This window comes from Arachis stenosperma, chromosome 7 (assembly GCF_014773155.1).
Source record: "Arachis stenosperma cultivar V10309 chromosome 7, arast.V10309.gnm1.PFL2, whole genome shotgun sequence".
Classification (NCBI taxonomy): domain Eukaryota; kingdom Viridiplantae; phylum Streptophyta; class Magnoliopsida; order Fabales; family Fabaceae; genus Arachis; species Arachis stenosperma.
The window spans coordinates 83467599-83611777 of record NC_080383.1 but is presented as its reverse complement, the minus strand read 5'-3'; the positions used below and the strand labels follow the sequence as shown (position 1 = coordinate 83611777).

Below are 144179 nucleotides of genomic sequence, written 5' to 3'. Positions count from 1 at the left end.
ACTTAGGCTAGAGGCCCTAAGATAGGCATTGAATTGTTGATGTTGTTGAATGATTGAGATATATGATGTGGTCATATATGTGATGATGATTATTGATGCCTTGGTGGTATGATGTATGAGAAATATGCACGTTGTGATATATGCTTGATGATTGGTTATGGTTGAATTGTGGGTTGAACCATATTGATGGTGAGTATGATGTTGATTGTGTACAATAATGATTTATTGGAATTGGTGTTGTTGAGAATTGGCATGAGGGATAGTATATGATATGTCAATGTGTTTGAGTTTGAGCCACTTGGGTGAAGTGGGGTAAAATGATGAGATAGTGATTTTGGTAATTTGTGGTAATGTGTCAATGTGTGAGTTGAGGAGGCTTGATGTTGAATTTGATATATTTTGATTGATTTCAAAGAAAAGGGATGAACTTGGCATGTTTTGATGGGTTTTGAAAAGAGTTGGAAATGGCTTGTTTTGAAAATGGCACTTTGTGGTTTTGTATGAAAATATGGTTTTTGGGCACACTTTGGCGGGACATAACTTGGACTACGGATCTCCGTTTTGTACCAAATCTGTTTAGAAATGAAATTGGATCCGGGATGTCCATGCCGTTCGAAGAACGGGTGAAAAACGATTTAAAATGAGGAAGTTATGTCCGTTGAAAGATTGGGGTTTAAATTTGTGAATTCTGCAGCTTTTAACTTAGAAAATTTTTAGCAGAATGACCCCTTGCGCGTGGGCGCACTTGGCGGGTACGCGCCGATCTTCCAGAAAATGCCATCCACGCGTGCGCGTGGTGTGCGCGGGCGCGCCGATGGTGCTGCACCCAATAGCCAGCCATTTTCCAGAGAGTTATGCCAGAATTGTGCCAGTGTTGTGCCTGGGGCACGAGAACACCCGCGCGTATGCATGGTTGACGCGTGCGCGTCGATGAGTTTTTGAGGCCATCCACGCGTGCGCGTGGAGTGCGCGTACGCATGGCCCTGTTTTCATCCCAAAGTTGATTTTTGAGTTTTAAAAGCCAAATCTCATACTTCTAAGCCTCCGATCTCACCATTTATGTCTTAAATCATTATGACATGCCTAGCTATTAAAAAGGGGCTAGTGAATGAGGTAACTTGCGAGTGAAGCAAGGGAAAAATAAATGATCAATAAGGATCAAAGATGATTATGTGAGATGCGGATGATGGTGGTGGAAGTGCTTGTTGTGCCATGGGCCGAAAGGCTATAATTGTTAATGAAACGGCTGGTTATGGATTTAACCGTGAGCCGGATGGCTGGTTATGGATTTAGCCGTGAGCCGGAAAGGCTGTGTATGATATGAATATTGGCTGGTTCTGGACTGAACCATGAGCCGGATGGCTGATATGGATGTTGATCCATGAATGAGAATTCATGCATGTTTATGCTGAATTATTGATAATTGAGATTTGCACTTCCACTATCAGAGACACGAGATCCCTGGGAGGAAGCAGTGGCTAGCCACCACGTGCTCCAGGTGGAGACTCGAGACTCTGTTGACCCTATGTCGTAAGTGTGGCCGGGCACTGTGAAAGACCAGGATGAGCTCGCCCCCGAAATATTCACCAGTGAGGGTGATGGATATAGATCATGTTTATGATCAAGTTTATAACGAGTATAACTCGAGTTGGGGATGCGCGACAGAGGGACAGTCCAATGGTTAGCGACCAGGACTTGTCGGGTTGGCTCTATAACCGACAAGATGATATCATCAGCCACTAGGGACAGGCATTCATCATATGCATACTATGTGAATTGTTTGAGATTGCCTATTTGACTGCATATTACTTGCTAATTGTCTAAATGTCTTAACTGCTCCTATTTGTATATTCTTTGTTTGATATAACTGTGTTTGCTACATTATACTCCTGCTGGTGGTTGGGAGGTGAGAAGGAATTGGAAAGGGAAGTATTAGTTAGACTGAAGAATCTTTAGTCAGATGCCCTATATGGTTTAGCTTGTTTATAAGCTTTGAAATTATCTGGAGGAAGTTCTATGATTGCCTTTGGCTTTCCTCTATTATTATGTATTATATATGTGGAAGCTGTTACCATGCTGGGGACCTCTGGTTCTCACCCATGCGGATTTTGTGGTTTTCAGATGCAGGACGTGAGGTTTCCCGCTGAGGCATGCTGGAGACTTCTAGATTTGCGAAGATCCTTTGTTATCGGGGCTATGTTTCGGTTTATATGTTTTGCTTAGATACTTTTATCTCCATTAAATAATACGAACTGTGATGACTCTTCTTATGGGAGATTTTGGAGAATAGGTCTTATGTATTTGTGTCCCTTTGGGTTTCCTTTGGGGTTTTCCTTATTTTATCATATGTATATAATGCTATGCTCGGACCGGTTATCTTCGCAGCCGGATCTTGAGTCTTGATATTCCTGTTTTTTGACACTCCTTAGTATATATATAATCTCGCGTTGGTTTATCCTTATTCGTTACGTTAACAATCGGAGTGTTTCGCTTTTGAGTTGCGATTTTTCTTGTTTACCCCTTTTTCTACAAAGGCTCCTAGTTATAATCAATCATTCATACTACTATACGTACTAAATTTTTATTTTAGAGGTCGTAATACCTTGCCATCTCTGAATTATGACTTAAGCATAAGACTCTGTATGGTAGGGTGTTACACATGGATGGTCCTCTAGCGTTGCTTCTTGTGTAGGCCTGGACACGAATGTGACGGAGAGTCAAATGTCGATTTAAAATTTCTCAATATAGAAAATAAGCATTTCGTTATGAGTATAGTCCAAACCAATACTTTACCCTCAATCAAAAATTAAAATATAGGACTGTCACAATCTAAAATAAATATAAATTGGGAGTTTTAAATTTCGGGTCGTCTTCCCTCGGACCATGCAAATTGATGCGCACACTCTTGGTTGTGAAATGCGGGGGTTTTTAATCATGGGACGGAAAATTTAAAAGAACTAAAGAATAAATGAACTAGCAAGAGATCAAAAGAAAATTAATGCAATTTAGAAGAAAGCAAGATCAAAACTAGTGAAAATACAATAATTGTATAAAGAGCCTTGACTTGGAAATGAGAATTAAGGAATCCTATCATTGTCATAACCACAACTATGGCAATTATGATGAGTTAATCTCACTTCGTCAACTTCTAACATCGAGGAGTAAGTCAAACAAGCATAATTGACCTTAATCCACAAGTCTTAGCTAACTTACTATTAACTTAGTAAAAAGCTAGCGTTAGTGAAAACAAGAGTCAACTAACAACCCAAGAATTACCACTAAATATCGGACACTATGACTCTAGTATCCTAGGAACTCATTTTCCAAGCCAAGGTTTAAAAATCTAATCAAAATTCTCAAGTGGCATTTTCACAAACACTTGGTGGGCAAAATAACAAACATGACAAATAGCAAAAGATAATGAAAACTATAACCAACTATGCACAATATCAATAATAGAAACTCAATCGAGCATATATAAATCATAAAAAATCGAATTCATAAACAAAAGGTTCAAGAAATCAAAATTGCATATATTAACAAAGTAACTTTAACTATGAGAAAAATGTAGCAAGAATAGCGTAATTAAATAGAAAATTGAAAAGTACTTACAATGAGACAAGCAAAATCCAAGATCAAAACTGAAATTGTAAAGTTCTACTATGAAACCTAAATAAACCCTAAGAGAGAATCGGAAGAAAACTACTCTATACTACTTCTACTCCTAATTATGTTGTAATTTATCTAAAAATGGTGCCTAAAGTGTTCCCCTTTGATATTGAATGATGTCCCCTTCATATACACTCTAAATCAGCTTCAGCACTTTTAAAATTGGGCCAATAAGCCCCCAAAATCGCGAGTCACGTGCTCAATTAATGAAGTCACGCGCCCAAACTTGTGCGTACACACAGGGTTGTGTGCGTACACACACTTGCTGATTTCCATCTTGTGCGTACGCACACTTGAGTATATGCTTCTCTTTTATTTTCTTCATGTGTTCTTCCTTTTTGCATGCTTCCTTTCGCTTCTACTAAACCATTCTTTCCTAATTGACCTAAAATCACTTAACAAAACCTATCACAGCATCGAATGGAATAAAAATGGAATTAAATTGATCAATATAAGTACAAAAATGCATGTTTTCACATTTAGGTGAAATTGAGAGAGGAAACACAAAAGCAATATACATTAGTGAATAAGCGTGAGTTTATGTGGTGAAATCTGCTTAATTCAAGCCAAAATTTACCGTCAAATATGGATTCATCAGAATGCCGACAATAGGGCCTCTGCTGATGGATACCAGCTTTCCACTCGCTCGCACGTAATATTTAACTAAGTTGTCGATTTTGTTATTTTTGCTTTATTAATTACTTTCTAATATGAACATAATATGGCAGGTGAAATGATTATCAACCCGCCACTGAGCACTATAAAAATTGGATAACCTCTGACATTAGGAGAAGGTTGGATAATCTTCCTATAGATGGGGTACGTGTTTTGTTGCTAAGACCTTCTGTTATATTGAATTAAATTGATGACCGGTGCACTTATACCTTTGAGGTTTGATATGTTTTTTCAGTTTTTGTGGGATGCATTGAAGAACTGAAGATTGATGGTTTAGAAGTTATAGTAAACTCTCGTTGTAAGTATAGTTACTAAACCAAGCAATCAACCTTTCTTACAAACGTTTTGGTTGTCACAAGTAACAAACCCCTAAATAAATTGATAACCGAAGTATTTAAACCTCGGGTCGTCTTCTCAAGGAATCGCAGGGAGGTATGTTCTTATTATTGGTTATGGGTTTTGTAAATTGGGGTTTTGAAAGTGAGGAACAAGTAAATTAAATGACAAATAAAATAAATAATTAACTATAAAATAAACTCTTGGCAAGATATGAAAATTCGGAAGTCCTATCCTAGTTACTCCTATGAGAATGGAAGTTAATCCCACTTAGTTAACCTTTGCGTAAGCAAGAAAAAGTCAAGTGAACCAATTGGTTAGATTTCCCAAGTCCTAGCCAACTCCTAAGGAAAGACTAGAGTTAGTGGAATTCCAGTTAATTAGCCGACATAACAATCAATCATGAATAGTTAATAACTCAAGAGCTTCCAGTTAATCAATTAAAGCCAATAATATAAAAAGCTAAATAAGAACCATAAATATCTAGAATACCTCAAATAACATTCATTCAAAGCAGTCAAATCTAACATGAAAAATATTCATAAGCCAATTGGGCAACATAAATCAAACATAAATAAAAGCATTAAAGTATCTCAAAGTAGAAGAGAGGTCAAAATAAAGGAATATTGAACCTGATATGAAGATGAGATAAATCCTAATTTCTAAAAATCCTAATCCTAAATCCTAAGAGAGAGGAGAGAACCTCTCTCTCTAAAAACTACATCTAAAACCTAAAATTGTGAGTTATGAAAAGTATAATTATGAATGGATGCATTCCCCCACTTTATAGCCTCTAATCTGTGTTCTCTGGGCAAAAAACTGGGTTAGAAATAGCCTAGAAATCGCTGATTGTGAAATCTGGTCCGTACAGGTCGCGGCAGAGTGACGAGGAAGCGTCATCCACGCGTTTGCGTGGAATGAGATTCGCAGATGCGACGCATCCGTGTGGAGCGCGCGTTCGCATCACTTATCTGTACGGCAACTATGGCAAATTATATATCAAATCGAAGCCCCAGATGTTAGCTTTCCAACGCAAGTAAAACCGCATCATTTGGACCTCTATAGCTCAAGTTATGATCGTTTTAGTGCGAGAGGGTCAGGTTGACAGCTTTTCAGTTCCTTCCACTTTTGCATGCTTCATTTCCATCCTCTAAGCCATTCCTGCCCTGTAATTCCTGAAATCACTTAACACACATATCAAGGCATCTAATGGTAATAAGAGAGGATTAAATAAAAGAAAATAAAAGCCAAAGAAGCATGTTTTCAATCATAGCACAAATCGGGAAGGAGAATGTAAAACCATGCAAATCATATGAATAAGTGGGTAAAGAGTTAATAAAAACCACTCTATTGAGCACAAGATAAACCATAAAATAGTGGTTATCATGCATACAGTCCCAATCGGGTTGCACCTCATGTTATTCAATTTGACATTAACAACGGTGCAAATCTTTGCAGTGCAACTGTACTTTTAATATGTTTTGAGGCTTTGGAGTGGCATCCGACTGATAGGATTAGAAGACAGTTTGGCTTTCATCAAGACCCCATAGTCGAAGCTATGAAACTTAGAGTGTCCCATAACATAGTGCCGACAAGTCCAAAGAATAAGAACTGGGGCGTAGAACACGCAGTATGGATCTCACAATGGTTAAATAATTCTCTGTGTGTCTTGACAAGTTAACATGTTGACAACTTTCAGTGATCCCCTGCAGCTCTCCGAGCTTGCTGAGCAAGAGAAAGAATGTCAACAAGAGCAACCACATCAGCAAGAACAACCACCTCAACAACAAGGACCACCTTGGCTAGAACAACCATTGGGTTCACAGTCGTATGGATACGCATCATATCCATACCTACCATATCAATAGCCATATCATACCCACCAGAATATCCACACCTACAGTACTTACAGGAATATCCACAACCTTCCACCTAACCTTCATACAGCCACCATACTCACAACTATATCCACATTATCCACCCCCACCATACACACAGGAATATACACAACCTTTCACCTACCCTTTTCTACAGCCATATGGTCAGCCATCTACCATGTGTGAGGCATACAGACCGACACAGGCACAGCAATATAGACACATTATTGATTGGGTCCAGGGTCCCGAGTCATCTTAGTGGGTTAATGATTTATACTCTATCCAGGACCCTCTATAGGTGCCAGTGGCTGACGTTGCTCCCGGACGATTGTCTTTGGATGCGAGGCATCCACCGCGAGCCTATTATGAGCATTCTAGGGGAAAAACTTCTATTGATTCAGTTAGGAGTGTCCACAAAGGGATTGGATGTCGCCAAAGTCTGACACAAATTTCTATGCCTGAGGGTGATGAGGAGGAGAATGAGGATGCAGTTGATGAGACTCTTGGAGGTGAGGATGTGGTTGATGAGATTCTTGCAGATGAGGATGAGGTTGATCAACCTGGTACAGGTGATGATGTTGGTGATAAGTTTGGTTTAGGTAATTTAATTGTTATTGTTAACTAGAATTGTATTTATCATTGATCTATATTGGTATTTGTGTTGGTGTGTATTGATTATGACTATATTTGTGTTATCCTACAGATGTCCAAGGTAAAGGTTACAACTTTAGGGTTGATCCGGCCCGTAAGAGTTGATCTAAATGGAGCCCGTCATTGATCAAGAAGAGGGTCAAAAAAATGCTCTAAGATGGCCGAAACTGTGAAGAAAAGTATATTTAAATGAGTTAGTCCAGTTGTTTATGGTTTAGGGTCAGGGAATGTAATTTTATGTTATTGTTTTAATTTTCTACCCATTGTGTTGTTTTATTTAATTCTCTAATCAAATTAAAATTGAAAATTAACTTAAACAAAGTAACCATCACATGACTCAATACAAATATAAGGCTAGATAAAGTACTGGATACACCTCAAATGACAAACTACAATTGAACATAATACTATACAAAATGGCAGAAATGACTAAGATCACAAACGACAACTGAATATCATACTAAATAAAATATTGGAAACAACTACGGTTACAGACTACGAATTTGGAGCCGATCCACTAGCACTGGCATCACCACGGTGCGGACATCTGCTTTGGCTATGACCCTCACCGCTACAAAGCCTACAACGCCTAGGACCACGTAGATCACGAATATCCATCTCATTCAAGAAACGAGTTTTCTTCGGACGACCTTTGGCCACTCGTTTGAGGTGGGGATTGGGTACTAGTCTTGGTCCTTGATGCAAGGGCCATGTTGTTAGGTTTCCTAGTGGCCTGAATCGGGTTTTGTATACCTTTTGGATCTCTCCCATCGTGTAAACCTCGTGCACATACTATTTCCAATCCAGGCACTGGTTTGCACAACAGCCAAATACATGGCAACACAAAATTCAATCTATCTAAAACTCACCACAATCACAATGCTGAGTTTATTGCAAACTCCAAATTACTAGGCATCTCGCGCACTTCAGAGACCTCGTTCTGCCTATCAAATAAGTTAACTTGGATGTTCCCCGCTGAGCACTGATTTGACAATTTTTTGAGTTGCATATTCAGAGAATAGTTGTCCTGCACTTATACGAGCCTCAGCCTCAGCTCTTTTCCTTGTGAACAACGTATTTAGCTTGTAAAACGTTGCCTTAACAAGGTCTGTGACCGGAAGATTGCGTGCCCCTTTCAATACTCCATTAAAGCACTCCACTAGGTTAGTTGTTATATTGCCCCAACGATATCCACCATCATATATCAAGTGATGACAAGTCATCTTAGACTAGTTTCACAAGCCTTTTTCTTTGCTTTTATTAGGTTTATTACACTTTCTTGCACAATAAGTAAGTGATTGGAGTTGTATTTTATGTTTATCTTGACTCAATCAAACATTGTTAATTTTATGCAAAATCATGAGCTTTATGCACAATTTAGTTGACTAGTATAAACCTTATTATTTTGGTGAGACTTTGATTGCATGTTTGATTAATGGCAGGTGAAAAATTGAAAGCAAAGAAGCAAGGTGCAGACGAACGCTGCGTTCATTTGATGAATGCTACGTTCACACGCGACGCGCACGCATACAAGATGCCTCCGCGTGGGGAAGCAACTTTGGAAATTCACACGTACGCACGCATGGCGCGCATGCGTGGATTGAGGATCAGCGTTCACCAACAATGAATGCTACGTTTATTTTTGAGTGAACGCCTGCGATACTTTCAGAATTTGAATTTGAAGATAGGCATCGACGCGCACGCGTGCATGACGTACATGCGCCAATGTGACAAAAATGGAAATTGGCGTAGATGCGTACATGACGCTGGGACGCAGAAGCAATGTTTCATCATCCACGCGCACGCACAAAGGACTCGTACGCGTGAAGAGCGTTCAGGGCGCGAACGGAGCATTCAGTTAATGAACACTATCAAGGAACGCGCACGCATGAAGTACGCGCATGCGTCGATGATGAAAAATGCAAAGGACGCGCACGCACATATGACACGCATGCGTCGGTGAAAGAACGCTACGTTCACTTTAAAAACGCTACGTTCTCCTGAAGCTGCATCTAACTGCCTCTTCTGACCCACTTCATCAAAGGCCAAAAAGCCCACTCCAAGTACTTGATGACTGAATTGGAAAATGTATAAATAGAAGAGAAATTAATTTGTATAGGGGAGGACGGATATCACCTGGAGGATTAGAGACTCCAGGGAATGTAGTGTAGATCTTTTTTTTTCGTTTCTTTTTTTAATTTTCCTTTCTGTCATTTTAATTTGTATTGAGCTTCATTTACTTTGATGCAATTACCATTTCCTGCATTCTCACTGTATTCAATTTACTTTCATGCAATTTAGATTTTCTACAATTGTTCTTTGAGCTATGATTCACTAAACCCCAAGTCATTAGGGGGAGGAGCTCTATCATAATTATGATGGATTAATGTAATTCTTCTTCTCAATCCGCTTGGGTAGCTAAGAGATAACTTCTGCTTTGATTTGATTCATTTACTCTGGAAGGGGGTTTGGATCCATTGAATTTCCATGTGAGCCCCGGAAGGGGAATCATGGAAATTAGAATTGAAGCTCCATCTCTCACAACTCTCTTGATCAACACCATTCGGGAGGAATTGAGATCTTGAGAGATTGTGTGGTTTATGGATGAGAGACATGCACTTAACCTCTTCTCATGACAATTAGATCAAGGAATTGGCAAGATTGATTGTGATTAGAGAGGCTGGATTGCCAAGGAATTGGGATTCAACCAATATCAATCCGCCATAGATCTACTCATATGATTGAGAAAGGAGTTAAGACACATTTGATTCATTGTGGATTATAATATCTCCAATCCCTGATGACTCTTTCTTTCTGTTACTTATTGCTTTGATTTACTGCTTCCTTTAATTTCCCAGCACCCAATCCCCATCTACATTTCCTGCAATTTATTTTTCATGCAGTTTAAGTTTCTTGCCATTTAAGTTTCTTTCAGTTTACTTTTAGCACTTTAAATTCCTTGCCATTTACATTCTGTTTATCAATTCTCATTTAAATAATCACTTGTTAGCTTAAATAAATTTATCACCCAACTAAAGTTGCTTGATCCATCAATCCCTCTAGGATCGACCTCACTCTTGTGAGTTATTACTTGATGCGACCCGGTATACTTGCCAGCTAGTTTGTGCAGAAATCTAATTTTCACCCATCACCAAGGCATACTGCGGTCGAGGGATCTGGTCTAGCCACTGCTTGTAAGCCTCCCCCCGCTCAATAATCTCTAGTAACGCGTATTGAATTCACGCATTGTTCTAAAATAGTCAATGTTGACAATCAGCTTCTGTAGGAGTGGTGCCTTGAAACTCCTCAAAAAGTTGAATGATATGTGTTGGATGCAAAACATGTGAATAGCTCTCGGATATTCCGACGTTCCATTACTATGACCTACAACTAAGATAATTGACTCATGTCGATCAGAGATACGGGCAATACCATCCTGATTAACTACATGTGCTCGCAAATGACTAAGAAAAAAGTGTCAAGCATCGGCAGTCTCACCTTCGACTAGGGCAAATGCAAGAGCCACGATATTTTCATTGCCATGTTGTGATACTGCAACTAAAAGAGGTCCTTTATACTTTCCATACAAATGTGTGCCATCAATTTGGACCACTGGCTTGCAACTTCTGAATGCTTTAATATACGGGTAGAATGCCCAGAAGACTCGTGTCAGAATCTGGAGATCTTCAACTAACTCATCCCCTCGATAGCCATATGTAGTTTCGAACTCAATAGCTGCTGATAGTTCTTTTACAACCATTGCTTCAAACCATGTGAGAAAAGTTTCATATGAAGATTCTCACCCACCAAATATTTTCTCAACTGCCTTTTACTTTGCCAGTCATGCTTTGCAATAACTTATCGTGTAGTTGAACTTCGATTGCACTTCAGCAATGACAGATATCACTTTTATGGATGAGTCAGCTTCAACTAATGACTTTATCGTTTATGCAATTGTATCAGAGTCCAGTTTATCATGATATATGGTACTTCTGGTGCACGTATGACTACTATTGTACCTCCTTATCACCCAACAATACTGTCTTTGTATAAGACTAACTCTGATAAGTCAATCACACCTTGTTTCGTACTGTACACATTTAGCATAGAATGTTGTTGGTTTTGATTTATATACCCTGTAATCAACTCTTCTTTGAATACTCTTTAACTAATGCAATAACGGCCTCTCTAAAGTTAAACTTCATTCTAACGGCGAATTCACCGTCAGCTACAACAGCTAGGGCTACACCAATAATAAAACAAAAATAAATCTAAATAATATTCTATTATTAATAATTATAATGACAACAATAAATAGTAATGACAATATAAAAATAAAGAAAAGACTAATATAAAAACAAAACAAATAATAATATTACTAATCTTAAAAAAGTGAACAACAACAACAACAACATTACCTGTATTGACATATTCAGAAAATTTCGATGCATGAATGGCATCAAGATTCAAAGAATGCATAAAAGATGGTTCTCCAAATGGATGTTGTCCGATTAGTGGATTTGTAACATCAGTCACATCTCCTTCAACCATTATCTCATCTTCCTCTACATCTTTAGTTGGACCAACAACTTCATAATTACCTTCAAACTCTTCATCGCTTTCAACATTATAACCCACCCAATCAATGTTAGGTTCTAGAAAATCAACATCATCGATTTCTTCGAACTCAATATACAACTCGATAAGTGAGGCCTGTGCTCTAGTTTGATGATAGGTAAAAAATATTCTTTGCATACTAGCTTCATCAGTCACATGCATTATTTGAAATTGGCCGAAACCACCAAATACTAGCATAGGCTGCCTGTACAAAATATTTATGACTCTCTGTTGGACTTAATGATCTACACTTTGAGAAAGTATACTCTTAAATCCTTCATATGTTATTGAAAGAAGAACAACGATAACACATGGATTCTCACATAAAAAGCTCATGCCTTCATGTGTATGAGATAAAATTTGACTATTGTAGTATATTTTTAAACTAATATAACCTTGCATTTTATACACTCATCACACTCACTCACGAACTTTTTCTATGTAGAACTTTACTCTCATACTCCATCTTTGCATTTTAGTACAATTCAGAACTTCTTTTATAGTTAATTATATATATTTTTTTCATTCTTCCTACCACAAAATGTTGCTGACGCTTTCACAAAACGCCATTCACGTTTTTACTTTTTCTGCAATACGTCAACGACGTTTTGACCGAAAAATAATTTTAAAATATGTCTTTAAGAAAAACGTCACTGAAGTTTTTCATTACGTCAATTAAAAAAATATACAATACATCGCTGATATTTTGCCCATAGTAAAATTAAAAAAATTATTTTTTTATACAATACGTCGTTGATGTTTTGTCCATGCTAAATTTTAAAAAAAAAAAATTATGCAATCCAGCGATGCCATTTTGCTTTTTTTTATTAAAAAAAATTCACCCACCCACAAAACGTTAATGACATTTTTTTCTTTTAAAAAAATTGAAACAGGTCCATAACAGAGTGAAATACAATACCACTCAAATATTATTAAATGGTGCATTTTGTAGTACCTATTGTTTTACTATGACTATGGTGACTACAAAAAAATTTTCAATTAATTGTAGACACCTGGCTTTCTTGACTTTGAGTTACTTTATATTACACATAGTAAAAAGACTAATGATGGGGATAAACATTTTAAACGGTAATTTGGGGAAATTGATATTTTTTGCTAGGAAAATAAAGAGAAAATAGATGTTAACACATCATCCATGATTGCTAAGGTATTATATGAGTTAGAGTTTTCTGGGTTTGGGAAGACCGCTCATTACAGCAGGCATTGGTCATTCACATTTCATTGTTTGTAATCCGTCCAGAGAAGAGAAAAACTGGAAAACCGATGAAAAATCGCCGTTGAGATTGCAGCAAAATACTGGAGAGCTAATTGTCAGTGATACTCGTCATTGGAGAAGATAGATATTGGAGGCAGGCTAGCGACAATTGGCAAAGACAGAACAACTTGTAACCAAAATAAGAAGATTTTATCGATTATGTGTGTTTTATTTACATTGTTCTTGGTACCGTGGATTTTTTCTCGAAAGAATTTGAGTATATCAGGATGGTATGCTAGTAGAGAAATGTTAGCGTTCATGAATACTAACAAAAATAATAGAATTTTATTAGAAAAAAAAAAGAAAATCATTAAAGAGATGAAAGAGCTCCAGATGGAGAAGAGGAGGTGTCATGAAGAGTGTTTTTCTCTCTTCTTTTTTATTTTTCTCCTCTTCCTTGCAAATTGGGTTTTCTTTCCTTTTTTTACAAATTATGTATCCTAAATTTGGTTATTTACTATCTTTGTCTAAAAAAAATAATCAAAACAACATAAGACCTTTTCTCCATGGTTTTTACCAATTTTTGTCTGTATTAGTGTTTTTGTTTATGTTTTTGTTGGACTAGTTCACAGCCCACACTATAAAATTCAATTTTTAGTGCTTAATTTTCCATTTTACCCTCACAATAATATTTAATGAGTTACTGTGCCTTTATCATTCTTATTTTTTAGCACTAATTAAGCAAGCTTTCTCTCATAATTTTTTTGTCAGATATCACACATCTACTGATAAGTCAATAATTAGCCACTGTTAGACACCATTTTTGATGCCACTAGAGAACTGGCCTTATTAAATATCACACATATATTTATAATATAGAGAAAACTCAGCCCCATTTCAACATGTAAGTCCTAATATATTTGGTGAATTTTAGTATACAAATCAAAAAGTCATACAGATTTAAATATTTGTTTACACTACATTTTCTAAAGCCACACTTTTCACTTTAAACCGTAACTCTTCACAAAAGCATCATCTAATGAAAAAAAGTAAATTAGAAGATTTAAGAGAAGAAATAATTAAGTTATCAAAATTAATAGATCAAAAATTAATGATTTTAACTAATGTTAACTGTAATGACACCGAATTCTTAAAATCAATACAAAATGATTTTTCTCAAAATCTTTATTTTACTATAAGTTTTATTGAAGGACTTCAAAAACCTGAAAAAACTTATTTTTCACACGGAATTTCTAAGAAATGTTACCATGGAAATGATTCCCCACATCTTTATCATACTTTTAACCCACAATTAAATTCTATAGTAGATATGCTTGAAGAAATATTAGTATCCATAAAATTTCAAAGAAATAAGGAAAAAGAGAATCCTAAAGAAGAAAAATTTCAAAATATAATCAACATAACAGATTTAAAAGTAAAACCACCACTAAAATTATGAATATTGAGGAAAAATTAGAAGAAGTTACAATGCTCTTTAAACAATTAAAAATGGCTCAAGAAAATAATATTATGGAACAAGGATTTCAAATAGAAGAAGAATTAGTAAATTCTGAAAATATAGAAAATGAAGAACACATCCTAAATTATTCAAGTGACGAAGAACCAGCAATTCCAATACAAGTAAAAAATAAAGCTGGAACATCTAAAGATAATCAATCTCAATTTAAATGGGAAACAGGTTTTGATAATTATGCTTTTAAAAAAGGGTTTATAAATAAAGATTCAAAATATACAAAAATACCATCAAAATACGTTCCTAAAATCCAGGAAATGGAAGGAGAAAGAATGCTTGATTTAGACTGTAAAAAGAATGAAAAAGAAATTTTCGAAAATTGGTTGAATTCCTTTTTATTAGAAGCTTTTACTAATCCAAAGCTTAGTGATTTGTCTGGAAGGGATATTTGGAATTACATAGGGTTTCATACTAAAGGAACTATAAGAGATTATATGACATCAATAGAAAACCAAATAATAAAAGATTTAGCAACAAAAACAACAGCTTATGACAAGATATTATATATAATGATGATTCTATATAAAGAATTTTTTGGAAAAAATATTATAGATCATAGACAAGAAGTCTATAATAAAGAATATCAAGAAGCAAAAAACCATTTAGCTAATATTCAGATATATGATCTATGTAATGTGGAATCTTATATGCGAATATAGAATACATTATTACAAATTAAAAGAAGAAGATAAAAATCATTATCTTAGTATGTATATAACAAAACTTCCATATCCTGCTAATGAATTTATAATGGGAAGATTTATAAGAGAAATAAATAGAGGGACAATTGAAAATAATTTTGGTGGAGCAACCTCTGCAATAAGAGAGGAAATAAAAGAACGTTGTATGCAAGAAGCGACTCAAAAAAGATTTGCAAATATAATTAGAATCTGCTGTCAGGATAATGAAGAGATACCTCAAAAATATGGTCTTAATAAAAACCTTCAAAGAAAAAGAAAATATCAATTTAGAAAAAGAAAATACTATCCAAACTGGAGAAAAAAGAGGTATTTTAGGAAGGAAAATAACAATAAAAACAAAAGACAAAAAAATAACTATTGCCCAAATAAAAAAGAAAATTGTAAGTGTTGGTATTGCCAAAAAGAAGGACACTATGCAAATGAATGTCCAAAAAAGAAGGATAAAAAGAATCTTACTAAACAAATAGAAATTGCTAAGTCTTGTTTCATGGAACCATTAGAGGAATCTGATGATAACTTAGACTATATTTTTGAATATGTCTCAGAAACAGACTCAGAGATTGAGTAATAATGCCACATTTATTACTATAAAAATAACAGAAAAGTTTATAAATGCTTTCATAGATTCTGGAGCAACACAATGCTTTGCTAGTTCAAATATAAAACTTGATTGGAAAAAATTAAAGAAACCATTAAGAGTTAGAATAGCTGACAAATCAATACATAAAATTGACCAAAAAGCAGATATGGCTGAAATTTTTATTCAAAATTATAGGTTCATTGTTCTATCTATATATATGTTAGATTCTAGAATGGATTTTATCATAGGAAATAACTTTTTAAAGCTATATCATCCATTCATTCAAGAATTAACATATATAGTTTTAAAAGCTCCACACGATTCTTCAATAAATCAAAAATCGAAACGTATAAAAATACCAACCACTACTATAGATAAGATTCTAAAATTTAAAATATTTTCTATATTAGAGACATGTTATTTAAATTTATACTTTCAGATAAAAATTCCAAAAAATAATCTTGAAACAAAGATAGAAGAACTTCTGGATGAAATTTGTGCTGAAAATCCTTTGGATATTAAAAATACAAATAACGAATTAGTAAGCATTAAATTAAAAGACCCTACAAAAGAGATAAATGTTCCAAATAAAATTCCTTATTCCGCAAGAGATAGAGAAGAGTTCTCATTAGAATGTAGAGATCTTTTGGAAAAAGGAATTATAAGATTAAGTAAAAGCCCTCACGCGGCTCCAGCCTTTTATGTCGAAAACAATAATGAAATTAAAAGGGAAAAACGAAGAATGGTTATTAACTATAAGAAGATGAATGAAGCAACTATTGGTGATGCTCATAAACTTCCAAAAAAAGATTCTATTTTAGAAAAAATCAAAGGAGCAACTTGGTTTTCATCTCTTGATGTAAAATCAGGATATTGGCAACTTCGTTTAGACGAAGAAACAAAGAAATTAACTGCTTTTACTTGCCCAACAAAAGAATCAACAAGTGTGTTGCTCTATGAATAGAATGTATTACCATTCGGATTAAAACAAGCCCCATGTATTTATCAAAGATTTATGGAAGAAAATCTAAAGGAGTTAAATGAATTTGTTTTAGTGTACATTGATGATATACTAATTTTTACAAAACAGGATAAAGAAGATCATTTTCAAAAATTATTAATAGTTTTAGAAAGATGTAAAGAAAAAGGATTAGTTCTTAGCAAAAAGAAAGCAAGAATAGCAAAACAAGAAATAGAGTTTCTTGGATTAATTCTATCCACTCAAGGAAAGCTAAAACTTCAACCAAATGTTCTAGAAAAAGTAAATTTATTTCCTAATAAAATAGAAGATAGAAAACAATTACAAAGATTTTTAGGGTGTATAAATTATATTTCTGATCAAGGATTTTTAAAGAATATAACAGAATACACTAAAAGCTTATTTCCAAAAATAAGTACTAAAAAAGAATGAAAATGGGATGAAAAAGATAGTATGCAAATTCAAAGAATTAAAGAATTATGTGAAAAACTTCCAGAACTTTATATTCCAGAAGAAAATGACTACTTAATAGTAGAAACAGATGCCTCAGACATAACCTGGTCAGGATGTCTAAAAGCTAAGAAAGCTATAAAAAGCTTGGAATAAGAAAAAGAATCACTAGATTCTAAATATCCCCCAAAGGAATTACTTTGCAGGTATATTTCAGGAACTTTTACTCCAACAGAACAGAGATATACCACTCATGAAAAGGAAACTCTGGCAGCAATTAAATCTCTTAAGAAATGGAAAATTGATTTACTACCCAGAGAATTTATATTAAGGACAGATTCAAGTTACCTAATAGGTTTTATACGATATAATTTAAAAGTTGATTATAATCATGGACGATTGGTAAGATGGCAATTATTTTTGTTACAATATCCAATAAAAATTGAATATATTAAGGGTGACAAAAATGTTATTGCAGATACATTAACGAGAGAATGGAGTTCGTCTACAACGCATTAGATCAAGAAATTCAAAAATATGAACAAGAACTCGAAAAATGCAAGCATTGTCAGCAAATAAGGACACAGATCCAATCCCTCAAGAAAGCCATTGAAGCAATGAAATCAACACAACAAGCAAAACCATCAGAGTTCAGCCAGCTAAGCATGGTGGACAAATCAGGTGAAGAAAAAATTTCAGAAAATAAAACAATTGCTGAAATCATTAAAAAATCCACGCAAGATAAAAAATATTATGTGATTTATAATGGCCCCATGAAAGGAGTATATGATGCCTGGGAAAAAGCAGCACCATTCACACATCAATCAAGGATAATTCATAAAGGAGGATTTCTAACACTGGAAGAAGCAAAAGAATCCTTCAGGGAATATGAAGCTCTCCATCCAGAGCAAACCCTAAAAAGAGCAGATAAAGCTCCAATTCAAACCCAGAGAACAGGGATAATAAGAAACATTCCTACAAGGGCTGAAATCAAGGAAAAGAAAAGGGTCTGTAGATCAAATCTCAGAGAAACCCTTAACATAGTCCTAAATTGGACTGAAGAAAAAAGGGCAATTTTGGAATATTATCCTATTGCCAAAGAACAACTAACAAAGCTGGTTATATTTCCAGATGCTTCCCCATTGGACACCTATCAGTTTTTCCAGTATGGATTAATTGATACAATTTTAATTTTTAATGATCTAAAAATTATTAGTGAGTTTCCTGCAAGATTTGTTGATGCAGTAAAGAGATTTAAAAATATGATTGACAATGTAAATCCAAGGGATATATCCCTAAAATTTACAAACAGTCAACCTATTTTTAATGAAGAAGAAGAATGCTTGGTTCCAGCACACCAAGTAATATTCATGTCCGTCTTTCCAGGAAATTTTCAACCAATTGATCAGATTCAAGACTTAACGATTTACAGTCATGAAGGAAGACTAGCCAGCACACTAGCAAGGGTCTTCGAAAGAACTCAAAAGATAACAAGGGAATCTCACACAAGAATCAATTATAAAAGCAGAAATACTCTGCTTGTGTCCAGTAAAAGAAATGAAATTGAAGAAAGAGAGATGAGACTCTTGGTAGAGTTTGAATCTACATTCTACAATCTATCTGGACTCTTAGAAAAACTCCCTGAAGGGATAAAAAGGAATCTCTGCTATTTGATAAAAAACAGAGAAGACTACAAGTGCCAGCTGTGTGTCTCAGAAATATCTGAAGAAAGCAATAATGAAATGGGATCCACCCACATGATAAAAGAAGAAGACAGCTCATCCACCCACATAAAAGAAGAGGACAGCGCATCTGAAGCATCTCTCGACATTATTGCATAATGACGTAAGCGCTTAGGTCATAGAGCACCAACAATGTAGCTGGTGCAAGATAATAAACAATGACGTAAGCAATGACGTCATAAGAAGGGTAAGGATGGGAATTGTCCATCAGACCCAACCATTATAAATAGATTGCTTAGGCAATTGTAGAAGGCATCAGACAATAGAAAGCAGGAGGCTAAGAGTACTCATATGCTAGGAGAGCAAGGAGGAAGCTGCCAAGGCGATTCTATAGCCTGAAGAAGAATTCCCTTAGAAAAAACCAATTCTAAACTCCCCTCTGGAGTTAGTATCTACAATCTCCCCTCTGGAGATAAAAACATCTTATGTAAAATATTCTAAATAAAGGAAGTTTTTCTCCAGAAAGGTACGCCTTTATCCTAATCTCTTAGTTATGAATTATTTAGAAAGTTTAGAATTAACGGAAGAATCTGATTATTATAGATTATCTTCCTTATTAGATAATGAAAAACAGGCTGTTCTAAAAACAGAATTAAATCTCAAATCAAATGAAAATTTTAATAAACAAAATCTTTTAAAAGAAGTTTTTAATAGAAAAAATATAATATACTATGAAAAAATTCAACTTGAAGCACCTATAAAGATAAAATCCGCCAATGGAGAACTTGAAATAGCTTTGATAAATGATGAAGAATTGAGTAAACAGATTGAGAAAATTAAGGATCAACAAAAAAGATCTAAAATTGGATGGATCCATATTAGTACTATACAAGTCTTAATCAAATCTACATACATGAAAGGAATTAATTCACCAATAAGCTTAGCAATCTGCGATAAAAGAATTACTGATGACCCAATAGATCAAATAATTGGAATTGTTCATGGAAACTTGGCAAACGTAAATGTTAAATTCAGTGCCCATCTTGGATACGCTATACCTTTATCAACTGAAAATCTTGGAAGATCTATAAGCTTAGCTTATAAATTTCACAGAAAGAATCTAATGGAACAAGATGATGAACCATTTTCAATTACATATGCAATAAATTATGCTTTAACAAATAGCCATCATAGTATAATATTTAAAAACAGAGAAAGAATTTATGTTGATGAATTATTTCAGAAAATCTTAAAAACAGAAATACCAAAATATAAAGCTATTGAAAACCCAGTTCTATTATTAAAAGAACCATCAGGAAAATTAGTTTCATCGAATTTTCAAATAAGAGAATCTAAAATTAATAACCCTTTAAGTTTATCTAAGTTAAGATTAAAGAAGAAAATTCTGAAATAAAAGAATTAACAAAAAAGGTCGAAAAATTAAATGAAACCCTAAACACTAAGTTATGACAATAAATAAAGAAAAAATATATGTAACCTATCAAGACAAGAAACAAGAGCTCTTTGAAAGAGAAAATCGGTTGAATTATTTACAGTTTTCTGAAATAAATCAAAGAGCATTTGAAGCTCTAAAAGTAATCTATGACAAATTGAAAGGAGAAGTTGAAGAGTTAGAAAAATTAATAGAATCTCTAGAAAATAGTGATGAATCAATGATAGAATTTGCAGAAATTCTAAGATAAATAATGAAGTATACAAAGATTGAAAGACCAGAAAACAAAATAAAAAGAAAAAGGGCGAAAAAATTAAAAAGTAAAATAAAGGAGTATAAAAGGGAGTTAAATAACCTTCAGTTCGAAATTAATGACCTTATAATAAAAAGGATAGAAATAAGAACAAATATAAACAAGTTGGAGCTAAACTTAAAAAATTTATAAATGCCTGTAAAACCATATTATGACTTAAAAGAATTAAAGCTGTTGAAAGAAAAAATGGAGAATGAAGTTGAAAAATTAAAAAGATATTTAGAAACAACAGAAAGTGTAGAAATAAAAGAAGTTTTTTAGAATTTAAAAAATTATATTAAAGAAAAAGACAAACAGATAAAAGATTTTATATACAATAATCCATGCAAAAAAGAATATTATAAACTAAAAGATTGAAAAAACTATAAAAATGAAATCAGAATTAGTAATAGTAGAAATGGTCAATACTTTTGATTATAAAATTGCAAATTATAAAATACCACCAACCAAATCTATACAAATTATAAACTTATTCGAAGCAAAATATGAAGAGTTAATAGAAATTTTGAAAAAGAAATTACATTTTAAAATTGGTATCAGAGCTAAGTTAACGATTAAGGGTAACACTTTTTCTTTAAGCAACACTTTTAGTGATACACTTTTAAATCAATAAACAACCAAATAAAAACAAAAATCTGTAAATCTGTACCAAAATACATCTGTACACTAGATGAACCCAATATATTTTCATATGAAAAAAAATCAGCCAAAAAAGCAAATACTCTTTAAATTACATTTATGGATAAATAAAATATTTAATTTATTTATTTATTAAAAAAATCCCAGTAAATTGGAGTTGACCAGAATACCTGATTACGTAATGGATTGCATCACATTTCGTGGAAAGTATTTTTATTTTATTTTTCATTGAAAAAGAAAAGAAAATAGTGGGAAAATGTTGCTGACTTAAGCACTGACATATGGTTGTCGCCTTGAATCTCGATTCTACGTTACTTGTCCTTTTAATTTCGAATGCCCCAGAAACATACATAACGTGCGACAACAAACCATAGCCCAAAGATATAGAAGAGAGAATCCTAGAAAATGCCATAGCAATTTAGCAACATAACACACTTGTATAAGTAACTACCGAAGTTTAAGTGGCTAAATTTTTTTGAATGCGCCAGAGAAAATGACTTAATTGCTCAAAATAATATAGAAGAAAAACTGCAAAAACATCTCTAGATGATATAGATATATATATATCAATAACAATATTTTTCAAAAATCAAAATCTCTAAAATCTATATAAAAATAAATATCCAGCATTCAATTATTTTTATCAAAATTTAAAATTTCAAAATATTTTTTGTTTTAATTTTTTAAATATATTTTTATCAGCATATAAATTTTTTGAAAATGTTTTCTGTGAAAATTTCAATTATTGTAATAGAGTCTTTCTCTGATCTGAATGTAGTAGAGAAGATAAATCGTTAAAATACAAATTGTTAATAACGCATTTTGAGAGAATAAACCATGAAATAAATTCTTAATATTTTAGTAATTTAGAAAAAAGTAAGTTTTATATATAACAGAATAAAATCGTTATTTGGAATTTATCAAAGTTAGAAATCACTAATCACGATTTATGGTGGTACCATATTACATAAGCAATATTTATTTTATTTTATTTTTCATCATATCACCTTAACCATGCTCATATTTTTTTTCTTTATATTTTTTAATAACAATAATATATTAAGTTATATATAAAGTCTGCTATATATTATCTAAAATATTTACCATTATACCAATATCAATAACCTAACTTGCAATTTTTAATGTAAATATATATAACATAAAAAGTATAATAAAGATAATAGTTATTTTATTTTTTAAAAACAACTAATTAAATTTTTTGCTATTAAAAATTATAATTGTATTTATTTTTAGTCAATTTTTTGCTATCATATTCGCTAATACGATATTGATATAGACAATTAAGTATTGTTCTGTAATGTAATAACTATTTGATGTTTAGACTCTTAAATTATGATCAGTATTTAAATTATTCAAAATAATTTTAAAATTTGATTAAATTGAATTTAATGATAAAAATTAAGTTATATAAGCTAATTTTATATACTATATTGACCACAATGAAGAATTATTTACATTAATTAACTATAAATGATAATCTTTAACTGGTCAAATGAATTCTATACAAAAAAAAACTAATTAAATGAATTTTAAGATAAAAAAAAAGCATTACTAATAGGATTTAATTATATATATATTGTATTAATAAAAATATTTTTTTAATTAAGTGCATGAATAATTATTATAAAACAACAAATATGATTAATTGATGAATAAAATATTAGGTAAATTATTATTTTGGTTTTTAAGATTGATCAAATTTTAATTTGATTTCTAATATTTTAAACGTCTTATTTTTATCTTAAAAGGTCTTAAATAATTTTAATATTATCCTAAAATTAAATTTAACACTACTAATTAATAAAATAAGTGATGTGAATGTTAATATTATTACTAGTTAAGTTATATATATTTCTATGTATTATTTTTTATAATATTTTTCTTCAATTTTTTATACAAAACTCTAAATCCTAACAATTTTATATTAATGTTTTAAATTAAAAAAAATTATATGAATGATTGCTAATAAATCAATTTTATTTATACATTAAAATTAAATACTATTAACTCTTTAATATATAAATTATTTTATATTAAAATTAATAATAAAAAATATTAAACTTTTTTTTAAATTAAAATAAAACAGTTTAAAATTTTTTAAAATTAAAATAAAATATTTAAAAATCAAATTAAGATTTGATTTAAACCTATGGGCCAAAATACTATTTTACCAAGATTCACTTTATCAACATTAATTTCTAGTTTTCTACTAATAATGCCTTCACAAATATTCTAGAAAATTGTGCTGCAGGCGGTCGTAAAGTTGCACAGATCAATTGTCTTTTACATTACATTAATTTAATTAAAAAAAAGTTTAAAAGACAGTAACTTTTGTATTTTTTAATTAGTATATAATTATTAAAAGAAAAGTGAATAATTTTTTAATATTAAATATAATTTTATATTATTAAAAATATTATTGATGACTAATTAATGATTACAAAATATCAAAATTATTGGTCTTTTAGCATTCCTTTTTAATTAATTTAATTAACTGAGTAATTGACAGTCAAATATCATCACATTCCAAAGGTGCACAATACAAACTTTCAGCCTATAAATATAAACAGCCCCCTAAGCAGAGTCACTCAACTACAAATTAAAACACTTCTCTACTTCTCTCTTCTTTAAACTCTAGCAATCTCTCCATTCTTGTGTTGCAAATCAACAATGGCAGATGAGGTAACTCTACTTGATTTCTGGCCAAGCCCTTTTGGGATGAGGTTAAGAATAGCACTTGCTGAAAAGGGTATCAAGTATGAGTACAAAGATGAGGACTTGAGGAACAAGAGCCCTCTGTTGCTGAAAATGAACCCTGTTCATAAGAAAATCCCAGTTCTTATTCACAATGGAAAACCCATTTGTGAGTCTCTAATTGCTGTTCAATATATTGATGAAGTATGGAGTGATAGATCTCCTTTGTTGCCTTCTGATCCTTATCAAAGAGCTCAGGCTAGGTTCTGGGCTGATTTTGTCGACAAGAAGGTACCTACCCTTTTCCTTTTTCCTGAGAGTAATATTGTAATTTAATTAACGGATAATGTCATTCTTTTTTAGTTTTAAATTATTTTTTATTTTATTTTATTTTCTGTAATCGTCAATTAGATTTTTCGTAATTTGTGCTGCGATCTTTGTAATAATCTCAAACTAAAAACTGTCCTTTTCTGTGCCTATTATCCTTGTTTCTTGGTTGATAAAAATTTGACATATTTTGATTTAGATAACAAATATTTTTTTGTATGTTTCTTTTTTAACATATGTTTAATTCCTAATTTCTATATACTTTTGTTGTAGAACAACTCTCAAATGATTGGTTATTATACTTTCTTGCTAGCTAATCTGTGACCCTCTGGATGTAGTCTAGAACATAGATGGGCTGCATGTAAAAAAGCAAAATGCAAAAATGGTACCAATTTGGATAAGGAATATATATGTCACTTTATGTTGGACCTTTTTCTTTACTAAGATATTCTCCCAATCTATACTAATTTTTAAGTGGTGAAGCTACTTTTCCTGTTTCTAAGTTTTGTTCTTTTGCCCCTCATTTGCTTCCTTTTTATGTATCAGTGTGTGACAAAGATCCTGTTTATTAATTATGTCCCTGAGTCAAAATTAACCACTTTCCAAATAAATGAGTGTATTAATCTATATGACCATAATCTCAAACTAATCATCCTTTAAGATTAGTCCCTTATCGGAGGCTTAACTTCTTCATTATGAAAAAATATATAAAAAGGTGTTTTCCTCATTGTATACCAGTTGTTGAACAATACATTTTTTGAATTAAGAATAATTCGCTTGTAGAATCATAGACCGACTCATATCAACATTGTGAATAGTCATTAAGTTAAAAAATTTTGTTTATACAATAATACATAATTAAATGTTAAAAAAACCTTTCATTACTAAAAATTGTAAGCAAGTTAAATCCATAAAAAACTAATACTTTTCATTTTAATTTAATATCTCTTCCATTTTTATAATCCAATCAACTCTCTTTAATTATTTAATTTCTTGATATGTCAAACAGATTTATGATGCTGGAAGGAAGGTATGGACACTGAAAGGAGAAGAACAAGAAGCTGGGAAGAAAGAGTTCTTGGATGCCCTTAAACTCTTGGAGGATCAACTTGGTGACAAGCCCTATTTTGGAGGTGACAACATTGGTTATGTTGATGTGTCACTTGTTCCATTCTACAGCTGGTTCAAGGCATATGAGACATTTGGCAACATCAACATAGAAAAAGAGTGTCCCAAATTCATTGCTTGGGCCAAGAGGTGTCTTCAGAAGGAAAGTGTCTCTAGTTCACTCCCTGATCAAAACAAAGTCTATGATTTCATTGTTGAGATGAGAAAGAAGTTTGGTTTAGAGTGAAGAGGCCGCCAAGTTTAGTTAAATGATTCTGTAATAATAAAAGGGCACTTTGCTGTGCCCAATTTTATGCTTTTAGTAGGAATTTATGGTATCCGAATAAATTATGTATCTTTGGTATGGGATTGGTAGCACTTTACCATGTATTTGGTGTTTTATTTGTCTAAGTAGTTAATATTTTCTGTATTATTATTATATAACATTGTTGCTCAAACTTCTATTTTTTTTTCGCACTGTATTTTCTAATTTAGTAAGTCAATAATTATTTTGTCTCGAATTGAAATTTTATTTAAAAGTTTGTCGTTGGCTAATAAATTATTAAAGAATACATTCAAATTCAATTATCTGCTCTGTTGCTAAGGTTTTTTAAGTTGTGCTAGGGTTTGCAGAAAATACTTATTTTTCTGGTCAAAATTTCTAGAGTATCAACGATAATTACAATAGCAGCTCTTGCTACCTCACAAAGAACGGGTAGAAGACAAACTGCATTAGAGAAGGAATAGATAATATCTTTTGTAAACGAGGATATCAAAAAAGAATTAGATTTATGTACTAAAAGTTTGATTGAAAGATTACTGGCGGACATATCATTCAATGCAGGTACATTGGAAGCCGCTCTAAACATAATATGGAGACAACTAGAAGGCTTCTGTGTTTTAAATCACGGAGGAAACAAATTCTAATTTTTCTTTAAGGATGAAATTGAATTGTTCAGGGTGGAGAAATGGCTCATTGATTGTTCAAGAATTATATTCTAAATCTGAAAAGATGGAGGAAAGATTCAATTATCAATGATGCAGAATTCTCTCATGTTCTTATATGGGTACAACTGTGGAGTTTACCGGAGCAATGTAAAACCAAAGGATTGAGAAAAAAGGTAGGAGAGAACCAAAAGATTGGGAAAAAAGGTAGGAGAGACGTTGAAAAAGGTGATGGATGTTGTTGTCTTCTCTATGAAGAAAAAGGAGGAGAGGATTTTAAAAATTCAAGTCTTTCTAGACATCACAAAACCATTGAGGAGGAACATAAGAATCTCGGGAAGCAACAAAAAAAATTATTGACCTTTAACTCAAATACGAGAGGATTGGTAGTTTTTGTTATTGTTGTGGGTGCATTAAGCATGAGATCAGGCATGTTCAGAAAACCTAACAAATACAGCGCAAGGAGGAGAAGAAGAAGCGGAATGGGAAGCATGGCTAAGGGCAGATCAATTCGGTAGGCGAGCAGAGGATAAAAATGAAAATAACAATCCGAATCAACCCAATACTGCGCAGGGAGACATACATAAACAGAAAAAATCAATCCTAGTTAACCTGATCAGAGAATTTGCAAGTCTCTCTATTTAAAACCGGAACTCACAAATCAAACAAGATGATCAACGTGTGCAAAGTGGCCGGAAAATGTGAATAATGGAAGGGAATAAGGGGGGAAGAGATTAGAAACATGAAAAGAAGAAGATAAAGACAGCAACATAGTGGCCCAATCAATAGAGCCAACTCTGTCCAAATTAGATGATGGATGCTTCACCTTTAGTGCAGCAGGAGGAGAGATTAAGAAACGAAATCTGAAACAAATAGCAAGGAAAAAACATAGTTTTCAAACTGTCTTAGGTATTAAGAGGAGATCTGGAGGATCGGGAGAGAGTATAGGTGTTAAAAAATTTTGTCATGAGGAAGAGGAATAGCTGAAGAAGGGAGAGGGTGCCACCCAACAATTGGCACCCAAGGAGGGATGAAAGCGATGATGTAGAATTGTCGGAGTTTGGAAAAACTGCTGACAGTTCCCAACATCAAAGGAATTTCTAGATCCCATTCTCTCGAGGTATTATTTCTTTGTGAGACAAAAAATAGTACCTTGACAGTGGAGAGAGTGCTAAGGAGGCTACAAATCTGTTTTTACAGTTGATCCAATTGGCCTGTCTGAAGAATTAACAATGGCTTGGAAGGATGAAGTGCGGGTGCACATAGTAGACACATGACCATTTCTTTGTGTATTTTTCCATAAAGAACCAGCAAGCGGGTTTAAAATGGAAAATTGTAGGAGTTTACTTGCATACAGATGAGACAAATAGAGGGTTTCAATTTGCAAAACTATTGTAGATAATGGAAGGAGGGAGTGAAATGTTGGCAATAATAGGAGACTTCAATGTAATTAAAAATCAAGAGGAAAAAGAGGGAGAAAAACAAAAATCCAGCACTTCAATACAACAGTTTAGAAATTTCATCAATGAGGAAAAGCTAGTTGGCATTGGTTATGAGGGAGATAAATGCACTTGGAGTAATCCTCAATTTGGAGAAAATCATATAAAGGAGAGATTGGACAGAGCTCTTGTTACAAATGGGTGGAGAGGTGAATTTCCAGCAACCACTCTTGCACACTTATCCGATTTGGGTTCAGACCAAAAGGCCATTCTTCTCAATACGGGTGGGAAGAAAGGAAGGTAAAGACGAGATTCAAATTTCAGGAACAATGGTATGAAAATGAAGAGGTGATTAGCTTAATCAAACAGGCATGGATAACAGATATTCATGGGTCTCTAATGTTTAAGCTAGCTGAAAAGCTGAAATGTTGAAGACTGATGTGTGAGCATCTTCTTTATCTTTTTCTTGTGAATTTGCACTTGAATTGCTAAGTTTTATCAAAATTTAATACATTTTAGCCACTATGAATGCTACTTTGAGTTGCTTGCAATTCTATTTATTTCAGGTAACATTTTGGACAAATTTCGCGGAGTTTAGGCCAAGGCTAGAGAATGAAGAATTGATGATGTTCATTCCACGCTGAACTTGAAATTATTCAAGTTCAACGCCAGCATCAACTCTCCAAGGAAATCCAATTTGGCCTCCTCCACGCTGAACTTGAAAAATTTCAAGTTCAGCGTGGAGTCTAATGCACAAAGGGAGAGTCACGTATCATCCCACGCTGAACTTGGGTTAATCCAAGTTCAGTGTGGATTCAAGGGAAACTAATAAGGAGGCCTCTGCTTGCTCCACGCTGAACTTGAGGTTTTCCAAGTTCAGCGTGGATCCTAATACCCCAAGTGGTCCCCAGGCACTCATACAAAGTTGCGCATGAAGCTTAAGTAATTTTAATTGAATTTTTATTTTATTTTAAAATAGGAAAATATATTATTTAGTTTTAGAAATTATAATTTATATTAATTAGGATTAGATATAAAAGGGGAAAGAATCAGCCCTTCGGGCTCTTCTTTTCGCTTCTACCTCATTCCGCAATTTACTTGAATCCTAGTTTTTTTCTCTGAACCATGAGCAACTAAACCTCCACTGTTAAGGTTAGGAGCTCTGTCTATTGTATGGATTGATACTATTATTTTTCTATTTTAATTCATGTACTGATTTATAATTCAAGAATTATTTTCGTTCTTTATTTTATGAATTTGGGTGGAATGGAAGTATGACCTTGATTCTAAATGAGTTCTTATATAACTTGGAAAAGCTCTTTACTTGAACAACAACTTAAAAACAATTTCTCCTAAACTTCTAATTATCTGGACTTAACGGGATACATGACATATAATCCTCTTATATTTGAGTAATTAGGGTTTCTGTGGCATATAAACTAGAATTGAACTTCACCCTCTAATTGGAATCAAATGACCAAGGAATTGACGGTTAATGAAGATTAGAGGAGACTAAAAAGATCTAAGGACTTAGGGTGTAGTCACTTATAGTTTGCCATGAATTAAATCTTGCATGATTAAAATAGCTAGTAAAAAAAGTCAATCCGGAAGATAGATAACTCTGAAACCTTAACTATTTTCTCCATATATATTTTACCTCAATTTACTGTTTGCTTTATTAATTCTCTGAATTTACTATGTAATGTAATTGATTCTCAAAAAATTCTTTTCTGCTTATCTAACTAAATAAATCACTCAATCATTGTTGCTTGATTCATCAATCCTCGTGAGATCGACCCTCACTCACCTGAGGTATTACTTCGTACAACCCGGTGCACTTGCCGGTTAGTTTGTGGGTTATAAATTCCGCACCATAGACATTCAATCGTACAACGGCAGCAACACTCTGAATCTAATTCAAGGAAGAAAATTTAGATTCTCAAGAATCGGATAGAATCAGAAATGCAGAAAGGAGTTCAGGCATATGAGAATGCTATCAAAATCTTAGAAACTAAACTAGAGGATGCATTGGAAGAAGAAGAACGGTATTGGGGGAGAAGTCTAGGGTGCAATGGCTCAATTAAGGCGATAAAAATACTAAATTTTTTCATTGCAAGTTTCAAACGAGGAATCGAAAAAATAGAATAAATGAGTTGGAGGACGAGAAGGGGAATATGGCAAAGGAACCGGCAGAAAGAGTAGAAATTGCACAGAAATACTTTGAAAATCTATTCACAACAAGCTATCCTAGAGACCCGACTGCAGAATTGGATGGAATAGGCCAAAAAATAAATGCAGCCACTGATAGAATGTTGTGTAGGCCAGTGATTGAAGAGGAAATTAAAGCAGCAGTCTTTTCCATCAACCCTTTTTCGGCTCCGGGAGATGATGGATTCACAACAAAAATTTTTCAATTTTTTGGAGTACAATAAAGGGAGATGTGACAGTAGCTGTTAGAAGCTTTTTCTACGAAGGTAAAATTTTGAAAACTTTTAATCATACTCACATATGTCTTTGGTATATCTCATACCTAAGGTGCCGGCCACTAATTCTATGAAACAAGTCAGACCGATTAGTCTTAGCTCTGTTTTTTATGAGATTATATCTAAAATTCTGGTGCACAGACTTCAATTAGTTATGAATAGCCTAATCAGTGACTCTCAAAGTGCTTTTATAAAGGGTAGGTTGATCAGTGATAATGTCCAAATTGCACACAAATTCATGCTTTTTCTAAAAAATAAAAAGTCATGGAGATTATGATTTGGCATTAAAACTGGATATGAGCAAGGCTTATGATAGAGCGGAATGGATTTTTGTTTGGAAGGTGATGAAGAAGCTAGGTTTCTGTGATTAATGGATGAAGTGGATTGAGGAACTTGTAATGACAATATTTTACTCTGTTACTGTGGATGGACAATCTTATGGTTATTTTAAACCATGTATAGGATTATGACAAGGTGATCCTCTATCTCCCTACCTATTTTTGTTTTGTGCAGAGAGACTCTTCCATCTGCTCCACAGAGAAGAACAAAGGCTAAAAATATCTGGTTTAAGACTCAATCAGAGGTGTCCAACAATCACTCATCTTTTCTTCGTAGACAATTCAATTCTTTTTAGCAAAGCTTCAGAAGTGAAATGCCAGAGATTACTATAGGTTCTACAGACTTACGAAGAAATTAGTGGCCAAAAAGTAAACTTGGACAAATCATTAGTCTTCTTTAGTAAGAACACACCAATTCCAGTCTAGGACCATTTGGCAGAGATTCTCCTTGTCCCTCATGTTGCCAATAAAAAAATATTTGGGTTTATCGGCAGCGATTCAAAGATTAAAGAAAGCGACATTTAACTACATTAAAGATAGGGTGTTTTAGAAGCTCAGCCACTGGAAGAGGACTCTATTATCTTCTAGTGGATGCGAAGTGCTTATTAAGGCGGTGGCAACGACGATATTCATATACACACTAAGTTGTTTCAAGTTACCGGAGACACTAATTGAAGAGATCCAGAGAGCCATACTCCAGTTTTGGTGGGGGCAGAAAAGATCAGAAAACAGGATGCAGTGGATCGGATGGAGGATTTCTTGCAGACCAAAAATGCAAGGGAGACTAAACTTTAAAGATTTGAAGGCTTTTAATCTTGTCATGCTCGCAAAGCAAGGTTGGAGGTTAATTTTCAAACCTAATTCTCTCATCAGTAAAGTGTTACAGAATAAATGCTATAGATATTCAAGCTTCCTAAGAGTAGAGGTTGGTAATAACCCATCATGGGATTGGAGGAGTATTATCGAGGGCAGAAAGGTGCTAGAAAAAGGTATACTATGGGAAGTAGAAAGGGGATTTAACATCAGAATCCGAGAAGACTCATGAGTGAAGGATTATATTTTAATTACTCTTATTACTGCCACTGCAATGACTGCTAACTTAGAATGGGTTTCACAATTACAACATTCAAACAAAATATGGAACTAGAACTTAATTCAGTCCAATTTCAATCCATAAATAGCTACAATTATAATCAACACTCCAATTTATTAGACAGAGGATAGAGTTACCTGGATGTTGGAGAAAGGAGACAGCTTCACTGTTGTTTCACGATACAAAATAGCCTTTCACTTCTACCACCCACCAACTGAATACCTGCCAGAGCAATGTAAAAGAAAGAACTTATGTAGGAGTATATAGAAAATTAATTGTCAACCAAAAATAAGATATTTGCTCTGAAAGCTGATGCATAGAGGACTCTCTGTGAAAGAAAGATTGAACGCCCAAATACAATCCATCGAACCGTGGTGCCCAAAATGCAATCGGTCACAAGAAAGTGTTTTTCATTATTTCTAGGAGTGCCCAGATGTGACTGAAGCTTTGAAATGCTCAAATCTACCGTGGTCGATTCAAGCTTGAGAACCATAGAAGTAGTGGATTCGGCTGGAAGAATAACTGAGAATAGAAAAAAATCCGAACAAAAAAAGAGTAGTAGCAGCAAACCTCTTATGGCAAATCTGGTTAGCAAGCAACGCCTGAGTATTGAAGGTAGAACCACCCCTTTAACAACTATGGTGGAGATGGCCAAGAGAAGTGTGCGTAAGAGAAGATGAGACACTTGAGTTTTTACTTTACCTTTTTAGTTTCCTTATGTTTAAGTCATTTTATTATAAAGTTGGAACTTCCTATTTTCTTTATTATAATTCCTTCCTGCAGTCTAAATTATTGGACCAATTTTTAATAATAAAATTGCATAAATTTGACAAAAAAAATAAATTATTAAAGATAGAATTTGAATCTCTCACTTATTTAAATGTACAAGTGAGTTAACCATTAGAGTAATTTAATTCTGTTTCTCAACTTATTCTTTTATTTTAGAATTGATGTGTTTTTATTTTATTTCACCGTGTTTTAAAAGAAATTACTAAATTTAAATTAATAATTTTTATTATTTAATAATTTTTTTTTAAAAATTGTTAATAAAAGTACAAAATATAAAAAAGTGACTTTTATTTTAACAAAATTTGCATAAGTAACTATTATATAAAAAAAGTACTAAAAGTGTTTGCCTAACTTACTAAAAAAGGTTAAAAATTAATATTTAATTTTAAAAGTATAAAAATAAATAGTTATTAAATATTCAAAAGTTGTCATAAAAAGTAAGTTAGACAAAAGTTATACACCAAATTATAAGCATCATAAAATTCACCATATATATATATGCAAAAAATATAATTTAATTTTGATATAGTAATAATATAAAATATTTTATATAAGTGTGTCATACCAATTTTTTTAAGTGATTATTCACTCAATTAATATAAAAAATTATTATTTTTATTAATATGTCTTTATATAATTGAATACACATATAGAATTTTTTTATATTATCAAAATTTTATATATATAATCATATCATGTGTATATTAAAATTTAGTCACCAAATTATCCATGAAATATATGTTAAAATATAAAATATACATTTGAGTTGGGTGTAGTTTTGTGAAAATAAATTAAGTAAAAAAATATTAAGGAGTGAGATTAACGAGAGATAAAATTTATGAAAAAAATACTTCTACTATTGATAAATAAGTAACACAAGAACTAAAAATGTGAAATAATGGTGGAGAACAAATGCTACAATCTTCACTAAAAGGCTGCATTTGTTTACAGAGACAGGACACTGAAACATGGACACAGAAACACAAAATCGTATTTGACAAAGGTGATGGTAATCAGTGGCTAAGAGAAAGGGGGGCTTGAATCTTAGCCTATTTTTTTGAATATTAATTTCTTCCTTTTCAAAGAAACTTCAGGAGATATTTCTATTTTTGTCTCTTAACAAGTCAAAAGATATTTTCTTTTTGTCTCGTAACCGGTTAGGAGATATTTTTCATTTTTGTCTCCAACACAACAGAAACAGAATAGGAGTAGAAGAGAAAGAGAGAATCACACCATGAAGTATTCTAGTTCAGCTGCTAAGTATAATGCAGCCTACATCCAGTCTCTATCACAACAGTGATGAAATTTCACGATAATCATCAGATTACAAACACCAATTCTTTTCTAGGATCTACCCAATACTATCTGAGACAAATCCAGATTCTATCCCCAAATCTGAACTTGACTCGGACTCCTACCAAGCTTTCAACCATAAAGTGCTAACCCAACTTACAAGAAAATCTCCACAGGATCATGAAACACAACATACAAATGTATAAAGAAACTCTGAGACATCTATGACTTTTTCTTTAATTTTGCTCATTGTCTTTTTTCTCTCACTGGTTTTTTCTTACAAACCTCACTCTGTTTTCCTTTTACCATGAGACTCAGACAGACAAAACAAAATAAAACTCATTGAAGGAGAAGAACTCTGTTAGCTTAGGGTAGCTATGAGAACTCTGTGCTTTCACTTTCTCTCCTTATCTCAACCCTTGGCCATTCACCCTTATTATAGAAGGGAAAGCTTTCAATGTTGAAACCGGTTCAACCAAGCCAGTAACATCTTCTCCAACAAACCGCAACAGTTCAGATAGAGAGAAGAGAGAGAAAAAACCGAAACAAAACCAACATGCATATACCTCTCTCAACCCTTCTCATCAAGTTCCTTCACTCTGAGCCCTTGATCTTGACTTTGCCTCCAAGAAAGAACTCTGACCCCTTGATGAACCTTTGATCCTTGATAGCTCCATGCTTTCCATTTTTGCTTCTACCTATCTTGTAGCTCCAGAAGCTTTCTTCTTTCTTTAATGGACAAAAATGGAAATGAGCTTTTGCCGCTGAGACCTTCTTCTCTGATCGAAGAGGATCTTTCCTATTTTTGGCATGGAAGATCTTGAAGTTTCTCTTCAAAATCTTGCCTTTAATAGCAAAGATTTAGCCACACCATGCTTCATATCTTCCTTTTTCAAAATCCATCATCAACCTCGCCTTTTCTTCTTCTATAGCTTCACTGTCACTTTCTCTGATAACTTTATTTTCTTCTTTTCTGTTTGAAGTGACCAAGTGGAAAGAAAGAGAAGAGAGAGAAAAAACAAAATATTTAATGCACAATTAAATGAAATTGAATTGTGAATTTCAGTTACCTATCTAAGAATTTAACCAAATTAAAATTTGAGTTCCAGTAACCAATGCATGCGTTCAATTTAATTAAAATTTGAATTCCACCATAAAAAAAGTGGGTAACCGAAGAATACATCATCAAATTGGACCCCCTTTGTTTTGTGATCAACGTATGGCTTCCTTGGATCATTTTTTCCATCATTTTTTTTTGGTCGGTGGATTGGACAACCCCCAATCCTAGGTACACAATACACCCACACACTCCTCACACATATTATCACATTTTTCCTCAATTGTTTTCTCTAGGGTTTGAACCCTTGACCTTTGATGTGGGGAGGGGGAGAGATGCCATTAGAGCCAAGGCTCATTGGCTTTTTTCCATCATTTTGTTTTATTAAAATGGGCTTGAGATTTGGACTTATCTCTAATTCAAGTCTCAACAACTTGAATGATCCAATTTGGCACAAAGTAAATTAATTCACTTATCAATTTGGGCTCATGTGACTTTGGCCCAATAATCAAAATCTGCACACTAACAAACTCTTCATGCAAAAAATTGAAAGCAAATATTGAAATAACAATTTTCTAATTAATATTTTTAATAATGTTTGATCATCATAATAGTTCAAGTTTTCCAATCTTAACAAGAGAAGACATGGACAGAGACAGTGTGTCCAGAAACACTGAATTAGTGTATTTTGTGTCCATTCTGGCCGGAAGGACATGGGGATACTAATAAGGGACACAACTTATTTTTTATTTTTTCTTTCATTATTCTTGTTAATTTTTCATAATTATATTTTTTATTATTATATATTTCATCTCAATTTTTTTAATGAAAAAAATGAGAATAAATTAAATTTTCATATATAATTTGTTCTAGTTTATCACCAAACATAATACAAGAACATAAAATTTTGTATCTCTGTCTTTTATGTCTTGTTCTCAGTGTCTTATCCTGTCATGTTTTCAGAAACAAACGCAGCATAATGTTACAAGATGATAAATGAGTTGTTTTAAAGTGGACAAAATTTAAGTATAACTTACTATTTGGTGTTCTAGTATACTAATTTTATAAATTCGCTTGTTTGAATTTGATGAATAAAATAAAGATTTAATTATTTTGTTGATCTCTATAATTTTACTAAATTTTTAGTTAGGTACCTATACTTTTTTTTCTTTTCAATTTGAGTTGTATACTGCTTCAATTTTGTAATTAGATCATTCTTACTGTAAAACATATTAGAGTTAACTGAATATTTCTATAATTAAGAACCTATCTAAATTCTTGACCACATATTTTTTTAAAAAAATATTTCGTTAATTTTAATAAGTTTTTATATGAAAATGACCTAATTATAAAATTAAAAGTAGTATACCTAATTAAAAGAAAAAATTATAGAGACCTAATTATAAAATTTGATAAAATTATAGAGATTAATAGACTAAGTAAGCCGAAAATAAAAAACAATAAGAAAAATTAGAGAAAAACAAAGAAAAGAGATTATCTCCAAAGTTTTAGAAAAGTATTTTTTGAGAGTAGTGGGATTAAATCTCTTTTTTTATAATCTCAACCCAGTTTAAAAAGAGAGTACATTATTTAATTTCAATAATTACAATATCATATTCATCATATCCCTCTTCTCCCAGTATTAGTTACTAAATTGGATAATTAGCAAAATACGCTTTTCAATGTTCGTATTATTTTAAGTTTTTTTTAAATAAAAATGGATATAAAAAGAAAATTAATCTTTACAAATTAAAATAACAATTTTAAACGGCTCTGGATGTTCCTATCAGAGGTGTATAAATTAAAAAGTGTTCATAACATGTAATATTAATAAAGAGGTAACTAATTTAGTTTACTTTTAACTAAATAACATTTTTTATACATTAAATTCAACTAATCCACTTTCTATTAATCTAGTTTTCATTAATTTAGTTTCCACTTAAAGAAAAATTCAATTTTTTGAAGTGTTTTTTTTAAGTATCATCTTTTTGATCCAATACCTATAAAAAAAAATTGTGTTCTTTTTTGTCCATATTTTAAATCATCTTAAAAATATTTATACATAATAAAATTATATTTTTAGTGTAAAATTATAAACCCTATACCGTCTTTGAAGGTACAAAATACTTTTTTAGACTGTATATTTTATATTATTATGTTCGTTAGAGTGTCTTAAAATATGAGGTGTTCTTTGTATTTGTATCTAAATGTGATTCTTCTTTCTTCTCAAGTAACTCATCTCAGCCCTCATATATATTGAATTGTTACTTCTAAAACCAACTATAAAGATTTTATGACAAGGATCCTTCAATTGGGACTTAAAAAGTCTTATTCTCATTTGTATATGTCTTTAATATTAATACAAATAAAAAAATGAATTAAAAACTATGAATAATAATCATTTATAATGAGAAAATGGATATTAAATGATATTTATTTAAAAAAATATTTTGGCTAGCATAATCATAAGAAATTTGATGATAATTTTTTTCAGTTAGAACAATTTGAGCAATACTTTTATATACTTCATTAAATAAAATAAGTGTCCATCCCATGTTTGTTGAATATAATTTTACATCTTTAAAATTTTAAAAGACCTCTCGCCAATATGGTTTTATCTAAAGACTCTTTTATGGTGACCATTCCTTCTGCCTTATCTACAATCTTAATCAGCATTATCTCTTCTTCAACACCTATCATTCTAACATTATATTAGAAAAAAGAGGTGTTCTTTACACCTATTTGACTTTGTTCTTCGTTTAGCAGTATCTTCTTTTCTTTTACTTGCTTATGAAACACACTTCGCACCATGCAGTACTTTAAGTTGCTCATTTGCTCAAGTCTTCAAGAGTTGGTGATTCTTTATCTATTTTGAATTCAATATATTATTCTCAAATCACCTATTTGCGATCACTATGACTTGAGCTTCGGAGAGGGATAGCAGAAGTGGAAGACTATTTCTATTAGAACTTCTAGAATAGGAACACTTTCTGCTTCTGTCATCAGCAGCATACTTCTGTAGAGGAAAAGCTTTTTAGATCTCCTTTTACTACGCTTCATTGCCTTAGTTATGTTAGGTACTTTCTTTAAGAGTTTAACGAAGGTGTTTATGTTGCTTATGAAAAAATAAATTTGAAAGTTGAGACCCATGCTTCACATTTCTAATACACTTGTACACTAACATTGAGAATCTTAGAGGGTGTCTATGCAAAGTAAAATTTGATATAAGCATATTTTGATAAATGCCATCAATCTTTTTTCTTGTTTTTGTTTTACTCTCTCCAAGTCCGTGATACGAATGGAGGGTTCCATTTCCAGGAACTTATTACAGAATTTTATCACCAATTGTTCTTAAGTGTTATGTTATTGGCTTTCAGCTTAGCATACCAAGTAAACGCTCTTCCCATTAAAGACTTTGAAAACTTCCTAATTTCGAAGTCCCGATGGTACTTGAGCACTCTGAGATCATCTATGAATGATATGATGTGTTTCTTGACACTTTTCGTACCATCAACCTTGTGAAAGGTAGGTAGTTGGTACTCCTTATGATACAATTTTACTAGAATATAATATTTAAATAGTAAATTTATCTCTCAGGTGGGTTTATTTATCTCTCCTCTTTTTTAGAATGCGTGCTAACTTCCTACGAGTGACATAGCTATTAATGTCTTCCTCCACATGCTCCTTATTCATGACTGGAGATGATGAAGGAATTCTATACTTCATTTAGTTTCTAATCATCATTTCAGTAATCAAAACTTGTATCTTTACCAGGTTGTGTATGATATAGTTGTACATGTGAGCAAAAATAGTAATGTAAATGTACAAATCAGTAGTACTTCTGGCATAGAGTGTAAAAAGATTTATATAAATGAAAGTTCCTCTTCCTCCTAAACTAGATTCTGCTACTCCATGTGTTTTTCTTTTGGGTTACTGAATGCTGTCTAGGTGGCTAATTCTCTCCAAGATGAGTATTGCTAGGCTCTATCATTGTGTTGAAGTATCCCTCCCTAGTAGAGTCGCAAAATAATTTGGGTATAATTTTGTGAAATAAATTAAGTAAAGAAAAATTAAAGTTAGGTAAACTTGTGAGAAAAACACTTTTATTATTGACAAATAAGCAATACACAAACTAAATATGTAAAATGATGGTAGAGAACAAATGTTGAGATATTTACTAATGTCATAAGAGGATGAATGAATTCTTTTAAAATGGACAAAATTTAAGTATAACTTGTTATCAGGTATTCCAGTAGAACACTTACATATTAATTTTATAAATTCTTTTTTTGAAATTTAATGAGTAAAATGAAGAACAATGAAAAGAGTTAGAGGAGAGCAAAAAAAAAGAGTCCAAAGTTTCAGAGAAAAGTCTTTTTTTTGAGAGTAGTGAGTTGAATTTTTTTTAGTCTCAAACTATTTTGAAGGGAGAGTACATTATCCAATAATTATAATATTGTATTTATCCTACTCATTTTTCTTAAAGTTAGTTACTAAATGAGATCATTAGCAAAATGTATTTTTGAGTATTCTCGGTATTTTAAGTTTCTTTAACTAAAAGTGGGTATAGAAAGGAAGTCGATCTCCACAAATTAAGGAAGCACTTTTGACATTGCTCCGGAAGTTTAAGTCAAAGACCTATCTATATAAAAGAGTGCTCATAATATGTGAATGTGACATTAACGAAGAAATATCTAGTTTGGTTTATTTTTAATTAAATGATATTCTATACACTTTAAGTTCAATTAATTTACTTTCATCATTTTAGTTTTCACTTAAAAAAAATTCAACTCCTTAAAATATTATTTTATGTTTCATTCTTCTAACCCAACACTTATAGAAAAAAATTTACTCTTTTTTAATAATATTTTAAACCATCTTAAAATTATTCATAACTAATAAAACTGCACATTTAATGTAGAATAAATATTAAATGTACATTTAATGTAGAATTAACATTAAATGCGGACAAATTTATCGAATGAAATAAAATTGACCTATAAAAAATAATTTTAATTAACAAAATTATTCTAATATTTTTTTTTCTCACCTCACCGCACCATTACCCTCTTTGATTCTTAAAACGTAATTCTTCCTTTGCATGCTTTTCCTTCTTTTTCAATCTGTATATAAACCTGTATATAAACCTTCTTATATTCACAAAAGACTAATCTTTGTAAAACGCTTTCATTTTCCAAGAAAGAAAAGGCATTTCATATCAACAATGGAAGACATGGCAGAAAACTCCGGAGCCAAATCCCATCATGAGATATGGGTTAAGCCTGGTGAGGATTACATTCTCTATTTCTTTTATACGCAGCAACAATTAGATATGCTATAGTAGTATATAACAATTCAAGGTTTTAAACTTGTGCCATTCCTTTTTTTGTTTTTCCTTTATTCTTTTACCACTTCCCTTCACTTGATTTCGCTGTAATTATTCTAATGCTGAATGAAATTAGGACATTGGGTGTTTGTGAAAAGCTTAAATTTTTTACTGTTTGGTTGTGGTTCGTAACTACCTAGAATAATGGGCGGCTGTGGATGCCATCTTGTGGGTTGATTCGGACACTACACAACACGTGATATGCTAACCCGCGAATTTAAAAATTTTATAAGATAAGGGATATGGATACATATAAAGGGGTATGTCTAAAACGAACTCAACCATTATATGCTTATTAAATGAGCCACACTTATATAGGTCATTAGATTTTATTAGATGAAAATCAAAAAAGAAGAGCATTGATGGACTCTAATAAATATAAAATATCCTAGTATATAAATAAATGCTTTAAATGACAATACTTTAATACACAATATTTTAAACGACAACAAAATCTTTTATTCTTAAATAATTAAATATAAAATATATAAGTATTTTTTAGTTATTAAAATTAATTATTGCAAAAAAAATTTATACTATTAAAAAATTATATTAAAATAATATTTTAAACTATAACTAACATAAAAATATAAAATAATTAAAATTTTATTTTATATTACTTGACAATAATTAATTATTATATTAAAATTTATTAACTAACTACGTTTATTAAAGATTATATAATATAATTTTTTATAAAAAAATATTTTAAAATATAATTTATTTAAAATATTATATATAATACATAAAAATATTAACTTTTTTTCATTTTTTTAATTTTTTTAAAAAAACAGAATAAATAATATAATTTTAAATATATACCTAAATAAAAAAATTAATATTTTATGTATTATATATAATTTTTTAAATAAATTTTACTTTTACAAATATTTTTTGACAAAAAATTATATGATATAATAATATATTTAACAAAATAATTAGTTGATAAATTTTTAATATAATAATCTAATTATTTGTCAAGTAATATAAAGTAAATTTTAATTATTTTATATTTTTATATTATAGTTTAAAATATTATTTTAATATTATAAAAAAATTTACATAATAATTATTTCAATGTTATTATATGATTATAATTATTTAATATATAAAAAATTACTAGATAGTATATATATTAAGGGTAGTAATGCGGGCCAGCTCGCTCCAGCCCATCCCGCCTCACCTAGGCCCGCATTTTAAGAGGGACGGGCCGACCCACCCCGCCAACTAAAGTGGGTACAAAATGCTAGCCGTTTGACTTTGTTTTTTTTAAAAAAATAAAATTAATTAAAATTAACTAAAAATAATAATTAAATAATTAATTATAAATAAAAAATAGTCAAATTATAATATAATTTTTTATTATTTTTTTTTTAATTTTTAACTTCAATAAAATTGTTTAAATAATATTTGTCAATAAAACTATCTTTATTTTAAAAAATAAGTCACATAATTTGAACATACGAAATTGTAAAAAAATAAATAAAGTCACATAATTGGAACATATATACATAATTTGACAAATTTTTTTAATTTGACAGGTTTCAAATTTTAACCGGACCCAAATTTTTAGCGGGTTTGGCGGGTCAGCCCAAGAGATTCGACCCATTTTACCACTCCTAATATATATATATATATATATATATATATATATATATATAAAAGAAGATTATCACATATTTATTATATAAAGATAAAAAAATTGTTTTAAAAAATATAAAATAATAAATACAAAATATAAATTTTTTTATTCATTAAGATTAATTATTATACAAAATTTTTTATAATATTAAAATGATATTTTAAACTACACCATAAAAATAAAAAAAATAAAATTATTTTATAATACTTGATAAATAATATTTTATTATATTTAAAATTTATTAATAATTACTTTGTTTATTTATATATAATATAATTTTTTATCAAAATATTTGTAAAGATAAAATTTATTTAAAACGTTATATAATACATGAAAATATTAACTTTTTATTTAGGTATGTATTTAAAATATATTTTTATTTTTTTAAAAAATTTAAAAAATAAAAAATATATTTTCATGTATTATATATAAAATTTTAAATAAATTATTTTTTAAAAATATTTTATAAAAATTATATATTAAATCTTTAATAAAAGTAGTTAATTATAAATTTTGATATAATAATCTAATTATTTATCAAGTAAATAAAATAAAATTTTATATTTTATTTTTTTCATAAATATTATTTTAATAATCTTTTTTATTATAAAAAAGTTTGCATAATTAATTTATTAAATAAAAAATATTCATATATTTTATATTATATATTTTATATTTAATTATTTAAAAATAAAAGATTTTGTTGCCGCTTAAAGTATTGTATATTAAAGTATTGTCATTTAAAACATTTATTTATATACTAGGATATTTTATATTTATTAGAGTCTATCAATGTTCTTCTTTTATATTAGCCTTTGATTTTCATCTAATAAAATCTAATGGCCTATATAAGTGTGGCTCATTCAATAAGCACGTAATGATTGAGTTCGTTTTAGACATTCCCCGTATAAAGTATTTTTTTAATAAATCTTAATCATATTTTTATATTTTATTGATATTAAAATATAAATTAATTTTTTAAATTATTTTTAATATCTTATTTTAATTATATAAAAAATTTAAAATATTTTTTGTTTTAATAAATAATAACATATATTATATATAAATTCATTTTAATATTAGGTGTCTCTAAGGAAAAATAATTTTTTATTTTTTATTAAGATACGGTTGGACACAGCAAATACGAGTGTCGGTGAATATCGTATTTAAAATGTATCTGATATACAGAGACGACAACTCAACGAAATATTCATACTTAATAGGGTCTAAAAGAACAAGTAGAAAGTTTTCAAATTATTTTGATTTTTAAATATTGCAAATATTTCATTATAAATATGAACATTAGTTTCTTTTTACTAAATATGAACATTAGTTATTTAAAAAATCATAAATACATGATTCAAAAAAAAACAGCCAAAATCTATTAAATATTAATGCCTAATTAATGACTATAAATAATAAATTTTAATAGGTATTAGGTGATAGCATTCTTCTATAATTATAATATTATAATATTTTCCACAAGCTCTTCCTCAAACCAGCATTGAGAGATTTTCGCCCCTCCCCCTGTTATTTGCTTTGTACGGTTTTTAATTCCTCACATTAGGTCACGTTAAAATCTGATTCAAATCAATTTCCACACGCTAATAATTGATTAATTCATTTAAATTAAATTATGATATGCGCTATCCTCAATTCTTCTGATTTTCGGTTGTTACCATTTTGCCTCCATAATACTCCACCATTGTTACACGATTAGCATCTTATTATTATTCTACTCATATTTTCAATTATACGTTTACGATATCACAGCATCATCGTTCAACTGTCTCTATTAATACCATAACATACATTTGAGATGGACCTCAACACAAAACTGTTGGCAGAGTTGTTGGAAGTCGATGAAGCTGGCTTCCACTTGTGTAACGAGGTTGGTCATAGTGAATCAAACAACTATATAAGAGATCTCAGAACAACCGTTGATGAGGTATGTTTGAAGATTCTACTAATTTTATTTTTGTGCTTCAAATACATACTACTATCTACTAAGCCATTAGTTCATAGTTTTTATCTGTAAATTAAAGTCATTGCTGCTAGTCCTAAGTAGATAATGCTTTTTCAATATTTGACTTTTTCACTAGGTTGATAAGTTATTCTTTCATGTAATTATTTTTATATGAAAATAAATTACACTCATTAAATTTAAATTTGAAACTCACACTATTGGATGCAAAGAAAAGGAGAGAGTTTATGGAATAATGATGATTACCTGTTTGTAGTGTATGTCCCATTGGATGTGGCAGTATTGCTAAGTGCAATGTTGCAATTAAAATACATAATTGATTTTCTTAGATTTAAATAATTTTTTTTGTTATAAAAACATTTGTGTGTTTGGTCTTTGGTTTTTATAAAATTTAAAAGGCCTCTATTTTAGTCTCTGTCTTTGGTTTGCTCCGTTAAGTACTAATGAAACATGTTAGATGCCGATTATGCACTTCTTGGCACAGAGCAAACTAACTATATCTATTAAAATAGAGATCTTCTAAATTTTATGAAGAGAAACTCTATAGAGAACAAATTAAAAGAGTGAACACCCAATTCAGTCCTGTCTATTCCAAATTAGGACAAGGCCACTCCGGGCAAAAAAAATACACCCACGCTGGCTCTGTCTGTCCCAAAATGAGCATCGCGGCCCCTCCATCGTATCCCTGGGCCAAACTTGACGGAAAGATCCCACTACTCTTGGTTTCTCCTCCACTGAATGTTCCATACTTCACCGGCTTCCCAACCCATGACTTCTTCGTTGATGGGCTCTCATGAGATGACGACGATGAAGAGTTCATCTTTTGGCAGAGGTACCCCTTCACGGCATACAAGCCCAGCTCCACCGCTTCTGGTGGCGGCGACATGAGCGAATTACCATCAACACAGAGCTTTTGGAGCTTGTTGAGGCAGGCAATGGAGGGAGGCAAGGAGTTGATCCTGTTGTAGCTGATCTCAAGTTCGATGAGAGAGAAGAGGAGGCCAATGGATCAAGGGAAAGAGCGGAGGAAGTGGAAGTTCTGGCTGATGTTGAGGGTTTTGCGGTTGACGAGGTTTTCAAGGTCATCGGGGAGGGAGCGGAGGCAGTCGAGGCGGGCGTCGAGGACCTTGAGAGAGGTGAGGTGTGAGGTGGAGCGTGGAAGGAAGAGGAGCTTGTTGGAGTTCACTGATGGCTTCTTCAGCTTTCTCAGTTCCAAACCAGCGCTTTCTGGAAGCTGCATCAGTTTGTTGAAGTTGGCATTCATCAGTTCCTCCAATGATTTGCAATTGTCAATGGTTTTGAGAAGGTATTCAATGAGGTTTCCAGTGACATTCAAGACCTTAAGCATATAGAGGCAGCCAATGGAGTTCGGTAGGCTTCTAAGCTGGTTCCAGTGTACGTCCAACACCGCCAACTTTACCACATTAGTGCCGATAATTGCCACATAGGATTTTTCCGTCAAGTTTGGTCAGAGAATACAATGGAGGGGCTGCCATGGCTCACTTTTGGGAGGAACAAGGGCCGGTGTGGGTGTATTTTCTTGACAAGAGTTGCCTTCTCGTAATTTAGAATAGACAGTGTTCACTCAAGTTAAACAAAGAATGAATTTTACAAGAATCAATGTTTTTTTAGTTGCAACAAAGCCACTTCTAATAAAACCATTTTCTAGACATGCACAGAGATCTAGGTTCAAATTTGGATTGCTTTTTGACTTTATTCTTTTAGTGATTAAATGAATGCATCTATATTCCTTTATATATATTAATTGATTAAATTTTGGATGTTTGAAAATACTATTTAAAGGAAACTAGGTGTAAATTAGGATGAATAGATCAAGTATTTGGTGTATTGGCCAAGATAGTCTACATTTACTTCACTGCACTAAACTTTGCTGCACAAACTAGTAATTAATTTTGAGTTAATACTCAAATTCCTTCATAAAAGATAACTTATTTTTTAAATTGCTCCACCAAAAATTTATTAATCATGTTAGTCCCTGAAAAATACAACATAAATCAAATGGTCATTCTGTAAGTTAGATGATGATATGATGTATAGTATGATGACATAGTAGGTTAATACGATGTGTCACAAAATGATTGGTTGACTTGTCATGTCATCATTCTATGTTTTACTTAACATGACAAGTCATTATCTAATAAGGGAAAGACTGATTTGACTTATAGTTGTATCTTTTAGGGATTAATATAATTAACAAAATTTTTTAAAAACTAATTTGGAGAGTAGTTTATCTTTTAAGGACAATTTGGATATTAACCCAATTAATTTTTGCATCAAGGTAATATCTTAATTTATGATATTTTTGCATGTTTTTCTAAATTTGGCTATATTCATATTTTGTGGTTCAGGGTCCTGTTGGTGAGAATCCTAGGGAGGGTATGTGCTTCGGCGCTGATCCTGGCAATGAGGATCCCAGGGAGGGTATGTGCTTTGGCACTCTTCTTGAAGCGCGCAATTATTATCATCGTTATGCTGCAAAGGTGGGTTTTGTAGCTAAAATAAGGAACACAAATTATGAGAAACACAGCAAGGATAAGATACCTATAAATCAATCCATACATTGCAATAAAGATGGCCATCGTATATCTCAGAAAAGGGCACCCAAGAGAGCAAAAACAATCACATCTGTAGGCTGCAAAGCACGTTGTTATGTAAGGTTGGACAAGTCCACAGGTCTATGGAAAGTTTCAAAGTTAGAATTGTCTCACACACACCCGCTTAATCCGAAGCCTTCAGCCATCCTCGAGAATAGAGAGCTCTTTCTGCACGCGAAAGATCTGATACAGCGTAATGATGAAGTCGATAGACAACCCAACAAGACCTTTCAGGCATCGACCAGTAAGTGTGGTGGGCTACTCCACTTAATTTCTTGCAAAGTAAACCACAAAAAATGCAGTTCAAAAGTTTATTTTTATTGAAATTTTATGTGTTGGACTGGTTAAATATATGATTATTTTTCATGTGTTATCTCAGTGACAAATTTTGAATCAATGTGAATTTGGTTTATCTCAACTCCACCCAGATAGTTGGGCCATCATATGCTTCTTTAAATTAGTATATGAATATTTAGAGCTTCTAATTCTTATTCATACTTTCTTTCTTTTTCTTGGTTATTCTTACTATTGCTAACTATATGAATGGTCGAGGTTACCTTTCCTTCCGAGCTCATCTGGGTAGAAAGATCTTTAGCTTTTATGAAGATTCATTTCAGGAGTTCAAAGAAATATACTTTAAGGTTTATGCTACCCTGGGTTGTCGACCCTTTTTCTCGACCCAGGAACTTGAATAGAGATTCAACTTGAACTGGCATTTTAGCACTTCTCCTAAGTTTGATTTTGATGTATTAAGAAGAACAAGTTGTAGAGATTCTAGTAATTCTGCAATAATTCTTTGTTGCCGATTTATGAATTGACTTCATATTATTTCTATCCTTTTGTTTTCACCATATTTTCCTTTTGTTTTTAATGTAGTGGATATGGATAGAAAAATTTCTAATCTCAATGCCATTCATCAGAGTCTTCTTACCAGTTGGACTGCTGAATCAGCCAGAGAACAGGGATCTTCATCAGCTACTCCTTCCGATGTCATAATTAAAGATGAGACCGCATTCCCGGTTAATAATCAAACTCCTTCCGATGTCATAATTAAAGACAAGTCCCCAATCCCGGTTAATATTCAAAATATTCCTGAAGAGCCATCGCCATCACCACTTCATTCTCTTCCAGAAAAGAATAGAAAAAAAGGCAAAGATACTGAAGCAGGTTGTGCTAGTGAAGTGGTGTCCGACCATGATTTTGGTTTCGTGTTAAAGAATACTTTTGATGCAGGTGGTTTTATCGACCAGTACCTTCTGAATTCATCAACTGTGGAGGTGTTGGAAAATATTCCTGCTAATGAGAACATTAGTAGGATGCAGCGAATGCTCCTAAAATCGGCAATCTTATGTCGCGACATGGAGAGGAGCTTTTCCGATTTGGAGAAGTTGAAGGAGAAGCTTGTTGCTAAAGAAAAAGAGATAGCTTTTCTCACTGCCCAAAATATTGAGCTATCGAGTAAAACTATTGAATTGTCTTCTCAAGTGTCAAGGTTAGTAGAGGAGAAAAAGACACTATCTTGTGACCTGAAAGCTTCTGAAAAGAAGGCCTTGGAGTTCAAGAGGAGCTTGGAGATTTCTAGGGACGAAATGGGTATTTTGAAGGATAACTATAAAAAACTTGGTATAGTAGTATTGGAGGGAGTGACTGATGTTGAGAAGAATATCAAGCAGCAAATTCGGTTGTTGGCTCCCAACTTGGATATTTCTAAAGTTGGGGCTTATCGTCATGTTGTAAACGGTCAAATTGTTGACCTTCTTAACTAGTGAATTAGTGATTGTAATAGTTTCAGCTTTTCTCCTTGCTTTTGTTTTCAATGCTTGGTAGTCTGATATTGTCTAGCTGCGATTTTTATACTATGAAGTATGAACTTTTAGTTACGATTGAATTTCGAGAATGGATATTTTCGCTCCTATTTTAATATCGCTCTTACTTTTTTATAAATTCATGTAAATATAAAATAGAAAAAAATCATGTGTGAAGTGACATAAAAAATGTGATTGACATTATCATTTTTTTTTTCTAATTTTTAGTAGTATTTACTTTTTGCTATGTTCGTGCATCAATTGTTTAACTCGGATGTAGGGTTGAGTAGTTTAAGCTTTGATTTTGTGAAGAGTTTGCGTTTCAATATATTTGCATTTAATGAATCAATAAAAAGAGGAATTGGATTCGGAAGAGACAAAGGATAAAATTATAACTTGAGAGTAGAGATATTATAAAAAAGGAGTGTTAGGAATTAGCAGATTTTGTTATTTGTAAGCATTAATTAGTTGTCATTAGTATTTTTAATAGTGTAAAATTATATTTAATGGTGTGAAATTATTTACTTTTCTTTTGTTAATAAAGTATTAGCCAAATTTTAATAAAAATACTAGTCCACTAAATTTTCTCATTATGAAATTTGGCCATTTCAAATAATTTAAAACTTTAACATCGATATTATTATTAATATGAATCTCATTAAAACCATAGTTATAACTTATAAGATTCAGATTTGCCAATCTGACTGAAAATCCGGTGATTTAACCAGTTTGGTTCGACATGAAGATCATAGGTGCTAATACTCCATCCAGTCAACCATGATCAAACTCGCTGAAAAGTAAACGACTAACATGAATCGGTACGATTTGGGCTGACTTCGAGCGCGTATACGCTGCACCCGTAGTTTGTTAGTTGACGGTGTACATGTGGAAGCTTTTTGAATAAATTGATTAAATTCAAAAAGGTACTTCAGTTGCTGAGATTCGAAGCCAAGGCATAGTTTCCGCTGGTGGATTTTAGCCCGCGCCTGTCCAATTGAGGCTAATGAAACGCCTCGTGCTGTCTGACACACTTTAACCGGGTTTTCAGGTTTATTATGGGATTGCGTTTGACTCCTAAAAGATTCAGTTTTTGAAAAAGGCATACTATAATATTTTTAAAGATGACCCATATAATTTAATAAATTGCTGGACTCTACCCCAGACGTAATGGCAGCCCAAATTATTTTATTGAGCTGAATATGTATCCTTTATCATGAGGACCGGTCTAATTTGTGATTTGGCAAGAATGTTTCTTAATTTTTTTTTAATTCATGACCATACAAAAAACAAGAAAAGAAACTCCATAAATGAGAAAAAGTGAAAAAAATAAGTGAATAATAGAAAATAAAAATATCTTAAGAAAATTTCATCGGTAATAAAAGAAAAGAAAATGAAAAAGAAAATTCTTTAACAATATATAAAATAAAAAAGAGAAAATAAAAAACGAAATTCATTCACAAATCATACTATTGATTAAAAAAAAACTACAAGAGGGAATTTTAATATGTCAACATCTTAAGGTCAGATTCAAAAACAAAAACAATACATAAAAATAAATTTTAATATGATTTAGAGACTTAAATAAGATAAATACGTTGGGAACAAAAACGATACATAATATCATTTTTTACAGTATATATTTATTCAATTATTTTTTAATCACATCTAAGTAAATTATACTTAATCATATTAATTTTATTATAAATAAATTTATTTTTTTATAATTTTACTCTTAAAAATTTTTACTCATCATAAAATATTTGTAAAATGACTAGAACATAAACTTGTGGAAAAAAATTGAGACATATACAATAAAGTAATGTGATTCTAGTCATTTTACAAACATTTCATAATGAGTAAAATATTTAAGAGTAAAATTAAAAAAAAATTAAATTTTAATTATAATCAAAGTAATGTGATTAAGTGTAATTTACTTAAATGTTATTAAAAAATAATTGAATAATTATGTATAGTAAAAGATTGATATTAGTAATGATAAAATTAAAATTTATTTCTATATATCATTTTTGTCCCTAACGTGTTCGTTCTATTTAAATCCCTAACATTTCAAAATCGTCTCAATTTTGTCCCGCCGTCAATTTCGTTAACAGATTTCTAACGGCAGGACAACATTTAGTCAATTTTGAAACATTAGAGACTTAAATAGGACGATTCAAACGTTAGGGATAATTTTGAGACTTACCCCAAACGTTGGGGACAAAAACGATATTTTACTCTTATATATACTAAATGTATAGGATTTTACTAATAATATAAAGATTTAATTACTCTATTGGTCCCTATAGTTTTGCGAAATTTTCAATTAGGTTCATATACGTTTTTTCTTTTAATTGGTCCTTACACCAAATTTTTTTTTCAATTGAATTCCTATACTTTTTTTCCTTTTATTTGAGTCCTTGCACTAAATTTTTTTTAGTTGAGTCCTTATACAATTAAGTTAATTACTATCATTAGGGACTTAATTGAAAAAGAAAAATTAGTGCAGAGACCCAATTAAAAGAAAAAAAAGTATAAAGACCTAATTAAAAATTTTGCGAAACTATAAAAATCAACAAATAATTAAACCTAATATAAATCAATTTATAGAAAAAAAGAAATGTTTACAAACGCCCAAAATGAGGTCCCTGCTAAAGACCTAAAACTTTAGATTTTGTTCTAATTTAGTGAACTCTTTTTAAAACAAACCCCACATTAGACCCCAAGTTTACTTGCCCCAGATTAATTAGTGTTTTTGTTCTTTCAGTTGCCAAAATAAAAATATTCTCACATGCACCAAACAAGAAAACATTTCTCCTGGCCCAACTTAGAGGCCCACCGTATCTCCACAAAATTATTTTAAAAGGTACTCTATCTTATATGTATATTATATATTCATCCCACTGGAAATAGGCCAAAATGAACATTCAAAAAGACATCCTCTACCAGATTTCAGGTTAAAAGCAAATCCTCGATGACTGAGCCACTAAATTTTAGAGACACGTATCTAAATTTTTCATTGCCACGATAGCAGGCGTCTCAGACACCTCATTTAGTGAGGCGCTTCCTAAAACTCACCAGTTTCCGCTCACAAGTTATAACCTATGTTAATAATTAATTGGTGTTTGATATGGTATCTAAAAAATATTATCTAATTGTTAAAATAAGTTAAATAATTAATTTTAAATTTAAAAGTATAAAAATTAAAAATTTTTAAATATTTTAAAATCATTATAAAAGATAATTTAAATTAAAATTAGATACCAAACAAAAAATAACATAAAATTGGCCAAATTATATACATTTGTCTTTGGAATGGAGAGCATGTATGTCATTTTATTAGTAGTATTATCATTAGTTAATACATCCAGTTGAAATAATTTTTATAAGGAAGATTGAACGATAGTTATTATTCAAAATAAAAAGTAAGATCTACTCTAAATAAAAAACGATTTATAATAACCAAAGAGATAGTAGTATTTTCCATAATTATATGAATACCTAATTTAATTTATATATATAATTTAATTAATTATTCAATAATACTATTGTAATAATTTTATCATCTTGTATTATATTAAACTAAAACAGTATTATGTTAATAAGTTATAGTTTAAATGATATAATCTCTTCATTCTTATCTAAGAAATTACGAATTTGAGTCTTTTTATCTTCGGTAAAAAAAAAAACCTAAAATAATATTTTTTATTATTTAAATATTTATTTTATTATAAGTTTATATATGTATTTAACTATTATTGGGTCATATGGTTCAACCACTAATTTAGCAACTGAATTCTTGATCAAGTGATCCATAATTTGACAAGATTAACTGTTAGTTTGGTTCTCATAACTATGATTAAAACTTGTATGATATCAACCCTGATGATATATAGCTTCTCTCTTATATCTATTTTTACAATTTTAATAAAGTGAATCATTTTTTAAGTCCCATCTCTTGAATTCTACCAACATTATTGGCTATATAATTATTAGGCCAATTCTTGGGTGTAGATTATATGGAGACATCTATACATGTAGATTTTTGTTAGATAAGTCTCGAAATGACATCTGTCTTTTGAAGAAGGGACAAAAATTGTCCTTAATACAGACAGTGCAGCGTGATTCATGAAAAAATAGTCAGATCCTTTGTATAAAGTTAAGATTTCTAATGAAGGGCACTGTATAGATTAAGATTGTATAAAGAGAAAATTAAATTTTTTTATAGTTATTTTTTATTATTTTATTAATGTTTAAAATATGAGTTCTAATATTTTTAATTTTTTTTTATCACAAAAAAAGAAAGATCTGTAAACTTACATCTTTATCCTATAATTTACCTTCTAATAAACATTGTTAGAATTAATTAGCAGGTTTTTTTTGTTTCTTTTGTTAATCTTCTTGTCATTTATGATTTTTTTTTTTTGTGCAAGATAATTTTTACGGGCTCACGTTATTTTATTAAGAAAAATTTTTTAAATGCAGTGTAAATACAGACTCATATAATAGCATTGTTACTGTTACGGTGGGTAACCGGAGATTAGTCTAATAGATGGCGTTCGGCGGCCCAAGTGAGTAATGGAGGAGGACTCCGGGTATGTCCGCAACTCGGGAGGCTCCGTCCGACTTGTGCGCGCGTGTGAATGGGGGGTGGTACCTGCAAAGACACTCCGATGCCTAAGTTAGCAAGGGTGTAAGCAGGTCTTAGAGAGTATTGGACTTAGAGATACCTGAGGGGTGTCAGTGTATTTATGATGGTGAACCAATAACCACCGTTGGTGTAGTGCCGTATCTTTAGGGTGGTAACCGTCCCCATTATCTTGGGGAGGTTAAGATATGGCTTTATGAGGCGGTTAGAGAGATTTTAGGGGCGGTTACTTATTTGAATGAGTATTTATCTGCCAGCTAATCTCACACCCGACCTCTTCGTACTAAGTCGTGGTTGACACCGACCTCTTGAGTGGAGGTGGGTGCTTTGCTAGGCTTAATCAATTGGATCAGGCCTTTCGATTGGACCTGGGCCCTTAACATTGGGCCAGGGTATGAACAGTGCCCCTACTTGAGCCCAAATTTTCTTTAAAGTTTGGGTTCAAGTATTCAACTCGGGTTCGTAGTCGACTTGTTTGAGAGGATACGGATCTTGGAAACCGACGTGATTTTCGCGACCTTTGATTTCTGACAGTTACGTTAATTCAAGCGTCGTGTCCGTTGAGGGATCATTTAGGGATTGAGGGCTTTGGTAACGGTGCAGTTTCATTAATGACTGCCTCGCTTTTTACCATTATGCCCCTTAGCCTTTTTTATAAATACTTTCCCTCTCTTTCCGTTTTCCGTTTCTGCAATCTTTCAAACTTTCTCCTTATCTTGTTCGTACTGCATCCTTGCGTTCGAAGACTTCTGTTCTTCTCCAACCTCCATTTTCGGATAAAGGTTAGTTTTGCTTTTTCCATGCCATGCTTTATGTTTGCATATTTCGTTTTGCGAGTAGATAGGTTGACCTGTAGATTCTAGTTTCGAATCTCTCTTCTTTAGTGGCCATGTTTTTGATTTTCTTTTTCTTTTTCCCTTTTTGTAGGTTTTCTGCCACTTTTCTTCTTTATATAAAAAATGGCTTCTGTAAACATTCTTTCTCAGTGGGTTGACGATACGGTCCTTGGGAAGGAACCGTTGGTTGACGCTGAGTTCATCACCCACCTTCGTACTCATCATAGGCTCTGTACTTCGGACGAGGACGAGCCCAAATATGAACTGATAATCCCGGGTCCTAAAGACCGGGTCTGTTTTGAGAGAGCTAATGAGGCAGCCCCTCATTTTTTCTTCATGTATGAATGTATGATCACCCGTTTGGGTGTTTTCCTTCCTTTCTCTGATTTCGAGATATCCGTTTTGCACCACTGTAAGGTTGCCCCTACTCAACTCCACCCCAATTCATGGGGTTTTTTTGAAGATTTACCAGTTTATAAGCCACGCTCTGGACTTTCCGACTTCCTTGAGAATTTTCTTTTATCTTTTCCATATGACTAAGCCCTTTAGTGGGCTAAACAACAAACAACAATGGGTATCCTTCCGAGCCATTCAAGGTCGGAGGATTTTCACCCTTTTTGACGAATCTTTTCACGACTTCAAAAACTTCTTCTTCAAGGTTCAAGCTGTAGAGGGCCACCACCCCTTTTTTCTGGACGAGCATTCCTCCCCTCGCTTTCCCCTTTACTGGCTGCCGGCCACCCCTTGCGAAAAGATTGGTCTAGATGACCTAGACGAGGTGGAGGCGGCCATTGTGGGGTTTTCCGAGAAGCGTGGGGGAGGTCCCCATATTTGGATACCAGGAAAATTCTTCAGGGAACACCGACTTTCGTTCAGTCTCAAATAGGTAGTGCATGCATTCTTTATTTCCGAGTAGTTTTCGCCGACTTTATATTTTACCGACTTGTAACTTTTGTTATTTGTTTTCTTTTGTAGATATGGCAAAAAAGAATGCTCAGGAGGCCTACCAAAGGGTCCGGGAGGCCAAGGCGAAGTCCCGGGCTAGGTCCGGGGCGGTCACCTCTCCTCTCCCTCCTCCTCCTCCTCCTCCTAAGAACACTGGCACTCCAACTCAACCTATTGTAATCTCTTCCTCGAGTTTGCCCCGACCACCCCCTTCCGCCCACATTTTCTCCGAGCCCGAGAAGAAGAAGCTCAAGACTTTAGAGTCTGGCTCTTCTTCTTTCGATGGTGGGGTTAAGGCGGATGCTATGGCATTCGTCCGAAAGAACATCTATCCTTTTATACATATGGATGATGTTTCTGTTCGAAACCACCTTACCACCATGGCCGAGGAGAGTTTTAGGACGGCGGGTGTTTGTGGCAAGCTTTTGGATATTTTTGAGAAGGCTCCCCTTAGCTCCTTGGGTGCAACCTCGAGGGTTGAGGAGTTGGAGGGGAGACTTCGTATTTTTGAAAAACATGAGAAGGAGCTGAAGGAGGAGAGAGATAGGTTGAGGAAGGAGAGGGATCACCTGAAGGAGGAGGAGGGTAAGCTACGGGCCCAGTGTACTTTGGAGGCTAATCTGAGGAAGACGGCGCAAGACAGCTACCACAGCTTATTTCAAGATATTGTGGCCGTGAGGAAGGACTTGCTGAACTCTCGGAACGCATACGCCGAGTTGGAGGACTCTATCGCCGATGGTGCCGAGGAGTCTTGGAGAATTTTCTTGGAACAAGTCAGAGTCATCGCTCCCGACTTGGACCTTTCTCCACTACATCCTGACAAGGTGGTTATTGACGGCGCCATTGTTTATCCTCCGGTCCCCGAGGTCGTTTCCGAGTCAGACCTAAAGACTCGGGGATAGAGGATTATTGAGTCTCCTCCTCGACCTACGGATGCCTCGGGTTCTTCCTCCGTTCCTCCTCCCGGTCCTGGTGGCGCCCCTCCTAGCGGTGGTGATTCCTCTACTCCTTTGAAGAAATGATTTTTTTATCTTTGTGGCTATATGGGGGCCCGGCCTGTGGGTCCCCTCTTTTTTAAACTTCTTATTTATTTGCTAGTGGTTGTGAACAATTTTCTTCTGGCCTTCTAAGGCCGTAAACAAAATATTCTGTTCGTTGCCCTTTTTGGACAAGGGTTTTAAACAAAATAAATTCCCTTTTTTGGATAAGGGCTTTCTAATCGAAGTAGGCGCCCTTTTTTGGATAAGGGTTTAAGTTACTTTGCGTGTGCACATGCTTTTCTGCCTTGAATATGTTTGATCTTTTCGGAAAAACCTTTGTTAGCTTGCATTATTTCCTCGAGCCTTTTTCGTGGAAAGGCTTGTATGCAAGCTTTAAACTTGTCAGGTTGTCATATCTCTTTTGTTATCCTTTTTACTCGACTTTGCTTTAGTGAGTTTTTATGACTTAGGTTATTTTTGTGATGCGTTTTTCTTCTACTTGGTGTTATACTCCGATCTGTGGATCAAAGTTTTCCAAGTTTCCTTACTCGGGACCACTTTCCGACTTATGAGTCGGGTTGGTTCCCGAGTTTTTTACGATCGACTTATATAACCTCTTTACACCGACTTGTACCTCGTCGTTTTATCCTGACGACCATCTAGGTCGGTTCATGGGATTTTCACGCTTTGTCGAGCTTAAGTCGGCGCGTTTCGTAGAAAGACTTAGAAAAATAAAGGAGGATATTTAATAGAGACATAGTAGTGAAAAAGATCTTTATTAATTAGGAAGGTACCTTTTTGCTACTAAGGGTCTTTGACAGCATGTTTTTCCCTTAGCCTCTACTATGGTGCCTCGTTAAAAACCCCTCTCCAGAAAAAACCCTTTTTTGGGAAAAAATCATGAAGCTGGGAAAAGAGTACACCAGGGAGTAGAGTTCGCTTCTAACTGTAGTACCTTCTCATATTACAAGCATGCCACGACCTTGGTAGCTCAGTGCCATCTAGGTCGGTTATTTTATAATAACCTTTCCCTAAGACTTCCTTGATTTTGTATGGCCCTTTCCAATTTGCGGCGAGCTTTCCATCTCCTGATTTGTTGACCCCAATGTCGTTTCTAATTAGGACCAGGTCATCTACGACGAATGCTCTTCGAATGACTTTCTTGTTGTATCTGGTAGTCATCCTTTGCTTTAATGCTGCTTCTCTTATCTGGGCGTTCTCTCGGATTTCGGGGAGCAAGTCGAGCTCCTCTTTGTGCCCCTGTACATTTCCGACCTCATCATGGAGAATTACCCTTGGGCTTTGTTCACTGATTTCTATAGGAATCATGGCTTCTATGCCGTAAACTAGTCGGAAGGGTGTTTCTCCTGTGGCGGATTGGGGGGTCGTCCTATAAGCCCATAGCACTTGGGGGAGCTCGTCAGCCCAAGCTCCCTTTGCTTCCTGTAATCTCTTCTTCAGTCCTGCCAGTATGACTTTGTTAGCTGCCTCGGCTTGCCCATTGGCTTGTGGGTGTTCTACCGAGGTGAATTGATGTTTGATTTTCATACTGGCTACTAAACTTCTGAAGGAGGCGTCGGTGAACTGAGTCCCATTATCCGTGGTGATGGAATAAGGTATTCCATACCTTGTGATAATGTTTTTGTAGAGGAACCTGCGACTTCTTTGAGCGGTGATAGTAGCTAGTGGTTCTGCTTCTATCCACTTTGTGAAGTAATCTATTCCCACGATCAAGTATTTGACTTGCCCTGGTGCTTGGGGAAAAGGACCTAACAAATCCATTCCCCATTTTGCAAAGGGCCAGGGGGAAGTTATACTGATGAGCTCTTCTGGTGGAGCCACGTGGAAATTTGCATGCATCTGGCATGGCTGGCATTTTTTCACAAAGTCTGTGGCATCTTTCTGCAAGGTCGGCCAATAGAATCTTGCTCGGATTACTTTCCTGGCCAGCGACCTTGCTCCGAGATGGTTTCCGCAGATCCCACTATGTACTTCCTCCAACACCTCGGTGGTTTTTGAGGTCGGCACGCACTTCAGCAATGGTGTTGATATCCCTCTTCTGTAAAGGATATTTCTCACCAAAGTATAATGTTGTGCTTCCCTTCAGATCTTTTTAGCTTCTTTTTCCTCTTTGGGGAGGATGTCGAATTTCAGGTATTCGACTAAGGGATTCATCCATCCGAGGTTTAGGCCGGCCACCTCAAGTACCTCTTGTTCGTCTTCTGTTTTTGATACCGAGGGTTCTTGGAGGGTTTCTTGGATCAGGCTTTTGTTGTTCCCTCCGGGTTTGGTACTTGCTAACTTGGACAGGGCGTCAGCTCTGCTATTTAGATCTCGAGTTATATGCTTGATCTCGGTTTCCGCAAAGTGCCCAAGGTGTTCCAAGGTTTTTTCCAAGTATCTCTTCATATTGGGGTCTTTTGCCTGATATTCTCCACTTATTTGGGAAGTCACCACTTGTGAGTCGCTGTAGATCATCACCTTCGCAGCCCCAACTTCTTCTGCTAATTTTAGTCCGGCAATCAAGGCCTCATATTCTGCCTGATTGTTTGAAGCCGGAAATTCAAATTTCAAGGAGACCTCTATCTGGGTTCCTTTTCCATCTACCAATATTATGCCTGCGCCGCTTCCTGTTTTGTTGGAGGATCCGTCTACATAGAGTTCCCATGTAGTCGATTTTTCCTCTTGTTCACCTGCGTATTCTGCAATGAAGTCGGCGAGGCACTGGGCTTTAATTGCCGTTCGAGTTTCGTATCTTAAATCAAACTCGGAGAGCTCTATCGCCCATTGAACCATTCTCCCTGCAACATCCGTCTTTTGAAGGATTTGCTTCATGGGCTGGTTCGTGCGGACTCTTATTGCGTGAGCCTGGAAGTAAGGTCGTAGCCTTCGTGAGGCTATCACTAAGGAGTAAACAAACTTCTCTAGTTTGTGGTACCTTAGCTCAGGACCTTGTAGGACCTTACTGGTGAAATAGACCGGGTGTTGCCCGACCTCGTCTTCTCTGATCAGGGCTGATGAGACAGCCTTGTTTGCGACGGATAGATATAGGACGAGGTCCTTTCCCGGTATTGGTCGAGTTAGTATAGGAGGTTGGCTTAAGAATTTTTTGAACTCTTGGAACGCCTCCTCACATTCCGGAGTCCATTCAAACTGGCATCCCTTCCTTAATAGGGAGAATAGTGGAAGGGATTTTAGTGCCGATCCGGCTAAAAACCTGGAGAGGGCTGCAAGTCGGCCATTGAGCTGTTGAACTTCTCTCAAACAAGTCGGACTTTTCATTTCTAGGATGGCTCTGCATTTGTCGGGATTAGCCTCGATCCCTCTTTGTGTTAGCATGAAGCCTAGAAATTTCCCTGCCTCTACTGCGAAGGCGCATTTTGCGGGATTTAGTCTCATCCCATGCAGCCTTATAGTGTCGAAGACTTGTGAGAGATCGGTTAAGAGGTCGACTTCTTGCTTGGTTTTTACTAACATGTCGTCGATGTATACCTCCATTAGGCTCCCTAAATGGGAGGAAAACACTTTGTTCATCAGTCTTTGGTACGTGGCCCCTGCATTCTTCAGTCCGAATGGCATGACCACGTAGCAATAGTTGGCTTTTGGTGTGATGAACGATGTTTTCTCCTGGTCGGGTTTATGCATCGGGATTTGGTTATATCCCGAGTAGGCGTCCATGAATGATAGGTATTGGTACCCTGAGCTGGAGTCTACCAGGGTGTCAATACTCGGTAGAGGATAAGGGTCCTTAGGACATGCCTTATTTAAGTCGGTATAGTCGACGCACATTCTCCATTTACCATTTTGTTTTTTGACCAGCACTACATTGGCTAGCCATGTTGGGTATTTGACCTCTCTGATAAAGCCGGCTTCCAGGAGCGCCTGTACTTGCTCTTCTACTATTGAGGCTCGTTCTGGGCCGAGCTTGCGCCTTCTCTGCTGTACAGGTCGGGACCCTGGGTAAACCGAGAGCCTATGGGACATGAGCTCGGGATCAATCCCGGGCATGTCGGAAGCCTTCCAGGCGAAGAGGTCGGAATTAGCTCTTAGGAGTTCACCCAACCTTTGTTTCAGGGCTTCCTCCAGGTTGGCTCCTATGTAGGTGTTTTTTCCTTCCTCCTCACCGACTTGTATCTCCTCGGTTTTTCCTCCCGGTTGGGGTCGTAGTTCTTCTCTGGTTCTTGCTCCACCCAATTCTATGGTGTGGACTTCTTTGCCTTTTCCTCTCAGATTTAGGCTTTCGTTATAGCACTTCCTCGCCAATTTCTGATCTCCCCTCACCGTTGCTATTCCCCCTGGAGTTGGGAATTTCATGCAGAGGTGAGGAGTTGATACCACTGCTCCAAGGCGATTAAGGGTAGTCCTGCCAATTAAGGCGTTGTAGGCTGACCCTTCATCGATGACTATAAAGTCTATGCTTAGAGTCCTTGATTTTTCCCCTTTTCCAAAGGTGGTGTGAAGGGGTAAAAATCCCAGTGGTTTTATTGGCGTATCCCCTAACCCGTATAGGGTGTCGGGGTAAGCTTTCAACTCTTTTTCATCTAACCCTAACTTGTCGAAGGCGGGCTTGAAAAGGATGTCCGCCGAGCTTCCTTGATCTACTAGGGTTCTGTGGAGATGGGCATTAGCTAGGATCATAGTTATCACCACGGGATCATCATGCCCGGGTACTATCCCTTGCCCATCTTCTTTTGTAAATGAGATAGTGGGGAAGTCGGGGGTCTCTTCCTCGACTTGGTAGACTCTTTTGAGATGTCTTTTGCGAGAAGATTTGGTGATCCCGCCTCCCGCAAATCCTCCCGAGATCATATGGATATGTCTCTCTGGGGTCTGAGGTGGCGGATCTCTCCTGTCCATATCGTCTCGCTTTCTCTTTCCATGGGTGTCCGACCTCTCCATGAGATATCTGTCAAGCCGACCTTCTCTAGCCAGCTTTTCAATCACATTTTTGAGGTCGTAACAGTCGTTGGTGGAGTGACCATATATTTTATGGTACTCGCAGTACTCGCTGTGACTTCCCCCTTTTTTATTTTTAATAGGCCTTGGAGGTGGCAGCCTTTCAGTGTTGCATATCTCTCTGTATACGTCCACTATAGAAGTCTTTAGAGGAGTATAAGAGTGGTACTTCCTGGGCCTCTCGAGACCGAGCTCTTCCTTCTTCTTGACTTCCCTTTCTCTCTCCCTAGAGGAGGAAGTGGGTCCAGGTCGCGAACTCAGGTCTCTTAGCTTTGCATTCTCTTCCATGTTGATGTACTTCTCAGCCCTTTCTTGTACATCACTTAGAGAGACGGGGTGTCTTTTAGATATGGACTGTGAGAAAGGGCCTTCTCTGAGTCCGTTGACTAACCCCATTATAACTGCCTCTGTGGGCAGGTCTTGGATCTCTAAACATGCCTTGTTGAACCTTTCCATATAGGCTCGTAAAGACTCCCCGACCTCCTGTTTTATTCCCAGGAGGCTCGGTGCATGTTTTACCTTATCTTTTTGGATTGAGAACCTCATCAAGAATTTCCTTGAGAGGTCTTCGAAACTAGTGATGGATCTTGGGGGAAGGCTATCGAACCACTTCATCGCTGCTTTTGACAAAGTGGTCGGGAAAGCCTTGCATCTCGTAGCGTCGGAGGCATCAGCTAGATACATCCGGCTTTTGAAGTTGCTAAGATGATGCTTTGGATCCGTAGTTCCATCATAGAGGTCCATATCAGGACTTTTGAAGTTCCTTGGAACTTTTGCCCTCATTATGTTCTCGCTGAAAGGATCTTTTCCGCCTGGGAGTTGATCTTCTCCTTCATCGCGGGAGTTCTTGAGGGAGGATTCTAGCTGCAAGAGTTTTCTTTCTAACTCTTTTCGCCGTTCCATCTCCTCTTTAAGGTACCTTTCGGTTTCCTTTTGCCTCTCCCGCTCTTGTTCCAATTGCTCCAGTCGGCTATGGACTAGTCCCATCAATTCAGTTACGTGGGATGGTCCACCCTTTTCCGATTCACGCCCATCTGAGGAATTTACCTTCGGATTCTTTACTCCGGAGGTACCCTCTCTATGTTGATCATTGTCTTGATGTTGGGCTGTGTCTTCATTGTCATTGCCCATGTCTAGATTTTCTTGCTCAGAATCCGTCTCGACATGGCCTTCTTCATGGGATCTTTCTGCCATCAAGGGATGATCTCGCGGGTCCCCGGCAACGGCGCCAATGTTACGGTGGGTAACCGGAGATTAGTCCAATGGATGGCGTTCGGCGGCCCAAGTGAGTAATGGAGGAGGACTCCGGGTATGTCCGCAACTCGGGAGGCTCCGTCCGACTTGTGCGCGCGTGTGAATGGGGGGTGGTACCTGCAAAGACACTCCGATGCCTAAGTTAGCAAGGGTGTAAGCAGGTCTTAGAGAGTATTGGACTTAGAGATACCTGAGGGGTGTCAGTGTATTTATGATGGTGAACCAATAACCACCGTTGGTGTAGTGCCGTATCTTTAGGGTGGTAACCGTCCCCATTATCTTGGGGAGGTTAAGATATGGCTTTATGAGGCGGTTAGAGAGATTTTAGGGGCGGTTACTTATTTGAATGAGTATTTATCTGCCAGCTAATCTCACACCCGACCTCTTCGTACTAAGTCGTGGTTGACACCGACCTCTTGAGTGGAGGTGGGTGCTTTGCTAGGCTTAATCAATTGGATCAGGCCTTTCGATTGGACCTGGGCCCTTAACATTGGGTCAGGGTATGAACAGTTACTATTTGCGCTACTAATAATATCCATAGAGATAATAATACTTATTATTAGTACTTATAATATTAATAATCATAAATATTATTACTTTGATAATAACAATTTTAATAACAATTCAGATAACAAAACTACTACTACTACTACTACTACTACTACTACTACTACTACTTAATAATAATAATAATAATAATAATAATAATACTACTACTACTACTACTTAATAATAATAATAATAATAATAATAATAATAATAATAATAATTACTAAAAATATAATAATTTTTGAATTTTTTATAATTTTTATATCAGCTCCTCTATATAGTTAAATAGTCTAATATAAATACTGATTAGTCAAATATAATGTTACTTTGGAGATTTATTGAACGGCTGAGTTTTGTTAATCATTGAAATGTTTGGCTAACAATTTTATAAGAACCTAGGACATTATTCTATATTTTTCATAAATTTACTCGGAAATTCAAAATGCTATTTAAAAAATGACGACATATACTAATCAATTTATATATTAGTTAAATTGTTCACGAAGAATTGATAATTTATTTATTTTAAATATATACAAAACTTTTTGTATCTCAATTTTTTTTAATAATAATTTTCTGGGTTTTTTTGTCCTTTCAAAAATTGCTTATTCTTTAACAACAACAATTGCTTATTCCTTTTAAAAAATAGACAGTATATTTTATTTTTTTTGGGTTAATTTTTTTCATACGAATCGTACTAAATCATAACGTTAATAATATGAATAATATAATTTATCTTTCAATTATTATTATTATTATTATTATTATTATTATTATTATTTGAACTGTTATTAAAATTATTATTATCAAAGTAATAATATTTATGATTGTTATCAATATTATAAGTACTAATAATAAGTATTATTATTCCTATGAATATCATTAGTACGTAGTGCAAGTAGTTGTAGCAATGTTACTACATGGGGTTGTATCTGCGCGTTAAAAAGTTTCTTTCTAATAAAATAACGTCAGTCCGTAAAAATTATCTTGCACAAAAAAAAAGTCATAAATGACAAAAAATTCCAACAAAAGAAACAAAAATTAATAAATTTGCTAATTAATCCTAACAGTGCTCATTAACAATCCTAATTTTAAACAAGGGGTCTAATCATTTTTCTATGAATCATACTGTATTGTCTAAATCAAGATCAGTCTTTATTTTTTCAAGGGACAGATGTCAATTGGAAACTCATTTAACAGAAATTTATATGTGTAGATGTTTCTATATTATCTTCACCCAAAAATTGGCTTAATTATTAATGATCAATTTTTGGATGTAAATTATATAGAGATATCTACACATGTAAATCTCCAACTGACATCTATTCTTTAAAGAGACAAAGACTAGTCTTGATACAGTGTAGCGTGATTTATAAAAAAGTGGTCAGACCCCTCTCATACTAAGATTATTAGCAAGCTTATTTTTTTTGTTTCTTTTGTTGGGCTTTTTATCACTTGTAATTTTTTTTGTGCAAGATAATTTTTACAGGCTTACGTTATTTTATTAGGAAAAAACTTTTTAAATGCAACGCAGATACAGACTCATGTAAATATGTAATAGAACTGCTACAACTATTTGCACAACAAATAATGATATCTATAGAAATAATAATACTTGTTACTAGTACTTTTAATATTGATAACAATCATAAATATTATTACTTTGATAATAACAATTTTAATAACAGTTCAGATAACAAACTCATAATAATAATAATAATAATAATAATAATAATAATAATAATAATAATAATAATAATAATACTTGAAAGATAAATTATATTATTCATATTATTAACATTATGATTTAGTACGATTCGTACGAAAAGAATGAACCCAAAAGAAAATAAAATATACTGCCTATTTTATAAAAGGACTAAGCAATTGTTGTTAAAGAATAAACAATTTTTGAAAAGACAAAAATAACTCAGGAAATTATTGTTAAAAAATTTTTGAGATATATAAAGTTTTGTATATATTTAAAATAAATAAATTATCAATTTTTCGTGAACAATTTGACTAATATATAAATTGAGTAGTATATGTATGTTGTCATTTTTTTAATAATACTTTGAATTTCCAATTAATTTATGAAAAATATAGAATAATGCCTGATGATGGGAAAATGTCGGTAAAGATTTTCACAAAAATATCGCGTTGTAAGTACAGTTCTAAACCGACAATTAAACCTCAATCAATATTTATATTGTTTGTCATTTAAGCAAACCCAATAAAATTAACCGAAGTATTTAAATCTCGAGTCATCTCTCAAGGAATTGCAGGGAAATGTATTTAGTATTAGTGATGAGAAAGTATATTTTTGGAGTTTTTTAAATGTTGAACAAGGAATGTAAATGACAAGAAAATAAACTAACAACTAAGAAAAGTCCTAGCAAAGGTTGAGAATCGGAATTCCCATCCTCATTATCATTGTCAATTGTGATAGTAATTGCAAATTGCTCTCACTTAGTTAACCTCTAACAATTGAAGGAAAGTCAAGTGAACAAATCAACTTGAATTCACAAGTCCTAATCAAAGACTAGAGTTAGTGAAGCTCAAGCTAACTAGCAACTTTCAATCACCAACCAACAAGAGACTTTGACAATTCAAAAGTCTCCAAATTACTCAATCCAAGCTAAGAATACAAAAAGCTAAATTAAAATCCACTCAAATATTTTATCAAACACTTGGAAGGCACAAAATAAAAGCATAGAAAAGCAATAAGAGAATGTAACATCTAAGACCAACAATTACAAGGAATCAATAATAACAATTGAAGAAAGAAGTAATAAACATGAAATACCTCAAATTGCATTAATAAGGAAATTGAATCTAAAATGAAGAATTCATAAATTAAATGGGAAAAATAAAAATATCAACAAGAGAAAATAAACTAAGATGCTAGAATAATAGAATGTAGAAGAGAAACTAAATTAAAACAAGATGAGAATCTGAATTGGAGAAGAAATAAGACTAAAAACCCTAAAACCTCTAGAAAACTATATCTAAAAACTAATTTGCGTGAATGAAAGTGTGAATGAGTGATCCCCCCCTTCCAGCTTCACTCTGCAGCCTCTAATTAGTATTTTCGGGCTTGAAACTGGGTCAAAAGCAGTCCAGAAATCGCCCCCGCATTTTCTGTAATTACAGCACGTGACGCTCTGTCATGCGTACGCGTCGCTGCGTAAATTCCTGGTCACGCGTATGCGTCATCCACGCGTACGCGTCGCTTGCCTCTTGCACCAGTCACGCTGATCCTGCGACTTGTACACATGGGGGACGCGTACGCGTCACCTAACTCCAAGGCAACTATGGCAAATTGCATATCATTTTGACACTCCAGATGTTAGCTTTCCAACGCAACTAAAACTGCCTCATTCGGACCTCTGTAACTCAAGTTATGATCGATTTAGTACGAAGAGGTCATGATTGACAGTTTAGCAATTCCTTCAATTTATTGTATTCCTTCCACTTTTGCATGTTTCTTTTCCATCCTTTAAGTTATTCCTGCCCTATAATTATAAATTCTGAAAACACTTAACAAATTTATCATGGCATCGAATGGTAATAAGAGATAATTAAAATTAGCAAATTTAAGGCCAAAGAAACATGTTTTTAATCATAGCACAAAAATAAGAAGAAAAATATAAAACATGCGAATTTTATGAATAAGTGTGAGAATAATGGATAAAATCTACTTAAAACATTGTTAGTCAAATATTTTAATGATTAACAAAACTCACCCGTTAAATTTAACCCCATAGTAATATTATATTTGACTAATTAGTATTTACATTAGACTATTTAACTATATAAAGAAGTTGATATAAAAATTATAAAAAATTCAAAAAATTATTATATTTTTAGTAAATAATGATAATTTTATTATTATGAATTTTGTTATCTAAACTGTTACTAAAATTGTTATTATCAAAGTAATAATATTTATGATTGTTATCAATATCAATATTATAAGTACTAATAATAAGTATTATTATCTCTTTGGATATCATTAGCAGTGCAAGTAATTGTAGCAGTGCTATTACATGGGTCTATATCTACGCTGCATTCAAAAAATCTTTTTTTAATGGGAAAGTATATGGAGCCAATAGAATATTTGTATAATATGTACAATAGAGATTTAAAAAATATTAGAGATATAATCATTAATGTTATCTTTTTCTATCAGCTAAAACTTTTGGGATGAGTGGTATCATGACATAATATTAGAACTCTAAGTCTGAAAGGTAAAAATTCGATTTTTGGTAAACTCCAAAATCACTTTATACCAATGACCTGACCAATTTTTTCTGAATCACACTACTCTGTCTCGGCAGTCTTTGTCCCTTTAAAAGACAGATGTCATTTGAAGACTTATCTAACAAATATATATATATATATATATATATATATATATATATATAATTTATACTAAAAAATTAGTCTTAATAAATTTTTTAAGTTTGCCAATAAATTATAATTTAAATGGTATAATCTTTCAATTTTCACTTAAGAAGTCGCCCGTTCGAATCTCCCAATCTTTAGTATAAAAAAAAAAATTTTCTTAAGTTTTGGTAACCAAAACGTAGCATAGAACTTCGGAAAATCAACCATGACTGTAGAATCCTAGCATAGAATTTACCATAATCATACATATAGCATAGGTTCTTGCATTGTAACGACAGGACACCAAAACATACAAAACGAGCCGGAAGATTTTTAGCTGTGGAAGCAGTTAGCAAAGTCCGACATAGCTATCATCTTATTGGTTATTATTAGCACTTATTGACTTATAAAGTCATATAATTTCATATTCCAAAGTTCACACCATGCATTCACACACATACAGTATTTCCCTTTATAAATCAACATCCTAAGACTAGTAGTGTTTGCAAGTGGAAATAAAACCCTTCTACCTATTCTCACATTGATCAATTCTTAAAATTTGTTCATATTCTTCAATATGGCAATTGATGAGGTGGTTCTGCTTGATTTTTGGTCGAGCCCTTTTGGTTTGAGGGCAAGGATTACACTTGCTGAAAAGGGTATTGTTCGGTAGTCGGGTTCCGGACAGGTCGGGTGTGCAAGTGAAGGGGTGGATAGGTGAGGATGCCTTAGCCTTGGTCGCGCTGATTGCGGGTTTGCCGAGCTGTCGAGCACTTGTACTGGTGAATGGGTGAAGGGGGGTGCCACCTGCAAAGACACTCCGACGCTTAAGTCAGTAAGGTGCAGGCGAGCAGAATAACGAGGTGAAGGGATATGACGTACCTCGGGGGAAGAGCCAATCTTCCCCTTATATATATGTCAGTAGTGGGCCCTTCATGGGACAGGCCCATGTTCCCAAGGACGCTGTCCTGCAGCCGTGTGTGAGCCGTACAGGACGCGTGTCCGGGTCGGGTGGAGGGCGCGTGTCCGGGTCGGGTATGGCTTGGGTCGGGTCGACCCGCGCTGTTTTTGGGCCGGGCCGTAACAGTGCCCCCACGCGCCAATGGTAGTCGTGGGAGCTACCAATGGCGTGTCGTCTCGTATCTCGTCTGGTCGGCCGCTCGTGGGAAGGATGTGCCCCCAACGCGCGTCTTTTGGTTGCTCAAACAACCGTTTCATCGCTTCGTTTCCTGCGCCGAGCATTGAATGCTCATAATGGGGTGAAAAAACCCCGTTTGAAAAGACCGTTCAGCCCCCAGGTGTTTCGCGCTTTGGAGGCAGTTTTTAAACGATTGGTTTTGATATTTCTGCACTTTTTTCACACTCCCTATTTTTCCTTTCTTCCTCCCTGCTACAAGATTCCAAGGTGTTGCTGTGGTGCCTCCGTTCGTGTTTCTTGCATCTTCCCAGACTCGCAATCATCCTCTTTTCATCAACTTAGGTAACTTTCGAATCATTCCCCTTTTTATGCATTATTTTTGGTATGCTTGTTGCTTGGCTCTCTTGATGTTACTGCGTAGCCTTTTAGTCGCGAGTAGATGTGTTAGGGGGGGAAAGTACCATTCCAGGGTAGGCTTTTTCCCGTTCTTAGCCATTTAGTCTTGTTTGGCCTTAGTCGGGAAGTCGTGGGGGATGGTGTTTGTGTTCGGCCTGAGCAACCGATCTCTTAGACTAACTGGATGGTACCCCCATGTAGGTATGGCTCGCACAGTCTCCCGGGCATCCGTTAACCCTGCGGCGTACGACCAATATGCTTGGGTCGTCTCTGATGTAAGGGATTCACCCAATCAAATGGGCGAGGAGGAGCTCACCGAGTTCCGACAAGCCGGGTATTTGTGCGGCGGGACCGACGAGGAGGCCAATTACGACGTTTTCGTCCCGGCTCCTCACGAGCGATTGTACGAAATCAACTTCCAACCCCGCCAGGTCGCCGACTGGATTTGGTTCTACAAAGCCATGTTCACTCAAGTCGGAGTTCGCCTTCCGTTCTCAGCCTTTCAAATGGCGCTCTTAAATCGAATTTCCGTGTCACCGTCGCAGTTGCATCCGAACAGTTGGGCTTCGATCCGCTGTTTCGAGATGGTCTGTGAATATCTCGAACTGCCGGTGTCTGTGGATGTTTTCCTCTTTTTCTTCACCCTCACAAACCCTTCCAAGGAGGGAAAACATAGGAAAGGGTTCATGTCCTTCCGGGCTGCCCAGGGTCGGAAGATTTTCGGTTTGTTCGAAGATTCTTACCATGGGTTTAAGGACAAGTATTTTAAGGTCCGCCCGGCTAAAGATCGTCACCCCTTTTGGTTGTCATTGGAGGGGGTACGGCTCATCCCGACTTATTGGAGCTTCGGGGCAGGGGCCAATAGTTTTATTAAGGTAAATTATAGAAGCATGTCGGCAGTAGATAAGCAGATTGCCGAGGTGCTAAACGCAGTTTTTGGGAAGAACCCAGTAAATCCCCATCTCCTCATGGGTGACCGGGAGTCCGGCCGTAATTATATTTGTGAGGAGCTTTTCACTTTGCCCTTTGTCTTTTTTCCTTTTATTGATATTGTGTGGCGACTAACCGACCTCTTTGCTTTTCTGCAGTGGATATGTCTGCGTCGGTGACGGGTCTTCCCGACCTGTTTCAAACCTTTCTTGGTGGCGGTGATGCTCCTCCGGAGGGCCAGGACGTTCCCGAGCAGAGGGCCGCAACCGACGAGATCGGGACCTCGGCTCAGGGCGCCGCGGTTGAAGGTGGCAAGGCGGTCCACGTTTCCCCTATCCGTGAGGTGACCGGGATTGGGGGTTCGGTGCCCAATCCGGATGATGAGGAGGAGGTGGTAGAAGTCTCCAGCCTGAAGAGAAAGAGGAAGAAGACATCCACGGCGTCGTCTAGTCCTGAGGGTGTCCTTACCGTTATGGAAAGGAATTTCGACGCTTCAAATTTTATAGATACCCAGCTGATCCCTGGTACCGAGGAGCATTTCCATGAGTCCTCCCTTGCCGGGCAGGCGAGGTGGATGTACCGCACTCTTCTGCGCGGTGCGGTCATAGCTCGGAAGGCCGAGTTCGAACTGTCCGGGATGGAGTCTCTCCGTTGGAGGTTGGATTCCGCTGGGAAGGCCAACAATGAGTTAAAAAGTGAAGTTGAGGCCCTTCGGGAGCAGCTGACTCAATCTTCAGAAAAATTAGATGCCGCCGAGAAGAAGGCCACCGCTGCCGAACAGAAAGCCGCTGCCGCCGAAAAGAAGGCCACAACTGCTGAGGCAAAACGAAAGGAATCGGACGCGACGGTTGCGTGTTTAGTCGAGCGCGAGATGGCTTTGGAGGGACAAGTCGGCGCGGCGCAGAAGCGTGCGGCCGAAGTCGAGAAGGAGAAGCAGGCCGTGGAGGCCGAACTGGCAACATGGAAAGCTAAGTACAAAGATGTCGTCAAACAGGGCAAAGGCGCGATTTTGGGCACCGAGGAAGCCCTGAAAGCTCAAATTAAAATCGTTGCCCCTGAGTTCGATACGTCGGCAATCGGTGTTTTCAAGATTATTAAGGATGGTCAAGTCGTCGATGTCCCCAAGAAATGAACTCTTTGTTTCATCGTTTTTGTTTAGCCGTTTTGTGTTGGCTTGTAAACAGTTGATTTTGGCCGTTTTGGCTTATGAACAATTTAATCTTAGCCGTTTTTATTTTGGCTTGTGAACAATGACTTTTTGGTCGCTTGCTCGTGTTGTCGCGATAAAGTTTCTCTTACTCGTTTGATTGCGTTATCGTTTCTATTAACCGTTTTTGGTTTATAGTCGTTTACTCTGGTGGCCCGTGGCCTCTCGTGTAGTTATTCGTTAGAATGGTAGTTGATGATCTCCCGGGGTGATCAGTCCCGGGTCAGGTGTCGTCGTTAGTCATGACGGAATGGTTTATCTGAAAAAACGGAGATAGAATAGGGTGGAGAATTTGCACAAGTATATCTTATTCGGTAACCACATAAAGGACTCGAAAGTTACTATAAATGACAAATTTACTACTTAGCTAGACTAGCCGGCATGTCGCTCCGTCCTCTAGGAGTAGAATCTTCTAAGGTTGTCCGCGTTCCATGTCCTCGGGACCTCCTTGCCATCGAGCCTTTCTAACTTAAAGGCTCCTTTTCCCATCACCTTTTTGACTCTGTAGGGGCCTTCCCAGTTTGCCGCTAGCTTGCCCTCTCCGGGGGTCGGTGGGCCGACATCATTCCGCCTTAGGACGAGGTCGTCAGGCTCGAATTCCCTCTTGAGCACTTTGGTGTTGTATCGCAGAGCTATTCTTTGTTTTAGCGCCGTTTCCGTCAAATGGGCCATTTCCCGGGCTTCATCTATCAGGTCCTTTTCTACAGTTTCCTCCACTCCTTTCAAAAGCAGTCGCGGACTCGGTTCACCGATCTCTACGGGTATTACCGCATCCACCCCGTACGTTAATTGGAAAGGAGTTTCCTTGGTGGAGGACTGCTCGGTTGTTCGATAAGACCAGAGGACCGACGCTAGCTCGTCGGCCCAAGCACCCTTCTTATTGTCCAACCTCTTTTTCAACCCTGAAAGGATAACCTTGTTGGCGGACTCCACTTGTCCATTCGTCTGGGGGTGTTCTACCGAAGAGAACCTTTGCCTTATACCCAGGCCGCTGAGAAATTCCGTGAACTTCTTGTCAGTAAACTGCGTGCCATTGTCAGAGATGACGGCTTCCGGTATCCCGAATCGTGTTATCACCTGCCTCCACATGAATCTTCTGCAATTGGCCGAGGATATGCTAGCCAGTGGTTCGGCTTCTATCCATTTGGTGTAGTAATCAATCGCTACTATGAGATATTTGACCTGCCCAGGGCCGACTGGGAAGGGCCCTAAGAGGTCGACTCCCCACTGAGCGAACGGCCGGGAGGTCGTTAGCAAGCTTAACTCGGAGGCCGGTGCCCTGGCAAAGTTGGCGTTCTGTTGGCACTTTGTGCATTTTTTGACAAACTCTTTGGAATCTGCCATCATCGACGGCCAGTAGTACCCAGCTCGGATTAACTTCCTTGCTAGGGCTTTGCCTCCGATGTGGTGCCCACAGCAGCCCTCGTGGACTTCCTTGAGGACATAGTCCGTCTGGTCGGGGTGTAGGCACTTCAGTAGGGGTTGGCTAAGCCCTTTTCTGAACAGCTGTCCTTGAATGACGGCGTATTTTGCCGCTTCTCTTCTTAGTTTTGCCGCATCCCTTTCATCACCAGGGACTTGGCCGTGTTCTAGGAAGTTGGTGATGGGGTCCAGCCATGAAGAACTTAAGGTGGTTATGTGTAGTGCAATTGCTGGTTCCCTTGTCATGCCTTGGATGAGAGATCGGTTCCCCTCCCCTGGCTTCGTGCTGGCCAATTTTGATAGGAGGTCTGCCCGTGTGTTCCTTTCTCTGGGTACATGCTGGACCGTGACCTCTTCGAACTTTTGGCTCAAGCTTTTAACCTTTTCTAAGTACTTCTGCAACAGGGGGTCCTTGGCTTGGTAGCTGCCGTTTACTTGGGAAGTGACGACTTGGGAATCGCTGCATACTTCCAGTCTTCTTGCGCCGACTTCTGCCGCTAGGGTCAAGCCTCCTATGAGGGCTTCGTATTCCGCTTGGTTGTTTGAGATGGGAAATTCGAATCTAACCGACTGTTCGTATACCACCCCGATCGGGCTTTCCAGGATGATCCCGGCACCTCCGAAGGTCTGGTTGGAGGCTCCGTCCACATGGAGTTTCCACCGTGTACCCATGTCTTCGCCTGGATCTCCCGTTACTTCAACCAAGAAATCCGCCATGGCCTGCGCCTTGATGGTTTGCCGGGGCTCGTACCGTATGTCATATTGAGAGAGTTCGATGGACCAGGTCATCATTCTTCCCGCCAGGTCGGGTTTTTGGAGAACTTGTCGGATCCCCTGGTCCGTTCTGACGACCACTTGGTGACTTTGGAAGTATTGTTTTAACCTTCTCGAGGAAGTTAGGAGTGCCAAGGCTAGCTTTTCCAACTTGCTATATCTTAATTCTGCTCCTTGTAGGGCCCTGCTTATGAAGTAGACTGGTTGTTGGGTTTTTCCGTCCTCCCGTATCAGTACTGCGGCCAGGGCTTCGCTTGTTATAGCGAGGTATAGGTATAGTGGTTCCCCGTCTCTTGGCTTCCCGAGAACGGGAGGTGCCGCCAGGATTTCCTTGAAGTGTTGAAAGGCTTCTTCGCACGCGGGTGTCCACTCAAACGCCATCCCTTTCTTCATGAGGTTGAAAAATGGCAGGGCCTTTGTCGCCGATGCTCCGAGAAACCGGGAAAGTGATGTCAATCGCCCTGCCAACCTCTGGACGTCCTTGATACAGCCCGGACTCTTCATCTGAAGTATTGCCTGGCATTTCTCCGGGTTAGCTTCTACCCCTCTTTGAGTTATCATAAATCCTAGGAACTTGCCGGCCTCCATGGCGAAGGCGCACTTGAGGGGGTTTAGCCTCATACCGTGTTGGCGCAGGGACGCAAATACACTTGTCAGGTCATTTAGGAGGTCGTCAGGTCGTGTTGTTTTTGCCAGGATGTCATCCACATAGACTTCAACCGTTTTCCCTATGAGGTCGTGGAATATCCTGTTCATCAGCCTTTGATATGTCGCCCCCGCATTTTTCAAGCCGAATGGCATTACCTTGTAGCAGAAGGTTCCTCCTGGCGTTATGAACGCCGTCTTGTCTTCGTCTGGTCGGTGCATTGGTATCTGATTGTAACCGGAGTAGGCGTCCATGAAACTCAGATATCGGTATCCCGCCGCGGCGTCGACGAGTGCATCTATGTTGGGGAGGGGGAAGCAATCTTTGGGGCATGCTTTGTTAAGGTCAGAGTAGTCCACGCACATTCTCCACTTGCCAGTGTGTTTTTTCACCAATACCACATTTGAGAGCCACGTCGAGTAGTCTACTTCCCGTATGAAGCCTGCTTCTAGGAGGCCGGCCGTTTGCTTGGCTACCTCCTCTGCCCTTTCCACCGACATCTTTCTCCTCCGTTGAGCTACTGGGCGTGCTTCCGGCTTGACGGCTAGATGGTGTGAGATGATTTTTGGATCTATGCCCGGCATGTCGGCTGGTGTCCAGGCGAACAGGTCCCTGTTGGCCCTTATCATTTCCATCAAAGGCTCCTTTAGCTCCTGTGGTAGGTTCTTGTTAATGAATGTGAACTTTTTCCCATCGTCACCGATTCTGACCTTCTCCAGGTCCCCTTCTGGTTCCGGCCTCGGCTTGTCCTCTACTCTAGCATCAAGGTCGGCTAGGAATACACCGGATGTTTCCTTGGACTTCTTTCTAAGAGAAAGGCTGGCGTTGTCACAAGCGACCGCCGTCTCGAGGTCTCCTCTTATGGTCCCTATGGATCCATCATCGGTGACAAACTTCATAACTAGCAGCTTGGTGTTGATTATGGCCTCAAAATCATTGATTGTTTTTCTTCCCAAGATGATGTTGTAGGCTGTGGAGTCCCGGAGGATTACGAACTCGGCCATTGCCGATCTTCGGCCTTGCACCTGTCCCACCGAGATTGGTAGGGAAATGACTCCGTCCGGTTTGATGAAGTGGTCGCCTAACCCGATAACCCCGTGCTGGTGAGTCGTCAGGTCGGCATCCTTCAGCCCTAGTGCGTCGAACACGTTGCGGAACATGATGTTTGAATCAGCTCCTATGTCGACAAGGATCCGTTTGACGAGGCCGGTTCCTACCCTGGCCGTTATGACCATGGGGGGGTTTTCCGGGACGTCGCTGAACCATTGGTCTTCCGGGCCAAAGGAAATGGAGGGAGGTTTCTTGGAGCTCTGCACCGGCGGGGACGAGATCGCCAGTACCTTGGCGTCTTTCTTATGTGCCGACCGCGATTTTGGTGCAGCGTTCTTTGCCGTTACCACGTTTATCACAGTGAGGCCGTGGTCTCTGTCCTCGGGTTCTTGTCGCCGTTTTGACGAGCGGGCTTTGCCTTCTTCGTCTTGATCGCGATAACGCCTCCTCGGCTCCCTGATGAGATGGGAGAACGCTGCTAGCTTTCCTTCCCTTATCGCTTGTTCCAGCGCATCCTTCAAGTCAAAACAGTCCTGCGTTTGATGGCCATAACCCTTGTGGTAAACACAATAAAGGTTCTTATTTCCTCCTGTTCGGTCCTTAAGTGGTCGGGGCTTCGGAAGAATTCCCTTCTCTGCTATCTGCTGGTAAACCTCCACAATAGGGAGAGTGAGTGGAGTGTAGTTATTGAATTTCCCGACCCGGGGGAACAGTCGGGGTGGCCTGTTTGACGCTTCCTCCCTAGCTTTTTCCTTCGCTCTATCTCCGTCGACTGGTTGCCGGGCTTGGCTGTAACCGGACTGCCGCTTATTGACAGCCACGACTCGGCTGACTTCCTCGTCGTTTATATACTCCTTGGCCACTGTTTGGATTTCATGCATCGTCCAAACCGGTTTCGTGGTAAGGTGTTTCCGGAAGTTCTCGTTGAGGAGGCCGTTTGTTAGGCAAAGACTGGCCACCGAGTCGGTTAGGCCGTCAATTTCCAAGCATTCATCGTTGAACCGATCTAAGTACTTCCTGGTCGGTTCTCCTTGTCTCTGGGTTACCCCTAGAAGGTTGATAGGGTGCTTAGCCTTTGCGATCGGCGTTGTAAATTGGGCCAGGAATGCACGACTGATGTCTGAAAAACTGTAGATGGAACCTTGCGGGAGGCCATTAAACCATCTGATCGCTGGCCCTGCTAGGGTTACCGGGAAGGCGCGGCATCTTACCTCGTCCCCCACACCCTCCAGATTCATCCTGGCCTCAAAGGCCGTGAGGTGTTCTAGAGGGTCTTGAGTTCCGTCGTACCTCATGTCCGTTGGTTTGTCGAAGTGTTTCGGCAACCGGACCTCGAGGATAGATCGGTGGAACGGGGTGACGCCCATTATCACGGGTTGTCGTGTTCTCTCGGATCTTCTTCCTTCCCCGTCTTCATGACCTCTTGCCGCTCGGCGGGTGGGTCTGCCGCGAGAGTAGATGATCGTGTCATTTCGTCTTCTCCTTATGGGTGACTCCTCCCGCGTGCTATCTGCATCCGTCCGGGAGGCGGATGCTCGTCGCGAGCGGCTTCGGTGAGAGTCTCCCTCCTCAGGAGACGGGGTATAGCTGGGATCGGTAAACCGTCCGTCCCGCTCCTGGTTGGCCAGTTGTCGTTCAAGGTTTTGGACTCTGTGGCGTAGCTCCTGCATTATTATGGCGCTATCGCCGCCCGTTCCCCCGAAGGGTCGTGTTCTCGTGTGTTGTTGGGGGATCTCCGCCCTCCCCTTTGCGAGGCGACGGAGGCTGCCCTTTCCGCCTCAGCCGCTCGAGCTCGGTCGCCGAGACCTAGCGCGACTTCCATTTAAGCAATCGTCCCCACAGACGGCGCCAATGTTCGGTAGTCGGGTTCCGGACAGGTCGGGTGTGCAAGTGAAGGGGTGGATAGGTGAGGATGCCTTAGCCTTGGTCGCGCTGATTGCGGGTTTGTCGAGCTGTCGAGCACTTGTACTGGTGAATGGGCGAAGGGGGGTGCCACCTGCAAAGACACTCCGACGCTTAAGTCAGTAAGGTGCAGGCGAGCAGAATAACGAGGTGAAGGGATATGACGTACCTCGGGGGAAGAGCCAATCTTCCCCTTATATATATGTCAGTAGTGGGCCCTTCATGGGACAGGCCCATGTTCCCAAGGACGCTGTCCTGCAGCCGTGTGTGAGCCGTACAGGACGCGTGTCCGGGTCGGGTGGAGGGCGCGTGTCTGGGTCGGGTATGGCTTGGGTCGGGTCGACCCGCGCTGTTTTTGGGCCGGGCCGTAACAGGTATTAAATATGAGTACAAAGAAGAAGACCTGAGGAATAAGAGCACTCTTCTCCTTGAGATGAACCCGGTTCACAAGAAAATACCGGTTCTCATCCACAATGGGAAATCTATTTGTGAATCTCTTAATATTGTTCAATATATTGATGAAGTGTGGAGTGATAGATCTCCCTTGTTGCCTTCTGATCCTTATCAAAGAGCTCAGGCTAGATTTTGGGCTGACTATGTTGACAAGAAGGTACTTTTTTTTTTCATTATATTTGTTGCACCATGGCTAATTCGTAAATACTTTTATAAGTAAAAAGTATTGTATTCTTTGTTAATTAAACAAATTTTAGCTCTTTATTTATTATATTATTATTGGTTCGGATTTAGAGTTTAAAATTTAGAATTTAAAATTTAAGATTTATCATTTAGAGTTTAATACTTAAACTTTTAGGATTTAAATTTAAACTTTAAAATTTAGAATTTTAATTTTAAGATTTAAATTTTAGAATTTAAAGAGTACTACGTCCTTTTTTTTTTCTAAACGCATTAACATTCTACACTATATATATAACATAATGATGATTTATTATTCATTTTGATTTTTGGTACTCATCATATTCAAATATCTAGACTAATTCAATTTAAATAAAAATTTGACTGAACTAAAATATCCGGCAATGACTAATTAAATCTTATTTGGTAGAAATTGCATTTAATTTGGATAATATTAAATAGGTAAAAACTTACATATAGTTGTTGATAATTTAGTTAAACCTATTAAATTATCTAACGACTTTCAACTTTACATGATTACAACTGTATGTGAGTGTTCGTCTATTAAATAATATATTGTTTTTATTTGTATGTTTATAATTATTTTTATAATGATTTTAATCTTGCGTGATTGATCCATGATCTATCACTATGTAATTTGCAAATATCCTGTCTATGTGAAAATAGGCAAAAAGTGTGTTAATACATATCATTTGCAATTTTTCTGTCATACAGATCTCTTGCATTTATATGATGTAATATATCAAATGCGTTAATCCTCACAATGTCAAATAGGTTTTCCCTGCTCAGAAGAAGTTAGCTTTTGCGACAAAAGAAGAAAAAGAATCTGCAGAGAAAGAATTCTTGGATGCCCTTAAATTGTTGGAGGAGCAATTGGGTGACAAGGATTATTTTGGAGGAGACAAGTTTGATTTTGTGGACTAGCATTTGCTCCATACTATAGTTTTTTCAAAATTTACGAGATTGTTGGGAACTTCAAAATGGAAGAAGAGTTCCCTAAGATTTGTGCTTGGGCGAAGAGGTGCATGCAAAAGGAAAGTGTTTCCATGTCTCTCCCTGACTCGCAAAAGGTCCTTGAGTTTTTTATGGAGATGAGGAAGAACTTCTTAGGAACAGAGTAGGTTTGAGGACCTAATGGACATAAAACAAGTTTGCTTGCTTCACTTTTCAATTGTTTCTGTAATAACAACCCATAAAAGGTAAATAAAAGTTTATCTAATAAAATGGCACTTAGATGGTTGGAGCCCTGGTTTAAGTGGCACATCATGTGCTTCCCAAACAACTATATTTGAGTTTGAACTTAGCTGAAGTCAGAAGTGGAAAATAATCCATGTAGTATGTGTGTGTAGTGTGTTGTGTTGTATTTAAGAATTCATAGTAACTTCTATTTTAATAATACTATTTTCATAGATGTTTTTTTTTTAATTTATAATTTTACATAGATATGTGAAGGATTACCATGTGTTCATAACACGCAGCAGAAGAAAAATAAGGTAATTCTAAAAATCTATTTTGTGCTTAAACTTTATTCCAATAAACAATATATAATCTAGATCACATCTAAATACCTTTAGACGCTTTAATAAAAAACTTTATTCTCCTTCGATGGCACGAAGGCGCTATGCGTATCCACACCGAGACCAACTTTTGCTGTCAACTCCTTGATCAATGGACATCTGATCTAAATTAAGAAACCTCTTGCAACTCTTTGAACGCCATAAAATTCTTCTCCAAAAATCAGGCCCACATACGTTTATGTGTATAGAGGTAAAGGAATAAAATCCTTGTGTTTTACTCTTACACATTTCCTCTACTTTTGACACACATATATATAGTATGAGATTTATTACTAATTTTAAATTTAATTCTCAATTCAAATTTAAACCATATCTTGAAATTCTAAATCTGAATCCTTCAAATTTATGAATCATATCATAACTTAATTTGAAACAAAATCAGTTAGGATCTCATCCAAATTTAGAAATAGAATAACTAATTATTCTCAAATCTCATTTAATATTCTCAATTATCATACTATTATTATATTCTTGGTGCTAGTAAAAAATATAATAATATTTCATTTGAATTAATATAATTATGTATTTGATCAAATCAAAATAATAATTAAATAATTCTATAGCAAAGATTAGAACACTCGTTAGTGTGTGACCCCATAGGTTCAATACTAAGCGGGTAGTAAATTAGTCGTACTAAATTTACTAATCAAGGTTGGCGTCCAGTAACACTCCTCAACGATCCGATAGTATGAAGTAACATATTTTTACTAAGAACCTTAGAAGAATAAAGTATAATTCCTTCCATCTTTCTAGCTCTTAGTTAACCCTTAAAGTATGGTTTAATTGTCAAACTCTAACTTGTTACCATTATTATAATGAACTGAATGACTTAAGAAACTCATTTCTTCATTCATTCAATCTCCTTGACCAAGGTTTTATTCATCTCAGTCATTATAATCATAGAGTTCAAACTCTTTACCGAGAGTTGACGGATTTCTTATTGACTAATCATTAATTCTACAAGTATTTAAATTATACCCAATATCCATTCAACTAGCACCCTAGGGTATTAGGTGTCCGGAATCAAAGTATAATAAATACATTGTTAATTACTATGATAGTCATAGGTCAAAGGAAACTCTACTACTATGTTCATCTTGAGAATATCCTATTGACAAATATGTGGTAATTATAACCATTAGAAATTCTCAAAGTGAGTCAGTTCAATGGTCATATATCTATATGCACCATATATATATATATATATAATTTAATAAATGAGATCTATTAATCTTCATCCAATGAAGACCATTATATATATATTGGTCTTTCCGAATTATTAATGTCCTTTTTAATAATCCTATGACCAAGAACAATTTAGATTAAATTATAAAAGATTCATCTCTCAATATTATGATCATTATCACAATGATAAATCTGTAAATTTAATCAAGGACCTTGTTATATTAACATTTTAATATAATAACAATAACAAATTATTTGACACATGATTGATTGGATTGTGGTCATACTCCTTATTCCCAACAATCTCCCACTTGCACGAGAGCCAATCATGATAGATTGGATCTCGGGCATATTATTATCTCAATAATCTCCCACTTGCACTAGAACCAATCAATCATGTATATAATTTTTCAATGCACATTTATGTTTGTCAAAACACCTTTGCTCTTGAGCATGTTTGTTTGACCTTTTGTAAAATACACCTAATGTATAATAAATATCACGTTTTCTCAAAACATGAAATCTCCCACTATAATAGTGCATAATTTTATTTTAAGGACAATCCTTATTAAACTTGATTATAAAAAATCTAAGTAATCATTAGATCTATCTTTATAGAATTGTATCATGATACAAACAGGCTACTTTTTCAAAAAGTTAGTTTGACAATCAAACCTTTTATACTTTCAGGAGAAAGTATATCCTCTATTGAGTGGTATACAATTCTAATAAAAGTAATTGCACTCTCACTCTTTCTTTAAGATGGAATTCCTTTTTTAAAAGAGTTTAATCGCTTATCACAAATACTTTATCTTAAGAAGGGTGATAGAAATAATACTCATTATTTCTTTAGGGTAACCAATAAATCTCATTTATCAGACCTAATTTTTATTCTATTGTTGTGCAATCTCTTAACACATATAAGACATCTCCAAATTTTAATATTCTTGAGTTTAGGCTTATGCCATTTCCATATCTCATATAAGTAAAAATATTGATTTAGTGAAAAATTTATTAATTTAGCAATATTTCTAAAATGTAGTACAAATATTTAACAAACAATGATACTCAACTAAATCAAATTTTATATTTTTTAAACATTATAAGGTACATAGAGTACTAATATTTGTGCATTAAGAGAATCTTATTCTCTATTCAATAGAATATCAATTAGATAATTAGAGATTTTATTTTAAACTTTTATAATAAAAATACTCAATATCTTTATTATTGGTCAAACCAATCCTTAAAGAGCAATTTTGATACGCATTCTCAATACTCATATTGAGCTTTTCCAAAAAGACCACAAACCTTACTCATATTAGGGCCAATTATAAATTGTTTGTAACAAAATAAATCTCTAAAATTGCTTGTAAGAACAATTTTCGCTAAAGCTACACTACAAAAAACACGCTAATTTGCGGGGTTTTTTTTTTCAATTTGCGGGGGTTTTTAACCCCCGCAAATTGTGTTACAGCGGTTTAATAAACTCCCGCAGTTAGGTGTGCTGCAATATTTTACGGGGATTTTATCAGAACCGACGCAATTTTGAAATCCAAATTGCGGCGTTTTTTGCCCCCCGCTGTTTGCGGGAGTTTCAACTAAATTGCGTCGGTTTCTGAAGACCTCCAACAGTTTTGTGTTGCAGCATTTTTTATTCATGTTGTGGGGGTTTTAAACCCCCGCAAATATGGTAAACTTAAAACAAATTTTTTTTTTGTTGGAGTTGTAAACTCCCACAATTTGAAATGTAATGCCAAAATATTTATACTATGATATATATAATTTTTTCTTATTTTATATAATATTTATTAGAATCCAAAATTTAATAAGAATAAAAATCTTTAAAGTATAAATCTAAAATATAATCCATTAAAATAAATAATAACTTTTTTATATTATAATAAAATGGATAATATCTGAATCATCACTGTCTTTATATATATAATCCTAAAAATTAAATAAGCTAAAATAATATAAACTCACAACTACCACTAATGAGTTCTCTACTTGAATAAGTTTGTTTAATAAAAAAATGTAACATAATACCCTAACAAAGGTGGAACAATAAACAACTAATCAATCTTTAAAACAATACTAAACAATGTCTTCACGATTTTCATTGCTTGCTCCTGATGATGTTCTTCCTGTTGTCGGTGTAATAGTTTCGTTCTCAATATCATTAGCCTAAAATAAATTAAAAATAGAAATGTCAACATAAAAATTCTCACATCTGTGACACTATAACGACAATTCAAATACCAAAAATGTTAAAAAGGCATTAACCTTTTCTTGTGTGAAAAACTTGAACAACAAATTAGTAAGAGTAGGCATGTAAAAGTGAGAATATACGAGACTAATACCATGCTAGAACATTAGCATAATATAACGGTTATCATTTATCATAATTTTTAAAAATATTAGTCCAACATAGATTTGACGAGAGATGGCAATTTACCTGAGTTCCATGGTCAAATATACTAGTAAGTTCAACAGGAATTCTTCCTTCTTTAGCAAGAAAATAAGCCTTGAATGCAGCTAATGTCCCATCAAATTTAGACTCCAAACGCTTAAAATCAGCTTGGGAGTAATTTGTAGTAGATGACATTGAAGTTGAAGAATTAGCTAACTGGCTAGGATGATTGCCATTTCTGAAAGTATTAGTAGGTGTTGCTCCCATTCCCATGCATCGCACCCTACCAGAATGCTCCTCCCCAAACACTTTTCCAATAGCATCATTTGTAGATGGTCTAGATTCATCTTTCTCATTTTGAGTCATAAGTACTTCAATTTGTTCCTGCATTTGAGATTTAAGCAACAAAAATATAACAAAATAACATTAAGGTTTGGCAGATTTTGAAGTAACACTTTGTACTAAAATAGACCAAAAAGTACAACTTACTGCTATATCCCTTGCTTCATCAGTCACAAACGACCCATCTCTCTTCTTATGAGTTTCTATGTACATTTCTCCACGGCTAATTTTTCGACCAGTTTCTAAAAACTATACAAAAGAATATAAAAAAATAGTTAAAGAGCATATCATAATTTAGTAAAAACAAAAAATGATTGATGGTTCATACTATTTCATGTCTTTTCCTTGAGATGGGTTTCGAGCCACCAGTATGGGGAATTGTTTGCTTCTTGCGAGCTTCCTTATTTCTCCTACACATCTCCTATAAAAAAAGAAAAATGAAGATTAGAAAAGTGATTACGTATTAATATTATATTTTAAAAATTTTAGCATGTTACCATTGTAGAAGGTAGAAACCGATACTGAATAAAAGATGCCCATTGTCTACTCATGCATGGATCATAGAACTCTTTCCATAACTTAATTCTATGTTGTGACCACTTTTTTGCAAGGCTCAATTTGCAATATCGCTTTGCAATGCCCTCAGAAATTTTGAAATGAAATTTTGGCTATAAAAAAGAATCATACATAAATAACAAGATATCATTAACAATAGAAAATTTTAATAGGAATTTAGTAAAACTAAATATTTCAAATATATACCTTCAGCAAGTTACTAAAACACTCTTCAAATCTAGATCGAGGTATGCCTAAAGGTCCTGACCACTTTGAGAAATTGATTGGAAATAACTTACAATCAACTGCCAATGTTCCTAGATATCCAGCAAGCAAACCTTGGGCTTCTCCAATAGCTTGTTCATCTTCAAAGTTCACAACAACTTGCTCATCTCTAGATAAGTTATCCATTTCTTTAACTTTTAGCCTTCTAGTCTTAATAGTTCCATCTGTGCCTTTATTTCCAAAGTTTTAAACTAAATTAAAAATTTAAACACAAAGTATTTGCATATAAAATTAATTATATGTAAGTACACATTTACTTTTAAAAATTAAATTTTTAAACATTTTACAATTAAAAGCTTTTAAATTTTAAACAATTATGAAGAATTCACATGTAACACAAAGGACATTACAAATTCCAGAATAAAATTTCACTCCTAGACACTAGGATCAAGAAAGAAACAGATCACTTGAGTAAAAGAAGACTAAGTTTGCAACAGAACATTTGTTAGGTGCCCCTAAAAAAAATAAAAACGAACTCTCCAAGAATCAAGAATATTTCGCAGTTCATATGAGTACACCTTAAGAAAAAATGAAAAATTTCAAATTTATCAACAACTCGTGTAAATCATATGGGCACCACTGTTCAGCTGTGAATTAGATCCTAAAAATAAACAAATTGAAATGGTAAGTACATATATATATAGTGTGGACCGAAAAACATAAAAGATTTAGCAGTGAAATACAATCTTGAATTAATTTAGTCTTACTTACGAATGGCCAAATTGGATTGAGATATCACTTAATTAAGAATGCAATTTAGCCACCTTAATTATTGGGTATGATCATTATATTATTTAAATTATAAAGTAACTAATGAACAAGTTAATTAAATGGACATCTAATTGAGAGAGAGAACAAGTTAATTAAATGGACATCTAATTGAGAAAGAGAGAGAGACAGAGACAGAGAGCAATTTGCAATATTGACCAGACAAACACTCATTATTTTTCTATCCAAATTTTATTATTACTACAAGGAGAAGATGAATAAATAACAATTTGGATAAAAAGAAAAGAAATTTGAAAGGGAAAAGATCATAATGATTTGATGATAAATAATGTGATTTCACAAAAGCCAGAACCATGCATATGCATATCACTTTGTCATCTAGTAATATTATAGGAGTAGTACTATTTCGTATTTTCATTTTATGCCTCGGGAGTTGGGTGAAAATTTTAAGATTTTTATTAAAAATATTTTGGGCAACATTTCCGTACAATTGAAGTCTTTATCATATGCCTCAAAATAAGTAAACTTTAATATTATTCAACCATAGCCACATAGAAAGCTAAATAATCAGCATTAGACTTGTAAAAATTGGCATAGTGCATGTTCAGCTATCAATGCATCACTTTTCTACTTTCATACAAGAGATTGTACAAAAAAATATATTATATATAAAGATTAAAAATATAAAATTTGCATTTATATAGAAAGCACTTATTTAGCAACTCAGCATGAGAAATTAAGTTTATTATGCACCATACCTACTGTCTCCACGGTCCAATATTCAGAAGATTGACGTCCACCAAAGGGCCTAGTATGTTCTTGGGATCCTTGGTTAGGCAGTGAATGATCCATATTACTATCCGGATTGCTTTGTATTGCTGAATCATGATTAGGTGGTGAGATATCCGTAGGTGAATTGTGAAATACCTCGTCGTTAGTTTGATCAAAACCGTTTTCAGGTTGAGGAGCTGATCTTAGGGGATTAGTAAACCGTTTACACTTCGGCATTGTTGTAAATGAATTTAACAACAAATAGTTAGAGAAAATAACTCAAATAGCATGTTATATTTCACACAAAATTAGGCCAAAGATAAAATTTATGAACAAGCCAACGGATTAACCATAACCTTAAAATTAACAAATAAATAAATAAGCTTTAACCTTAGATTTCTCATTATGAGTAAACTACGTCATCGATCAAGTGGTTTGTTGCCAATTGAATGTATTCATCACTGTTACCAAAATATTGATCAAGAGCTTGCTCTTGATGTGGCTCGTCCTCATCTGCAGCCTCTTCAATTTCATCACCCATTTCATACAAATCTCTTGGTTTTAAATGAACAACAATACTCCATCCTTTGTTAACGACATCATCTACATAGTATACCATTGATGCTTGTGACGCTAGAATATAAGGCTCATCCTCTTCATGTTCACCGGTATGAATTGGTCTTTCAAAGTTAACACAATGAAAATGCCATTGATCTCTTCTATATCCTCTATGTCGAGTGGAATCAGCCCATTTACATTTGAAGAGAACAACAGTGAATCGCCCATAATAGCTAACCTCAATTATATCCTCCAACTTGCCATAATAGGGTACATCACCTTGTCTTAAATTTTTGTCAACTCGACTTGCAACACATGGTGTGCTAGAGGTTAAATATACTCCACTATTCTGTGTCCTCAAACCTTCTTCACAAGCAATAGTTCGAAATGTGCAACCATTTATTTTATAAGCACTATATCTCGTTGCATTTGATAAGGGGCCTCGTGCTAAAAATTTTATGTCAGTAGACAACTGTTCTATGGTATCCGGGTTCATTATCTGAAATTGGGATAAGTTATGAGGGTTAAAATGTTTATATCTTAACACCTTTTCCATTTCATAAACTCTAATAATTAAGTAACTTACTCGTTTTTCAAACCACGAAACAAATTCCTTAAATACTCTCTTCTCTATGTCTGTGGGGTTCGGTCTCCTTCCCTTTGAACTTCTTCTTATGTATTCTCTAAATTCACTGCATTAGGAATTAATTTGGATTCAGAGTACGTCACTCACGAATATAGATTTTGAATATATTAATGCAAATAACCTCTATCTTTACTTACTTCACATAATCCTTGACGGCTGGACAATTTAGTAACACATATCTATGGGCTTGTAGCTTTTGCTTTTCATTCAACGTAAAAATTGTACCAGAACTCCCTGCTTTACCCACCGGCGGAAAGAGACAAGATTCTGAGCATCCCTTGTCAAGCGGGTCATCACATACACGTCTAGCTCTATTGAACCTTGTCTCTATATCTTCAAAATAGCGAGAACAAAAAGTGAGACATTCCTCAGCTAAATATCCTTCGGCAATAGATGCTTCTGCTTGTGCTCTATTCCGCACATGGGATTTTAGATGGCCTAACTCCCTAAAATAATATAAAAAAATCAAGTAAAAATGACATGACTAGAGATGCAATTCTAACGATCTTTAGTTCATCATACAAAATATTTTACCTCTCAATTGGATACATGTATCGATAATGCACTGGACCTCCGAGCTTTGCTTCATCTACTAGATGGACTGTCAAGTGAACCATGACGGTAAAGAATGATGGAGGGAATAACATTTCCAACTGGCAAAGGATGACCACTATGCGTTGTTGGAGCTTGTCAAGTTCAGAGTTACTTAAGCTTTTCCCACAAAGGATCTTAAAGAATGAGCCAAACTCAGCCAATACTGCAGTAACATGATCCGGCAGCAAATGACGAACTGCTATTGGTAACAATTCCTCCAAAAGAATATGACAGTCATGACTTTTTAATCCAAAAATTTTTTTCTGTCCTTCATCCACACATCTCGAAATATTACTTGAGTATCCATCTGGTAGCACAACATTCTTCAATGCCGAAAGAAATAGCTTCTTGGTGTCACGTGTTAGTGAAAATAAAGATAAATGATATGATCCATTGTCACTTGGCCAGAGATCACGCCTTATGCCCATTTCTTTCAAATCTTTCCGTGCCTTGAGATTGTCCTTTGATTTTGCTTTGTCATTAAGCAAAGTGTACAAAATGTTATCACACACATTCTTCTCAATGTGCATAAAGTCCAGATTGTGACGCAACAAATTGGTTTTCCAGTACGGAAGATCAAAGAAAATGCTTCGCTTGTTCCACTGCTTAACTTCTCGTCGAGGTCTTTTCCCACCACTACGAGATTCTTCTCGTTGCTGATCTCGTGTTTCAACATCCTGTTGTTGTTCAAGAATGTCAGAACCTAATAACTTCTTAGGTGGACCACGCTCCTCTGTGCTTCCGTCAAAACGAACACGATTCAGTCTAAATCTATGATTTCTTCCCAAAAAACGTCTATGACCCATGAAGCACCATTTAGAACTATGACGGAGATAACAAGGAAAAGAATCAAAGTTACAAGTGGGACAAGCTAAACCGGTGTGTGTGTTCCAACCAAATAGCATACCTAACCCAGGAAAATCACTTATTGTCCACATAAGAGCTGCATGCATTCTAAATGTGTTTCCGGATGATGAGTCAAATGTCTCCACACCATCAATCCATAAATCTTTCAATTCATTTATAAGGGGCTGCAAGTACACATCTATCTTATTTCCCGGGGACTTCTTTCCTGGAATAACCATTGATAAGATGAAAGAAGTGTGATTCATACACATCCAAGGTGGAAGATTGTATGGAATCAAGAACACAGGCCAAACGCTATTAGTAGAACTCAAGGCTCCGAAGGGATTAAAACCATCAGTTGCAAGACCTAGGCGAACATTTCGTGGCTCTTCGGCAAATAGTGTGTGCATCGCATTAAAATTCTTCCATGCTTCACCGTCCCTTGGATGTCTCAGTAATCCATCTCTTGCAGGTGTAGAATTATGCCATTGCATGTGCTCAGCCGTCTTGCTACACATATATAACCTTTTTGTTGGGTTTTTTTCTCTTTTTTGTGAGGCCCAAGCCCAACATTTTGAGGGTGTCTCTTGCACCCATTGTGCCACAACCCTAATCAGTTTTTGAGTGTCATTGAGAGTGATAGAGAGTAGCCACAAAAGAGAGAAAGAAAGGGAAAAACAGAATTTTCGTTTTTGTCCAAAGCAGCAATCAAATGGCAGTTTCTCAGTTGTTCACCGTTGGATCGGCTTGAAATTTAAACTGCGTGTTCCTATCATCTTGTTCTTCATTCTGATCGGTGGAGATGTTTATTGGAGGTTTGCCGTAGGAGAAATTGGTTTCGCAAGAGAGAAATTAGGTTTCCCGTTTTTACACAGAGCAGCAATCTTGGAACGGCAGTTTCTTATTCTTTCACCGTTGGATCGACGTGAAATTTTAACTGTAGATTCTTCACATTTTGGTCTTCATTCTGAACGGTGGAGATTTTAATTGGAGATCTGCAGAGGGAGAAATTGGCTTCGACATCAGCTCTATTTTTTGGGTATATTTCATCTTCTTGCCTATTATTTGTGAGCTTTGGTGCATTGATGTTTTGGCTGGTTATATGCACGTTTTTGTGCTTTGTTTGAGACTCTCTTGTACCTCATTTGATTATAGTGGAGCTATTTTATTGGTCTGGACGACCCGTGGTTTTTACCTCTCACATTGAGGGGGTTTTCCACGTTAAAATCTCGGTGTGTTCTTGTTATTGCTTTACTTGCTATATTTGCTTGTTATAGTTGCTGCCATATTGCATTGTGAGTGCTTCCATATTGTTCTTGTGTTGGACATTTGTGTCGTTTCCGCTGTTAGGCTCTTTCATACTGGCATCAGAGCTTGTTGGTATTTTTCTGGGCTTGTGATTCTGTGAACAATGGAAGCTAATACTAATACTAGTAGGATGATCACTCTTAATGGTCTTAATTATGATTTGTGGAAGTCAAAGATGGAAGATTTGCTTTATGTCAAAAATTTTCATCAACCAGTTTTTGGTACAGAGAAGCCTAATGATAAGTCTGATGATGATTGGACTTTGTTGCATAGACAAGTCTGTGGATATATTAGGCAGTGGGTTGACGATAATGTGTTGAACCATATTATTGGAGACACATGCTCGAACCCTTTGGATTAAGCTTGAACAGTTGTATGCTCGAAAAACTGGGAATAACAAGAAGTTTTTGATCAAGCAGTTGTTGGCTTTGAAGTATACAGATGGGACATCAATGACAGATCACTTGAACAATTTCCAAGGAATTATGAATCAGTTATCTTCCATGGGTATCAAGTTTGATGAAGAGGTTCAAGGATTGTTACTTCTTGGCTCCTTACCAGACTCGTGGAAAATTCTCAGAATGTCATTGTCCAATTCTGCTCCTGATGGTGTAATCTCTATGGATCTTGCCAAGAGCAGTGTTTTGAATGAAGAGATGAGAAGAAAGTCACAAGGTACATCGACTACACATTCAGATGTTCTTGTTTCTGAGTCTAGGGGGAGAAGCAAAAGTCGAGGTCCTAAAGGTAGAGATCAAAGCAGAAGCAAGTCTTGAGGAAAGTATAAGAATATTGAGTGTCATCATTGCGGTCAAAAGGGACATGTGAAGAGATTTTGTTGGCAGCTAAAGAAGGAGAAAGCCAAGGCAAGTAAAGAAAAGAGCACAAATAAAGATGATGGTAACAAGGAAGACAAGGTTAATGTAACTCATGATGATTTTCTTGTTGTTGAGGAGTTTGAATCTGTTAACCTTGTTGATAATAGCACTAGTTGGGTGATTGATAGCGGTGCTTCTATTCATGTTACATCTAGGAGGGATTTGTTTACGTCCTATACTCCTGGTGATTTTGGTGATGTGAAAATGGCTCATCAAGGTGTTGCAAAATGTGCTGGTGTTGGACAAGTTTGTTTAGAAACCTCCAACGGTACCAAGTTGACTTTGAAGCGTGTGAAGCATGTTCCAGATATTCGGTTGAACTTACTTTCTTTGGTAAGTTGTGTGATGAAGACTTGAATAGCTCATTTTCTCGTGATAGCTGGAAGCTCACCAAGGGTTCCATGGTTGTTGCTAGAGGTACAAGACACTCTACTCTTATTTAACTCAAGCAAAGATTATGAAAGATGTTGTTAATGCTGCTGAGTTTGTTGATGAAACTGATTTATGGCATAAGAGATTATGTCATATGAGTGAGAAAGGCATGAATATGTTATCCAAGAGGAATCTTTTATCTGGTTGTAAGGTTGCTTTGCAAAAGTGCAATCATTGTTTTGCTGGAAAACAAAACAGGGTCTCTTTTAAGAGCCATCCACCTTCAAGGAAGCCGGAGATACTTGACTTGGTGCATTCTGATGTATGTGGACCGATGAAGACAAGAACACTTGGAGGGTCTATCTATTTTGTAACCTTTATTGATGATCATTCTAGAAAATTATGGATTTACACTTTGAAGACCAAAGATCAAGTTTTGAATGTGTTCAAGCAATTTCAAGCTTCTGTTGAAAGAGAAACTGGGAAGAAGTTGAAATGCATTCGTACTGACAATGGTGGTGAGTACTCAGGTCCATTTGATGCTTATTGTAAAGAGCATGGTATAAGACATCAGAAGACTCCTCCGAAGACTCCTCAGTTGAATGGCTTGGCTGAAAGGATGAACAGAACATTGGTTGAAAGAGTTAGGTGCTTGTTGTCACAATCTGGATTGGCAAAATCCTTTTGGGGTGAAGCTTTGAGCACTGTTGTTCATGTCTTGAACCGGACACCATGTGTTCCCTTGCAATTTGAAGTGCTAGAGAAGGTATGGTCAGGTAATGATGTTTCTTATGATCATTTAAGAGTCTTTGGATGTAAAGCTTTTGTTCATATTCCCAAAGATGAGAGATCTAAGCTTGATGTAAAGACTAGGCAGTGTATTTTTATTGGCTATGGCATGGATGAGTTTGGTTACAGGTTTTATGATCCTATTAACAAGAAGGTGATTCGGAGTAGAGATGTTGTCTTTGTTGAAGACCAAACATTGAAGGATGTTGATCATGCGGAGAAGCCAATGGTTCAGCCTAGTGATGATTTTTCTGACTTGGATATTACTCCCTCTATGCCTATGGTAGAAGATGGTAGAGTTGAAGCTCAAAATAATGAGCATGATACAAGTGCAGGTGAAGATGGAACAGTTGATCCGATACTTGATGAAGTTGGTGATGATGATCAAGATGAAGAACCAGCTTTAGAAATTCCTGCAAATGCACTTAGAAGGTCTACAAGAGAGAGAAAGCCTTCGTCAAGGTATTCTCCACATGAGTTTGTTTTGTTGACTGATGGGGGAGAACCTGAATGCTTTGGAGAGGCTGTTGAAGATGAAAGCAAAGCTCAATGGCTTGAAGCTATGCAAGAAGAAATGAAGTCCTTGCTTGAGAATGATACCTATGAGTTGGTGAAGCTACCGAAGGGTATGCGAGTTTGAAGAACAAATGGGTATTCAGAATCAAGAATGAAGAACGCAATTCTAAGCCTCGGTATAAGGCTAGATTGGTTGTTAGAGGTTTTAGCCAGAGAAAAGGTGTTGATTATGAGGAAATCTTTTCTCCTGTTGTGAGGATGTCATCCATTCGTGCTGTGCTTGGATTAGCAGCATCTCTTGATTTGGAGATTGAGCAAATGGATGTGAAGACCGCTTTTCTTCATGGTGATTTAGATAAGGAGATCTACATGGAGCAACCGGAGGGCTTTGTTGTTAAAGGAAAGGAAGATTTTGTGTGCAAGCTTAAGAAGAGTCTTTATGGGTTGAAGCAAGCTCCAAGACAGTGGTACAAGAAGTTTGAATCTGTTATGGAGAAGCATGGTTACCGTAAGACAACTTCAGATCATTGTGTATTTGTGCAAAAATTTTCTGATGATGATTTTATCATTCTTTTGCTTTATGTGGATGATATTTTGATTGTGGGCAAGAATGCTTTGAGGATTAATGAGTTGAAGAAACAGTTGAGCAAGTTCTTTGCTATCAAGGACTTGGGTCCTGCCAAACAAATTTTGGGCATGACTATTACTCGTTATAGAGATTCCAAGAAGCTTTATTTGTCACAGGAGAAGTACATAAAGAAAGTGCTTCAAAGGTTTGGCATGAATGATGCCAAATGTGTTGCTAGTTCTTTTGCTCCTCATTTTAAGTTGAGTACCAAGCAGTGTCCAACCACTGATGAGGAGAAACAAGCAATGGATGGAATTCCTTATGCCTCAGCTGTTGGAAGCTTGATGTATGCTATGGTGTGTACTAGACCAGACATTGCTCATGCGGTTGGTACTGTGAGTCGTTTTCTCTCTAATCCAGGTAAAGAACATTGGAATGCTGTTAAATGGATTATGAGATATCTCAAAGGTACAACTAACTTGAGTTTGAGTTTTGGTGGTGAGAAACCTTTGCTAGTTGGCTTTACTGATGCAGACATGGCAGGAGATATTGATTCTCGAAAGTCTACTTCAGGTTATTTGGTCAAGTTTGCAGGGGGAGCTATTTCATGGCAGTCAAGGCTACAGAAGTGTGTTGCACTTTCTACCACAGAGGCAGAGTTTATTGCAGCAACTGAAGCATGTAAAGAGTTGTTGTGGATGAAGAAGTTTCTTGCAGCACTTGGTTTTAAGCAAGACCGTTATGTCTTGTTGTGTGATAGCCAAAGTGCTATTCATCTTGCCAAGAATTCTACTTTTCATCCAAGATCTAAACATATCGATGTTAGGTATCATTGGATACGGGATGTGTTAGATTCCAAGTTGTTGGAACTTGAGAAAGTTCATACTGATGACAATGGTGCTGATATGATGACAAAAGCATTGTCAAGAGAAAAGTTTGAAACATGTTGTTTGATCGCCGGAATGGCGAGGGCCTCCACCTAGTCGAGAAGGGGGAGATTTGTTGGGTTTTTTTCTCTCCTTTGTGAGGCCCAAGCCCAACATTTTGAGGGTGTCTCTTGCACCCATTGTGCCACAACCCTAATCAGTTTTTGAGTGTCATTGAGAGTGATAGAGAGTAGCCACAAAAGAGAGAAAGAAAGGGAAAAACAGAATTTTCGTTTTTGTCCAAAGCAGCAAATTTCAAATGGCAGTTTCTCAGTTGTTCACCGTTGGATCGGCTTGAAATTTAAACTGCGTGTTCCTATCATCTTGTTCTTCATTCTGATCGGTGGAGATGTTGATTGGAGGTTTGTCGTAGGAGAAATTGGTTTCGCAAGAGAGAAATTAGGTTTCCCGTTTTTACACAGAGCAGCAATCTTGGAACGGCAGTTTCTCATTCTTTCACCGTTGGATCGACGTGAAATTTTAACTGTAGATTCTTCACATTTTGGTCTTCATTCTGAACGGTGAAGATTTTAATTGGAGATCTGCAGAGGGAGAAATTGGCTTCGACATCAGCTCTGTTTTTTGGGTATATTTCATCTTCTTGCCTATTATTTGTGAGCTTTGGTGCATTGATGTTTTGGCTGGTTATATGCACGTTTTTGTGCTTTGTTTGAGACTCTCTTGTACCTCATTTGATTATAGTGGAACTATTTCATTGGTCTGGACGACCCGTGGTTTTTACCTCTCACATTGAGGGGGTTTTCCACGTTAAAATCTCGGTGTGTTCTTGTTATTGCTTTACTTGCTATATTTGCTTGTTATAGTTGCTGCCATATTGCGTTGTGAGTGCTTCCATATTGTTCTTGTGTTGGACATTTGTGTCGTTTCCGCTGTTAGGCTCTTTCACTTTTCAACCTTGGCTTCAGTGGAAAGTATCGCAAAACTTTTGCAGCTTGCTTTTTCTTTTTTTTCTTAGGGATCCATCTAGATATACCGCAATACTTGCATGTATCTTGTATGTTATCTGGAGTGTCATCTAGATATAACATACAGTCATTTGGGCAAGCATCAATCTTAGTATATTCTAGGCCGAGTTTGCAAATTACTTGCTTGGCCTTATAAAAACTAGAAGGCAGCTGTATTCCATCAAAAGTATCTCTCAACAAAGTCAATATCATAGTCATGGCCTTATCGCTTATTCTACACAAGACCTTTATGTGATACAATTTGATTATAAACTCCAACTTTGTGCATTTACTGCCCTCGTGCAACTTTTCATTTCCGTCTTTTAAAAATTCATTGAACTCACTACCATCATCAAAGGAGCCCTCATGTAATCTTCCATCTGCGATGTCTTCATCTCCATCGGGTATAACTGCATCATTCAATCCCATTATACCTTCATCCCCATGGTGGCCGAATACATCATGCAGTAATGTATTTAGCGGATTCTCTTGAGATGGTGGCGCTTGCACTTCTACACTACTTGGCTCAACAGGTTGTATCTCACCATGACGATTCCAGATCACATAGTTTCTGGGAAATGGCTTTAAGAGCAGGTGATCCTGAACTGTGTCTCTTTTATGCCATTTTCCAAATGCACATCGTGGACATGGACAACATATTCTATCCGAAATGGCCGCTCTCGCAAAAGCAAAATCAAGGAATCCAATTATGCCATCCATGTATTCCTTTGTTGTTCGAGGTTTTTCAATCCAACTTCTATCCATTTGTAACTAATTTATTCAACCAAAAAGTAAACAAGGTTGTAACATAAAGAAGGAATAGGTAATTTAGTTTTGTAAAGTAATTAATACATTAAATCTCGCCATCGTAATCATTATAATAAGTTGTTTATTTTTTTATGTTATTTTATATCACATTGATTTTTTTTAATTTTTTACACAGAAATACTAAATTATTCTTTAAGTATTGGTGTCATTTTATTGGTGTAGAGTGATAGAAAATTTTAACAAGTTACAACTATTTAAGTTTTAATCTTCTAAACTAAAACCTAAGCAAATATAATTTTTCATAATACCTTTAAGGATTTGAATAATTATTTTATATGTAATTAATTGGGTATTATTTTATACTTGGTTAGTTTTTTAATTAAATTTTTAGTCATAGATATATTCAATATTCAATAAAATAAATTTTATAAAATTTTATGACAAGCATTCTAACTATAAAAAGTTAAGTTATAATTAAGTTATTATATTTTAAACGATTCAAGACTCGACAAAAAACATTTTAAAATGAGTTATATTTTATACATTTTATTTTCCTGTGAATATTATTATATGTTTTTTATGTTAAAGTTTTTGCTGTTCAAAAATATTTTTGAAGCTCAGTCATTGCCAATCAACTAAATAAATCGAAAACTAGAAAAAGAAAAAAATCACTAAAACATAAAAAGGAGAATAGATATTTCAAAAATAAAATCCCAAAAATGATATACATTGAATTTCAAAACTATAACTATTTTATTCAGAATAAAGAACATGTAATTACTTTATTGAGGCAGAGAATTACCTTATAAAAGGAATCAACTGAATAGTGTGGTTTAGATCCGAATGTATCAGTGATATAGGAGCAACAAGTATGCCAAATCAACTACTCAGATACTGCAAAAACAATTTTCGAAAAAAAAAATGATAAAAATAGTTTAGGATGAACATCAGCAAATGAAAATTTTAATTTTAAATAACAAAATGCAACAGAAGGCACAATTATCACAAATAAAAATGTTCTCTTTATTTTAACTTCAACTATAAGAGAGAGGTTGAACTCAATTTAAATACAAACCTGTGACAGCGAGACAATAGCTACATCTTAGGCATCACAGGAGAAAATCAATATCAATAGTAGCTATTATTATCTATAAAATATACTTATTAGTTAAGTAAAAAAAGACTGTATCTTAAGCATGTAACTAATATTTTGTTTTTAATTAATAGGGCATGATAATATGATTCTTACCACTAATAATAATAATTGTAAGTGGTTGTGGCACTGACTCGTATATATACATGGCAAGGTATTCTATGCAGCTTTTAAGAAGAGTTTCATTATATAGACATGTCAAAATAATTTAAAACTGACTATCTCTATTTTTTTATATTCACAATTTAACTATCTACATTTTTTTATTCTATAAAGGAATTTATCATCTAATTTTCCCTAATCTATTCCCACAAATCAAATCCGCAACACCAAATTCTATCTCACAGGTCATGGCAAAATTCATCTGTGTAAGAAAAATCATTTCTACCAGTCTAGAACATCATGATAGGTCTAGAGGAGGAAAAAAAAAAACATAATTTTTAAAAATTGAAAGCTTTAAATTCCTGAAGATTAGATTTGCTTCAAATTTTCTCATAAGATTTTAATTAAGAACCGAGGAAGGTCAAAGTTAATGAAGCATGAAGCATTCTCTGTTTCAAATGAACTTGGAATCACTTAATATAATTTCATCTTTCAAGAAGCCAAATATCAAATTGGGAAAATTCAATAACACTAACAAATTACTAAGCTCAAATATATGCTATCAAATTGTTACCTTTGCATAGAAGCACAGCTACAACTATGAACGCCAATAGCAGCAGCAATGGAACGCGAACAGCAGCAGCAACACAAATCCAAACCCGAACGCGAACACGAACAGCAGCAGCAACACGAACGCGAGTAGCAGGGGCACAACCGTGATTAGCAGCAGCAATCAATCAATATGTGTGATCAATTTCAGGAGTTGTCTACACACAAAGCAAGAGCCAATAATTAATATTAGAAACTACTCATTATCTAACATAATTGTTATGACTTTTGATAAGATATAATTGAAAATTAGTTTAAAATTTTTAACAAGAAAGGAAGCTTTGACAAACAAGAAAGGAATCAGCTACAAACAAGAAAGGAAGCTTTGACAAAATGCTTGCTAATGGTATGTTGCATTCTTCTGCATGTTTTCCTATCTTTAATTTTTACATGGTTACTCAAGCAATTTTGTCTTAATTGTGAACTTTTTCAGGAGCCAATGCACAGAACAATGCCATAACTCAATCTTCTGGAAAGGCTGCTGTGTCAATGGCTGCAACTAATCTTAATATTGGAATGGACTTGTGGAATGCATCTTCTGCAAAGGCTGATGCTACGAAACTGAGAAACAATCAACCTGCCCCAGGAGCTGTCAACCCTCCTACTATAATGGGACGTGAAGTTGCACTTGGTGAATAGTGGATACAAGTATGATTTACACATTATCTTCTTGAACTTCAGGCCATATATTCCTTGTTTTAAAAAACGTTTCCTTTTTATCTTGTGCATCTCTTAGTTATTTCCTTTACCTTGCAGAGCCTTAGCTTTCCTTTCCTATTTCGGTTTTTTTAGGACGAACGTGACCTGAAGAGACAGAAAAGAAAACAGTCTAACAGAGAATCAGCTAGGAGGTCAAGACTACGCAAGCAGGTAGTTTACAGTTATCTTCAAGCAAGCAATGGTTAAGGGTTATCAATAATATTCAGTGTTTCCAAAGCTACAATTTGACATCCTTCAATGTTTTTCATTTGTTGTATCCACCAGGCTGAGTGCGAGGAGTTGCAAAGAAAGGTGGAGTCACTGGGAAACGAGAGCCAGACTCTGAGAGAAGAACTTCAGATAGTATTAGAAGAATGCAAGAAGCTTATTGCTGAAAATAATTCCATCAAGATAAATTATACCTCCAAATTTTATTGAACTGAATTAGCATTGACCAGGTTATGGTCTTAAAACCTTAGATTATGTCCTCTAACAATACTTTTGCTGTCAACAGTCAACAGAAAGAGTTGGAAAGGTTATGTGGACCAGAAGCAGTTGCCAGCCTCGAATAAATCACCTTTTTGTTATCTTCATTATAAGGAAACCCCGAGGTTTGATCAATTCCCAGAGCTAGAAGAGACAGACTTGCAGCTGCAATTCTATCACTGCCGGTTTTATTAATTAATCGAGCATAGGATATAGTATAATTTTTCTCCTTTATTCACTAATTTTATCATACCATTAATTAACCCTCAATTGTAATTCTCCTGATGTTGTTATTATACACGTCATTTGTGACTGAAACTATTTTCTTTTTCTCTTGAATGATGTTCAAGGCTTTTCCAATATCATTGTGTCTTAATTAAGTGATAACAACAACAAAATATAAGTATTGACTACAATTGAAATGCTAGCAATTTTGGATCTCCTCATTTAGTTAATTAATTAATCAAAATGAGAAAAGAGCAAAGTAGTATATTGGTGATGGTAGTGTGAGAAGTGAGAAGACAAGTGAGTTGGGTACAAAAAGTAGTGAATATATTTTATGTTTTCTATGGGAAGGAATAACCAACTCTGGTCCAAATTGTTCAGCCACAATAATTGATTCAGCATGAACTGGCAACAGCTATGGCAAGATAACCAAACTAAGTTAACTAAACTATTTTATGCTTTTAATTAATTAATGTCCCTGCTTGTATTCAGAAACAGATTGAAAATTGCAAAAATTACTATATCAAAACTAATGAAATTAAAAATAAATTTGAAAACAAAAATTCATAGTATTGTGATACAAAACAACTAGAGCAGAATATAGGATACAATCCAAACACAATTATTTTGAAACAGGACACCAAGTCATGCATGAAACTAAACAATACTTCTATATACAGTGCTTGCAAATACTTTGATTTCAAATAGATTGAACTAACTAAATTATCAAGACCCTTCACCCACTGTTATGAACTTCAATTAGCTAAATACCAGTGAAGTGGATGCAAAGAAACAAAAAAATAAAAGCCATATATGTTTGATTATATTGTACTAAGTTTCTTTTAAAGCTATACCCAATTATTACAGCACCAATGTCCATTACTAATCACATTATAAGAATTCCAATTATATATATATATATATATATATATATATATATATATATATATATATATATATATATATACTTCATGTATTAATTTTACCCTGTTCTAGTATTATTAATAGTCATACTATGAGTCAAGTTATGTCCTTATATGTTAATAAGGTTGCAAAGAAAAACTAGTTACGTCCTTATTAATAGTTATAGTGTTATTAATAGTTATTGGCTCAGGCAGCTGGTTCTCCTTAGTAAACTCCCTCTTATTTGGATTATATATATATATATATATTATGAAAGTGATGCAGAAAAAGCACTTTTTGAAGAAGTATACATTACCAGTAATATATTCTATAGCTGTTTTTTTAAATTTGAAACTAGCTAATAATTAATTAGCTATTCAAAGTGCACAGGTTTTATTTCTTCCGATCATTATTGTTGTACACAAATAATCTTAAAAAACAGATTAAACATATAGGTAGAACTTACTTTTTCTTGTCCAATGTAAGGATGTCTGCCCTTGTATATTTGTCAATGAGACCTGCAACATATAATACATCAAAAGTAAGAAGAAAAAAAAACAGGAATGAACTACAAGAAAAACCAGTAGGTGTTACTAAGAAAAAATCAAAAATTCATAAAACGGTAACCATAAGAAACAATTTTTAAGCAATAGTGATAACTGATTTTGTGTTACTATCAACAATATGAAACTAAAAGCCAAATGTGAAAATGTGAAATGGCAGAATTTGCAGAAATATCGTTAAGGAGCTCGATATGAAAAATCAATTAAGATGCTTGTAGATTCTTTTTTTCGTTCCTTTTCAACAATCAAAAGCAAAAAAAAATCACCAATGCACTATGATAATAATAATAATAATAATAATAATGTGCCCATTACATGCAAATAGAAGACAAAAAATTGGAATAGCAATTACCCACTGAAATGGAATTAAAATTTATAGAAACACAATTAAACTTAAATTTAGAGCCATAAATTCATGATATTGTCATACAAAGCACTAATCAGAAAGGGGATAAATAGTTTATAAACCCTAATTAGTTCATATACATACCTTTTTTTATGGAAGAACAGCTGCACACTAAGAACGTGAACATCAGCAGCAATGGAACACGAACATCAGTAGCAACACAAACGCAAACACCAATAGGAGCAGGAACCGGAATGCCAACAGCAGCAGCAATCGAAACGCTAATAGCAGCAAGATACGAACGGCAGTTGCAATGGCACAACCGCGAATAGCAGCAGCAATCAATGAAGAAAGGTGAACAATGAAGAATGAAGCAGTTACTATATCAGGAGAGTGGGAGCAGAAAAGGGTGTTAGCGAGGTGGGAAAATAGATTTCGCGGGAAGAAAGAGCTTTTTGCATTGCCAAATTGTTTGGGAAATTGATTTAGTTTTGGGGGAGTTTCAAAAATTCTACTATTCAAAATAAAAACTGCTGTAAATAAAACTCTTAACAAAATGAAAGATAACTTTTTGTTTTAAAAATTAAATTTGTAGGATTTTTTTAAAACTTCCATTAACAAACTCCTACAATATAGCTTTTTTTTGTAGTGCTATTTGGCTAATGGCATTCCAACTTTTAAAGTTGTTTAATTCAAAATATATTGCCCAATACTCTCACTAGTTTAAATAAAATCTTTGATAGTCATAGTATCTTACTTTGTGCACCATACATCTTCTTAAGATGTTCAATAATAAATAATAGGTATATGCTTTTAAAATTAGAACTCATGGTTGTTAAAACAACCTATATTATAGTAAAATAATATTTTAGATACTTCACAAGTGTTGACTATTCCATCACCAATTTTATTGGACAATATTTTTTCAATAGGATTATCATGTCCATGAAACCCTTTTATACATAAGAATAATTCTCAATGTATAGTCACTTTATTACTTTTAAGTATGCCATACGAAAGATGGACATATTTAAAAATTTAAAATATGAAAATAAATCAAGAAATCTATATTTCTAGCAAAATTATTTAGAATCGTGAATGAGTACCTTGGTTGTCAAGTATTCCAAATAAACATGATTAAATTGTATCACATACAATTATAATCCCAAATAATTATCCAGTTGTCAGACAATTATTTAACTGAATTATATTTTATACCCCTAGGTTGTCTAGGTTCAAGTATAAAATTAATTCTCCTTATATATCATCATATGCATAAATAAATTCTATCTTTGAGTACAAGTCTCCTGATTGTTAGGTTGCTCCTTGTAAACAAAAGATAAATTTATTTTTAGTAAACTCCTAACTTTTAGGATTCATTTCCAATGTTAGAGAATTTTTTTTATCAGTACTCATAGATAAAATTTTATACTCCCAGGTTGTCTAGGCAAATATAAAATTAAATCACTAATACATCAAATGTATGTACTGATTATTATCTTGAAAATAAAACTCCTGGTTGTCAGGCCGCTCTTTGTAAGCAAGAACATTAGAAAAATTAATTTCTAAAATTATAGTGTTCAAAACACATCAATCAAACCAAAGTTTGATTTTTCATATACTAACATTTAGCCATAAAAAATTATCAAATCAAATTTGACCTTTATATATACACTTATATATATATAAAAACAAACAAGAGATACTTTACATCTTATTCCTTTTATTGTGATCAAAATCACAATAAAATTTAATAAATAAATAAAATCAAACAAAATATTTGATTATAAATATAACTTTTATATTAAAAAAGATAATTTAATCATAATTAAATAATTAAAATAAATTAACTATTAATTTATTAAAAAAAATAATCTCAATGAAAATAAATACATTATATGCTTAAAAACAATTTGAATTAATCCTATTAATTCACAAACTTTAAGAAAATAGGAATAAAAATTTAAACACAAAAAAGACCAAAGCTCTACTGCCACTGAAGAATTACCATGTGTTCATAACACGCAGCGGAAGAAAAATAAGGTAATCCTAAAGATCTATTTTGTGCTTAAACTTTATTCCAATAAACAATATATAATATAGATCAGATCTAAATACCTTTAGACGCTTTAGTAAAAAATTTTATTCTCCTTCGATGGTAGGAAGGCGCTATGCGTATCCACACCGAAACCAACCTTTGCTGTCAACTCCTTGATCAATGGACATCTGATCTAAATTGAGAAACATCTTGCAACTCTTTGCACGCCATAAAATTCTTCTCCAAAAATCAGGCTCACATACATTTATGTGTGTAGAGGTAAAGGAACAAAACCCTTGTGTTTTACTCTCACACATTTTCTCTACTCTTGATACACATATATATAGTATGAGATTTGTTACTAATTTTAAATTTGATTCTCAATTTAAATTTAAACCATATCTTGAAATTCTAAATCTGAATCCTTCAAATTTATGAATCATATCATAACTTAATTTGAAACAAAATCAATTAGGATCTCATCCAAATTTAGAAATAGAATAACTAATTATTTTCAAATCTCATTTAATATTCTCAATTATCATACTATTATTATATTCTTGGTGCTACGAAAAAATATAATAATATTTTATTTGAATTAATATAATTATGTATTTGATCAAATCAAAATAATAATTAAATAATTTTATAGCAAAGATTAGAACGCTTGTTAGTGTGTAACCCCATAGGTTCAATACTAAGCGGGTAGTAAATTAGTTGTACGGGGATATGTCACAAGCATCAGGAATCTTAGGAATGAGGCAGATGTTAGTGTGGTTGAAACTCCTTAAAATGCGCCCTCCTCGAAAGAAACTTCTAACTGCCTTGAATACATCTTTGCCCACAGTATCCCAGTAAAATTAGAAGAATTTAGCTGTTATCGCATCTTTCTCTGGAGCACTCTGCGCATGTACATTTAAGGTAGCTTTCTTTACTTCCTCAAAAGAGACCAGATGTTGTAACCTACAGTTCATGCTAGCTGTAACCTTAGCTCAAATTCTAAGAAAAAAGTCCTAGGATCCGCCTGATTGGTGAAAGTAAAGATGCCCTTGAAATACTCCTCTGTCACTCCTGCGATGGTTGCATTAGAAGTAGCCCACTCTCCATTCTCAACCTTGAGTCTCTAAATCTTATTCCTCCTAGATCTAGCCTTACATTTTCGATGGAAGAAGCTAGTATTTTTGTCTTCTTCTTTTAGCCATTTAATTCTAGATTTATCCTTCCAATATAGTTCTTCATTCAAGTAGGTCCTCTCTAATTTTTGCTCAAGTTCCATGATTTCAGGACCTCCCATTAAATCTGATGCCCTCATTTCTTCTAGCTACCCTGTAATTTCATTAATCTATTTTTTAGAGTTTGAAAGACTACTCCTTTGCTATGACCAGTCGATGGTCGAACGAGTTTAAGCTTTTAAGCTAGTCGAAACATGGAGGAGACTTCAATTTCTGTGTTCCAAACCTCACTAATCAAAATTTGGACTGAATCCTCCTCAAACCATCGGGTCTGGAATTGAAATCTTTTTTTTTGAACGTTCAGTTGGTGGATTAGTGTCAAAAAGGACAGAGGCATGGTCTGAACCCGTCTCGGACAATCTAAGAACTGCTGGATTAGGGAACAGTTACAGCCATGTTTCTCCCACTAAGATTCTATCCAATCGTTCTTGAATCAATTCTCCTGCTCTCCGCCTATTACTCCAAGTGAAAGGTCTACCAATCATTCCCAAGTCAAGTAAAGCATTATCACCAATAAAATAATTAAAATCTACTATAGAAGACTGTGATTTAAGACTACTTCTACTTTTTTCACTTTGATCAACAATAGTATTAAAATATACATGAGTTATCTTGTTGCTCTTGTAAGATTGTTGACACCTCTTGAAATTGTCTTGAACAGATCTATTCATGGCTGCTGAAAGGAACACTAACAAGATTTCATTCCACATTAATGGATGTGTCTCTCACTAAAGCCACGATGAAAAAATCTGAACTATCAATTATTTACACTACCACATTGTTCCTCCAAGCTAGTGCCAAGCCTCCGGCGCTACCCACCGGATCAATAATCTTTCAATTTGTAAAACCACATGACCTTAACTTCATTTTCACTTGTCGAGATTAGTTTCCACTTGTCGAGATTGGTTTTTAGTTTCATATAGAAAAATAATCTCGGGGGAGTGGGATTGTGACATCCCTTTGAGATTGTGAATTGTCAAGAGTCTCTACAAACCCTGACAATTCCATGTAATGAGCTTCATATCTCTCCGGGTGCCATTGAACGGTTGGCATCCTCCACCCTCGTTTTAGCAATCATATCATCAATCATATAGATCTTCTTAGCCTCATTTTCATTTTCCTTCCCTTGATTTCTTCTTTTTATTCCTCTGAACAGCTTACTTGAATCAGTCCCTTATCTAACAAGTTATTTTCATTTAGAGTCCCTGCTAGTCATTCCTTCATTACGTAAGTTCTGTGGGGTAGATCCATCAGTGTTCTTAGTACTAGTAATATCTTACAGGACTAATGCCTCACTAGTCTTCTCAATTGACTGTCAAACCACTTCCGAAAAATTATCATCCTCTTTATTACCTCCAAATGTCTCCATAGAGTTATTTTTTGTCCCTTTAACACTCAAGTTGAAAAAATTATCTATCAACCAGTTTGGAGTTAGCTTTTTTCTCGGTTGGAGAGTGCTTGAGTTTGAGTTATTGAAGCTGGAGTTATCACCAGTTCCTCCACATTCGATTCTCTTGCCCACTTGATCTGCTTTAACCCACTTGCCAATACGATCCTGTTTAATAGCGCCCGCTAATGAATCCTCCATGAATTTAAAATAGTGTTTGGAATCATGTCCTAAATGAGCATATTAGGTACAGAAAATTTCAATCCTCTCATATCGCAATCCAATTTTCAGCACCTTACCATTCAGTTCAGCCATACGAATGCTATCTTTCACCTTTTTATTACCATCCAGCCAGACTTTGGTCTTGAGAATTCGAGATTCTCTTCCACGAACAGAGAAAAAATCAATGTCTATTACCTCTCTAATTTTCTCCCCAAATCTTTTTTCAACCTGAATAATTTTAAATTGTTCAGATAAATCCCAGAATTGGATCCAGATTGAAAAACAAGTAATACTTTTCTAGTCCTGTTTATCCGATTCAACTTATTTTCTCTCATGCAAGATATAATTTTTAAAGAGTTAAAGAAGTCTTTTTTTCAATTCTAAAAACATCAAATCATTCTTTAAAAAAAATTGAAATTGATTAAAACCTCTCTCAATCGATCTAAACTCCTCCAATTTACCCCATACTCCAGTTACTCGTGAATTTAGCATGATCATCTCAATTACAGGTTCGGTTATAATATCCATGGAAATTCAACTTACTTGCTGACGCATGGGATTACGTACTAACTCACAAACATGAGCATAGCAAGAATCCAACAAAGTAGGGTTGGTATATACTTGCAGGCAAAACCCTCAAGCTTGGACCATTCCTACACTACAATTTTATTTTTCACCTACTCTTTTGTTTGTTGTTATTCTTTGTATTTCTGTCATCTGCTTTTGTTTGTCTTAATTTTAATTTGTTGCTTCATTTTTCTTTAATACTTTTAACTAAGTGATTTAAACAAAAGAATTAAAAAAGTTCACTACCGTACCCTAATTTCTTGATATATAAAAATTTATTCAATAATTCATAGTATAAAAATACTTTGTCCTAATACAATAAATCTCTTAGAAAAAGAAGTAAAACCAAAACGATTTTTGGCCGTTTTGAATCATGTGGCAGTAAGAAAAGACACAAAGTAGATTATGTCAAATGAAAAAAAAAAATGCATAGAAAACATCATCGTCGTCACCAAGGACACGATGCTATTTTTTGAAATGCTTATTAAATTTGGAATAGTTTATTTCTATAATAAGCTCCAAAATCAATTTATTTTATTTATATTATATAAAAATTAAAATAATATTGTATTATATTAAGATTTTGGCATATAGTATTTCATACTATTGCCAGGTCATCCTAACAGCAAGATTAATAATTTCTTATTCACTCCTATGAAAGATATATATAATTCAATAGAACTTGACAATAAAAAGCACATTAATGATAAACATTAATTTTTATGTTATAACCAATTTATTTTGGATAAATAATTAAATTCGTCCCTAAAAAAATATCCATTTTTTAATCATTCTCTAAATTTTTTTTAATTAAATTCGTCTTTTAAATATTTAAAATTAATTGTGTTAATTTTTCTGTCATTTTTTTTGACAGTTTTAAAATTTGTTAATGTGTCACGTTAAGTGATACTATAATATATACATAGAAGTTTTAATTGACTATTAGCATGATAAATTTATAAAATTAGATCAAATCAAAACTTAATTTAGAGGCAAACTTGAAGTATTAAAATTTCTTATTTTTGGGTTTATTTAATCTAATTTCATAAACTTATCATGTTAATTTGCCAAGTAAGACTATTAGCTAGGTGTATGTTGTGATATTACTTAACATGTCACATCAACAAATTTTGACGCCGTTAGCAACGGAAATAACAGAAAGACTAAGATAACTAATTTAAATTCTTTAAAAGACGAGTTTGATTATAAAAATCTTTTGAAAACTAATTTGGAGAATATAAATAACTTTTTGGAGACTAATTTAACTATTTACTCAATTTATTTTATAAATTAAAGTTAACAACACTTAAATCTAATTAAAATGATGATTGTTACAAGGGTAATTATCATCTTGATTAAGAGATCGAGGTCATTGTTATATGTTATCTAATACCATATGAGTATATGATATTTCTGATCAAAATTAAAGTAATTGCATACACATAATTGAAATAGTTTCTTTTTATTCTGTGAGTTGAAATATAAGAGGAAATTGAAAAATTTTTAGTGGCAAGTGAGTATATAATTTTATTTATTGATAAAAATTACAATAATTCTTTTATTCCAGAAAGAAAATTAAGAAGTTATATAAAAACGCATGGAATTACTTTACAACTTAGAATTTAAAATTTATCGTAAGAGAACATAAATGTATGTAAAGTCTTTAGAAATGTGTATATTATCTGTTAGTCTGTTACACAAATATTCAAACTTGTAGCTTACAAAATGTGAATTCTTTTTTACATGGGATCATTTTTATTGCATACATACTTTTGCGTAAAGAAAGTCATTAGATTTTTCAAAGTTTGAATTGCTTAGTGCAAAAATTAGTATATTCTTTAATTTTTGGATTTCATAATTAGTTAGAAATTTTTAAAACATTAAACTACTAACACAATTAATATATCAATAATCAATTAGTTTTAACTTTTAATAAAAATAATTTTAAATTAATACAAAGTAAAAGTAATTTATCAAAGAAGAATGTTAAGGACAGCAATTTTTGTGATTTGTAACTATCAAATAGCCATCAATGATAGTTTTAATGGTGTGGGATTTCATCCAATAACTTACTTTTCTTTGCTGGTTACATGCTGGTCAGAATTTAACAAAGTTGCTGCGCCTAGACTTTTCCTTTATGTAAAATAGACTTTACATTAATTTCATAAAAAATTACACTATATCCAGTTGTCTATAAATTGAGTATCCCATCAAAATTCATCATCATCATTGAACAACAATGGCAAAAAATGATGAAGTAATAATGCTGGATTTCTGGCTAAGCCCATATGCGAGGAGGGTCCAAATAGCACTAGAGGAAAAGGGCATCAAGTATGAGATCAAAGAAGAGGACTTGCCTAATAATAAGAGCACCTTACTCCTGCAATTGAATCCTGTTTATAAGAAAGTTCCAGTTCTTATTCACAATGGAAAACCCATTTGTGAGTCACTTGTTGTTCTTGAGTACATTGATGAGGTTTGGAATCATAAGTCTCCTTCGTTGCTTCCTTCTGATCCTTATCACAGAGCTCAAGCTAGATTCTGGGCTGATTATGTCGACAAGAAGGTACCTTTTTTTTATTTTTATTTTTTTCAATTATGTTATATGTACAACAAAAATATTCATTAATTAACCACTACATAAGCAAGGAATACGTATTTGGGGTTCATGAAAAAAATTTGATTATGTTTTTCTAACGTTCTGGTAGTCGGATTATTTTATTCGACAAATATGTAAAGTATAATAATTAATTTAATAATTAATATTTGTGTTTAGGAAATATTTTTGTAACTTTTTCCTTATATAAGCTTAACATTATATATGCAGTCAACTAATCATATCCTGATATAAAGGTGGTTAGATTCTACACATCCACTTTACTAACTGTTTTTACTTTAGAAGAATTTGATTCTGCAAATTTAATAGTGATAAACCATTTATTTTGTCATTTTATAACTTTTGTCACTTTAAAAACTTTTTTCCTTATCGAATAACCCTTAGTATGATGAAGCAGATATACGACAATGCTATGAAGTTTTTCAAAACAGAAGGAGAAGAGAAAGAAGATGGAAAGAAAGGGTTGATCGAGGGTCTGAAAGTAATGGAAGAACAAGTTGGAGGAGACAGGACATATTTTGGTGGAGACAACATTGGACTTGTGGATGTGATACTTGTCCCATTGTTCAGTTGGTTCTACGTCTACAAATTCACTAACAACTTGAATTTTGTGAGCCAAGAAAGCTTCCCTAACCTCTTTGCTTGGGCCAAGAAGTGCACTGAGAGAGACAGTGTGTCCAAGTGTATTCCTAAGGAACAAAAGGTCTTTGAGCATTTTCAGCAGAGGAATCTCTTGAATTCTGATCAGTGAAATTCATGTATGCCATGCTTCTTTGTTGTGTGTTTTTTTTTGAATAATGGCATATATGGCACTTTGGTGTGCTATGCTATTTGTTTGCTGCTTATTTGTGGCCTTTTAGTTAGTTTGTGTTTGAAACAAGAATAAATTATCATTTTTACCCATGAAAATTTTAAAGGCTGACAAATCTATTCACGAACAAAGAGAAATTACAGTTGTATCCATGAAAGATGGGTTTCATATGATAAAATTCTCCAGAAAAAATCACCTAAAATTTTCAAATTACCCTTTTTCTAACTCTAATCTCAACATCCTTCTTCTAAATCTCAACCATCCTTTTACTCTTTTCATGGATTTTATCACTTCTATCACTAACATCACCAGCACTGCTACCACCAAACCGTCAGTCTCACCTTCCTCCTTCTTTACTGTCGCGAAATAGAGAAAATCACAGTGACGCGTACGGGTAGATTGGAGTTCGCACAACGACGCGAGCGCGTGTCTGACGCGCACACATGGAGAGGAAAATCGTCAAACGACGCGTACGCGTGACATGCGCGATCTGCAGAAAATTCAGAAAACGCTGGGGGCAATTTTGGACCGCGTTTTGACTCAGTTTTTTGCCTAGAAACACAGAATAAAGCCAGGAAACATGCAGAGACTCAACATATACTTAACAATTCATAATTCACAATTTTAGGATTAGATGTAGTTTTTAGAGAAAGAGGCTCTCTCCTCTCTCTTAGGTTTTAGGATTTAGGATTTCTTTTAGGATTAGAATTTCTACTTCTCAATTTCCAGGTTCAATGTTCCTTTAATTTATTTTTTACTTTTACTTATTCTATTACTTTAATTTATGAACCCTTATGTCAGACTTGATTTTTCTTATTTATGCAATTTGAGGTCATTCATATTTATGACTTTAATTTAGCTTTTTACGCCCTTTTGGCCTTGGTTGAGTAATTAGTAACACTTGAGTTATCAAAATTAACTGTTGATTGAAATTGAAATTCTTTGCTGATTAATTTGTACTCCAATAACTCTAGTCTTTCCATAGCAGTTGACTAGGACTTGAGGATCAAATTAATTAGTCCGCTTGACTTTCCTTTATTTAGTAAGGGTTAACCAAAGTGGGAGCAGAATCCAATTCTCATCACACCTGATAAGGATAACTATGATAGGACTTCAATTTCTTATAACTTGCCAAGAGATTTTATAATTATTAATTTATTTTTCTTGCCATTTAAATAACTTGTTCCTTATTTTAAAAACCCAAAATTATATTGTTTTCTTTAACCAATAACAAATCATACCTCCCTGCAATTCCTTGAGAGACGACCCGAGGTTTAAATACTTCGGTTATAAATTTTATTGGGTTTTGTTACTTGTGACAACCAAAACTTTTGTACGAAAGGATTTTTGTTAGTTTAGAAACTATACTTACAACGTGATTATTTATTTGTGAATTCTTTACCGATAGAAAGTCCGTTCATCAAAATGGCGCCGTTGTCGGAGAATTGCAAACGTGTGCCTTATTATTGGTTATTGTAAATATTTTTCCTTTGCTTGTTTATTTGTTTTTGTTTTTATTTTTTGTTTTTAATTTTTATTAGCTACTATGAATTCTCACCACTGTCGCTATGAGTTTGGTTCTAATTTTGTTGAAAGGAATGGAAGCTATTAGAGGAACATGCATCAAGGTCAAAGCAATCAAAGATGGAAGGAGTCATGAGGATCTGATCAACCCTTTCGGCAACAACACCTTCCAAAGTACCATGGACGACGACCATTCTACAATGCATGCCAAGACAATAGTTATGGTAGACCCCTTAGTGACAACCAACCTCCACCAATTTACCATGGTCAAGAGCCATTTCGAGGTGCGTACCAAGATGATAGATATGGTGGACCCCCTTGTAGTTACCAACAAGCCCCACCCTATGATTATGAACCACCTCCACAATATGTCTTTGAACCACCAAACTCACAAGCCCCTTTCCGCCATTCACCTCCATATGACCCTAACCCTTATCCACCACACTAACCACCATATGAGCCACACCCAGCACAACCACCTCAATATTCACCATCTCCATATCCTTATCAAGAAGAACCACCTCCATATTATGAGCCATCTCTCCCAACAAATGAACCATCATATCCACTCCAACCTCTATTGGATAACAACACACTCATTTCTAACATTATTGGTCTCACCTCTACACTCTAAAATCTTATATCCCGCATGAACCGACCCTCTACCTCCAATATTCAACCCTCAATCTCTAGTGCACTTTCTTTTCAACCATATAATGATCTTTCCATCCCATCACCACCCTCTATGGAAGAGCACCCACATCCATCAATCCAAAAGCAAGATTATCCCGGTTATGAGATTGACATAGAACAAGAGAGTAGGGATCATCTTCACGAATTCATACTTCATAAGGAGCTAGATGAGGCCTTAAAGGTGAAGGTAGTAGATACTCTTGAAGTTGAAGGAGTGGTTGAAGAATTAGTGAAGGAAGACATCAAGGAGAAGTCTGATTTTGTCTTAGAGCAAGAGGAGGCCCAAAATGTGAAGGTAGAAGAGACCTTTGCAGATGAAAGAGTAGTTGAAGGGAGTTGTCATAGAAGGGAGATCATCAAGGAGGAGTACGATTTTATACTTAAACAATTGGACAAAGCAGCAATTATTGAAAAGGAAGAAGTGGTTGCAGACTTAGGAGATGCTGAGCCTCCATTGGAAAGTTCATTCATAGAGCCTCCTTCCAAGGTGTTTGATGTTGATGTTGAGGAGGATGTACAACCTCTAAGGCATATCATGGTTGATGACTTTGAAGGGAACGATCAAGAGATGGATTTAATCATTAATGAATTCTTATCTACATTTGAATTCTCTCCCATTGGACTTGATATGGAGTTTAAAGAAGAAGAAGCACAACCTCCCATGCTCTTGGTGAACAATGAAGAAGAAATCGAATTGGAAGAAAGCTACCAAGAGGAAGAGGTTGATATTGAAGAAGCTTGCAAAGAGGTGGAAGATGTCAAAAAAGAGCACAAGGGAGTGGAGCTTGCAAGATCATTAGAAACACCTCTCCCAAAACCATTACCGTCCAATACAACATTCAAGTGGGTAAAATTTTTATCCTTAACCTTTACTTTCCCACTTGAATATGGGCTTCTAGAGACGGATGGTCAATTTAGAGCTCTTTGTGGCATTAAGAGCAAGAGGAAGATGGTTAGTGGTTGGAGTTGTCAAGCAAGGTTCAACATGGTTTTATGCTCCAAGTTGAAATACAAGGTTTGGTGTAAAACTCAATTGAATAGGTCTAGAAAGCTGTTTGGATGCCTTAGTGAGAATTTTAATTGCGTCCCACCCGGATGGAATCATCATGGTCCACTTGAAGACGGGTGTAGAATCAATATTTGGGATCCGGGAATATATGAGGATCAATTTTGGGAGCTCAAAGCTTGTGAAAAACTCCATCAAAGCTTGAGGAATTTACGTGGTATTGATAGAGCTTATTAGAAGTGCATTGGTGGAAGTTTCAAGACAAGTTCAAGCACAAGCCACCATGACAAGGAACTCACCAAATGTCCAACTTAAGGACTTTAACTAAAAGTGCTAGGTGGGAGACAACCCACCATGGTATGACCGTTCTTTTTCAGTTTAGTTTTATTTTATTTTGTTTTATTCTTAGTTTTATTTCATTCTATTTTTCTTAGTGTTCATTCATAATGTCTGCATCAACATCTGCATTTTGCATTCTGCATATTAAAAAAAAGGGGATCGACGCGCACGCGTCATATGTCTATGCACCCTTGAACAGAGAGTTACACGCGAGACGCGCGGGAGTGGTGCGTGGTGCAGAAACCATGCCACGCGTTCGCGTACCTCACGCGTACGCGTCCCCCGCAAAAAATTCAAACCACGTATACGCGCCATTGACGCACACGCGTGACTATGTAAAATCGGCGTAAATGATGTTTGGCCAGAAAGTTGTGTTGGTGTGGGGCTGGAACTATGCTAGGAGCACAAGCCCCATCACGTGTACGCGTCCCTGACGCATGTGCGTTGCTTTTCCACAATGGCCATCCACGCGTACGCATCCCCGACGCGTACGCGTCACTTGAACTTTATGCGATCTACGTGTACGCGTGATGTACGCGTACGCGTCACATGCGACGCACGATTGAACCATCTCAGCGCCTGATTATCTTTACCCCAATCCTAATTCTTTTTCATTCCTACTTCTTTCATTCTTCTTTCTTTCTTTTCTTCTCCCCCTCTACTCTTTTATCCTTTTAATTTGCTGCATTTATTTATGGTTTCATTATTTTGGTTTCTTTTCTTCTTTCTTTTTCATGCATTCTTATGTTGGTGTTAGAATTCTATTTGGGTCATACCTTACTATACTTGAGCTTGTAGATTTTCTGAGGGGTGATTTGACAATTGCACTTAATTTTGGCACTCATATACATTTGGATTATATTATTTTCATTCCTATTTTCACATTGCACACCAAGTGTTTGTGAAAAAGCTCCTATGGCATTTTGAATCATATTTTGTTTTACTCTTCTACTTTCATGCCTCTTTTTCACAACACTTGGATGCCATATGTATTTGGGATTATCATTAACGATTGTCATCATTACACATGCTCTTTAATTTGGCATATCTGATACTTGATGCTTGAGCTATACTTCTCATGCCTATTCCTTGTATGCTTTTACCTCTTGCATCTATTTCATTATGAATTGCCTTTTCGCTCTTAAATGATGTCTTACCTACATGTTGTAGCTACCATGTATTTAAGCTATTATCCTCTTTTTGGCATTTATTATCACTTGGAATCTCTTCCTCTCGGTTTTTTGATTCTCTATATTTAATATTCTTCCTTTTCTTTCATCTTTAGACATGGGTACCCGGAAAGAAAAAGAGAAAGCCACTACCAAACCACCAGCAAGGAAAGGAACCAAGAGACCTCCAGCTAATGCGCCTCCATCTACAAGCGTCAGTGGAAGCTACCCGTCCACTTGCACATCTTAGCATGCACCGAGGACGGTGCAATCTTTAGGTGTGGGGAGGTCGATACCGACTTCCATGGGTTAGTTATTTTCTTCTCAACACCAATGTTTTATTTTCTTTGTTAATTCATTATTGCATTTGCATGTTTGATTGCATGTTTGTTTGATTTTGTGCATATTTTACCACTTGGTTGAAGTAATATTTACTTTTTCAAGAAACTTTTTAAAGTATTTCACTAATTTGAGTAAAATTTTTTGAAAAAACTTGTTTGAAGAAATTTTATTTTGGAACATGGTTTAGAGCTCGAACACACAAAACCTGTGAGATTTTTTAGCCTATTTGATTGGTTATATTTTATCAACCAATATTTTATTTTTGGTGTGTGTTGTTCTCTCTAAAATTGTGATCTATATCTTGCTTAATTCTATATTTCCATGGTTTAATGTATGCATATACTTATATGATTGAGGCCTTGTTTCACTCATCTTACATACCCATATGGCCTTAACCCTTCATTATCCCTTGCAAACCAATTTGAGCCTATTTTACCCCATTTGCTCTTTGTTTTAACACATCATTAACTCTAAGTGAAAAACAATAATGTCCTTAATTTGAATTCTTTGTTAGCTTAGACTAGTGAAAGTGTTCATGATTTAAGTGTGGAGAAATTGGGATTGAAAATATTTGGTTTGAGAATTGGATGTTGTGTATTCTTGTGAAAATGTGTAAAATAATAATTGAGCATATATTCTTGCATTCAAGAATTTAATCATATGCATTGGAAAAAAATTTATTAAGAAAAGAAAAATAGAAAAAGAAAAAAAGAGAAAAAAAAAGAGCAGAAAAATAAAAAGAGGACAAAATGCCCCAAAATAAATGGCGATAGCAATGCATATGTACTGTACTCAAAACTTGGAATGCATAAATATGTAGCAAACACAATTAATGGGTAGTTAGGCTTTATATTATGATTACATGGATTGTCTTAAGTTAGGTGAAAAGTTTAAGTTAATTAAGGATTCAGATTTCAGTCCACTTGACCAAATACAATCCTACCTTGACCTTGACCCCATTACAACCCTTAAAAGACCTCTTGATATGTGTATATGTGCATTAAATTTTTGTTGATTGTTAGATGAAGAGAAAGCCATAGAAAGCAAGATTAGTAGAGGATTGAGAGAATCGAACCTCAAACACCTGAGCGATTAGAGTATATACACTTCCAGTGAGGGTTCGATGTTCGGTTTCTTGTTCCATGCTTTCATGAGCTATTTTCTTCTTGCAAGTTATTTGTACTTTATTTTGTGATTTGAATTAGTGAAGTCCAGTTCATATTTGTTCTTGAAGGATTTGTTTACTTTTAACCAAGTAGGTAGAAATATTTTGCATGTAGTTGCATTCACATAGATAGGTTACATTTCATAAGTCTTGCTCTTCCCTACTCATTTATTTTATCTCCTTAAGCTAAGCATGAGGACATGCTAATGTTTAAGTGTGGGGAGGTTGATAAACCATTATTTTATGATTTATATTGTGTTTAATTGAGTGGTTTTATCAAGTCTTTACCCATTTATTCATATGATTAGCATGTATTTACGATTCCTTCACAAAATTGTTCCATGGTTGAAAACTTGCTTCCTAGAGATCTTTTTATTGTGTATTTTAATTCTCCTTTATACCATTCAATGCCATGATCTGTGTGTTAAGTGTTTCAGGCGTCATAGGGTAGGAATGGCTTAGAGAATGGAGATGAAGCTTGCAAAAATGGAAGAAACACAAGAAACCAAGGAGATGACCAGCGAACACCGACGCGGATGCATGGCTCACGTGACTGCGCAAAATAGAGAAAATCACAGCGACGCGTACGTGTGCCTGACGCATACACGTGGATTGGAGTTCGCGCAACAACGCGAGCGCGTGCCTGACGCGCACGCGTGGAGAGAAAAATCGTCAAACGACGCGTACGCGTGATCGACGCGTACGCATGACATGCGCGATCTGCAGAAAATTCAGAAAACACTGGGGGTGATTTCGGGCCGCGTTTTGACTCAGTTTTCGGCCCAGAAATACAGAATAAAGGCAGGAAACATGCAGAGACTCAACATAGACTTAACAATTCATAATTCACAATTTTAGGATTAGATGTAGTTTTTAGAGAGAGAGGCTCTCTCCTCTCTCTTAGGTTTTAGGATTTAGGATTTCTTTTAAGATTAGAATTTCTACTTCTCAATTTCCAAGTTCAACGTTCCTTTAATTTATTTTCTACTTTTACTTATTCTATTACTTTAATTTATGAACCCTTATGTCAGATTTGATTTCTCTTATTTATGCAATTTGAGGTAATTCATATTTATGACTTTAATTTAGCTTTTTACACCCTTTTAGCCTTGATTGAGTGATTAGTAACACTTGAGTTATCAAACTCAGCTGTTGATTGAAATTGGAATTCTTTGCTGATTAATTTGTACTCCAATAACTCTAGTCTTTCCATAGGAGTTGACTAGGACTTGAGGATCAAATTAATTAGTCCGCTTGACTTTTTTTTATTTAGTAAGGGTTAACCAAAGTGGGAGCAGAATCCAATTCTCATCACACCTGATAAGGATAACTAGGATAGGACTTCAATTTCTTATGCCTTACCAAGAGATTTTATAATTATTAATTTATTTTCCTTGCCATTTAAATAACTCGTTCCTTATTTTAAAAACCCAAAATTATACTGTTTTCTTTAACCAATAACAAATCATACCTCCTTGCAATTCCTTGAGAGACGACCCGAGGTTTAAATACTTCGGTTATAAATTTTATTGGGTTTTGTTACTTGTGACAACCAAAACTTTTGTACGAAAGAATTTTTGTTGGCTTAGAAACTATACTTACAACGCGATTATTTATTTGTGAATTCTTTACCGATAGAAAATCCGATCGTCAGGTACTGACGCACCCAAGCTTCCTTTCCACCCCGTCCCGTTCTCTCTCTCGCTCGTTCTCTAAAACACTCAAACGGCGACCACTTCTCTCTCCAACTTCACTATCCTCTCCTTTTGTGATTTCTGGTTTACGTTCTCTCTTCGCTGTTGCTGCTGCTCTATAATCTCTTTCCAGCATGGCTGCAATATCTGTACTCAAGTCTTACTGCTACCTTAAAGATCGACGGTGGAGAGATTGCGATTTTTCAGATGGTGGTAGATTTAGATTTTGACATGGTTAGTTTTGGAAAATCCTAACCCTCTACGTTTTGGGGAAGAAGATGATTGCAAAACAAGATAAAGAAGAAGAAGGTCAAGTGAAACAGATGCTGCTTTGCTGCTGCCATGCTCGATCATAATTGTCATTGGGGTTGTGACAGACTGACAGTGAAAAAGGAGGAAGGTAAGGCTAACAGTTGGTGACAGTAGTGGTGTTAGTGAAAGAGGTGGTGAAATTCATGAAAAGAATAAAAGAAGGGTTGAGATTTGGAAGAGAGACGTCGAGATTAGGGTTAGGAAAAGGATAATTCGGAGTTTTTAAGTGATTTTTCAATGTCTGGTTAATTTTGTCATACAAAACCCATCTTTCATAGATACAATTGTAATTTTCTTTTTTTCACGGATAAATTTATCAACATTTAAAACCTTTGTGGATAAAAATGATATTTTACTCTTTATATAATTAAGTTGAATCTTTTCTTTTGTTTTGATACAATTTTCAATAATAATTCGTCATTTTGGTTAGAAAATTAAAACTTACTTATATAAATTTATAATTATAATATGCACAAAACAACACACTATTTTTTGTGCGATATGTAAGTGTTATTTGTCAATTTTCATAAATAAAAATTTGTTCTAAAAAAAAGGGCACAAAATTGCAAGTTTATAGAAAAGAAAACTTTTTTTGTTAGTCCTTAAAAAAGAAAAATACCATCACTAGAATGTCTACTATGGCCATAAAATGAGTCTATATTCAAACTCCAAACATCAAAAGAACAGGTGATGAGCCACCATATATGCTATACACAAGTGAGTTCATATAGTTCAATATGTAAATAATACTTAACTATTATTACTAGCTATATAACCAATGCAATTTGGAAATTGGGGGACAGATATTGTGGGAAACAAATATTATTAGCTCTATCTACTTTGATACATGAGTTCACCAGAGCTTTCCCTTAGTCCATCAAAAACTTATTCTTGTAATCCAAAACAGACTCATAAACTTCCTTCCCATCTGCAAGAGTTATAGAAACACTTTTTCTCTTCATGCATCTATTAGCCCATGAGATGATATTTGGACAAAATGTCTCAAGTTTGAAGTTTCCAAACATCTCATATGTATAAAACCAGCAATAGAAAGGGATGAGAGCAACATCAACAAACCCAAATTGCTCCCCTCCAAAATAAGGCTTGTCTCCGAGAAACTCCTCCAATTGTTTCAAGCTCTCAATGAAGCCCTTCTTAGCCAACTCTTGCTCATCTCCCTTGGAATTAGTCCATATTCTCCTAGAAAAATGATACACCTGCATTGATTTTGGAGAAAATTACATTGCTACATCGTCATTAGGTGATATTGTACACTAACATTTTCTAGAATCTAGATTATATATCATGGCACTTATTAATTTTATATATTGTAAAAATACAATGTTAAATAATCAACAAAATTTATTATTTTCGGCCACACACTTAATTAAATTTATTTAAATACTAAAGACTAAATTCTAAACTTTAAATTCAAAGGAAAGTGTGAAGAACTAATTAGTCATCAATTTACCTTCTGATCTACAAAATCAGCCCAGAATCTGGCTTGAGCTTTGTCATAGGGATCAAAAGGAAGCAACATTGGAGCATTATTATTGTTGTTGTTCCAAACCATATCAATATACTCAACAATTATGAGGGACTCACATATTGGTCTTCCATTATGTATAAGAACCGGGATTTTCTTTTGAACTGGATTCATTTCTAAGAGCAAGGAGCTCTTGTTGATAAGATCTTCCTCCTTGTACTCATACTTGATTTCTTTCTCTTCCAATGCTATTCTTGCTCTCATGCCAAACATGCTGAACCCTGAGCCCAACAAAACAACATTATTGTTGCTATTGTCCCCCATTGTAAGAAGACTCGACAAGTCAAGTGAGATAGGGATGTAGCAAGAGGACAAAGCCTACATAAACAATTAGATATTTTTGTGAGTTCTTAACTTGGACATAGGATAAGTATGAAAAAGGTCAACAAGGGCGGCAACCAGAGAAAAATAGACTATAGTCTAGAATATTATTTTGGTATGGGAAAGTACGAGGAGCCAATAGAATATTTATACAATAGAAGTTTATGGAGTATTAGATATATAATCATTAGTGTTACATTTTTTTATCAGCTGAAACTTTTAGGATGAGTGATATTATGACATGGTATTAGAGCGCTAGATCTGAAAGGTCAAGAGTTCAATCATTGGTAAATCCCAAAATTAGTTTAATTTTTCGGAAAGATGTTTATCCCATTGTACACATTGTACAAATAGTCTATTGTCTCCTTAGCGGGATTCTTTTGGTATTTGAGTTACGAAAAATGATATGATAATTATATTCAACTATGTTATCTGTACATAAAAAAATTAATAATTAAATTAGTTATTTGTATAATATACATATTAAAATACATGATATATATTAAAAATAAATTCAATATACACAAATATATAATAATTAATTTTGTGATTAATTTTTAGTATATATATATTTTTTAATCATATTCAATTAAATTTATACTTTTAAGTCATCCATAAAATAAGAAAAAATTACAAAGCTGTGTTATTCTTTAGTTTCTTTACACCATTTTTATTTTTTTCGCCCTCAGTTGGATTATAATTTTTTTTTAATTTGTGTTTATCATTAATTAGTGTGAAATTCTTGGATAGAAATGATTCCATCTCAACATAACACAACACATTCACAACCACTCACTAGAATATCTAACAAGGTATTATTAGCATGGTGATATTGTCGTCTAGATTGGCCCAAACAGATTAGAAAAGCTGAAATGATAATAAGTAAAGCAAGTGAAGTATTACAAAGCAAATACTATATAAGCATTTTGTATTCCAATCAAATACAAAATGCATAATTATTGCACTAACACCTTTCAATAATATTATACAAAATAGAAGTGTGCTTCTATTTTCCAAAGGCATTCTTTATGGCTTGTACGACATAATCATACACCTACTTATCATCAACAAGTGACTTAGAAACCGTGTCTCTCTGCATGCACCTTTTGGCCCAAGCCATCAATTTAGGACACTCTGCTTCCAATTTGAAATTGCCGTAATTCTCAAAGGTATAAAACCAGCTATAAAATGTGATGAGACCAATATCAAGAAACCCAAAAGTGTCACCCCCATAAAATGCTTTTTCTCCCAAAATATCCTCTAGTTGCTTCAAATTGGAGATCAACTCCTTCTTACATGTTTCATGTTCTTCACCTTCCGAGAGCCATAGTTTCATCCACGTATTATTATACTGCATTGATAAAGATATCCAATATGGAAAAGTCTATTTATCAATTATCATGCAACAAAAAATGTTAAATTCAAATATTAAAAATTAATTAAATTGCAGAAAATAAATGAGCTGTCAATTTTCTTGTACTGCCTGATTTGGAGTGTACAGCAATTTTTTGAAAAAAAAATCTAAGAGATTACAATTAAAAAAATTGTTTGTTTAGGATCCGAACCTATTTTTAATCTATAATTTTATCAACAATGTAAAGTAGACGTTTCTACCCTAGAAATAAAATTTCAAGACAAGTAGATAATGAAGGAAGAAAAGAAAATTTCTCCTATATCTGAAGAAATTAAAAATGCAACCCGGTACACAAGCATTTTGTGTTAACGCAGGATTTAAGGAAGCGCCACACCCAAAGGATGTAGTATGAAAGAATACTGAATGATAGACAAGAAAATTATAGTCTTTCTCTTAAATTAATGGAAACCACATACGTCAAAACAAGTGAAAGCAAGTACCTTTTGGTCAATGAAGTCACCCAAAATCTGGCCTGAGCTCTCTCATAAGGATCCGAGGGCATGATTGGAAATTTGTCATTCCAAACCTCATCAATGTACTGAACTATAATTGCAGATTCACATATTGATCTACCATTATGGATCAGAACTGGAACCTTCTTGTGAATTGGATTCACCTGAAGAAGCAAAGAACTCTTGCTCCAAAGATCTTGCTCCTTGTACTCATAATTGGCACCCTTTTCAACCAATGCAATTCTAGCCCTCATACCAAACATGCTTGGCCATGTATCCAACAGAACAACCTCGTTCTCCATATTTATTGTAGTTCCTAATTAAGGATCTAACAAAATTCAAGCTAAGGGATATAAGTTGTTCTGTGGCTCCACTCCTACTACTCAGTCCAGTTGTTGACTACAAAAAACAGGGACAAAGTTTTATTACAGAAAAGAATGAAATAATGATGAAAGCGGTAGAAAACTTTTGGAATTTCAAAAGTTAGAGCTTGGGCTTACTAAGGAAGGTATAGTTTTGACGCACGTGTAAAGTTACAAAGTTATCCATTCACATTCACATTTCGGACTAACTAGAGCGAAACCTGGTTGAGGACAGATAAATTATTTATACTATATAATATATTTTAATAAATATTATATTAAAAAAATTTTAAAAAATATATTATAAATAAATTTTAAATTTATTTATTTTTAAAAAAGATATAAATTATTTATATTAAAGTTATACAAAATTATATTTTTATTTTTTATTTTTTTATTTACATTAATGGTTACACTTTATCTTTTTTTGCGATTTTTTTGTTTGTAAATAATTAAAAAAATAAATGAATGAGAATGAAAAACATATAAAAATATTATATTAAATTTAAGAAATTTTTGATAATTAGTATGAGAAATTAAGAAATGAAGAGTAATAAGAGTCTTAATATATATAAGTTGTAGAATTTAAATATTTGTAACTGAAATTTTTTATAATTATTATTATTATTATAACACTTTTAATGTATGTTTATTGCATTTAATTAGTACTTGATGTTTCAATTGAATAATAATAGATAAGAGTTTTTTGTTTTAATTTTTTTAAAATATTTTATTAAATAATGATTGGTTGATTTTCATCTTTTGCCAAGTTATTAGAATTGCTGACGTGACATCATTAAAAAAAATGGCTTAAAATTATTGTGAAGAGAGTTAGTATCAATTTTTATATATTATAAATAGATAAATAGATAAATAGATGTTCACGCTATTAGGAGTGATAATCATATAAGGTAGTTATATTTTGTGACATAAATAATTAGATACACGTTTAAAATTAAATTTATATTTTATATCAATAAAAATATTTGAATAATAAATAAGTATTGTTCTACATAGTTTATAGACAAAAATATTAGCAATATTATTGTCTACGGAAAAAATTGTTTACAGTGACGCTGATAAAGCTTTAAAGTTGCATATATAGTTGTGAGATACATTTGTATCTTTCAACACCTACGAGGCATTGACTTTTTGTTGAGTTAGAATTGATTTTGATATTAAGATATAATGACAAACATTTTTACTGAGTTAAAAGGTTAAATTTGTGCTAATAGATTTATGAGTGTTGGAGGCCCAAAGCCATAGATAGTTAGCAAGGTTTAGCCCACATTACTTATACCACGTTTCAGCCCACAAATGATTAGCAAATATATCAATTTTATGAAACTAAGAGAAAAGGTTCAGAAAATCATAGTTGACTAAAAACGAAAAAGCAAATAGAATAGTTAGCAACGTTAGAAAAGAAATAAGAGACAACAAAGACACAAGGACCGATAAGAATCAAACTGTAGAAAATCACTAGCTCAAAACAAAAATTGCATAACAATGGACAATAGTTATAATGGTGCAAAATGAAAAAATTATGCATGCTAAGAAAGACAACAATTCTAAACAACAACAACAAAGCTTTGTCCATTAAGTGAGGTCGGCTAAAGATGACAACTCTAAAAATAACAAAAAATCAAAATTCAGAGATTGGTAGGACAAAAATAAAATACAAGAACAATAGAGATAATGGAACAGTTCGAAAGACAATAAAAATAGTGGAACACAATAAAAAAAGTATTGCATGTCAAAAAAAACAGTTATACGGATAGAATCAATAAAAAAATTGGAGAGATAGTGATGGAATTTGAAGAATAAGTTTCATATTATAAAATTAAACTCTTAACAATATTTGAAGATAAAAAAAATGGAGTGACACTAGAGCATCATCTCATACATTTGAGTTGAAGTATTTTCTTTTAACTTTGTGCTTCATTTGAAATTTTAGTATTATGACTATATGTACACTTTGTGCTTCAATTGAGAAAAAGATAAATATGGTGAGGTAAAAAAAAAAATGAGAAAAAAGAGGCAAGAGACATACATTGAAAAAGTCAAAAGAAATTTTTTGTGCATTTGGTTATTGTTGAATTAGGATTAGTTTCCTTGCAAAGTTGTGTAAAACCGGAAGTTATTAACCATTTAATTAAAATAAAATAATAAATTAATTTTTCGGAATAAGTTCAAAAATTCAGACATCTTAATTTAAAAATTTAAAGATGAGATTTGAATTCAGAAGATTTTTTCGAATGGAAAAATGTAATTTTCTACTGAAAATTGCGTAAAAATTCGTACCAGTAAATTAACCGGCAGTATCACCTTAAGTCTGTCCAGGACTGTATAAGAATACTAAAAACTGCAGAAAAGCTTAGAAAACATTTAGAATTGAAATTCGGACACCAATATTAAAGGTTTTGGCAAAAAATTAGGCCAAACAAACTAAAAATGCTAAACGGTTGGACCGGGTCTAAGTTGGACCCAATCCCAACATATAAATACCCAATTAGAGAACCCATTCAGCTTAGGGGTGACAATGGGTAGAGTAGGGTTCGGATCCAACCCTAACCCTGCCTGTGAGTTGAGAATATCCCAACCCTAACCCTACCTGCTCTTAACCGACAGGTACCCGACACTACTTGCGGGTTACAGAAAAGATATAACATTATTATATAACTTGATGATAATTTAAAATAGAATTGATTTTTATGTAAAAAATATATATTAAATTATCAATTAATAATTTTAAGAATCTTTTGCATTTAGTGAGAGGTTTTTGGTTCAACATTCACTTAAAATATATTTTATATAAGTATATAACATATACATATATAAAATGCGAGTTGGTCGGATTGGCAACTCTACATGACCCGCACGAGAACCCTACATGACCCGCACAAGAACCTTACCCGCCAGTGACGGATCCAGAAAATTTTTTCGGTGGGGGCAAAATATATATAATATAATAATAATTTTTATAATTAATGTTATAAAATAGGAATATTTTTTAAATTATTTAACCAATAAATTAAAATAAAATAATAATTCAAAATAATAACAAATAATTTAGAATTCCATTCTTCTAGGTTTCATATTTTAAAAAGATTGAATAATCTTTTCATTGTCAATACAATCAAATGTCTCTCTTTCTATGTATGTCACTAAACAATCATTTAAAAATTCGTCTCCCATACGGTTCCGAAGTCGACTATTTATGATGTTCATAGCAGAAAAAGTTCTTTCAACTGATGCAGTTGCTACGGGCAAAACTAAAGCTAACTTCAAAAGAAGAAACACTAATGGATAAACAATATTTTTTCGAGTCTCAACCAACTTTTGAGAAAGAGCACTAATTCCATTTAAGTCTGAGAATTAATCATCAGAACGCACATCTAGTATGAAGTTCTCAAGTTGACTGTCAAGTGCCAAAAGTTGAGTGGAAGAAAATTCTAATGGATAGAATTGAGCTAACTGGATCAACTTCTCCTTATCAAATGCAAAAAATGAGTGTCTTGGATTCAAACAAGCTATGCAAAGAAGCAATTCAGTATTCACCTCTGTAAAACGATTATTGAGTTCTTGAAGTTGTCTATCAACTACTTGATAGAATATCTCAACTTGAAAATGATGCAAATTTGATATCTTTTGAGCTTTGCGTCTTGATCTTCCTTGTGACACAAATATATCATCCATGATTGGAACAGTAATATCATGTTTGTCACAAAACAGTGAGACTTCGTCAAGTAAAAGAGACCAGCCATCATCTCTTATATTTTGCAACCGTTGCTTAGACACTTTGACTAATGCCATAGCATTTATAATGTCTTGATCGTTCCTTTGTAACGCTTGAGATAACTCATTAGTAACTCCCAAGATATTTTTCATCAAGTGCAAGTTGAAAATGAATTCAAAAGATTGAATGACATTCAATAAATGACATGCTTCAGCTCTTTGTTCTGAATTATTTCCATCTTCCTCAACATATTCAAGAACATTAACCACAGAAGGAAATAAAAAAATTAATCTAAGTATAGTTCCATAGTGTGAACCCCATCTAGTATCTCCAGCTCTTTTTAAAGCTGTTTCTTGATTCAAACCACGCCCACTAGAAATTTCTCCACTTTTTAGTGCTTCAATTGTCTTAGTCATTTGACTATCACGAAGCATATCTCTTCGTTTACACAAAGCTCCAACAACATTGCACAAATTAGTTAACAAATTAAAAAGCAAAGCAATTTCAACTTGTTTTTTTGCAACCGTTACAAGAGCTAACTGAAGTTGGTGAGCAAAGCAATGTACATAGAAAGCATAAGAATTTTCTTTCAATATCAAAGTTTTCAAACCATTAAATTCTCCTTGCATGTTACTTGCACCATCATATCCTTGTCCACGTACTCTTGATAAACTTAAATTATATGTTTCTAATAATGACTCCAATGCTAATTTTAGAGATAAAGCATTAGTATTAGAAACATGAACAAGACCAAGAAAATGCTCCCTAACTTGTTCTTCTTTGTTCACATACCTTAAGCAAACTGACATTTGCTCCTTAATAGAAATGTCACGGGCTTCATCAACCAATATAGCAAATAATTCATCCCCAAGATCATCTACAATAACTTTTGTCGTTTCCCTTGCAGCAGCTCTTACAATATCTTTTTGAATTGAGGGTGCTATTAGTTTAAGATTCCCACGAGCATTTTTGAAAGCACGACCAATCTCTTCATTATGTTGTGCAAGAAAGTTTAGAAGTTCCAAAAAATTTCCTTGGTTAACAGAATCATCTGTCTCATCATTACCACGAAAGGCCAATCCTTGTCGCAAAAGAAATCTAATACAATCAATTGTTGCTGTCAAGTGAATTTGATAATTCTTTTTAGCTTGCTCAGATTGTTTTTCAATAGCAGCAGTGATGGTTTGTTTTGGTCTCATAAGTGCTTCACATTTCTCCAAGCTTGATTATGAGCGCTATCATGAATCCCAACATGAATTTGTAGTCTCTCCTTTTTTTTCCAATTTGAAAAGCCAGTAGTTACAAAAGCATCACCACCTTCAGTCTCAGGTTCATAAGATAACAACAAAGACAAAAAACAGCATCTTTTGATATACTATATTCTAACCAGTTGCCATAGTCATCAAACCAATTAGGATTAAATCTTGAAAAGAAGAACCACAAGTACACAAATTAAAAATTACAATATAAAATTATAAATACAAGTATACAACAATAATTTAAATAAAACAACAAAATAATTTTAGCCTCTCTTGTCAGCCACTCATTTCTTTGCCTTATCATTGCTTAAAGAGAATTTGCCTTATCATTGCTTAAAGAGAATGCTTGTGATTGTTATTCCAAAATAATTTTAAATAAAACAACAAGAAAATAATTTTCAGTCTCTCTTGTGAGCCTCATTTCTTTGCCTTATCATTGCTTAAAGAGGATGCTTCATGCTTGTGAATTCCAATCAAGAAGGTAGTTAGGTAATTAAGCTACTATGAAAGAATTAAAAATTCCCAATCTGATGCAACAAATAGAATGCTACATCTTAATCAACAAATATATCAGATCATTAAAAGGAATCATCAGAAGATTTCTACTTTACATCCAAAATTCAAAATCAATATTAGACTATTAGTTGATTATTGACTGATTTATATTGTTTTCTCGTATTTACATCAGAACAAATTAAGTCTTCAAAAATAATTAAATCAATGCACAAAAATAATTAACAAATAAATTAATCAAACTAAACTTGCATTACATCAGAACAAAATCAAATATTCAATACAAATTCACAATTAACAACTAAATCAGTTATCAAACAACAATGAAGCAAATAAAGTGAATAAGCAGCAGATTGCAGATCAATCATGATTCATGACTGTACCAAAAAAAATCCAAGATTGAATCCGAACAGTTGAACTCTAGGAAGCAAAAGTGTAAAACCCAGTAGACAGTAGCCAGTGACGGATCTATGCGGCGTTCAGCGGCAGCAGGACGAAAGCCAGGCGTTCTCTGCTGAAGCCTGAAGAGTGAAGACTAAAGATTGAAAACCAAAGAGAGAAGAAGATCGCAGATTTGCAGTATTCGAAGAAGAAGGACGAACGGATCGGAACCGATCGATGAAGAAGAAGGCAGAAGGAGACGCGGAGATGTGGAGACACGGCAGTGACTCTGGAGATAGGAGGGCGGAGGCCGGAGAGCCAGAAACGTCAGCGGGAAGAGAGCCGTGACTGGCTGAGATGCGGATGGCGGAGTGGCTCTAATATCTAGAGACAAGAGTGCCGACTCGGAACCGATCGATGAAGAAGAAGGCAGAAGGAGACGCGGAGATGTGGAGACACGGCAGTGACTCTGGAGATAGGAGGGCGGAGGCCGGAGAGCCAGAAACGTCAGCGGGAAGAGAGCCGTGACACTGGCTGAGATGCGGAGTGGCGGAGTGGCTCTAATATCTAGAGACAAGAGTGCCGACTGCCGAGTGCGGGCTGCGAAGTGCGAAGGTTGGAGGCTGCGAAGCTTGGAGGCTTGGAGCAGATGAAGAAGATTGGGAAAAGAAGGGTTAGGGATTTGATTTGGGGTTGTGGGGTCAAAATAAATTATATAGTGGGGGCATTTAAGACGTCCCTGTTACCCGCTGTGGATCGGGTTGGCAACTCTACCCGACCGGGTGGGGTCGGGTTAAATACCCACAGGTAAGAAGATTCGCCATTAACACTATTCACTTTCTTCTTCATTTGCTCATATCTTGAGTTACGGTACTCCAATTTACGTGGCATTTGTGGTCAGACGAAGCTCTCGCCGTGCCTTTCATTTCTAGCCAAACAAAGTGGGAAAAAGTTTTCATTTTCTTGCCCTATTTTCTGCCCTAACAATTTAAAACTCTCATATTAGAACAATAATAAACAAACATCAATACCAAATCCAAAATTGGGGACACACACCATAATGCCATTATTGTTTTCTAGAGACATCCAAAATTTAACGAATAATATAAACACATTTAAAATTTAGAGGAGAAATAAAATTTAATACCTTATTTTATTATTAGTTGAATTTTTCATTATCTATTTGAACACTACCATTTTTTCGACCAGCACAAGTAACGTTTTTTATTCGCATTTTTTGGATGTAGGCTGCGTGTTAGATACAGAAAATTAGGCTCAAATAGACATCCAAATGATATATTTACACATCCAAAATGATAATAATGTACGCTAATTTTTCATCAACACATCTGAAATTCATATCTATATGATTTGTTTATAAATCTAAATTTATAAGATTACACATCTAAAATTATATGATTACACAACCAAAATCATAAGATTGTACACCAAATAATTGATAGACAACAAAAATTACCAATAAAAAAATGAATAAATCCTTAATACAAATATGAGAATAGAACAACCGGCATCAACATTAAAACATTGAAGCTCCTTTGTGATTAACAAACAATGTAAGAAAATTAATCTTTCCTACAAATAAATAAATAAAGAATAATGATAAACAAGCATCAGTATCTCAATGATTACCTACATAAATTGGGGATACAAACTAGAATGCCATTATTCTTTCATGACACATATAAAATTCAGAATTTGCACATGCAAAATAAATTATTACATTATATATAGGAATATCTTTAGGCCATTTTATTTCATTATTGTTCACAAAGAAAAAAAATCTTGTACAAAATAATAGAAAAAGCAATGGTGACAAGAAATGCATAAAAGAAAATCGATGAACACTGACACATTCAAATACCTGAGACGCATTTTCGGCGCGAAAGAATTGGCGACGTGGAGGAATGGCCACGGGGAGGATATGGGGATACGGACGAACAGCGAACGGCGCCGAGTAGGACGAAGTGAAGCTAATGAACGGTGACGAAGAGGATGCACCAGCGACAAGGATAAGCGCTGAGGAGGAAGGCGGTGTGGAGAAATTGGTCATGCAGACAAATGGCGATGATGAGGACATAGTGGCAGCGAGAATGAGCGCCTAGGAGGAAGGCGGCACGGAGGAAGAAAGTCACGGACAATGTGAAGCTCTGTGATTTTATGGCAGTATCGACTTTGCTGCTGAAATCTGATTTTTTTAGGATTTTGTTTAGAATGTGTTAATAATTAAAAACTTTAAGACTTATTTTGAAAATTTTAAAATTGAAATTTTGACTTTTAATTTTATTTAATTTGATTTTTGAATGTGTATTTAAATTATGATGTATTAGTAATTAAAAGTTTTAAGACTTATTTGAGAATTTTAAAATTGAAATTTTGAATTTTAATTTTACTTAATTTAATTTTTGGGTGTGTATTTAAATTAAAATTTTGTTAGTAATTAAAAATTTTTAAAACTGAAATGGAGATTTTAAAATTGAAAATTTAAATTTCAGTTTTATTTAATTTATTTTTTAAATATGTATTTAATTTTAAAAAAGACATTAATCTGTTTGGATGTGTTTGTTTTATTTTTTTAAATTATTATAATAAAAAGTCGAATAAAATAACACTTTTAAAGAATATCTAGTTAAACTATTTTTCAAAGGAGCTGAATTAAGGTGTCATGTGTTTGAACTTTTTTATCATGCAAAACAAAGAAAAAAAAGTTGGTGTATATCAGTTTGGACCAAAAAAATTGTTGAAAAAAATTACTACTTCTACTTGTGAAAGTAAGTAGAAATAGTAGTTCGCATAGCAGATTATCAATTATTGTAGAAAACAAAAAAAAAAATAGAATACAGATAAATAAAAAAATTCGACTTTAGATATAAAAGAAAAGTTATGGTTGACAAAATTATTTAAATTCTAAAAAATCATCTAAAATTCTCAAATTGTTCCCTCTAATCTAATCAAATCCCAAATTTTCAATCTCTAACTCTTCACCACCACCTCACTCCACTGTGAGCCACTAACACCTTACCCCACCCTAACATTATCCTGCCCACCCCTTAATCTCACCATAAGACTATCTCCAATAGGGAACTCATCCCAGTTCCTGTTTATGGCCCACCTGTCATAAAAAGTTACTTCACATAAGCTTTTGTGTCATAAACAGTAAATAGGAACTCAAAACATCTCTCTCTTCTCCATTAGGATGAACTAACTTTAGTCCCTGTTGTGGTCCCACTTAATTAATTAATTAATTAAAATACTTGAAATTAATATAATTAATTTTTTTCAATAATATAATTTAAATTTATTAAATTTAAAAATAATTCACTATTAAAAGATATTAATATTAAATAAATTCATATATAATAATAATACATAATATATAATTCAGGGTTACACTAATTTGTAAAATTACTTAATACAAAGAAAAACATAATTAAGCTTTATAGTTGACGACAAGCATTGTGAAATTGCCATATGTGTTCAATCAAGTCCTCTTTCAATTGACTATGCTGCTGCCTATTTCGAAGTTGGGCATTTCTTTGGAGAAAATTGATGGTATGGTGCGAAATCTTCTTCTCCCAGCTGAGGTTGTGATAAGCCATTTTCGACATCCTCATACTCTAAGTCTTGAGCAAAATTTCCTGTATAAGTGTCTCTTTCATCCTCAACAATCATATTATGCAATATAATACAAGCTCTCATTATGTTGGCAAGCTTCTTCTTTTCCCAAAAACGAGCTGGACCACGTATAATTGCAAAGCGTGCTTGTAACACTCCGAATGCTCGCTCCACATTTTTTCTTTGCCCTTCTTGGTATTGTGCAAATAACTTGCGTTTCTCCCCTTGTGGCTTTGAGATTGATTTGACAAATGTGGCCCATTCAGGATAAATACCATCTGCTAAATAGTATCCCATAGTATAATTATTACCATTAATAGTATAATTTACCTCCAGAGCACGATCGTTTTGAATATCATCGAACACTGGAGAACAATCTAACACGTTGATATCATTATTTGAACCAGAAACTCCAAAGAACGCATGCCATATCCAAAGGTCTGAAAATGCTACAACCTCAAGTACTATGGTTGCAACCCCACGATAACCACTCATGTACATACCTTTCCACGCCTTTGGACAATTTTTTCATTGCCAATGCATGCAGTCAATGCTACCCAACATGCCAGGGAAGCCACGACCCTCCGCCATTTGTAGCAGGCGTTGTACGTAATTTGGTTTGGGTTTTCGCAAGTATTCATCCTCGAACACCAAAATGACACCTTCAACAAATTTTTCCAAGCATTCAATTGTAGTGCTCTCGCCTATGCGCACATAATCATCAACAGCATCAGCTCCTACGCCATATGCTAACATCCGTATCGCAGCGGTACATTTCTAGAGTGGCAACAAGCCTCTTCTTCCAGTTGCATCAATCCTCTGTTGGAAATACGGATAGACGTTTGAGAGAGCGTCTACTATCCAAATGAACACATGTCTTCTCATTCGAAATCTCCGTCGGAAAATGTCAGCATTATACACCGGTTCATCTGCAAAGTAATCTTGAAAAAGGCGATCATGTCCTGCTTCTCGATCTCTGTTGATCCATCTACGAGTAATTGGGATAGAGCTTCTATCGATATCTTCTTCTTCTGAATCTTGGAGTAAACACTCATCGATCCAATTATCTATGACTGTGTTATCTTGCCGTCTTCTTTTGCCATACAAAGCCTCATTAAACATATCATCAAAATTTCTAGCCATATTTAGAAATGTAATTTTTAATTTTCTTTCGAGGTGAGAAACAAGAGTTGAAGTGGAGTTGCAGAGTCATTGATAGTTGATATTTATAAGTGTGTCTGCAATAAGAACCTTAATGGCTAGTTAATGGCTAATTTTGCAACGGCTAGTTTTGTAACGGCTAGTTTTGCAACGGCTAGTTAACGGCTAGTTTTGCAACGATCACTTTCATGAACAATAAGGGCACAATAATATTGACTAATTTAAAAACTTACATCAGAAGTTAATAAAACAAACTACATCATAAACCAGTAATACGCAATAAAAATAAGAACATACTACATAACTCTACGAATACAAGAAACCATTAAGTAAACCACTTGGCGATTATTTTCTCACATGCAATCTCATGAAGAGCTCGTCGTTTTTCACTCATTGTAGACGTGTCAGCATTAAGTATTTGCATATCCATCTCCCTTTCCCTTTCCTTGGCCATCCTTTCCATTTCCCTTTCTTTTACTTTTATCTCCATTTCTTTAATATACCTCTGAGTTTGTAATTCTTTTTCTTTCATTGCTGCTTGAGCTTGTAATTCTTGTTCTTTCATTGCCGCTTGAATTTGTAATTCCTTATCTTTGATTGCCATAATCTTTGCTCTATGTTCTTTCTCCTCTTCTCTTTCTTTTTCCCTATCCATTAGTTTCTTTTCTCTAACATTCTTAATATCTTCCATGAGAGATATTTTTTTGACAACCGATGATTTTCTTTCGCTAAAATCTTCAGACATCTATACTTTTTTCTTCCCTTTTTGCTTGCTCTTCTTCGATCCTTGTGGGCGAACGGGAGTGTCCACAACGGGTTCGTCAGCCAACGGTGTTTCTGGGTTTGATGAGGATGAGTATGCTCCAGTTCTCATAACCTTGGTTTTCTTTGAGCCGCCACTCTGTGTAGGTAGTTGGCTTCTCCATTTTTGCTCCAACCGAAGCATGTTCCAATGCCTCTCAAAAGTGAATTTTTGACCATAATTTGTGGAATAAAGTTTATAAGCCAACTCCTTTATGTTATCAGCGTTTGAATCACTCCTTATGTTTCGACTAGCTTGATCGTAGCAACCAGCAAATTGTGCAACAGCCTTGTTGATCTTATACCATCGTTTCTTACATGCAACTACCCCCCTTGTTATGTCGGAACAAAATTCTATACAGTAGCTATGAATTCGACTCCAAAATGTTTTTCCCTTTTGATCGGTACCAACTACAGGGTCAGTTGAAACATTTAACCATGCACTGATCAACATCTCATCCTCTTCCCAATGCCAGTGTTGAATACTATCTTGCCTCCGATCTTCAATATCATCATCATTGAGGTCGATAGCATCTAATCCACAAGGGTTGGCAAAATCGGAATATTGCGAATTTGGACTAGATTGTATAGGAGTCTGAGAGGATGGGTTAGAAGAGCCACCAACACCAGATGAGTTACGTCTTGATGTACTGAATTGAGTTGGAAACGGCAAGGAAGTTGGAGTAACATTTCCGATAGAGGGGTTAAATATGGATGAAAGTGGAAAATGGGGTGTTTGTGAATTTTGATTTTGTGGTTGGAATATAGGAAACTAATTATTATAGGGAGCTTGAAAATTGAAATTAGAAAGATTTTGTGGATTTGGATTTTGAAATGTATTTGGTAGTGTGAAGTTTTGATTTGGAACTTGAGTGTTTGAGGTTTGAGATTGTTGGGTATTTGGAATTTGAGGAAAGTTTTGTAAGTAATTTAAGAAAGAGTTGAGTTGGTTTGGATCCATTTTTTCGAACAAAAAATAATAGTAGTAGAACTTTGATTTTGTAAACTTGGAAGAAGATGAGGAAGAGTAGTGGAGAGTGTGAGAATAGAAGTGTATCTAAGTGGTATATATAGAGTAACAAAATATTAATTTATTAATAATAACAGTAACATAGTAACGGCTAGTTTCCAACAGCTAATTTTACAACAACTAATTTTGCAACGGCTAATTTAATATAATAATATAAATTATTAATTAAATAAAAATTTAATCATTTAATTAATTAATTATTATAATTATTAATAAATTAAATATGATTTAATTATTTAATATAATTAATTATATTAAATAATTAAATCATATTTAATTTATTAATAATTATAATAATTAATTAATTATGTAAAGTATACTCTATATATATATATATATATATATATATATATATATATATATATATATATAACATTAATATGTATGATGTATATGAAGTATACTATATATGTAACGGTTAGCTTAATACATATATATATAAAGTATTAATTTTATCAATAAAATATCATTTTTTGTGAGAGAGAGAATTTCTTTGAGTAGGACTTCTATTGCTCCGAACTTTGTAAAGGAACTCATTTTTTATTTGCTCCAATAGTAGATCCTCACTTTTTACTGACACACAGTAGATGAGGTTCAAAATTTTTGAACCGTTGGAGTTGTTCTAACACTACAATATCACTGCACCGTCTCACCACCTTTTGTCACCTCAATCATCTTTATTCCTTTTGTCACCTTTACTAGTTTTTATTTCATCTTCAACCAAAATGATGTCGTTGCTCATCTTTGTTTTTATTGTTAGGGACGTTCAATTTTCGTCTTTCGGGACTTTCTTCAACTCAATTGCTTATTTGGTTGGCTAGAAAACAAAGTGAAAGTGAAGAAAAATTACATCTACACTTTATGGTGGTAAAAATGGTGGACATCGAAATGGATGAGCTTGCTCGCCATCGGCTATTTCTCTCCTCTGCCCTTCCCCTGTGAACCCTCACGCTTCTCACTTTTCTTATTTTCTCCTTCACACTTCTCACTTTTTTTATTTTCTCCTTCTTCCTTCTCCACACCTGTAGCTTTTGGGTTTTCTACTACATAACATCCTCTCTTTCTCTCTCTCCCTCCTTCCCTCCCTCCCTCTCTCTCTCTCTCAAGCGCATCGCTCGTGGTTTCCTCTATCATTGTCCTCCTCTCTTTTTCTCTACCTCAATCTATTCTTCTCTCACTCTCAAACGCTTCATTGTTCATTTTTAAAAAATCAAACAATATGAAGTAAATTATTTGAAGCTATGTTCTTGATTCATTTTGTTGTTGACAATGACAAATAATTTTGGTGGTAGAGGTGATAAAGGCAGAATAACGATGCATTAGGAATACAACGTTGTTATGAGATTGAGGGGTGGAATGGAACAATGGTGTGATAAGGTGAGGTGGTGGTGGTGGTGGCAAAGAGTTGAAATTTAAAAATTTGAGATTAAATTAAGTTAAGAGAGATAATTTAAAAATTATTGAGAGCTTTTGATAATTTTTTTACGGTTTAGCTAATTTTATGAATCAAAATCTATTTTTTTAAGTATAAAATCAATTTTATTTTATCATATATAAGTAAATTTGTCAGCTTTTTTTTATGTATATTCCAAAAAAAATTATAAACGATTACACATTTAAAATCTAAAAATAATATATCTAAAATCTTAAGATATATATTTTTAAAATTAAAACACAATATATCCGAAAGTAGATTTTAACGTTTTCAAATTTATAATTTACATTTTAGAAGTTTATTTTTTAGAATTTGACTACATATTTCTTGTCCATACTTCTATGCAGATTTTTGTTAGAGTATATACCCATTTTGGTCCTCAAAGAATTTTAGACTGGACACTTTAGTCCCTAACTAAAATTAATTACTCAATTGGTCCCTAACAATTAATTTCGTCAGTCACTTAGGTCCTTTAGTCCGTTAACTCTAACGGAGGACAAAATAGTCCCTGACAACTCTAACAGGGGACAAAATGGTCCCTGACAATTCTAACAAGGGACAAAATAATTCCTGACCCCTTTATTCGAAAACGATACTGTTCTTCCCTAATTTTTATCATATCTCGCATAACCCTAACATTCATACTCTCCTTCACCTTCACAGTCTTCTTTTCCATCTTTTCCTTCATCCTCTTTAGCTCCAAGATTAAGCCATGGTATAATTATCACACGTGTCACACCTGCCTCAACATATCATGGACCACACACATCCTAAATCCTTGTGACTGGTACATCCACCTCCTCTGCACTTCACCCACCAAAAGCATCCACTTCCACGTCTTCGATAACATCACCTCCAACCCCGACACGTCCACGACATCCTCAAGACCAAGTTCCACAACTACTCCAAGGGTACGCCTTTCTCCACTCTCCGATAAGCAATATAAATTGTTGGACATTAGAACATCATGAAAAGATTCTCCTTCGACATCATATGCAAATTCTCATTTAAAATAGATATCGAGTGCTTCATTCCTTCTTTTCCAGAGTTCAAGTTGGCAGACAGCTTCGACCTCGCATCCAAGCTATCAGTACAACGAGCAATGTTGCCGTTGCCACTCATATGGAAACTGAAGCGATTACTAAACATTGGTTTGGAGAAGAAGCTGAAGGAAGCGATCGGAGTGGTGGACAATGTGGTCATGGAGATGATAGGGCAGAGGAGGAGGGAGATGACAACGACGATGACAGGTCTTAACAAATCAGACTTGCTGTCTAGATTCATGGGATCCGTCGAAGACGATAACTAGTTGAGAGACATAGGCATTAGTTTTCCGAGTATGAATTGGTTGAGAACAAGTTGAGGATTTTTTTTCTTGTGAACATTAAAATTATAGAGTGTGCATGGTGTAGTTTGAAGCTACAGTGTTAGACTGCTAGTGTTATGCGAGATATGATGAAAATTGGGAGAGAACAGTGTCATTTTCGAACAGAGGAGATCAGGAACTATTTTGTCCCCTGTTAGAGTTGTCAGGGACTATTTTGTCCTCCATTAGAGTTAACGGAGTAAAGGACCTAAGTGACTGACGGAATTAATTGTTAGGGACCAATCGAGTAATTAATTTTAGTTGGGGACTAAAGTATCCAGTTTGAAATTCTTTGAGGACCAAAATGGGTATATACTCTTTTTGTTATAATCCTAACAAAGTTGATTGTTCAAGTGGTCGAAAACATTGTCCACAGAGCAAACCAACTACAGCACACGAAACATTATAAGCTACATAACATAAGCTTTTATTTTATTGATCATAATTACACAACTTATACAAACGTAAAAAGCATTCAAGTATTGAACCCCTCCTCAGCTTCACATATTAGACACACCAAAATGTCTATCGAAGCCATTATTTACTATATATCCCAGAAACCCACCAAATACAACGCAAAACACCATAAAGTTTATATATGGTATAAATAAATCCTTCCAATATATATTATATGAAAGAAAATTTATTTATTTATTTATTTATTTTTAAGTATTTTCTCCATGGCCAATACGAAATCATAGACCTTCTTGTCATCAGGGAGCGTGTTGGATACAGCCTTTCTCTGAAAGCATCTTTTGACCCATGCCATTAGTTTAGGACACTCTGCTTCCATTTTGAAGTTTCCATAAGTCTCAAAGGTATAAAACCAACAAGAAAATGGGATTAGACCAATGTCAAGGAACCCAAATGAGTCACCCCCATAAAATATTTTGTCTCCCAATGCATCCTCAAGTTGCTTGAAAATAGAGATTAACTCCTTTTTCCCTGCCTCATGTTCTTCCCCTTCTGAAAGCCACATTTTCTTCCAAGTTTCATATATCTGCATTCAACATTGATATTGAATAAAGATATACATCTTCTTCGTTTCATTTTATCTGTGCTTGTTACTTTTAAGTAGGTTCTTGGACTAATGCTTTCTGAGACAAAGAGATTGACTTATAAATTTATCAAAAACACGACTAATCAGATTAAAAATCTAAATTCCGAATTAAGTACTGCTTAAATAATAATAATAATAAACCAAATTTATCCCTAATGAATTTAAGATTAGAAACTTGGTTTCCAACAATTTTTTTTTTCCTACAAGTCTTCAAGAATTATTTCCGTGTCTAGATTAATCCCATCATTATTTTAAAGGGAGCTTAATTTGTCTTAGAGTATATTTTTGAATCCTAATTATTTTACAATAAAATTTATTCATGACTTATTTTTCCAACACGCATATCCAAAATTTAATTGAAAGCCACAGAGAGACCAATTTATTCAATGATAGTGATTCTCGAGAACACCAAAAAAATAATAATTTGTCCAAGATGAAAATATCTAATCTAAAATTCTTTGGAAAACCAATTAGGTATTTATTAAAAAATATGAAAAATACCTAAAATTCCTTAGCAGATTAAGAGTGATGTTTTATTTTACATTGAGTAGGTGAGAAAAGCTCATTATTTGAGTATCTTAATTTAGCTTCGCTAACTCATGTAGCAACTAGCAAGCGGTATGTAACACAATAGCACAATAAAGTTACTATCATACTTCAAACAAGCAAAATTTGAGACCAACTCGTTTCATAAGTCAATTCTTAATAAAGCTCATCACAATCCCACCCTGTTAAGTGAGAGAGTCAAGAACCATATACACTCAATTTTATGTTAAAATAAAGCATAGATAAAAACATAGAACTTCAAATTATGCATTATACCCACCAAATTTGAAGAGAAAAAAACAATAGAAACCACATCCCAAGAAGGTAACAATAAAGTACCTTTTTGTCGCTAAAATCAACCCAGAATCTGGCTTGAGCTCTATCATAAGGATCAGAAGGCATGAAAGGAGATTGATCATTCCAAACTTCATCAATGAACTGAACTATATTTGAAGATTCACATATTGGTCTACCATTATAGATGAGAACTGGGATCTTCTTGTGAATTGGATTCATCTCAAGAAGCAAAGGGCTCTTGTTCTTGAGATCCTGTTCCTTGTAGTCATAGTTGACTCCCTTTTCAGCCAAAGCAACTCTGACCCTCATACCAAACATGCTGACCCATGTATCTAACAGAACAACCTCGTCTGCCATTGTTGCTGCTGCAAAGGATAATCTACCAAAAACTCAAACACAACATTGAGAAGTGACTAGCTAGGAGCCTAGGACTATTTATGGTTCTAACTTCTGAGGATATGCACCACTAATAAATTTTAAAAGGAGAATGCTAAAGCCAAGATATTTTAGGAGGAAAAAATTAGGAATTGGTTAATATTGATTTGAATATAAGATAAATATAAAAAAAATGTTATTACTCGATATTTCTCATTTAAAAATATATTAGTCTGAATTTTATATAAAATATTTTTAAATGTTTAATTTTAACTTTTAAGGTTTTAACAAAAAGAAAATATAAAGAATAAAATATAAAATAATAAGTATGTAATACGTTGTCCAAGGTTAATGTATAAATAGAAATTTTATTTAAAGGGATAACAACAACAATAATAATAATATCTGGTGACTTTTGATATTGCTGATCATGTGTGGATTGCATGTTGAGTTTAGTCTCCATCAAGAGGATATTGCACCCAGAGTAGACGAGGGATTGAATAGTAAATGAATAATGACTTGAGCTAATTAGATGTTTACTCTAATTAAAATTTATGTTGTTAATCTTCGTGATTAATTATTTAAATAATAAAATTAAAATTAAACGAGTCTAATTAAATTTTAAAAGTTGGTTTAAACGTGAGAAATATTTTATATTTATAATAATTATATATATAAAAATCATATTCTTAAAAAATATAAAACATATAATACAATGTTCTGAAAATCGGTTCGAATCGGTTGAACTGCAAATCGATGAGCATTATGGTTTGGTTATATATTAAAACCGAAAAAAATGAAAACCGATATTTAACTATTAAACCAGTTAGTAACCGGTCGGTCGAACCGAACTGAAATTCGGCCGATTTTTTATTTTTCCCAAAAACCTCAAAACACAACGTTTAGCATTCAGTAACCCCCTACAACCTTTACCACTACTAGTTACCATTACCAACCCTCACTCACTCCAAGTCAAGAAACGGCGCAGCAACACACCCGCCGTCGTTCCTTTCATCACACCCACCGTCGTCCCTCCCTTTCGTTCAACCGTCGCCGATTGGAGCTTCAAAGTTCCCTTGGTCCCTCACTCAGCTAACGTCTCAGATTCAAGCACATTCGCCGTTGTGAAGCTCTGTTCCACCGTCGTCGGCGCCATCTCTATTCCTGCCTCCGTCGCCAGCTTTGTTGCTGCCTCCTCACCAGCTCTGTTCTTCACTTGTTCTAGGTATTTTACTATTTTTATTACAATAATTGTTTGTTGAATAATCTCTGAGGTTGAATAATTGTTGACTGATATGTGAATTACTAGGTACAATACTAGATTAAATAATTGTTGAATAATTGTTCTTAATCAATTTGTGAACCTTGTTGTTGTTATTAAGTTGAATAATTGTTGTTAGTTAGTCTGAAAACCACTAAATCATGCTGTTGTTAATGGGTTGAATAATTATTGATTAATTTTGTTTTCGAAAGATTCCACTCAGAATCCAGCATGATCACCCGAGAAGCTGCCGTCAAACTAATGCCTTCGGCACAAGCTGTAATCGAAGCAAGGAGTATCTTTGAAACTCCACCAGGTTCCTCAAACTTATCCATCACTCTGCCGTGCTCGAAGAGCTCTAGTTCCCCGGTTAACACGAGAATTTCCCGGCCTTTTTTTTTCATTTGAAGAACAACTCAAAATATTCTATAAATAACTTCACTGGGACAATGTTGTGGCAGAAGATGAGGATCTTCTCCTTCTTGACCATGCGATAGATAAGGCTCATAACAAATTTTACCTTAGACCCCATCTTCAAATCAAACTTGCATTTCTCTAGCTCTCTTAGCAATTTCGATCAACCAAGAATGTATGGACCCAAGAGTTATCAAAAGCTCTATCTCAAGAGGATATCCATTGCACTTTTGCATTTTTTTGTGCAATCTCTTCAACATCTCATGCTACATATCGGTTGTGTTCATCAACAAAGTATAAATTTGCAAACCGGGTAGGTCATCCAAGCTACTATCTTTATAAACATCTGTAAAACCATTTGTTAAATTTCTCAACATGTATAAATTTTGATGATTGATGACAAACGTGGATGTTGGTATTTTATGTTTGATTTGTTGTTTTTGTTATTTGACTTTTGATTTAGATGATATTTTAAAATTTATATTAGACTATAATTGTGTTTTAGTGTGTTTATTTATATTTTATTTGTTACTTTATTATAAAATAATTTTTTTTCAGTTCAACTACGGTTGAACCTATAAACTAATGAACCAGTTAATAGAACGGTTCAATGACCGGTTCGATTTTCAGAACCTTGTATAATACATCTTTTTTAATAAAAAAATAGTTACTTTTAAAAAAACATAAATATTTATAAATGAATAATCCAACAACATTAAATTGAATAAATTCTGACATCACACAAAATGGACAGCCAGGGTAGTTTTGGTAGTCTCAAAAGAGGAGGTGTCTTATTTTAACTTAGAAAGAGCTTCAGTTGATTGTTGATATGATGAGATAGCTGCTTGAGAATCTGGGAATTTGACATACAGGTCCTCATAAACCTTTTGCAAGTGAGCCAACAAAGGATCAATAGTCTCAGGATGTGGTGTAATTGAAAAAATTTGAAGAATATCAGAAAGCTGAGCCTTAAAGTGTGGATCAATAGCAAGTGTCAAACAGGTTTGGATAGAATGACACTGAGTTGTTGTTGGGCTAATGGAAGCAGGATGGAATTGTCGACAATCTTGGTTGTGGGAGGTGTAGTATAGAGCTGCTCTGTTGGAAGGTGACTTTGAATGGTAGAACAAGATTCAACTATGGCCTTCTGTGTATCCATACTACATGCATATGCTTCATTTAAACTTTCTAAATCAGCCAATAAATCATTCACCATATTAGGGGTATGAGCATGAATGGAAGTGATTGGTATTTGTTTTTCTGACCGCTCACTTGGGGGGATTTTAGAATTTTAAAGCTAAACAAAAAAGCAAAAGAAAGTGTTAACATAAAAAAAGGAGATACAGAGAAGAGATACTAATAATTAGGCTAAATGACATGTCATACCTGAATTAGCATTGACTTTAGGTGTAGGCTTGTCAGATGTGACAGCCATTAGATTTTCAGTGCTAGGCACAATCAAAGAAATGGTAGGAGCCACAGTGACCTAAAGCAAGAAGTGAAATAATGACAAAGGTAATTAATGAGATTTAAAAAAAAAAAAATCGGCATGAGAGATATCACCATCATGTAAGTTCTTCAAGATAATGCTATTTTAATATAGAGGATGTGAAAAATATATAAAAATACCTTAGAAGCAAGTTGACCACTGGGACTAAGAGCATCGACATCATCTTCCGAAGAGAACTTACTCACTGATTTATCACTAGACAAGGTGTTCTCATTTTCCTCTTCATTGTGCTGAGAGATTACCGATCCATTAAGATTGTCATTGGATGTATTTGATATGTCATCCTTACCATCACTATTTGAAGATGTTGACACTTCAATTGGTTTAAGTCTTCTCTTTACCCGGCAGCTTGAGTAATTAAAATTGAATTTCGTTTTTCCTACAAGCCTATTAGAAGACTTTCTCAAAGGAGGATTAGCAGCAACCAGCAAGTGGGGTAGTTGTTTTCTTTGTAACAAAAATAATAATAGTAATAATAATAAAATAATTAAAATAGGTGCCATTGTGATATTCTTAGAAGGCATTATGCATGAAGAAAATAACACATAGAGGACCATAATTTTTGAAATCACAATGAGCAAATGATTTAGTTGTAATTACCCTTTTTGAATTGGTGCTCTTCTCACTTGTTGCATTACAAGAACAGTGGTCATGTTTTGACAACAGGTACTGAAAGCAACTTTAATAGAAGAGTAATAGGTTTTCCACCAAGAAAAGAGTGAATATGTAGTCAACAGACAAGGTTTAAAGGGGAAAAGGTGGAATTTATTTCTCCGCAAAGTATTATCTTTCTGAATGTGCAACAGATCTTCTAGTGAAGTAGCTTTGACATGCAAAGATTGTGGCTCTTGAAGATGGTAAGGAGATTGAATGGCCTGAGCTAACCTAAATTGTCTAAAAACGGCGTTTGGCATATAGACCGCTGTTCTTAGGTCATCTTCACCCGGAAATCCAGCAAAAAATAATTGGGGAGTCAAGAACTGTGACCAAATAGTGATGCTTTCCTTTTGTGTAACCCTAGTTGGGGTAAGAGATCCCGTCAACCATTCCGGACCAGTTTGGCAATTAGCAAAGGGAGTCAGATTGATGTTGTGGTCTTTCTCTAGCAAGTGATAGAAAGTATAGAAGAAGTGTTTCATCTTATCATGTGAGGCCATTCACTTGTCAGGAAAGACTAAGCTGAGCAGACGGTGTCTGACAATCACAGAATCTGTAGGATCTTTTTGGGTTAAACGTGGTTGTAGCTCAGATTCAAAAATAGCGAACAGCCACAATTGAAAAAACCAAACGGGACCGTCAACATTAGTGATTCTTTTCTTCTCCCTCATAAGGGCTGTGATCCAATCTAGAGTGAGATATAGTCGAGGCAGGAACAATTTGGCTAAACACAGCCTCTTACCTTCAGCTAACATAATGGCCAATGGGAGATAAGTGACTTCAACTTGAATACTCCGGATACAGAAAACGACGCCGCTCAACCAATAGAGAAGGAATGCTATATGCTCATTATCGGAAACAGGTTCTCCATCTTGACCTTTGTTATTAAGAATGAAGCTCTGGTAGGTGGTGGAAGAGATATCAATGGCATACTCAACTCCTGTGGTTGACTAGGTAGTAAAAATTTCCTCTCCCAAGGGAGGTAGGCTAGTTATTGTAGCTACATCCAGAAGAGTAGGAGTAATCATATCGTATGGGGTGTGAAAAGTGTGAGAAGTCTCATCCCAGAAATACAATGCACCTCCCATTAGTCCTGAATTAACAGTGTAACAGTTTTTACTAAGTTGAATTAGGTCATGTATCCTAATCTCTTTTCACAAGGTCATCTTCTCAGTTTCAACCCTACCTAACCAAGCATGGTAACCTTCAATGTTGGTCTTTGGAGGATTTCTGAATAGCTTGTTGTTGGAGTCAAAGTATCCAATAGGAATGGAGTCTTGAAAAGTAACTGATTTTCTTTGAGGGTGACCAGAAAAAGTATTTTTTATCTTGTTTGCTACTTTGAGAGAGACAATAGGGCCAACGAAAGCTGAATTTACACCGTCAATGGTTAAAGGGAGTAGCACCTGAGATTCCCATATCTTTGATTTTGAGGCCTCTGGTTTAGGAGCAAAATCTTTACCATTTTTGACAACAGGCTTAACACAAATGGCCACTTTAGATGAAGAAGGAGGACTTGTTGACAGATGGTTGCTTGAGGTTGCCATAACAATGCAGATTGAAAAAAAATCCAAGTATTGAGTGCCGAGGTTGTCAACGATCAACAAACAAGCTGTAAAGATAAAAAAAAAGAAAAAAAAAAGAAATTGAACTTATATGGGTTTAATTTGTTTTAAGTAGTAAGCAAGGATTTAACATGAAACAAGACTTAGTACTGCTTACCAACATTCATGAATAAAAAAAATCTATAAATGAAACATAAAAAAATTCATTATCTACTAGATTGATCATTAT

At 34.5% G+C, this 144179-nt stretch overlaps 11 protein-coding genes and 3 pseudogenes across 15 annotated transcripts; 4 read left to right on the top strand and 10 right to left on the bottom strand.

Moving 5' to 3' along the window:
• The first annotated feature begins 23967 nt into the window (after positions 1 to 23967).
• Positions 23968 to 26042, top strand: LOC130940151 (probable glutathione S-transferase). The gene is made up of 2 exons (XM_057868200.1): positions 23968 to 24378; positions 25424 to 26042. Exons 1-2 carry the CDS (start codon positions 24064 to 24066, stop codon positions 25766 to 25768), a joined length of 660 nt encoding a protein of 219 aa, XP_057724183.1. The 5' UTR covers positions 23968 to 24063; the 3' UTR covers positions 25769 to 26042.
• An 18514-nt stretch (positions 26043 to 44556) lies between these two features.
• Positions 44557 to 45466, bottom strand: LOC130940022 (plant intracellular Ras-group-related LRR protein 6-like; annotated as a pseudogene).
• Positions 45467 to 67518: 22052 nt separating this feature from the next.
• LOC130941750 (probable glutathione S-transferase) lies at positions 67519 to 78181 on the top strand (annotated as a pseudogene).
• A 3591-nt stretch (positions 78182 to 81772) lies between these two features.
• Positions 81773 to 100220, bottom strand: LOC130939176 (uncharacterized). Of its 5 annotated transcripts, none has more exons than XM_057867279.1 (11): positions 99882 to 100220; positions 99295 to 99346; positions 96481 to 96673; positions 95454 to 95545; positions 84905 to 85145; positions 83340 to 83587; positions 83075 to 83245; positions 82906 to 82998; positions 82725 to 82826; positions 82281 to 82619; positions 81773 to 82009 (listed from the first exon to the last, which is right to left on the bottom strand). In XM_057867279.1, exons 5-11 carry the CDS (start codon positions 84996 to 84998, stop codon positions 81920 to 81922), a joined length of 1137 nt encoding a protein of 378 aa, XP_057723262.1. In that variant the 5' UTR covers positions 84999 to 85145; positions 95454 to 95545; positions 96481 to 96673; positions 99295 to 99346; positions 99882 to 100220; the 3' UTR covers positions 81773 to 81919. The 5 variants fall into 5 exon arrangements, with proteins under 5 accessions (XP_057723262.1, XP_057723263.1, XP_057723266.1 ...); XM_057867280.1 differs by having other exon boundaries at positions 84905 to 85024; XM_057867283.1 differs by lacking the exon at positions 84905 to 85145.
• On the bottom strand, positions 85321 to 88079 carry LOC130940021 (uncharacterized). Its single transcript, XM_057868076.1, has 4 exons — positions 86656 to 88079; positions 86259 to 86567; positions 86062 to 86167; positions 85321 to 85974 (listed from the first exon to the last, which is right to left on the bottom strand). The coding sequence occupies exons 1-4, from the start codon at positions 88077 to 88079 to the stop codon at positions 85321 to 85323; spliced, it is 2493 nt and encodes an 830-aa protein (XP_057724059.1).
• On the top strand, positions 96849 to 97786 carry LOC130940020 (G-box-binding factor 1-like). Its single transcript, XM_057868075.1, has 5 exons — positions 96849 to 96861; positions 96949 to 97136; positions 97308 to 97385; positions 97500 to 97577; positions 97694 to 97786. The coding sequence occupies exons 1-5, from the start codon at positions 96849 to 96851 to the stop codon at positions 97784 to 97786; spliced, it is 450 nt and encodes a 149-aa protein (XP_057724058.1).
• A 7166-nt stretch (positions 100221 to 107386) lies between the features above and the next one.
• On the top strand, positions 107387 to 108743 carry LOC130940987 (probable glutathione S-transferase parC). Its single transcript, XM_057869312.1, has 2 exons — positions 107387 to 107749; positions 108198 to 108743. Exons 1-2 carry the CDS (start codon positions 107423 to 107425, stop codon positions 108549 to 108551), a joined length of 681 nt encoding a protein of 226 aa, XP_057725295.1. The 5' UTR covers positions 107387 to 107422; the 3' UTR covers positions 108552 to 108743.
• Positions 108744 to 117494: 8751 nt separating this feature from the next.
• Positions 117495 to 118733, bottom strand: LOC130940986 (probable glutathione S-transferase). Its single transcript, XM_057869311.1, has 2 exons — positions 118327 to 118733; positions 117495 to 118072 (listed from the first exon to the last, which is right to left on the bottom strand). Exons 1-2 carry the CDS (start codon positions 118663 to 118665, stop codon positions 117725 to 117727), a joined length of 687 nt encoding a protein of 228 aa, XP_057725294.1. The 5' UTR covers positions 118666 to 118733; the 3' UTR covers positions 117495 to 117724.
• Positions 118734 to 119576: 843 nt separating this feature from the next.
• On the bottom strand, positions 119577 to 121144 carry LOC130941535 (glutathione S-transferase 3-like; annotated as a pseudogene).
• A 3181-nt stretch (positions 121145 to 124325) lies between these two features.
• On the bottom strand, positions 124326 to 125885 carry LOC130940018 (uncharacterized). The gene has a single exon (XM_057868074.1). It carries the CDS (start codon positions 125883 to 125885, stop codon positions 124326 to 124328), a length of 1560 nt encoding a protein of 519 aa, XP_057724057.1.
• A 4485-nt stretch (positions 125886 to 130370) lies between these two features.
• LOC130940017 (uncharacterized) lies at positions 130371 to 130967 on the bottom strand. Its single transcript, XM_057868073.1, has one exon. The coding sequence runs from the start codon at positions 130965 to 130967 to the stop codon at positions 130371 to 130373; it is 597 nt and encodes a 198-aa protein (XP_057724056.1).
• A 282-nt stretch (positions 130968 to 131249) lies between these two features.
• LOC130940016 (uncharacterized) lies at positions 131250 to 131615 on the bottom strand. Its single transcript, XM_057868072.1, has one exon. It carries the CDS (start codon positions 131613 to 131615, stop codon positions 131250 to 131252), a length of 366 nt encoding a protein of 121 aa, XP_057724055.1.
• A 763-nt stretch (positions 131616 to 132378) lies between these two features.
• Positions 132379 to 135857, bottom strand: LOC130940014 (glutathione S-transferase T3-like). Its single transcript, XM_057868071.1, has 2 exons — positions 135639 to 135857; positions 132379 to 133206 (listed from the first exon to the last, which is right to left on the bottom strand). The coding sequence occupies exons 1-2, from the start codon at positions 135855 to 135857 to the stop codon at positions 132379 to 132381; spliced, it is 1047 nt and encodes a 348-aa protein (XP_057724054.1).
• Positions 135858 to 136668: 811 nt separating this feature from the next.
• On the bottom strand, positions 136669 to 138650 carry LOC130941744 (glutathione S-transferase 3-like). Its single transcript, XM_057870321.1, has 2 exons — positions 138211 to 138650; positions 136669 to 137265 (listed from the first exon to the last, which is right to left on the bottom strand). Exons 1-2 carry the CDS (start codon positions 138523 to 138525, stop codon positions 136921 to 136923), a joined length of 660 nt encoding a protein of 219 aa, XP_057726304.1. The 5' UTR covers positions 138526 to 138650; the 3' UTR covers positions 136669 to 136920.
• Between the last annotated feature and the right edge of the window lie 5529 nt (positions 138651 to 144179).

Excerpts from the sequence above, each read along its gene's own strand:
- LOC130941744 (XM_057870321.1), bottom strand. The coding sequence starts at position 138,525 with ATGGCAGACGAGGTTGTTCTGTTAGATACATGGGTCAGCATGTTTGGT. Across the intron at positions 137,266-138,210 it reads TTGATTTTAGCGACAAAAAG|ATATATGAAACTTGGAAGAA; the intron begins GTACTTTATTGT and ends TGTTGAATGCAG.
- LOC130940018 (XM_057868074.1), bottom strand. The coding sequence starts at position 125,885 with ATGAGACCAAAACAAACCATCACTGCTGCTATTGAAAAACAATCTGAG.
- LOC130940021 (XM_057868076.1), bottom strand. The coding sequence starts at position 88,079 with ATGTGTAGCAAGACGGCTGAGCACATGCAATGGCATAATTCTACACCT. Across the intron at positions 86,568-86,655 it reads TACATGTATCCAATTGAGAG|GGAGTTAGGCCATCTAAAAT; the intron begins GTAAAATATTTT and ends ATATTATTTTAG. Across the intron at positions 85,975-86,061 it reads TTTCGTGGTTTGAAAAACGA|ATAATGAACCCGGATACCAT; the intron begins GTAAGTTACTTA and ends TCCCAATTTCAG.
- LOC130940020 (XM_057868075.1), top strand. Across the intron at positions 97,386-97,499 it reads GGTCAAGACTACGCAAGCAG|GCTGAGTGCGAGGAGTTGCA; the intron begins GTAGTTTACAGT and ends TGTATCCACCAG. Across the intron at positions 97,578-97,693 it reads TGAGAGAAGAACTTCAGATA|ATTATGTCCTCTAACAATAC; the intron begins GTATTAGAAGAA and ends TTAAAACCTTAG.
- LOC130940016 (XM_057868072.1), bottom strand. The coding sequence starts at position 131,615 with ATGGCTAGAAATTTTGATGATATGTTTAATGAGGCTTTGTATGGCAAA.
- LOC130940986 (XM_057869311.1), bottom strand. The coding sequence starts at position 118,665 with ATGGGGGACAATAGCAACAATAATGTTGTTTTGTTGGGCTCAGGGTTC. Across the intron at positions 118,073-118,326 it reads CTGATTTTGTAGATCAGAAG|GTGTATCATTTTTCTAGGAG; the intron begins GTAAATTGATGA and ends AAATCAATGCAG.
- LOC130940017 (XM_057868073.1), bottom strand. The coding sequence starts at position 130,967 with ATGAGTGGTTATCGTGGGGTTGCAACCATAGTACTTGAGGTTGTAGCA.
- LOC130940987 (XM_057869312.1), top strand. The coding sequence starts at position 107,423 with ATGGCAAAAAATGATGAAGTAATAATGCTGGATTTCTGGCTAAGCCCA. Across the intron at positions 107,750-108,197 it reads CTGATTATGTCGACAAGAAG|ATATACGACAATGCTATGAA; the intron begins GTACCTTTTTTT and ends ATGATGAAGCAG.
- LOC130939176 (XM_057867278.1), bottom strand. The coding sequence starts at position 85,154 with ATGCCGAAGTGTAAACGGTTTACTAATCCCCTAAGATCAGCTCCTCAA. Across the intron at positions 83,246-83,339 it reads GTTTTAGTAACTTGCTGAAG|CCAAAATTTCATTTCAAAAT; the intron begins GTATATATTTGA and ends TCTTTTTTATAG. Across the intron at positions 82,827-82,905 it reads CAAGGAAAAGACATGAAATA|TTTTTAGAAACTGGTCGAAA; the intron begins GTATGAACCATC and ends TCTTTTGTATAG.
- LOC130940151 (XM_057868200.1), top strand. The coding sequence starts at position 24,064 with ATGGCAGATGAGGTAACTCTACTTGATTTCTGGCCAAGCCCTTTTGGG. Across the intron at positions 24,379-25,423 it reads CTGATTTTGTCGACAAGAAG|ATTTATGATGCTGGAAGGAA; the intron begins GTACCTACCCTT and ends TATGTCAAACAG.
- LOC130940014 (XM_057868071.1), bottom strand. The coding sequence starts at position 135,857 with ATGTCCAACAATTTATATTGCTTATCGGAGAGTGGAGAAAGGCGTACC. Across the intron at positions 133,207-135,638 it reads TCCATGATATGTTGAGGCAG|TTTCCTATATTCCAACCACA; the intron begins GTGTGACACGTG and ends TATAATAATTAG.